This window comes from Heterocephalus glaber, unplaced genomic scaffold (genome assembly GCF_053883595.1).
Source record: "Heterocephalus glaber isolate CG9 unplaced genomic scaffold, H.glaber_assembly_v1.0 deba00001479, whole genome shotgun sequence".
Lineage (NCBI taxonomy): Eukaryota > Metazoa > Chordata > Mammalia > Rodentia > Bathyergidae > Heterocephalus > Heterocephalus glaber.
In genome coordinates, this window is record NW_028258316.1 from 1,704,558 (window position 1) to 1,808,051 (window position 103,494).

Consider the following 103,494-nt stretch of genomic DNA (forward strand, 5'->3'; position numbering starts at 1 on the left):
TGTCCCCGCCAGCCCCAGAGTTTGGCCAAATTCCCTCGAGGCCGCGGCCGGCAGAGTGTAGCCCCTGACCCCTGGAAGGAAGCCCTGCTCTCCCCGAGCCCACAGCGGTTAGGTGCCACCCGGCTTCTGGCCCGCGACCTCTGTCCCTGTCCCAGGCTGCTTCAGTTCCCTCCACCTGGGCGAACTCTTACTGGCTTGTTGCTGCTCTTCACGTGTGCAGAGAATCAGCCTCCGCCTCTCACTGGCCAGTGCTATCTCCCCACTCTGCTAAGCCCGACTTTGGCCTTCGCTTAGTGGTTTTTGCTACACAGAACCTTATTTTATGTGGCTGAATTTATCAAAAATCATTTCCGAGTCCTGGGTTTTTGTACTGTGTCTTGCTCTGGGAGGTGGCCCCTCCGTGTAGGAGGCATCTCCCCAGGCCTGTGCAGCTTGATTTCTTCCGGGCATCTCCAAGCCCTCTGGAGTTGACTGTGGAATGAGGCGCCAGGTACAGATCTGATTTTATTTCCTCCAGATGCCGCCTGGTGCCCGGGTGACGGGCATCGCAGGTCACCCAGCTGTGCCCATGATTGAGGCTCCATCCTCATCCTGCGCTAAACCCCTGTGTGCCCACAAACTGGCTTCTGTGCTCTGCTGCCCCGGGCCGGGCTGGCCAGGTCTGCGCCCAGAGCTTGGTTGAGGAGGCAGGGCCTGGCTGCAGGGGCGGGGCCTGGCTGGAGGAGGCGGGGCCTGCTCAGGAGAGGTGTGTCTTGGCTGTCATCTGGAGGCATCCACCCCTTCCAGGTTCCTCCCTTCTTGCTCTACTTCCTGGCCCCGACGCGTGAGCAGTTTTTTCCGCTCCCAAGTCCTTCCAATTTCCTTCCCTGGAGCCAGCTGACTGTGGGCTAAAACTGACCCAAAATAAACCTCTCCTCCTTTAAGCTGTGGGTGTCAGGTATTTTGTTCCAGCGATGTCACTCTAAGACACCCTGCTTCTCACTTTGGCAGGGACTTCAGGAGCACACCCCAACATGCATGACCTTCTCTCCTCATCTTTTGTAAGCTAATTTTATTTGAGGCAGCAAGCATAAAATATACACATCTTCCAGCCTCTATTGCAAAGTGGTGGCCCAGATCACATTTTGGGGTGTGTGTGTGTGTTGGGGTACAGCTTTCAGGAACTTCCTGTAAAGGGCAGCATGACTACTTCTATTGCAGCTACCTACAATAGAAGGTGATGACTGGAACCCCAGCAGCCATGTTGGGCCACTGGGCAGACTTGGAATGGAAACCACACAACCGGAAGTTTGGGCAGAGAGATAGGAGGACCCAAGACAATGGAGTCACCCCAGCCCCGGCTGCCACTTCACCCAGGAGGAGAAATAAACACCCATCTTTGAAGGTCTGAAATCGGGTGCCTATAAAATGCAACCAAGCCTAATTCTCATTGAAACACACCATTCATTTCAGAACTTTTTGGGTTGGATTTGGTTGTTTAGTTTTAAAAAGCAAAACGTCATTATCTTTCCGGATTTACTTGGGAGAATGGATGTCTGTATTTTACAAGTCATACCTTTCTAGTGTTTAAACCTCCCTTACATCCCTCCGTTGCGTTTGAAGCTTTCTTGGTATGGGTCAGGGCTCCTGCTCCTCAAGTTGATTTGATTTTTGTGGCAGGTCTTTCCTTCCTATCTCACAGTAGGGTGACTGTAGAAAGGGAGGACTCTGAGGTCCCTACGTGAATTTCCTCCCGGCCACCTTGGGGATTCTCCTCCCTCCTGAGGCTTTTGGCTCTTTGGGTATTGATCAAATACTCTGCAAACAATAACAACTTTACCTCCTCTTTCCCCAGCATTTAGAACTGTATTCCTTTCTCCTGTGTAGTTGCATTGCCTGGTACCTCAGAGCTATGCCTGATGTTGGTGGGCACCCAGCCTGTGGCTGACATGAATAGATTCCCTTTCGAATTTCCACATTCAGAAGGAAGTTGGGCCAGGTGCAGTGACGCACCCCTGTAATCCCAGCACTCAGGAGGCTGAGGCAGGAGGATCACTGCAAGTTCAGGGCCAGCCTGGGCTACATAGTGAGTTCAAGGCCAGCCTGAACTGCACAGTGAGACCCTGTCTCAAAAAAACAAAAGAAAAAAGAGGAACTCAGTTTGTGACTAAGATAAATCTTTGATGTCAAGTAGAAGCAGTCTTTAGTCATATTTTATTATGCTTTATTTATTTATTTACTATTATTATTTTTTTGGTACCGGAGATCGAACTCGGGTCCTTGCGCTTGCGCAGCAGGCGATGAAACCACTGAGCTAAATCCCCGGCCCAGTGGTTTTTTTTAAATAAAGAATTTTGCTGTATTGTATCAAATGCCTTGTGGGCATCGATGGAGGAGACATGTTTTCTTTTGGTCTAGTCAGTGGTGAGGCACAACTGTATTAATCGGAGTGCAAAAAGTGATGGTGGGCTTGAAGGAGGTCATTTGGAGATTTGATAAAGCAACAGAGGCCAGGGCGGGACATGGCCAGGATCAAGCCGCTCAGGCTGAGGGGCCACCAGGCGGGTGAAGGGCAGGGAGGGTGGCTGGGCAGGCTCAGCCTGCTGGGGGCTGTGGCCAGCTGCGGGAGGGGCATCCAGGGTGGGCAGGGGACGGGAGCTGGGGAGCGGCCAGAGCGGCACCCGCAAGGCGAGCGAGGTGACAGGGAGGTCTGCAAGGTCTGGCTCCGGGGCCTGTGGGCTCGGCGGGCCAGGCTGCTGACTGGGGCCGGGCCGGGCAGATAGCGATGCCCACTGATCCCTCCGGCCACTGCAGGTTCACACACAGCTTCCAGCGTGCATGTCACTTCATCCAGGGCTGGCACCATCGTGCTGAGGGCCCCGAGGAGACTTCATCAAGCAGCCGACCTTGGGGGCCACCCGGCCCCAGACATGGCAGGGTGGCTCCTTGGATGGCATGGCATGGGGAAGAGGGACAGCCAGGACCCATCCTGTCCCCAGCAGAGGGGCAGGAGGTGCAGGGGCCCCGAGGGAGAGGAGAAGCCCTCAGCACACATGTCCCAGGGCACCCAAGGTCACGCTTCCAGTGCCACACTCGGCCACAGTGCCGCCCGCTGCCCCTCGGCTGGGAGGCCCTGCCCACCCCCGCCAGAGGACTCGTGTCTTGGCTGCCCACCACCCCTCGGGGGCCGTGCCCGCCCTGCCTGTCTGCCTGCCCCAGGGGTCACGGCTGTGTCTGGATGTCCTCCAGAGCCTCATAGCAGTCACAGGCGGGGCTTTTCAGAGGAGGCTGGGTCTGGAGTGAGCGAGCCTGGGGTTGATTCCTGGTGCAAAGCCAGGCTCAAGGGCGCCAGGGTTAGGGCTGTGAGTGCTGCCGCCCTGAGCACCTGGGTAAGACAAAGGGGCAGAAAGGGCTGGGGTCGCCCCTTGCTGCTGTGCTAACTTCTGCCCGCCATGAGCTGTTTCTCCTCTGGGATGCCCCTCTGCCACGCCACCCTGCCTTGGAGCCAGCCGACTATGGCCTGAAACCTCTACAAACTGTGAGCCAAATAAAGCTGTCCTCTTTTAACTTTGGGCATCGGCTATTTTGTCTCATCAATGAGAGAAGCGTACCCAAGACACCAGGTGAGGGCCATGAAGCAGATTCCCATCGACCCCAGCCTTATTCCTGCACCCAGAACCCGAGAGGCGCTTGCTGAGGCTGGAAGGGGAGTGGTGGAGTTGAAACACCTGTGGCCACTCCACAGCCGACCCCGGCTCACCTGAGGCATCACCAGCTTCTCAGGCCCAAAACATGTTTGCAGTGCGCCAGGAAATTCCGGGAGTCCCCATACTGCAGCTAAAGAAACGGTCCCCCAACCAGGGCCCGGACCGCTGCCCCTGCGGCTGAGGCCACAGAGCCAGGGGCTCCCCGCGCTGTGGCCAGGTGCTCCTGCCACCACCCCCTGCTTTCCCACAAGCATTTTTGGCATAAAACTGGCATTGTTGGGCCTAGGCCCTGGAGGTGGTGTCTGGACATCGTTTCTCCAGCAAAGGTGGCCCGTCCTCATCCCCGTGGGTGGCCATGGCCGGGTCGGGCTGTCCCTGTGGAGTGCAGGGTGGCCTGCCACTGACGGGATGGAGCAGGGCCGCATCCCTGCCACACTGAGGCTGCCACATCTGCAGTCACCTAGGTCTCCGTTTCCTTCTTTGCCCCTGGTCATTCTGACCAAGCTCCTCCGCTCCCCGAGGACAGGAGGGTCCCCACCCCCGCGAGCCTCAGTGCCCCTTGCCTGTGCCTGCTGCAGCTCCCTGCAGAAGTCTGCCCCGCTGTGCCTGCCTGTGGAACCCTGAGCCCGTCTGACCTCGCCGGAGCCCGCCGTGCCCCCCTGCTGCGTCCTCCCAAGCCCCTGTGGACCTAGGGAGGGCAGCACCCGTGCCCCGCCCCGCCTCAGCCTCTCCCTGTCCCCCAGCTCGGGGGCCGTCAGCCTGGCCAGCAGCTCCCGGATCTGTGGTGTCCCGTCTCACTGAGGCCGGAGATAAGGGCCCGGCTCAAAGCTGCTTTGTGCGACCAACAAAGGACATTTCTGCGGGGCCCTGGGCACCGGGCTGCAGGCAGCCACGCTGGGGAGGCCCGGCCCAGTTCGGCACCAGCTTAGGAAACCCTAGCCTGGGCCTGGCTGCACCTCTGGGGCTGGGGACTCACCCGCCACAGGCTTCCCAGGCCCTCGGGCCCCAGGAGGTGCCTCCTTTCTGTGCCCCACCTGGCCCTGCCTGTGGCCACTACTGTCCACTGCCTGACACCTGGCTTTGGGCCCCTGAGCCCCCCGTGTTTGCACAGGAGGGTGACCACCCTAGAGGAGCCAGAGAACAACTGCCAGCCCCCTTGGCCGAGCCATCCATCCTGCCAGGCCTCGCCACAGGGTCCCCAGCAAGCCCATTAGAGCTGGCTGAGGGCTGGAGGTGGCCCCTAGGGACAGTGGCCCTCACCTAGGTGTCCTGTGCTGGGCTGAGAGCCACGGTAACAGCACTGGGCTGCGTGGTGTCCACTGGAACCTCAGTAGGGGACCTCGAGTGGCAGAAGTGTCCCAGATGTGACTGGTTAAGCCTTTTGAGGTCACCCTGGATTTGGGCAACCCAGATCCGGTGCCCATCATCCTGTGTAGCTGAGAGCCACTGCCCAGGGAGGACACTGTGTGGACGAGGCAGCCACATGCTGGAGCCGGGGAAGGAACAGGGCCCTGGGACCTTGGGCACCCTGCCCACACCTGGACCCTGGACTGCTCGCCTCCAGAGCTGGGACAGTGATGAGTTCAGCTATGCACTGTGGCATGGCAGTCTGGGAGGCTCGGAGTCTCGTAGATTTTCTGAAAGGCTGTTAGGGACCCAGGCCAGGCCAGGTGTCCTCAGGGGAGTCCCGTCCCATCCCTGTGGCATGGCAGGAGCTTCCTGGTGGCCCCCACACCCCCAAGACCCCATCCTGGCCAGTCAGGGCCCTAGCAGGGAGCATCGGGTGCCAGGCAGGATGTGCTGTAGTGGGACCCGCAGTCAAACAGAGGGCTCAGCCACTGTGCCGTCCTGATGGCCGCCACTGACCAGGGAGGTGCCAGTCCAGGGTGGCTGTGGCCCTACCACGTCCTGCTCACATCTGCGTCCCCCTCCTCCTCCCCAGCCGCCCTGCGCCACGGCCACCCCAGGGCCCCTGCATCCACCCTTGTCCTGGGCTGGCTGGAGCCGGCCTTCCTTCTACCTCACTCTATTCCCACAGGTCTGCGGGACACTCCCTCCCTCTCGTGTGCCCAGGGCTCAGGATCATAGGGAAGGGCAACAGGAGCGGCCCAGGGACCACGGCCCCCCACGCTCAGAAACCTGTGTATAGGAGGGGAAACTGAGGCTGACCCTGAGGGGGCCAGGGCTAGACACGGCCTTACTCAGACCCCTGTCCCTCTGTCTCTGCCCCCAGCCTCCCAGGGACCAACAAAGGGCGCCCCAGTAGCCCAGGTGATGGCAGAAATGCCTCCCTCTGGTTTGTGGCCTCAGCCTTCCTGACGCAGGATGCAGGGCAGAACATGGGACCGGAACCTACAGACAGGGCACAGGGCGGTGTGGGCGGGCGGACAGGCATCCCCAGGAGCCTGAGGAGGACAGGGGTCCCTTCCCCACCTCCCCGCTCTTCCCAGCTGAGCAGAGATCTCTTCCTGCCTCCCTGCCTCCCTCCTCCCTTCCACAGGGACCTCTGCACCTGGCCCTCTGAGTGTGTGGTGCTGATTGGGACTCAATGCACTATCCCCTCAGAGATAAGGCCCCTGTGGGTGACAGGGGACCCAGGGGACCCTGGAGACCCGGAGGCCTGAGCTGAGGCCAGTGACCGGGGTTACATAAATGGACTAGGGACAGCGTGGGCCCACACCACCATCCTCAGGCCAGACCAGGCGATGTGGGGATGGTGGCCAGGCCTAGGGAGCTCGGGCTGGGGATCAGACCAGGCATCCTGAAGATGCTCTGCCTTCTGGAGGGGGTCCTGCAGAGCCACAGGGCCCCACCTCCACCCCATGTGCCACTGCCCGGACCCATGGGGGGGTGCCCAGCCCGTGGCCCTGCACGCACGCCAGGGCCCACTTCCCAAGAGGTGTCCCCAGGGGGTGGGGGACAGGGGCTCCTCCTCCTGGGACCCGAACCTGGGCAGCCACTCACTCGTCAACCATTCACTCACCTGCTCACTCGTCCCATCAGCCTGGTGGTGGGAGGTTCTGTCAGACCTTGGCTCCCTGGTGTGCGGGGTCACTGTCCTTCCGGGCAGGGCCTGGGGAGCCCAGGCTGTGACCTCAGCTCCCTGCTGGGTCTGAGGGACTCCGTTTCCTCCCCAGGCACCAAGGAGCGTGGGAAAGGTGTGGCTGGGCCGAGTGCAGAGCGCGCCCAGGTGCGAGGCTCCTGGGGAGAAGGCTTTCAGGCGTGCACGCGTGTGTGCGTGTGCTGCGAGGAGCCCTGGCTCACGGTGGTGGCGTCTGTGTGAGAGCCCGGGTGCGGGGATGCGTGATGAGTGCTTGCTTCCATGTGCGCGTGGTTGTGTCCATGTGTGCAGTGTGCACACACGTGAGTGCCTGTTGGAATGTGGGTATGGCCAAGTGAGCACGTGTGATTGTGTGGTCTTCACGTACTGGGCTGCTTGTGTGTGCACAGAGACGTGCCCGCTTGGCTGTCCGGCATGTTCAGGGGCAGGTGGGAGGGGCTGTCGTCAAGGTTTGTGGTCCGGGAGCTTCCTGGAGGGGCTCCGGCAGGGCAGGGGGCCCGCCGAGTGCTTGGGGTGACGCTGGGTGACACTGGCGCTGGGTGACACTGGCACCGGCTGAGCCTCCTCACGCACCCCGCAGCGCTGACCCTGCACACGTGCATGCCCTCGGCTGTGTCCAGGAGGCCGAGACCAGGCAGGCCTGGGAGGCTAAAGCACGCCGAGGTCACAGCAGGCTGGACCAGAAAGAGGCCTGCGCCCCACCTCCAGGCGAGATCAGCCCCAGACCTCCTGGGCCTCAGCCTCCCCATCTGAGCCTCGAGAGGGCTCCGACAGAGTCCGTGTCCCCAGCCCTGGCACAGAGCTGTGTGCTGCCCTTCCCGCCTGGTCTGGGAGAAGCTGCTTCCTCTCCACAGGAGATGGTCCCGACATCTGGCCGGCCAGACATCTGGCCGGCGTTTCCAGCAAGCTGGAGGGGGCGGGGCCTGTGGGAGCCAGGAGTGGCAGGGTCACGAGGAGAGGGTGCGTGGGAGTCTCCACCTCACGAGCTGTGAGAACCAGGGTGCGGGGGCGGGCGGCCTGCCGGTCACCCTGCCTCGCGCTTCCTGGTGCAGCCCCCTCCGCTCTGTGTGGGGGAGGGGCTGAAGCGCCTCAGGAGACCCAGGGAGCTGGAGGGTCCCTGTCCGTCTGCGTCCTCTCCCGTGCAATGAGGCCGTTCGACGGGGCGGGGCGGTGTCCACAAGACGGCTGCCAGCTCAGCATGGCGGCCCCGGTTCGTCGGTTTCTGCAGCAAGTTCGGCTTTGGGGCTGGCTCACTGGGAGGCTCAGCTGGTGCCAGGGAGGCCCACTGCCCGGCAGGTGGGCATGAAGGGCACAGGATGTCCAGCACAGGGGTCTGCATCCTGGCTCTCCCCATGACCCCAACCCCTCCTGTCTGGAAGGGGACCCAGCTCAGGCCAGGCGTCAGCCGCTAGGAGCTCCCCAGCTCAGCCCTTCCGGTGAGGTCATGGGAAAAACTTGCCGCGACACCCCCAGCTGAGGATCCCCGAAGAGGCGGCCTACAGGTTTATCAGGGCTCCTCCCGGCTGCAGGGGGGCAGAGCGAGCCCAACCCCCAGCCGGCCCGGCTGTCGGTGCGCCCCCAACTCCCGGCCCGGCCCACACCCTGTTATGGAGGCCGTTTCCTGGTTCTCAGACTCCATTGCCAGAGACTTATTTATTGCTGACTTTGTTTTAGTTGTGTTTTTTCGGCTCCTGCCCCCACCCCAGGCTGCTTCAGGAAAGTGTCCTGGGCGCCAGGAGCCAAAGGGGACAATGAAGCCAGAGGAGAGAGAGTTAACCTCAGCCTGGAGGGGCTGTGCTTTCCCACCCCTCCACAATCACCAGGAAATAAACAAGGAGCCGCTCTGTTTCCATTCATCCTTGGAAAATTCAAGGATTTCCTCTGGGCAGGCCTGGACGGCCCCCCAAGGCCCAGGACCCCAGAGAGGCGGGCAAGAGGGCCCCTGGTGGCAAAGGGCACCCCTGAGCAGCCCTTGCTGTCCCCACAGGACCCATGCTAGCTGGGTGGGGTCTCGAGGGTTCCTTCTCAGGGGCTTTGGGAATAGGGTTGGCCCTGTGTCTCTCAGAGCAGGGGAGCCGAGCTGCACTCACGCCCTCCTACTGGGTGTGCAGGCACCGGGCTCTGCCCTGGGGCTCCCTGCAGGTGCACTGTGCCTGTGTCAGGCCCACGGGGGACATACCTGGAGGAGCCTTGTGTGTCCCCCAGAGGAGGCCTGAGGGACAGGAGAGGGGTGGAAAAGTTCACCTGTGCTTGGGGCCTCCGGAAAGCTGAGAGTGGGCAGGGGGGTCATGAGGTGTAGCAGAGGCCATGGGCAGCAGGGCTTGGTGCTGGGGACTTCCAGGCCTGGACAAGGAGTATGGGACTGGACCCGGCCACTGTGGGGAGGCCTAGGAGGGCTCACACAGGGGATACTGACTTGTGACTGTTTCAGGAGCCCTAGCTGATGGTGTAGAGGTGGAGATGCGGAAGGAGAGGACCCAGTGGGACCTTCGGATGATGCTCCGTCCACAAAATCATCAGATGGGGAGAGGCAGGCAGCAGAAGGCGGTGCTGGGTTGGGGAGGGACAGTCAGTCTGGGAAGACGGGGAGGGTCCAGGGTTGGGGTGACAGCTGCACAGCAGTGGGGTACACTCCGTGCCATGGACCGTGTACCTAGAAGCAGTTACAGTGGTGAATCCTGTTTGTGTACATTAAGGCACTCAGGGTCGTCAGGAGGCACGGGGAGGGGCCAGCCTGGGGGACAGGTGGCTCAGTCGGCTGGAAATCTCACAAACCCCACTCACTGTGAAGTCCTGGCGTGGGAAACTGGCAGGGCGAATCAGCTGGCACTGTCCTTTAGGGGCGCGGGCAGAGCTCGAAGGGCCCAGAGCCTGCTCTGACTGCCCCCACAGTGCTGGGTCAGCTGGGCCTCCACCATGGGTCCCACGTTGAAGGGGCGCCCAGGGGCCATGGGGGGCTTTGATCTGGTGGGGTTGGTGAGGACCCCCCCCAAGCTGGATGGTCAGGCCTCTCCTGCCTGGGGAACCACAGCGCGGCTCCCGTGGGTGCAGTTCCTGGAGCTGGGCTTTTGGGCTCCCGGAATCCAGCAGCAAGTGCCAGGCTGCTCAGGGAACGGTGCAATCGGTCTGGACGGCCCAGCAAGCCCCAGGCAGCTGCTGGACAGGGGCCTGTGCAGACCACCTGTGCAAACCAGGACAGCTCTGTGTCTACCTGACGCCTTCTCCTTCCAAGGAGAGGCCAGCCGGGCCGCGCTCATCTCCTTCCTGCAGCGACCCCTGGACGCAGGGCTCCTCCCGGGCAGGTGGGTGATTGCTTGGGAATGACTGAGGGAGCCAAGAGATGAATGAACTAGGAAAGGCAACAAGCGAAGGTCTGCCTTGGAACCCACAGCTGCCCTGCCAGAGGGACTCCGGGTGATTTTTAGCATCTTGTGTGTGCTGTGTATTTTTTTCTTTTTTCTTTCACATTTCCAAAGTGCTGCCGCAGCCTCGGGAATTTGGGTCACAAGAACATCTGGCTTGGAACAAGTCGGCCTCCTCTGCTCAGGCCCTTCTCCCAGGGCAATGGTGACGGGGGTGCTGGGTGCAAACACAGCCCTCTCCCTCCCTCAGCCCTGGCTCCCATCTGGCCGGGATCCACAGGAGAAGAAAGGCCTGACCTCCATGCTCTCTGCCACAGGCCATCCTGGATGGAGGAAGGAGAGGCCCAGAGACCTGTCGTCATCGTGGGGCTTTCGTCTGCAGGGAAATCCTCTGCCCCACTGGGCCCACCCAGCGCCTACACAAAAGCCCCTTTGTTCCCCCCAGGCTTGACAATGGCACCAAAAGAAATTATCTTCTCTGCAGAAGATTACTTGGGCGTCCAAGCCCAGGTTGGCTGTTTCCATCCAGCAGGGGCCCCTCCCCAGGTCCCCCCATGCTCCAGGTCCCCATGGGCATATTGGGGGAGCCACAGCATTGCCCAGGAGCTGGAGGGGCAGCCAGCAGAGGGGCAGTTCCCACAGGCTAGGCCCTGCTCGGTGTGGGGGTAGCAGCCAGTGACAGAGGAGGAAACTGAGGCAGGAGGCAGTGCTGGGCCCCTCTGGAGCTGGCTGTCTGGCATCCTCGAAGTGGGAAAGGGACAGTAACAGAGGGCACCCAGGCTGGCATGGCTAGGGTACTGACCCTGGGGTGGGGAGGCTGGCTTACCTCTCACTGTGCCCAAGATGGTGCTGGGGAAGGCCTCCATGGCACGCCCTCACCCGCCACCCCAAGAAAGGCCAGGCAAGGGGGCTGGGGCTGAGTGCTCCCCAGGAGCACCGGACGAAATGGACAAGCCTGGGTAGCTCACTGACGCTGCCCCAGGCTGGCTGGAGGCAGAGGAGCCTGTGCTTGGAGGAGCCCCCCACCCTGTGGAGGGTCTGCTGCTCCAGAAGGGAAACAGGGGCCTTGTGATTTGGAGACAGAGGAGCAGGGAGGAGCATCAAGCCCTGAGGAGGGCTGGGGTCATGGGGTGCAGCTGGCGGCAGAGTGTGACCCCCCCTGCCCGCCTGGGATGAGCGTGTACAGCCCACCGGACGTCCTGGGACACCACTGCCTCCTCCGTCCTCGCCCACCAGCCTACCGACAGATGGGGAGCCTGAGGCCCTGGGAGGGTGGGCCCACATTGCTGCCCCTCTGAGCCTCGGCTTCTGCTCGCACAGTGGCCAGGCCTGCCTGAGGCCCAAGGTCCGGGTCACCACGGCTTGTCCAGCTGCTGTCCCAGAGCTCGTGGGCCAAGGGGTGGAGGGGTGGACCCCATGGCCAGTGCCAGGGAGGGTCAGGGAGGACTGTGTCAGGAGCCCGGACTTCTTTCTCTTTGTTTTTGATACTGGGGATCAAACTTGGGACCTTGTGCTTGCGAGGCAGACATGGTGCCACTGAGCTAAATCCCCAGGAGCCAGAACGTCTGACATCTGGTGAGGGTCACCCTACAGCCCAGCACTGCTCCTCACTTCCTGCTGGGGCCCCCAGCAACCCCCCAAGACCCTAGGACCATCCTGAGTTGGCAGGACACCGAGACCCTGGCTGGACCTCACTGTCCCCGGCCCGCCCTGAGCCAGTCCCTACGTGCTGGGCTCCTGGGCTCCTCCTGTCACCACTGGCTGGACCCTGTCTTCTTGCAGGCCCTGCCTCCGGCCCAGTGTCGGGAACCCACAGGGTACTGGCTCAAAGAGGCCCCAGCCAGAGTCCTGGAAGGCCGGGGTGCAGGGCTTTGGGGTGCTGGAGAGCTGGGGTCCAGCGGCACTACCTGTGCTGAGTGGTGTGCGCGGGGGGAGCCCTCAACTCAGCTCCTGTGGCAGGGGCTCTGGGGGAGGCTGGGGGGCCTGGCCCTGAACCTGACCCTTGTGGCGTCTCTTCCCAGCCCTGTTTTCCCCTTTCTTCCATCTTCACTTCCCAGGAACGCAGGATCCAGCAGAGAACAGCTAGAGGGGGAGAGGGGCCCCAGCAGAGGGCGACTCCAGGCAGGCAGCAGTGAGAGCAGCCCTGAGGGCCCAGGCCCCTCGTTGGGGGAGCTGGGTGCTCAACATTCGTCGGCCCCACTGTCCGCCTCTTACTGACGTGCCAGGGACCCGAGCCCCACATTGTCCCCATCCCTGTGCTTGGCATGCAGAGGTTGGGCTGGGCCTGCCTTGGTGGGGCTTATTTGTCACTTTAACCCTGGCAGAGGGGTGGTAGGGGCAGCACAAGGGCCCTTTGTCCCCACCACCGGGCCCCTCGGCCTTGGGGCCAGTGACATGGGGTGTGTCATCCAGGCAGCTGGGAGGCTGGCTTCCCCTCCGCATCCTGTGTGCAGCCAGCCCGGGTTCTGAAGAACGTCCCTCCCTGCCAGGCACCATCTTCTGAGATCCTGAGACACGGCCTTGGGCAGGGGCAGGGCAGCTGTGTCCCGAAACACCTCCCAGCACTGTGCTCTGCTACAGCACCTGCGTTGTGTGTGTGCGCACACGCATGCATACACGCGTGTCCATACGCATGCGTGTGTCTATGCATGTCACAGGTGCACCATGTGTCTGTGTGTGTGCGTGTGGGCGTAGGTGTGTGTTTTGTGGGTGCTGTGTTCACGTATGTATGTCAGTCTGTGGGGGAGGGAAGGGCCCCTGTAGGCTCAGGCCAGTGCTGGTCAGAGCTGGGGGGGGGAGGCTCCCCCAGGTTCCAGCCCAGGACTCCGACCCCACTGTGGGAGGAGTGTGCAAAGCACACCCAGCAGCCTGTTGTGTGTGTGTGACCTTGACCCCTCTGCCCTGTACATGCAGGGCCTCTCACACCCGCCTTCCTGCACACTGGTGGTGCCCGGGCTCCCCTCCTCCAGCCCTTGAGTGACCCCCAGGGTTTGGAGCCTGGGCTCTGCCAGTGCCAGCCGTGAGGGCCACACCCCTCCTCCCTGCACGCCAGGGCCTGTGCAGCTCCAGCTGGGGCTGGGAGGTGGGTGGGGGGACTCTGGCTCCTCGTTTGCCTGGGGGGAGCCTAGGGAACCCCATCTCACACAGACTGAGGGACCCTAGGCCCAGGCCAAATGCAGCCTGCATGGAGGGCCAGTCCCCCAGGCTTGAGGGCGGCGCCCTGCCTCTCCTGCCCCGCCCTGCTGGCAGGTGGCTATGGCAGCAGCAGAGGAGTTTCCTGTGTCTCAGGGCAGTGATTTTTGGAGCAGAGGCGGGGTGGGAGGGTGGAAGCAGGTGGAGCGGACACCTGCTGCTGGGCTGGGAGCGTGGGAACAGTGGCCTGGGTGCCGCAGGCCCGCTGGGGCCGGGAGACCCTGCGGTGTGTGGGAGGGGGACATCTGGGGCAGGGATGGTCCCTCATGCCTCCAGGCGGGGTTGGTTCCTGTGCCCCCTCTTTACCCCTTCTACTGTAGGCTCCAATCTCTCCCAGGGAGAAAGGGCGGGAGCTACTGTCTCAACCTTACAGAGATCCAGGAGGGTCCTGGGAAGCTGACCCAATCCAGCCTGACCCATCCCGCCAACCCTGGCCAAGGTTCTGTGCTTGGGTTCAAGCGAGTGCCAGCGCCAGCCTGTTTCCCGAGAAGGGTTAGCAGTCACTCACACTTTAGTAAGAAGAGCCCATCTGTGTCCACCCTGCCAGGGGCCTGACACACCGCCTCTGATCTCTCCTGGATGCCTGGCACTGGCCACATGTCCACCAGTGCTCATCAGTGACCCCTCCCATGGGCGACCCCCACCCAACAAATCCTTGGCCATGTGTCTGAGAGCTGGAGGCTGTGGGTTCAGGGGTTCAGGGACAGCCAGCCCCCCATGCACTGAGCCCTGCCCTGAGCTCGGCACTCGCTGGTCACTTTGTATACACCACAGCTGCTCCAGTCCCCAGGCCACCCGTGGGGGTTGGGGAAACTGAGGCTGGGGAGGCCAGGCCAGCTGCTCCCTGCCGTCTGGTGAGAGAGATGGGATTTCACCGGTGTCCTGCTGTGGCCACGATGCTCCTTGCCCAGTAAACATGCCCTGGGTTAGGCCGGGGATGTAGCTCGGTGGTTCCACCACCTGCCTCGCAAGTACAAGGACCTGAGTTCGATCCCAGGTACCAAAAAAAAAAATGCCCTGGGCTGAGGTGGCCTGGAGGGGTGAGGCCCAAGGGGCGGGAACCTGGGCAGGGATTTCCTAAGGGACTACATGCTGGGCAGAAGGACAGTGGCCTGTGCCCGATGCGCTGGCTCCTGGACAGGAAGTCCCTGACCCCCAGAGCACTCCGACCCCACCCCAGCCCAGCGGCTGGGAGTCCTGGGAAGGAGGGAGAACACTTCTGGGCCGGGCCGGCCCCTCATGACCCTTCCATGGCTCCCTGGGCTCCAGGACCAGAGACCCTCCCTGCACGTCAGTTTCCCCAGCACACTCAGAACCCCCACTCCCACATGGAGCCCCCCTGCCATCCCTCTGCAAGGACCCCACCCGGGGTCAGGTGCCCTCCTCCGGGAAGACTCCTGCTCATCTGAGAGCCAGGGCTGGGCTCAGCCGAGAGGAGGGCTCCCGGGGCTGTTCTGGCAGGGGACAAGCCCCAGCTGGGGTGAGGCCACCCCAGATGGGCTCAGAGCTGGAGGGGCCCAGGTGTCCAGCGTGCCCCACACCCTCCCCAGGCCACTGCCGGCCTCTGCAGCCCAGCCTCTGGGCAGCTGAAGTCGGGGCCACACTTGCTCCGCTGGGCGCCCGGGAACCTGCCTCTTCAGGCCTGCCGCCCCCGTGGCGTTGGGAAGCCGAGAGTGAGGAGGCGGCTGGCAGCGGGCAAGGCGTGGCCAGGCGGGCATGGATCCAGGCTGCTCCCACTGGGGGGGGCACCTGTCCTTGGGGCCCATGGGGAGCGGAGGCTGGGAGCTCAGGGCTCCCAAGGGCTAGGGACCCAGAGGTGCCCTGTTATGACAGCTGTGACCCAGCAAGGCAGCCCCGAGGCAGGAAGTGACAGCGCCCTGGGGACGCTGGGACCTGGGGAGCAGGACTGCCCGAGGGAGAGCACCCTGGCCCTGGTCCTCGCTTGTCCCCCAACTGCACCCACCCCCAGCTCCAGGCTTGGGTCTGGTGGGGAGCTATGGGGTCCTGGGGACCCGAGACCCTCCCACCCCAAGACTGGCCCATTCCCTAAAGCACTGCATTGCTAGTGACCCCACTCCCAGTTGACTCTGGCTCAGGCCCAGCCCTCCAGCGTGTGGCAATCGGCAGGTGGGACTCCCACCCTGGCCCTTCCAGCCCCGAGTCCCTCGCAGAGGCCAGTGGAGAGGCCTGGAAGACCCAGGGCCTCACACTGTGCTGGGCCTGTCCCCCCTATGCAGCCCCTCCCCCAGGGGCCAGCCTGGCCCCCGTGGACACAAGAGGACCTGAGCCGCTTGGGTGGATGGACAGAGGGATGGGAGGGAGGGTACGTGGAAGAATGGGAGGGTAGATGGAGGGAGGGAGGGAGGACAGAGGGATGCAGGTGCTGTGGAGTCCCCTGGAGCATACGGACCAGGGAGGGGTGGACACCGGGGCCTGCTGCCTGACGTGGTCAGTGTGGGCACAGGGCTGCCCAGGTGTGGCAGTGCCGATGGAGGTCACTTGCCCTTGCAAGGTTTCCGGAGTAGCCTGCAGCCTGCTGTCCCAGGAGCCCCACCCCGGTCCTCCTGCCATCCTGGGCCCCCGGGTGGCACAGAGGTGGCTCCCTAGGGAGACCCCGCCAGGCCTGCTCAGGACCCCGGGGGCCCACAGCACCCTGGCTCCGCAGACAGGAGGGGTTGCTGGGCAGCAGGATGCTGGGCACAGGGGCACTCCCCAAACCTAGGGTGACACCTGAGCAGAAGGCGCCCCTGGGGCGGGGGCACGCGGCCCTGCACAGCCTGTCTCCCAGCGAGGCCAGCTCCATCCTGTCCCGGAGTCGGCCTGGTTTCACTGGGGTGAGAGTGAAACCTCGCTAATTACACCCGAGCCTCCCCACTTCGAAGCTACTGCCCCAGGCAGTGAGGGAAAGTTTCTGGGTGTCTCGGAGCTCTCCCCTCCTCGGCCAGCCCCGATGGGCCCTGTGACCTCACAGCTGCCTAGCCTGGTGGCAGGTGCCCTGGCTGCAGCAGTGCCCACCATGGAGCCCCTTCATGTGGGTGGCCCCTTGCTCGAGGCCCTTTTGGGGTTAGGTCCACCCTGACAGACTGGCCCGGCTGCCCCAGCCTGAGTCCTCTGTGAGTACCCGGCCACAGAGTACAGGCCAGACCCCTCCGAGGCCAAGCTGGGGTAGCAGATGGGATAAGGAGCCAGACAGCGGGCACAGCTGGTGAGGGTCAGGCGGCATGGCCAGAGGTGCCCAAATCCCAGGCCTGGGATCAGCGGGGCAGGGCCCGGGGCTGATGAGCCAGGAGCCAGTGTGCACCCAGGAGGACTGAGAGCCCTGCCCCTGGATATCCCCCACAGCTGCAGGTGGGACTGCCTGCTCTGCTCACCCAGGGCCAGCTGGGCACCCCTAAGAGTGTGTGGCTACATGGAGCCCATGGGCCGGGAGAGCAAAGTGGACGCCAAAAAGAACAGGCTGGAGGACCCTGGAGTGGTGTCCCTGTGGGGGCCGCCAGGCTCGGAGGCTGCCCAGGGACATGAATACAGGCTGAGTGCCAGAGTGACGGAGGCGAGGACCTCTCCATGCTGCACTTTGGGGCCAGGCCTCAGCGTGTCCCAGGCCTGGTGCGATCCTCACTGGCCCAGGAGCCTGGCTCATTGCCCCATCCAGGGCTGACGCTTTCCTGCCAAGCTGCCCCTCTGCCAGGCACCTGCTGCGTGGCCTCCAAGTGGGGCCAGCCCAAGACGCCAGCCCGAGGCTGCCTGGAGGTCAGCCTGGCTGGGCTGAAGAGTTGGCCTCCCCAAGCCTCCTCCTGGGGCCAGGAAGGCTCCCCACAACCCGGGGGCCTTTGAAGTAGCTTCCAGGGGCTGTTCTGCTGCCCCGTCCTGCCCATGGCGGGACTCCAGGGAAACCCAGCATTTGATCCCGATTTCAAAGGGTCTTTGTCCCGGCCAGGCCGGCTGGTGCAGGGCCCCCGATTCACCTGTGGCCCACCCGGGGCAGGGTAGAGGTGGGCAGGCTAGCAGCACCTCCCCACTATATCCAGCCGCCACTGTTCTGCTCGGCCTCGGGATTCTGGCGTGCTCTGTCCTCTTCGGACTGGCCAGTCCCTCACAGCCCCGCCTCTGGGCTCTCTCTCCTCTGCCACTCCTTCCATCCGTCCTCTCTGTCTCTGTCTCTGTCTCCCCTGCCTGGGAAAACAGACCCCATGGGTCTCGTTGGAGGGGGAACAAATGCCAAATGGACCGAGGCTGTCTCTTCAGGGGGCAAGGCCACCAACAACTGGCCGCCAGTGGCAAATGGACCGCATGGTCCGCTCTTCCTGGCCCTGGCCCCATGGGGTTCACTGGCCCCCTTCCCCTCGGTGGCCACAGGTGGTGCAGGGTGCCCGATGGTGTCCGTGCCCCCAGGAGGTGGCCTGGCCATGGGCTGGGGTCCCCTGCCATGGCCCTCGTGGGGACCCCAGGTCCCAGCCCGGCCCAGCCGCTCCCTGCAGCTGTCCCTAGATGGCCAAGGGAAATGCCCAGGACCAGCCCTGGAGCCAGCTTCCCTGGGGGGCCGCTTCCCACTCACCACCTTGATGTCCCCACTCCCCCTTGCTGAGGGGCTCCTGAGCTGTTTCCTGGTCTTGAGCTTGTGGAGGGACAGCCGGAAGTCAGAGCTGGACTGGGGGCGGCAGGAGCACTCTGTGGTCACACACTCCTCAGGATGACCGGTGGCCAGGAAGAGAGCTGGCCAGCAGGCACTGGGCAGTCAACTGTCCCACGGCCGTGGACGGCAGGAGGATGAGGGCTGTCAGGGTGGCATCTCCCCAGGGCGAGTGGCTATGGGCCCTAGGGAGCTGGGGGCCTCCAGAGACCCAGAACTCTCTGGAACCTTCCAGAACATCAAACCTGAATATTCAGCCCCAGGTTCTCCTGCTTCGGGGTCCATGGCCGACCCAGTCTCAGGCAGGAAGAATGGCAGGGGAGGTCAGGGGGATCAGGGGAACAGGGGCAGTGTCCAGCACTCACTGATCCGCGACATCTGCAGAACACTGAGCAGGCACCCGAGGCTCCCCTGGAATAGCGGACTCGGTCTTCCTGCCTCCCAGCAGTACAGGAAGGCCTGCCCTCAGGTGCCAAGGAATGTCCCCTGTGGGTGTCATGTGGATGCTCTCCCAGCATGGTCCACACCGCCAGGGGCAAGACTGACGCTGCGTCCACCTGGCCAGACGGCTCCGTCTGGATGTGGCCCAGCGCCCCAGAGTTGGGCTTTCCAGGTGCTGGATGTGCCCAGGATGGATGGGGCGCTGGGGCCGTACCGTGAGGACTACACCGTGCGTCTATGTGGTGGGTGGGTTCTGGCCCATAGGCGGCCACAAAAGCCTGGCTCAGCGACAGGCGGCCTTTGGTTCCACCTGGGCTCCCTGTGGGGCATGGGGTGGGGCAGCCGAGAGGTGGGGGACGAATGGGCCTGGGGGTCCCGGGTGCAGCGGCTCTGCGTGTGCTCTGGGCCCAGCCCTCCACCCTTCCGGATCTTCCCAGGGGACACAGGCAGCAGATGTGCGAGGCCTTTGGCCGGAAAGCCTGTGGGATGGCATGCAAGCAGCCTGTGTCCCCTGGGCCTGGCCAGAGCCCCTGTGAGCTCGGGACCCCGAGGCACAGCCCCACAGCCCTCCTGGCTCACTGAGGCTACTCACAGAGGGCTCCTACGCAGAGCCCCCAAGGCCAGGGTGCTGGGGAGGCCTCGGAGGGCACAGGGTTCTCTCCTCCAGTGACACGCAGACCCCTGACCCCAGGCCCGGAAGGGGACTGCGCTGAGCCCGAGGGTCGGGCGGCTTGGGGAGGCCCCGGTCAAGGCCTCTTGCCCTCCTGGCTCCTGCTGAACCCGCCCGCCTGGCCCAGCCCCGGTCACAGCCACACTTTCCTTTCCGCGGCTGCTCCCTCACGAGAGCCGGCTCCCCGGGCCTGAGAGACGCTTTCCCAGAAACGGCCCGAGTCACCAGCGGGAAGGAAGTGGCTGCCTCCTGTCCAGCCTCGCCACTGACCCCCGGGCCTCGCTATGGATTTGGGGTGCAGAAAGGCAGGGCCCCGGGAGCAGCGACTCAGGGACTCTGGGAGCCAGCGGGCCGAGCCCAGACAGGCGTGTGGGAGAAGTGCCCAGTGCTCCCTCGCCTCAGGCCTGGAGGTTGGAGGCTGGCCTGACCACGGCACTGTGGCCCTGCAGGCTGGGCCTCAGGACTCAGCAGGGCCTCTGGGTCCGGAGCCTCAGAAACCACCAATCCCTGTCCACGCTCCCCGGGGGAGCAGGACAGGCTCAAGAGCAGGGACCCTGCCTCCACTGTGCCTGGGCTGCTGGGGGCGCTGACCTGTACCCCAGCCCTTAATGGGGCACAGGCCAGCAAGATACCCTGCTTCACCCCAGCAGCACTGAGGCCGGCAGCTTAACTCACGGGGATCCTTGTCTCCAGGTCCTGCACAGCCAGAAGTCTGAGCTGGAGGTGTCTTGGGGCCGGTTCCCCTGGCCTCTGTCCCCGGCTCACCCTGTCCTCTTCCTCTGTCCCCACTGGCTGTCCCTCTGTGCCTTCTGTCCTGATCTGTCCCCATGGGGCAGCAGGGATCTCCCCTGTGGAGTTAGGGCCACCCCTGACACCCACTTTGTTTCGGGGATCGAACTCAGGACCTTGCGCTTTCGAGGCAGGCGCAGTGCCACTGAGCTACATCCCCAGCCACGGCCCACTTTAAAGTATGGAGCTCATTGAGGCCTGGTCTCCAGTCACAGGCTTCGGGGCTGGGCTAGGGCTCCGACAAGAACTTGGGGCTTTAGACTCAGTTCTCTATGCCTGGCCTGGGAGGGGGCCTGGGGGCAGCAGGGCCTGCAGGGCCCCTCCTGGGTGGGATGCACCACCCCAAGACAGCAGAGGTAGGGCAGGTCTTGCTCAACCCTAAGAGCTGAGGCCCATGCCGCCCCCAGGCTGCCTTCCCTGCCCGGAACCCCCAGCCAGGCCCCTCCCGGCTCCTTCCTCACCAGCAGCACTGCCTCCTGCAGCTCAGTGGCCCCTGAGCCTGCCTTGTTCTGCCTCCCCCTGGACTGCCGGAGCCAAGGGACCCAGGGGTCCTAGAACAAAGGTCTCATTGGCTGCTAGGGACCAAGGATGGAAAGACAGGGTGCAGGGCAGTCTGCCCACCCCCAGGCCAGGGCGGGGGTCGCCCATGGGGACCCTATCACTCCTCTGGTAACTCAGCAGTTTCCACAGTTGCCAGGGTTTCCACAGTTGCCACCAGGAAGGTCTGCCCGGGGTGCCGCATCTGTCGCCTCACATGTCCCTCTCCAGGGTCCAGACCAGCTCCCGCTGTCCCCAGCATCCAGGGCCCTGGCTGGGGGTGGCAAGGTCCCTGTCGTGCGTCCGTTCCCAGCGTCCACAGGATGCTGGCAGGCTTTGCAGCCTCCCACACCTTCCCGAAGCCAGCAGAGCTGTTCTCCCCACATTCCAGAGCTTCCCTTGAGCCCACTCCCCTTGGCTCTGTCCCCTCACAGAGCTGGGTCCTCCTCTAGTCCTCCATGCAGCGGTGACTGCCTCTGTGCCCCCTCCCCTGCTCTGCAGAAAGGTCAACTGCCATCAGATGGGGTGGCACAGGTGCCAGCCACAGGAGGGGGCTCCCCTACCTGGGGCTGGGCTGGGGCCGGACCCGGGAAACAGCCCAGATGGCAGCTTTTCTGACAGCCCACAGCCCTGCTCTGCCCAGGATTTGTTGGCTTCTCACTTTGGGCTTTTGAGGGGCCAGGAGAGCTCAGGGGACACTCAGAGCCGCCAGGCAGTGGCTGGCACAGTGCCCAGCTGTGGGGTGCGAGGACGTGCAGGGGCACAGGGCTGAGGTGAGGGGACCAGGTGGCTAGGGGGCCTGGTCCCCCTCTGTGAATCTCTGCCCTCCAGCCCCAAGTCTCCCCTATGACCGGGGACAGGGACAAAGATACTGAACATAAGCAGTGCTGGTGGAGGGGTGGGTGCCTCTTAGGGGCCACCCCCACCCGGGGTACCCAGCCAAGGCTGCTGAGCCAGCCCGAGGCCTGACAGGTGCAGGGAGATGGGCAATGTCTCAGCCTGCACCTCAGAGCCGGAAACTCCATGCCCCAGAACCAGGAGGAAGGAGGCGCCGGGGCCCGGGTGCCATGCTGGGGTGGGGGCCGCAGGTGCTAGGGAAGGGGTGAGCTGGCAGGGAGGGTACAGCAGGTGGGCGGACTCCGACTGTCTACGGAGAGGACGTGAACACTCATCACCCTCCGGCCCAATGTTTACAGCGGCTGTGTTTGCTGCGAACCTGCGGGAGGCCTGGGCAGCCAGCCTACAGCAGTGACAACGGGAATCTCCAGCCAGGCCCCTGTTCTTTCCTCTCTCCCTTGGGTCAGCCAACGTCCCTGCTCCCGCACCTGCTGTGTGTGGACCTGTGACGCGCCTCGGCGTCCTGTTCCCGAAGTGGGTGTGTGTGGTGGCCCTGAGCCAGCTGCTGGGACAGAGCTCTCGGGGGACAGGCTGGAGGCTGACCCCTGCTCCCAGCTTCAGGGGTGCCCAAGGCGCTTGTCCTGGGCACGAGTGACCTGCCTGGCTCCCCACATGCTCTTTGGGCCAGGACAGCAGGGAAGGAGCTGCTGCTCCGCCACGGCTGCCAGTGGCCGCCCAGGGTCTGCACACAGGGGCCGTGGCTGGCGGCAGCGTGAGGGTGGTGGCTAAGTGCCTCTCTGGACCTCAATCCCCAGAGCAGGGACAGAGGGGCTCAGGATAAGGGGCCCCTCACCTCTGCCGGGCCTCAGTTTCTCTGCCTTGAGGAAGGGCCACAACCCGTCGTGGGCTCCCCATGGGCCGAGTGGAGGGCTGAGCCTGGCAGGCACAAGGTCCTTCCAGGCCCCGAAACCCTGTTTCACAGAGCTCATGCCCGGGTCACTTCCCAGCTGCTCTGGAGGATGGGACAGTTGGCCCCGGGCCCCATGGCGCATAGCTTGGCCCTTGGCTGGGCCCCGCTTACCCTGCCAAGCCCTCTGCAGAGCAAAGAGGAAGCCGGCCGGGAATGCTGGTGCAAGTCCGTGTTTGTGTCCCTGGCCTGCGGACTTGTGCGATGACTGTGGGGCCCGGAAAAGTGGCTGCCCGTGGCCTCACTCAAGGGGCAGCTGGGGGTCACCAGGAGGAGCCCCGTGGTCGGAGTGGCCCAGAGCCGTGGCCGGAGTTACCCTGCTGGCCACTGCGCTCCACACCCAGGCTCCCCCAGCTCCCAGGCCGTCTGCATGGGCTCAGAGCATGCGCCCACCTCCCCACCATGCGTGTGGACACCGTGGCCCCTCCGAGAGGAGCCCGCCACATCTGCTCCAGGCACTCAGGCCTTGGGCCCAGCACGGCTGGAGCCATGCCCTGGGCCAGAGCTGAGCTCGGGTCTCAGACATGTCTGACCTGGCTCGGTCTCCATTCCTCCCTGGGGAGCAGAGCTGGGACACTTCCTCCCTCCTTGGAAGCCTGGGACAGCAGAGGGGCACCCCCAGGACACCAAGCACCAGTGCCAAGGGGGCCCCAGTGGAGCGGGGAGACTGAGCCTCATCAAGGTGTCAATCAGGCCCTCGGGGGGCTGGGGGGGAGGAGCCAGGCGGCCACTGGAACCAAGAGCCCGGGAGAGGGTCCGATGGGCTGCGGCCCAGGGTATTTGGCCCAAAGCTGGCATCCTCCTGGACAGGTGCCGGGGCGAGGCTTCAGCTCTGCCCTGCCAGCCCACGTGGCAGAGGCGGCCCAGGTTGGGCCCTAGTGGGGCGGGGGTGGCCACATAATGTCTCCCGTGGGCCCTGACCTGGCAGGATGCTCTCTCCCCATCCTCATGGGGCCGAGACGGCCCTGTCTTCCTGCGGCCAGCCCTGGGAATGGACGGGACTCAGAGAGGGGCCTGCAACCTCCCCAGGACAGCCCGGGGGGTCGGCCGGGTCCCTGTTATCTCTGCACACTGACAGCGCTGGACACTGAGCCCAGCCCCACCCCACAGGGTTGGATATCAAGGCCAGGGTGCGTGAGCTCACCAGGCCTGAGCTGGCACAGGTGGGGTGTGGGCTCCCAGCAGTCAGGTCCCCCTATCAGCGGCTGCCTCGCCCCATCAGAGATAAAGGCCCACAGTGAGATAGGCCTGGGAACTGCCACAGGGAGGGAGGGAGGGACAACCCCGGGGCGGGGGAGGCCACAGGCCTCGGAGCAGGGTCAGCGGCCTAGTGGAGGGTGCGAAGGAGGAGGGTCAGAGGGGGGAGGACCTGCCGGGGCCACAGGGCACAGGCCACTGTGCTGGGCCTCCTGCCCCTTCTGTGCTCTGGGCAGGAGCTTGCCGGGTGCCAGCCCCAGCATGGAATCCTGGCTTGGATGGGGACAGAGACACCGCCCCTCTGTCACCCATCCTGGCACCCAGGTGGGTGCCCTGCGGTGCAGAGGTTGGGAGCTCCCTCCCCGTGGGGTGTCCTGGGAGAGGAGCCCCCTGGGACCCCAGAAAGCCCCTCTCCCCACAGGAAGGCCACAGACGCGCCCAGCTGCCTGCCCTCCTGTGAACTGCCCAAGGCTGTGCTGGGAAGGGGAGCCGCTCAGCCGACTGCCAAGGCTGCACTCTCAGGGCCTCTCCACAGCAGGGCCCCATGGAGACCTGCAGGGACGTGTCCCCCTGGGGGTCCCAGGAGGGCAGCGAGAGGTCCACAGAGGCCTCACAGTGTCCCCACCTGCAGACAAGTCGCCTGCCCAAGACCTTCACAGTATGTGGGGGATGGCACCCAGCCGGGCCTGAGTCTGGGGAAATCCGTGCTGTTCTGTCCCCTCCCCTGGGAGGGGGGCTCCGCCCTGCCGCCCGTCCCCACTGCTGGCCAGCACCTGTCTCAGAACGATGTGTGCAGGGCCTGCGGGGGGGCCCTGGGGTGGGTCTTGCCCCCGCCTCCGGGACCCTGAGCTCTGCGAGATGCTCCTGTCTGTGAGGCTCTCAGGGTGTGGCCAGAGTTTGCAGAGGGACAGGTGTGGGGCTCCAGCCCGCCCCAGACTCCCCTTCCCCTCCTCGCTGCCTGGGCCAGGGCAAAGTGGGCGGGGACCTGACGTCCTCACGCCCTGTCCACAGCAGGGCCCCCGGGTGACAGGGTCTTCCTTCCTCTGCCCAGATGCTGAAGGTGCAGTCATGTGCTGAGAAAAGCAAGGGCGGGCCTCAGGGGTGTGCTCAGGGAGAGGGGGCTGGCCACACCACCAGGGGGCGCCCAAGGGGAATGCCTAGCACCAGGCCAGGCCATCTGTAAACTGTTCCTAGCAGGGCCGCCCTGAGGGGCTGTGCGGGCTGCAGATTGCCCACAGGGCCGGGAGCAACGGTCCCTGCCATGCCCCAGCTTCTCTGTGGGGCACCCTGCTGCCCCAGCCTCGAGCTGCACCTTTCATCTGCACCCCCATCCACCCTGGACCCAGTGGAGTCTCCTTGCCAGCAAGCTGGCAGCAGGGTGCCCACTGGCCTGGTGCGGCCCTGCCTGGTCCCTGGGCTGTGTCCTCTGGTCTGTGGGCTCTGGCAGGTGGGGGCCTGGACGAGCACACTGAGCCCCAGAGCCCGACGGGCCTAGCATGGCGCCATGGGCAGCCAGGCTGGAGGAGAGGGGCTGGGCCTCTGCCCCCTGGCTGTGCCTGCTGGTGGTGAGGCCCCACACCAGGCCACTCTGCATCCCGGCTCCCAGCCACACCTCCAGGGGGCCAACTTGCCAGGCGCCCTGGGGCAGCTGACCCCTGCCTCACACTGCGGAGGGGCTGCCTGTCAGGTACCTCAGTCTCCCACACTAGAGGAGAGAGGCGTGCAGAGCTGGGGGACCTGGGGAGGCCCTTCTGAGCGTGGGCGCCACACTGGCAGGCACCACTGGGTCCCCAGCCGCCCAGCAGCACCAGTGCTGAGCACGCCACATGCCCAGGCAGTTCTCATGGTGCTGGCTGCTCAGGGGACAGCACTCCTGCCGCTGCTTGGGCCCTCAGAGCCGGGGACAGGGGGCTGCCCACATATTCCTCCTTTCTCTGTGCTGTTCAGGACCTGGAGGACCTGGGGTCACCCACGAGCCTTGCACCTCAGGCCCCAGGGACCCACCAAGGACCCTGTGGACCTCGCTGGCCACATGGCCACAGGCAGCTCTGCCTCTTGACCCACAAGGATTGGGCGCTGGCTTTGGGTGGCAGCGATGTAGAGCCACAGGGCACAGGCTCAGCTTCGCTCCTCAGGGGTCTTCCCAGCTCCCGGGGGCCCCTGCGGGACCACACCTGGGCTGGCCGGCTTCCTGGGCTGGGGGCACCTGCAGGTAGGCACACCTGGCCTCCTGCCACTCCTCCCTCCACGGCTCAGCATTTTCTCACGCTCAGGGCTGGCACCAGGGCCGGGGCCACGCTGAGACTTGTCCGGGCCCTGGGAAGCCAGGCGAGGCTCCCTCTGGGCCTGGGGCAGGGGCCTCGAGAGGCAAGTGGAGACATGGCAGGCAGGCGGGTGGGAGCGGGAGGTTGCAGCCCTGGGTGGCCGTGCAGGAGGTCTGGCCACACAGGTCCCAGCCCCTGGCATGGGGTGGGGCAGGGGCTCCGTCCCCCTGGGTTGCTCACCGCCTCCTCTGCCAGTCTGGGATGGCGAAGCCTTGTCGGCTAAGTCTGAGAGCACGGCTCTGCCACACACCGTTCTCCCAGCTGGGCTGGGCATCAGCATCGGCATCCAGGCCTCCAGCTCCTCTCTGGGCCCCCAGGCTGTCCTTGCTGGCTCGGGGACAGTCAGGACCCTCGAGGGTCCGAGTCTGCCTGTCTGGGGACCTCGGCCTGTGGCCCTGGCTCTCGGGGCCTGCCTTTCTCCACCTTCAAGCTGCGAGGTGGCCATGTCCACTCCTGCGGCGGTGGACCTGCCTCTGACCTGCCCCGGGCAAACCCCCCACAGTCAGGCCACAGCCACAGGGGCCGCCAAGACCCGCGTGCCCCTGGCCTGTTACAGTAGTCACGGCACAATGCGGGGCAGGCCAGAGGGCCAGGGCAGAGCCTGTCCTGCTGCCATGGGGACCTAGGGCCCAGGGAGGCACAGGCCCACAGGGAGGGCTCCGCTCTCCTGGCCTCCCAAGAGCTCCCGTCCCTGCATCTCCCGGGGCAGGGTGGGCCCTGAGACCTGGCCTGGGGTGGGGATGGGGCGCAGCCTCCTGCTGTCAGGGGTGGCTGCGGGTGAGATTCAGCCCCCTGGGAGGCAGCCCCCCGACACCCACTGCTCCCTGGCTCCTGCCCAGGCAGGCGTGGGAATGTGGCTGGCGGGAACGGCCTCTCCCCCGGGAAGCAGCTGCTGGGCGCCGGCCAAGAATGCGTAGATCCAAGGAGGAAGTGAGTTCAGCTGCCGCAACCTGACCCACGACCACAGGAGCAGGGGATGCTGGGCAGAGGCAGCGCCCCACCCCGCGCACGGGCTGGACCCGGATCTTGGCCCCTGGCTGAGCCCCCATCCCCTACTGAGCCTGGATCCTGGTCCCCATCCGAGTCCTGGTCCCAGTCACACACTGAGTCTACCCCGCCGGGGCCCTCTGATTCCAGTCCCAGCTACAGGTTGACAACCCCTGCCACACACTGAGCCCTGACACAGGCATGCATGAAATTCTTCCAGCCACAACTGACAACCTCAACCAGAGCCTGGCTCCTGATTGCAGGCACAGACTGATCCTGGCTCCAAACAGACTCCAACTCCAGCCTTGTGCACCCTGGCCCTCTGGGTCCTCAGCCCTCAAGTGGAGACCGCTGTTGGTTGCATTAGCAGAGGCTAGGCAGCAAGATATGGGGGGTGACAGCCCATTCCATTGGTCCTGGGCACCTCCCCAGCATTGTGCCCACATTCAAAGGTACTCAGGCCAGCTAGATGGGGCACAAGGAGTACCAGTGAAGTGCAGGACGCTGGCTGGACAAGATCAGCCCTCTCGAAGCTGCCGGCCTGGAGACTGCCGGGATCCTGCTTGGGCCCTGGAGCTGTTTATCTGGGGCTTAGCCATCACTAATCTCTGCCTTATCATCTGCCTGTTTGCCCAGCGAGAGTTCAAACACAGGGCCAGGAGGTCGAGGGGACAAGGGAGGGGATGGGACTCTTAGCGGGCTTCTCTGGGCCATGTTATAAATAGTGAGGGCTCCGAGGCTGGGGTCTGCGGTGCCCCCCAGCCACCACCCAGCCTCGGGTGCCAGGTGGCGAGCCGCCGTGTTGACACTGCCTGCCCCATTCCTGGCTTCCCACAGCAGCCCTTCCTCCTAGGAAAGCCCCGAGATGTAGCTCTGCCTGGCTTCCCCACAGGCTGTCCTGGGCCACACCTGGGCGGCGGGGAAACCCCAGGGCCACCAGGCCTAGGCACCAGCAGACGGTCCAGGACCGCAAGCCGGAGCCTGCCAGGGAGCCCGGGCACAGCCCAAGAGGGGCCCTGGCAGCGGTGTGCCCTGTGGAGCCTCAGTTTCCCGGCTGTAAGGTGGAGCAGCAGGTCACAGGGCTCAGGCCTCCTGGGCCAGGCAGGGCCCTGGTGGGTGGCTGGCTGGTCCCTGAGGGCTCCCCAGGCTGGCGCCCGTCAGCTCCCTCCAAGAGGGTCCTTTTCCTTTCTGGGTTTACTGGGACTTAATCATCCTCATTAGCTGGTTTACAGGGCCTCCAGGTTCCCCTGTGGCCCTACAGCAGGCGGCGGTCTGGCTGGTGACATCGTGTGGCAGGGCCAGGTGGGCTGTGATGTTACGGGGTGGCCTGTGCTTTGTCTTTCTGAGCCCCTTCCTCCGTGATATATAAAAGTTCTGCTTTATGGCTGCACGGGTGACAAGGCAAAGACAGGGCCAGGCTCCGCGGGGCTCCGAGAGCGGAGGGCGCTGGGCAGGAGAAGCAGGGGCCAGGCTGCGGGAGCCAAGGATCCTGCTCCTCGGGGCAGAGCTCGGGAGGCCTGGGGGGTGGGTGGGGGCGCCGGGAGTCCGGTCTGGCCCAGGCCTTGGTGTCCCACCCGCACGGTAGAGTCCCACAGTGGCTCCCGGCAGCCAAGGCAGGAGCTGTGGGCCTGAGGAGAGCGGGGTTGAGGAGCTCTCTGTGGCCACCCCTTCAGGGACCACACAGGGACCCAGCAGACCCCCCCCTCCCAGAGCCACCACCGCCAACTCTCAGCTCCCTCTGGGGCCCGGCCCACCCAGGGGCTCAAACCTCTGAGGCCAGCCCTGCAGGGGGTGGGAGCTGCACCCCATTACCCAGACCAGTGACAGGCACCCAGGCTCCCTGCCCTGCCGTAGCTCCACAGAGCTGCCTGCCCGGGATGCCACCCGCCTGGGACCTGGAGACCGCAGCCCTCGCCCGGAACTTTGCCAGCCTGCAACCGGCTATGTGCCTGTTTCTCCAGCAGCACCAGGGCCTCTCCAGCCAGACCCCAGCCCTGGCCCTGAGGCCCCTGAGGCCGGGCAGGGACGGGCTAGGAGGGGACCCTGGGCAGGGGCAGATATTGGGCTGGGACCGATGGGGATGGGACCCTGGCAGTAGCCCAGCGCTCTTCTCTGAGCAAACAGCCCCTGCCGACCATATGCTGCGCTCAGATTTGTTGCGGGGGGGAGTGGCTGGGGTCACCTGTTGTGCCCCACCCACCGCCCTGGCACGACAGACATGCCCGCGCCCATCCGGCCCCACCCTGCTGGCCCTGGCCCCCCACAGCTGGGCTGCCCTGCCCCAGCCACCATGCCGGGGACCCCAGCTCTGTCCCCAGAGGCAGAAGGGGCAGCCACCTCCCGCTGTCCCCTGCCTGTAGTGCCCCAGGCCTGGCGCCCCCAGCTGGAAGCGCAGCCACCCGGGGCTCCCCGCAGGTCAGGCCCCCAAACTGCTTCCCCAGCCCAGCTCCTGGGCCTCAGCCAGGGCCGCAGGGGGAACCCCAGGCTGAAGGGAGCTTGGGCGAGCCCAGCAAAGCGCCCCCTCTTGCCCACCGTGGATCCCCAAGGCCCCGTGAGCTCTCAACGGCCCCCAGCCTCGTCAAGTGCTCGCCTCTTCCTCTTCCCCCTACTGGCTTCTGGTTCCCAGGTGCTTGGCGTCCCCTGGTGGCCACGCCGGGACCAGCGGGGACCGGCCAGGGGCGGAGCCAGGGGTGGGCGGGGCCTGGGAAGGCGGGGCCCTGGCGGGAGGAGCGGGGCACGGCCGCGCACGCGCACTCTGGTCCCGCGCTGGTCCCTGGCGGACGCCGGCGGTTCTGTCACAGGCCGGCTCACCCTTTGCTGTGACCGCCGGCCTCGCGGGGCCCAAGCCCGGGACCGAGGCCCAGGTGAGGGTGGGCGCTGGTGCGCGCCTCGCTCGGACCCAGCCCCGTCTGAGGTTTGGATTCGGCAGCCTCGGTTCCGGGCCTGGAGGCCCCTAGCACCCAGCCCAGCCCGTGCAGGAGGAAGCGGGACCCAGGAGGGCCCCGTCCAGAGAGGGCCGGGCCGGATCCAGATGGGGGGACCCAAGCCCGGACACAGGGGGAGCTGCCTCCACCGCGACCAACAAAACAGGAAAATGAATGTGATAAGAGTAGATGTAAATTAAATAGACGTGAACAAACAGTAGAGAAAGATCAAACCAGAAGCTGGTAGATTTCCAATTGGGCTGAGCAAGAAAAAGGGGAAAAAAATAGATTCCCCAAGTCAGAAGGAGAGAAGAAATATCATACAGAGCACAGAATTCAGAAACTGTCTCAGCCATGCTCAGGAGGCTGAGACAGGAGGATTCTGAATTCGAGGCCAGCCTGGGCTACACAGGGAGTAGGGAGTTCAGGGCCAGCCTGGACTATGTGGCAAGCCTTGCCTCCAAAAAAGAAAAGAAGGAAGGAGCATTATTAATTCATTAACACACCCTCCCCAAAGCAAAACAAAACACAACATCCCTGAAACTAAGATGAAACGGAAGATTCCTTGAAAGACACTTTGTCAGAACTGGCGGAGTAGGCAACCCGCATAGCCTCCATCCCACGGAGAAACTCAGTTTGCCTTCAGAGCCGCACCACAAGGACAGCCCCGGCCCAGGTGACCTCTCTGGTGGATGCCAGCAGACGTTTAGGGTAGAGCCCGTACCTGTCGAACATAGAGCCTTCTGGAAAGCAAGGTCCTGGGCCCACCGTGACCCGAGATCAGAGCCGGATGGGACAGCACAGGAGGGTGGGCAGCTGAGTCCCCGCCCGGGTGTGGATCTGGTGCTGTAGCCCTGCTCACCAGGAGGGCGTGGCCTCCAGGGCACCATGGGTCCCTGGCTGAGAGGTGAGTGGTTCTCAGTGCCTCCTGCCCCTGCCCCGGTGGGGCCACTCTGTCTGTCACCTCTGGTGTCCACAGAACCCTCGGCTGAACCGTCTCCTCTATGTTAATTGGCCCGGTGTTTTACTTAGTTACAGAGAGCTAATACAGCCCCCAAGAGACACAGACATGGAAGTCCTTAACAACACATTAGGGAATCCAGTTGATTAGAACTTACAGAGGGGCTGGGGATTTAGCTCAGTGGTTTCGTCGCCTGCCGTGCAAGTGCAAGGACCTGAGTTTGATCCCCGGTACCAAAAAAAAAAAAAAAAAGAACTTACAGAGAGTAATACACATGTCCTGGGGCCTGAGGTTGTCTTGAGAATGCAAAGTTGGTCTGCTGTTCTAAGGTCAGGGAATAGAGTATTACTCTGCTGTAAAGAAGGGTAACCTTGGGCCGGGGATGTAGCTCAGTGGCACCACACCTGCCTTGCAAATGCAAGGGCCTGAGTTCAATCCCTGGTACAAGAAACAAAACAAAACAAAACCCACATGTACAACTAAAATAAGTCAACTTGGGGAGTATAGTTACCATAGCAACAGAATAAAGACACTGCCCACAATGGCCCAATAGCTGCAGCAGAAGCATTTGAGAACATTCAGCACTCGTGTGAAGAACCTCAGTAGACGAGGCACGAAGGGGCCTTGCTGTCCTGGGTAAGATCAGCTACACAGAGCTGTGACTAAGCCACTCTCCATGGGGGGCTCCAAGGTCGGGGCACAGCAAGGACGCCCCCAGCATCCCACAGAAGGTCTGGCCAGCACAAGGCAGCAGGACAAGGAAAGAGGACAGAGATTCACTGAGGGTAGAGCATCCTTTTAAACTACAGCTGGGATGGGCTGGGGATTTAGCTCAGTGGTTCTGGTGCCTGCCTCACAAGCACAAGTTCCCGAGTTTGATCCCCGGTACCAAAAAAAAAAAAAAAATCAAATAAACTACAGCTGGGTGTGGTGGTGTACACCTATCATCCTAGCACTCAGGAGGCTGAGCCAGGAGAATCGCAGCGAGTTTAAAACCAGCCTGAGCTACATAGTGAGACCCTGACTCAGATTAAATACACACATACTACAATACCAGCTACTAGAGGTAAGGGGCAAAGGGTCTCTTTATAAGAATCAGTGATCTGGGCCAGGGATTTAGCTCAGTGGTTCCATCGCCTGCCTCGAAAGCGCAAGGTCTGGAGTTCGATCCCCAGGACCAAAAAAAAAAAAAAATCAGTGACCTTTCTCTAGGTCAGTAAAATGGAAATGGAACACCATTACAATGGCGTCAAAGACATCAAGTGCCAGGAATCAAACTAAGGAAAAAATACACAAGACTTCCAAACTGAAAGCTACGAAAGCTGGCTCTGGGAAGCCAAGGAAGGCCTGAATCACTTGAGATCCGCTGTTTGTAGCCCAGAAGGCTCCGTGTTTCTGAGGGCCTCGCCTCTCCCAAATGGCCTGAAGATTCCTTGCGGGTCCCATCACAATTCCACCAGGCTTTTAAATATCCCACAGGAGGATTCTGACCAGAAAAGGCCCAGAGTGGCCAGAACAGGTTTGGAAACGGAGACAAAGTGAAAGGATCCAGCCACAGGGCCGGACACTGAGACCTCGGGTGGGGGCAGGAGGGTGAACAGGGACACTGGGATGCAGAGGCAGGCAAGTGGACGGGGAGGGACAGCCCCTCCCACGTGTGCCCATGTCGCCGAGTGCCCACGCGGGGTCAGACCGAGCCTTGGTCTCCTCCATCCTCCGTGAAGATGAAGTCAAGGGACTGAAAGGAAATCACGAGCTCAGCATGAACCAGACAGTCCCTGCAGGAAACGAGAGGAGACCCCGGCGCTGGTAGCAGACTCCGCCTCAGGGCCCCAGAGCACAAGCAGAACCGGAAGAGACGCGAGTTGGTGGGTGTCCGTCCAAATCGAAGCTTCCCGCTCATGAGAGGCCCTGTTGAGAAAGCAAAGGTGCAACCCCGGCACTGGGTTAAGGCTCACAAACACGCGTCTCGTGGGCAAACATGAGGGGCTCCCACGGTATTAAGACACAGAAAGCTCAAGTTGTAAAGTTACAACCCCACACAGCGAGGTCACGGAAAACAGGAAAGATCCAAGGCAATGTCACAGCCAAGGGGCGCCCGAGGGGACGAGAACGTCATGTGTGTCCCGGGGCAGGGAGAGGATGTCAGGTGAGAACCAAGGAAATCTGACGAGCATGGATTTGACTTGGGCTTATGGCTTCTGTGACTCTAGAGAATTATTATTACTATTACTATTCTTGGTACAGGGATGGAACCTGAGAACTCGCTACCACTGAGCTGTATCCCAGCCCTGTTTGCATTTTTTAATTTTGAGCAGGGTCCATCTAAGGTGCCAAGGTGCCCAGGCGGGGCTCAAACTTGCAGTCCTCCTGCTTCAGCCTCCGAAGTAGCTGATATGACAGGCATGCACCACCCTGCCGAGCAGTTATTATTTTTGACTGTGGCAGGACATGTAACAGCTTACTGCCCACCACGCTGAAGTGTGCTTCAGTGCATCCACACTGCGGTGCAGCTAGCACCCCAGCCCAGAGCTCTGTCCCCAAGAAACTTCAGCCCTGTACCCCCCCTGGCACTCACCTTCTTTGGGCCCGAGGTCCGGCAGCCCTGGGACTCACCTCGGTGGGAGCACAGGGCCCTGGCCCTGGCAGAGCCGCTCCGCTGGAAGCCTCTGTGCGGCCTCTGCCTTGCTGGCTGCGAGGCGGCCACTTGGAACAGCTTGGTCTTTTCCAGTCTGCGTTGTGGGTTTGCTGCTGTCCAGAGCAGGGCAGCCAGGCCCCCGTGTGCAGAGGGCACAGAGCGAGCGCTGCTGCCCCTCCATCTCCGGTGTCCCCACCCAGCCTGGTGATGTCCCAGAGCCCAGTCCTCCGAGGATCCCAGCTGTGTGCTCCCAGGGCTCCCCCCCCCCGCCCCCCGCGACTCAGTGAGCTCCAGAGTCCGCACATGTGAGTTGGAATCAACCCAGTCTGGCTGACTCAGAAGTTCAACCGTGTGACACAGAATTTCACTTCATTGCAGCCAGAAGGCTGAAAAGCGATGTGACACAGAATTTCAAAACAGAAGCTTGTCCTGGAGCAGGGGACAAAGCCTCTGGGCTGGGAGGTGGCCCTGTGGTGCACAGCTGGCCGCATGCATCACGTCAGGACCCTGGAGCCCCTCTGGGCGTGCAGAGATGCAGGCAGGTGTGTGCACGGCCATGCTCACGGCAGCAGCGTTCACACCAGCCCAAAGGGGCACGTGGTCTGGAGTCCACCACCTGGCAAGGGCTGAGCAAGCTCTGGTAGGCACGCACGCACATGCACGCACACAAACACACACAAGCACACACGCATGCACAGCGCCATCAGCCCCAACTGTGCGCAGGAACTCGGACACTGGCCACCCTGAGGCTCGCAATGGACTGAACCAGTCAAGAAGGACGAGGACCTCGAGGTTCTGATGGCGAGGTCATTTTTTGTGTCAGCTGAGCCGGACCAGGGTGGGGCGCTTCCACTCGGGCGTCACTGTGGGCGCATCTGTGCCATGCTTGGGGTGAGGTTGAGGTGTGGAGGCGCAGACGGTGCGCGGGGCCAGGGAGGGACGGAGGGTCAGTGTATGAGGAGGAGGTGTCCACTCTGCAGGGTGAAAATGTCCGTGGATCCAGTGCGGTGACGGATCCCCCTGGTGTAAACCACACACCCAGCAGTGCTTAGGATGGGACATCTGTGTCCCCCTGACGTCCTCGCAGACACCCACTGGGCTGAGCAGGTGGCTGGGGAGGGAGGCTGCCCTGCCACGGCACTGCCTGGGCCCAGGGCCACTGTACAATGACTCCCCAAGGGGTCACCCCGGCATCACCGGCCCCCAGAAGGTGCAGAGGACCAAGTCCCTGCAGCCCCCGCCCCCTGGACAGATGAGAAGAGCTGGGGGAAGGAAGCCCGAGGCCGGAGCCAGGGAGAGGCAACTGGGAGACGCCTCCTGGAGCAGCAGACGCCCGATGCGGTCAGCACGGCCCTTCAGGAAGCCGCTAGACGCCCCCTCTCCGCTGCCCCCTTCCAGAGCCATCAGCGACCACGTGGGCCCTGCAGTGTCCGCAGCTTCCTTCAGGGGGCGCGCTCGCTGCCCCCGGGTCCTGCCCCTCCTGCCTTCCAAACACGGCCAGCTGCACCATGTCGCATCCAGGGCACCAGCAGCGCTGCTCGGTTGTTGTGGAGCCCACCGGCATTGTAACTCGGGCCCAGTAATAAATTCGAGGGACAAAGTTTAACGAAAGGAAGACACCGTATTTGCAAAGAGGAAAGGAGGGAGAAGGAAAGTAGACAGCTGCCCTGATAAGAACCGGAGTGGGGCCCGGGCAGGAGGGGTCCGGGCCTCGGTTCTCAGCTCTTCTGTGGGGCTGAGTGACTCTGTCCCCTCCACCCGGAACTGGCCGTGCCGGACTGGCTTCCGAGCGCCTCTGCCTGAGGCCATTTCTTCTGGGGGTCTCCGTGCAGCTTCTTCCTGCCTGTTTCCTCGTCCTTGACCCACCTCATCTTAGGGGTGGGCGGCCCGCTGGTAAGGGGGTGCCTTATTCACGTTAGCTCAGAGTTAGCAAGGGCCGCGTGGATGTCCACTGTACCCTACAATGACCCGAGAGTGATTAACACACACACACACACACACACACCAGTGTGTGTGCCAGTGCCCCGTGTGCGTGCTCCTCGCCTCAGTTAGTCCCCCCTGCTCCCCTGCGTTCTGTCGGAGGTGGGGGCTCATCATCTGCAGCCCTGGCTGGCCTTGTGTCCTGCTCTCAGCTCCCTTTCTGGTCTCTTGGTGCAGGTCCCAAGGCCATGGGCGCCTTTATGTTTTTGTCTGTTTTTTCTCTTTTTCTGCTCCTGTCTCCGACTGGCTTCCCAGGAGAATCTCTCTAGTAAAGTTTGTATTAAACCCCTTCTGGTCGGGATTAGCTAGAACTCCTGGGGAGGCCTTGTGTCTACAGACCCCGTCCCTCCCTGCATGCTCACCACCACCCACTCCTGCTGGCCAGTCTCATCCCTACTCCAGGGCCAAGCCCTGGGGACCTGGGTCAGAAACACCACCGCCCTTTGGACGGCGGGTGCACTGCAGCGGAGTCTACCAGGTGCCCTCTTCCTTCCCCTGGCCTCCACCAGCAGCTGAGTGGAGGCTCCTGGGTCTCAGGAAGGACCCAGAGCGCTCCAGAGAGCACGGCCCATGCCCTGCTCTGGCAGGAGGGACAGGCCTGGGTGCCCCCATGTGCTGTCTCTGGGCAGGTTGACCATGGTGCCCCGGTCCCCAGCACATCTGGTGAGGGCCCAGAGGTCCGGGTGCTAAGACCTTCAGGGGAACCCCTGCTTGACCAGGCACTGAGGCCCGAGGGGTGCGGCCGTCCTTGGGGATGGGTCACCACCAGCGGACAGCAGCAGCGGCTGGCACCAGGGCCCGGGGCTCTGCCAGGTCCCCAGCTGGCCCTGTGTCTTGGGCGGCCCAGTGCGCAGCAGAGCGAGGGAGGGGAGGTGTCAGGGGCAGCCAGGCTTTGTCCAGCTGACCTGGGCCTATGCGCCACATGCTGTGGGTGTGACACGGGGCAAACGCCGCTCTGTGGGAAACTGAGGCATAGCTGGGGCCCAGCTGACAATGGCCCTGGCTGGCCTCCTTTGGGCACGGTGCCCTCCCCCTCTGTGTCACAGCCAGGGCCACAGGAGGCACTCGGCGTGACAGGGCTCAGGGCTCCGTGGGACAAGACCAGGCCCAGGGCAGGCGCAGGGCTGTCGCAGCTCGCCGTAGGGCCATTGTCCCCCCACAGTGAAGAGGGAGCTGAGCACTGGGGAGTTACAAGCCCCTGGGCTCCTCCACACCCCTTCTCCCTCTTGGGCAGAAATGGGGGACACTACGGGGGCCAGCACCTTCCTGCAGCAGGTGTCACAGACACTGGTGACCTAACCCAGGCTCAGTGTCCTGGGGCGGCCATGGCCCCAACTGTGACCACCTCGAGGACAGCACTGTCCCCAGGGCCCGCCTGCTCTGAGGGCTCCCGGAGGTGGCCAGGAAGGGCATCTTGCCGTCTATCCCTGGGGTGCCGGGCACTGTTCCCCCTGCTCGGCGCTGGCTCAGTTTCACCCTAAGCCCCTGGAGAGAAGGTCCCAGAAGGAGGGGAAGAGCAAGGCTGCTGCCCTGGGTCCCCACCGCCACCCAGTGTCCCTGTGGATGAGGGAGCCCAGGCCCTGCTGCAGCTTCACCCGCCCCATGTGGCCTCACGTCCATCCAGGGGCGGCCAGGGGCTGGTGACATCAGCGTCACCAGGGAGCCACCTGGGGCAGGACTGGTCCCAACACAGGATTTCCAGGGACACAGGCAGCCCCTCCTGGGGACCACGGGCTGGGTCCCCCAGTGTGTGTCCTGTGCTACGCTGGCTGGGCCACCCTTAAGAGGGCACGGCTGCTCTGTGCTCAGTCTCCCCGCATGACAAATGGGAACGATATGGGCAGTGTGTGATGCCAGCTGCCTGTCCCTCCTCCTGGCCCCAGTCGGGGTGGGGGCCAGGCAGGAAGGGTGGAGGGAGCAACTTCCACCAGGGCCAGGGGCTGTGAGTGCAGGTGCTGATAAGGCGCACATGGCTGGCGGCACATCCGCCTTTTGTCCCAGCCCTGGCCGGCCTTTCCTGCGCAGGGCCTGCTGGCCAGGGACTGTGGCCCACCCACCCTGATCCCCTCTGCCTCTCCCTGGCGCTGGGGTCCAATCCAGCTTGGGGGGATTGGAGGCTGAGGTACAGCACCTGCTGGGGTTCAAGGGCTCCAGATCTGAGGCCGGGGACCTTGACAGAGTGTACCCTGTGGGGTCTGCTGGGGTCACTCAAGGTGTAGACCCTAGGCCAGAGCTCTGTCTCCCCCAGCCTGGGCCCTCGGAGGCTCCCCACCCCCACAGGCCCAGTGCTGAGCACCTGGGCTCCAGGCCCTGGGCACTGCCGGCCCTCCAGCTGGGTCCTGGTGGGCATCCGCCCCATAAGCCCTGTGCCCCTACTGGGGCCCCCAACCTGATTGTCATCTGTCCTACGACAAGCCCAATGCCAGACCAAGAGAGCTGCCAGCCTTGCCCCACTGCCCCCAGTGACAATGTGGTGGCCGCGCAGGGGCACCTGATTCCGTAGTGACCACCGGTGACCATGCCATGACCACATGTGCCACACAGTGGCCACCCTGAGCCGGGCAGGGAGGTCTCACCCCAGTGACACCTCTCCCAGCCTGGACCCCAGGCACCACCCTGGGCTGCAGTCTGCAGGGGACCACAAGACACCCTGTCTTTCCAGAGGCCCTGGGTAGGAGACTCAGACCCTGCACGGGCTCTCTGCAGTCGCGCCCCACCCCAGTGTCCCCCAAACAGTCTCCATGTCTGCTGGAGAGAGCCTCAGAGTCCGTTAGCAGGGCCTGGTGGACAAAGTGACCTGGCCAGAGCAGGGCCTCGTCTACTGGTGGCCTGCCCTCCCTTTCCTGTCCCCTGCACTGTCCTACTTCCCTGGTTTATTAACGTGGTTCACGTACCACACAGTGACCCACTTGAGGCATGTGATTCAGTGGGCTCTGGGATATTACATTATTCATTCTTTTAAATTGTAGTCCAATACATGTAACATAAATGCTATTTAGCTGTTTTTTTTCAGATTGATTGATTGATTGTGTGTGGTTCCGGGAAATGAACCCAGGGCCTTTGCACTGAGCTACATCTCCGGCTCTTTTTAAAATTTTTTTATTTTGAGACTGGATCTCCCTATGTTGCTACATTGCCTGGGCTGGGTTTGAAGCTTCGATCCTCCTGCCTCAGCCTCCCAGAGAGCTGCGAAGACATAGCTAAGCAAATGCTCTGCCATCACCCATGTGTAGGAGCCCAGTGCCAGGCTGAGCTGCACCCCGGCCCTGCAGCCCAGCTCCCAACCGTGGGCCCCGACAGCTCCTCCCGGGGCCGGATGACATGGACCCACCCCCAGCGCGGGCTCCAGCGGTGTCCAGTATACGAGTGAGTGCATGGCTGAGTCCCAGGGCTTGGTTCCGGTCATCGAGGCTCATGGTACCCCTCGATTCAGAATGACTTTCACCACAGGCTGACCAGACACCTTGGGGCCCCCGGGCAAGGAGCGCTTGTCCACCCAGGGGCGTCTGCCCAGCGTGTCCCCTGCTCTGGACCTGAGGAAGGACCGGAGTGCTCGGGGGCTGAGTGCTGCGCCTGCTGCAGCTCCTGCGCAGTCTGGGCCACTCCAAGAGAAGCCCCTACCCAGGGAGTCCTCTTATCCACGTCTTTTAATTCACAGATAAAAATCGCATGTGTGTGTGCTGTACAACACGCCGTTTGAGGTGTGAACACGGTGGGGGGGGTACCCCCAGCTGCTCGACATCTGTCAGAACACACTGTTGCAGTCAGCCTGGTGCCCAAAGATCTCCTGACCCGGTTCTCCCAGCATTTAAGTGAATCCCGGTTGCCTTTGACCGACGCCCCGTGACCCGCACACCCCTCGGGCTGTGTCCACTATGTTCGCCTCTCTGCCTCCCTGTCCTCCGGCTCCGCCTACATTGTCAGAACCCCAGGACTTCATTTCCGCCAAGCTGTGCTCCGAGAGGTGCACCCCACTTTCTTACCACTTGGCTGGGTCCCCATCGCTGCTCTGGGCCACAGAGCTGCCTGCACGTGGGAGGACCGAGGTCTGGCACCCGGGGCTCGTGTCCCCTGCGGCAGATCCTGGGTCACAGGCTGACTCTGCCTCAGGAGGGGCCTCCACACTGATTTCTGTGGGACTCGACCACTTTTAAGGACCTCGGGGAAGCTCGTCACAGACACAGTGAAACCCGGCCCAGCTCCGGGGACTGCGCCTGGTTTTCCTCCGCGGGTGCCGTGTTCTGGCCGTGCCACGTGAACGCCCCCATATGGAACGACCTTCCCTGCCTGGCCTCTGCCGCTGTCACACAGTGGTGCTGAGCGTGAAGCTCCGTTCCTGTCATTGTTCTCGCTTATTTGTGTGTTTTGTGGTGGCCTCCCAGGCTGGTGGCAGAGCCTCTGACACTGAGACGCCCCTGTGGCTCAGCAGCACCCCGTCTGCATGTGTCGCACCCATCTGCAGTGCACACCAGACGTTACCCTCTCTGTGATGCCAATGAGCCTGCCCGTGCCCCGTGGGCCCTGGGTGACAGTGATGTGTCCCTGTGTGGGCCGTCAGTCACGACGGCGGACACTGTGGGCCAGGAGGCAGCTATGGGGGAGCCGTGGTGTGGGTATGGGGCCTCCCTCTGTGTTCTGAACCTAAAGCTGCTCTGAAAAGTAAAGTGTCTTTTTCAAGAGTTTTTTACTGCGATGTCTCCCCGTCCCTGCTCGGAGGGCTGGCCTGGGTGAGGTGGGCGAGGCTCAGCTTGGGGCCCCGTCAGGTTGGCGGTCCTGCCCCATCATACCCACGGCTCTCCTGAAAAGAGGTCGGGTACCACAAGCAAAAAAACTACCCTTATTTTGGAATCATAGCACAAAATAGAAACAAAGACATTATTCCTGGGCCTGGAATAGGCTTCCTGTCCCACCCAGCCACCCCAGGAGGAGGCCACTGGCCTCTCAGTGCTGTAGCAGCCCTGTCCTAGACCCCAACACCACTCCTGTCCCCTAAAGAGGCAGGAGGATGCGCTGGGCCCCGGTGGCACCGGCACAGCGGGGTTGGTGAGCTGGGCCAGCCGCCCTGTCTGTGTCCCCTCCTGCACCCGGCAAGGCCAAGGGCCGGCTGTCCTCTCGGGAAGCTGAAGCAGGAGGGCCCAGAGGGGAAGTGGGTCTTTTAAAAATAACCCCTGCTCAGCTGGTGTGGAGCTGCCTGGCCAGGGGTCGGCCCCCGATCATGTCATTGTCACCACCCACCGCCACTCCCAAGCCCCCTGCTCTGCCTTTGACTCAGCAGAGGCCTGCTGGCTGGGCAGAGGCGGGACCCCCTGATCCGGGGCCCCAGGCTGTCTGAGGCTGCTTCCCGAGCAGCCTGCACCCAGGCTTCCGTGGGCAGTGTCCACAGGGCGCCTGCCCAAGGCACACCCCTACTGTCCCCAGGCCCACACGTGCCTGCTGGCCACAGCCAGAGCCAGGGCTTCCGGCCATTGTCCAGAGCAGGCCTGGGTCAGGAAGCTGCTGTCTCCAGCAGGCCGGGGTGGGGGAGGGAGGCTGCGGACAGGGTCCAGCGGGGCCCCGTGTCACTGACACCCGACAGGGTGAGCACTCGGTGCTTCGTGACCACAGGGGCCTGGGAAGGGCCCTGCACCCCACCCTGGCTGGAAAGGCCTGGGCCACCTTCCCGGGGCCATCCTGGGGCCAGGTTGGGGAGGACGGAGCTGGACACGGGGCACGGGAGGGAGCAGAGGACACAACGGGCACCTCAGACCAGAGGCAGGAAGTGAGACTCAGAGTGGCCCGGGCTTCTCTCTGGATCTGCTGTGTGCTGCCCTGGGCTGTGGTCTCCTCCTGGCAGCATGGGGCATGGTGGCCTCCAAGTGTCCCGAGGTCGCCAGGGGCCTGGGCACCTCTCCACCAGGTAGTGAGGAGGCAGAGGCAGCACTGAGACTGCCTGAGAGCCCAGGACCCCCAGGACCTGGGGAGCCCAGAGCTGGTATGTCCCCAGCGTCCTGTCCAGGCTGTGGGCGGAGCCTCCCCTCCCTGGCCCCTCCATCCCCTAGATGGGGCCGGGCAGGGAGCTGGCTGCAGATGGTTCCGGGCACTGGGACAGAACATTGAGACATTCCAGTGGGCAGCTGGGGACATCCCGGGTGACCTCCTCTCCTGGGGCTCCCGGCCAGCCAGCAGCCCCAGCCAGGCCCTGCAGAGACCCAGCACCCCCTGGCATCTGCTGAGGGCCAGGTCTTCACAGCACTGTGCCCAGCACCCAGCTCCTGGCCCTGCTGAGGGTTCCGAGGAGGGAGGGAGCCCCACCGCCTTGCCCTGCCTGCTGCACCGACATCAGCTCTGCGGCGTCCTCGCTGTACCCGCTTCCCATCCAGGAGGACAACCTGGCTCTGGAGTGGGCGCTGCCCAGCTGCCCGGGCCAGCTCCTCCTCGGCCCTAGCACAGGCTTCGTGGGTGCCTGACAAGCTCCCACACACTCCCCACTCCACCCTCCAGCACGCAGCGTCCGAGCAAGATGGGGACAGCTCTGCCCTGGCCTCACCAGGCCCCCAGCTTCCCCAGGGTCAGCCAGAGGTTGTGTGTTCAAAATGCAATGGCGCAGGAGGAATGGTGGGATAGCCATTGCGCTGGTAAACACAGATGACCACAGGACCCCAGTACTCCTGGCCAGGACTCTGCCACACCTCAGGGACGGGACACTCGCATCCCCACAAGCCTCACATATGCAGGTTTACCGCAACATGTTCACCATGGCCAAGGAGAAAGCCACCCGGATGCCGACTAGAAGGGTGGATAACCCTGTGGCCTTCTATGCCCTGGACTGTCATGCGGCCACAGACAAGGAACAAACCCCGATCCGGACTATAAGCAGGGGGCCGCGAGCACAAAACTGGCAAATAAAGAAGGGGCAAGACTGGCATTTGTGTGAAATCTCTGGACCTGGCTAATCCAGAGACAGATGGCAGGACAGTCGTGGTCGAGTGGGCAGGAGGGGGCCAGAATGGACTGTGATGATGGTCACGCAGCACGTCTGTCCCCTAAGCCCCTGGATTGTGCGTGTTAATGGGCAGATTGTGTGCCCGCCAGCTATGCCTCAGCAAAGCTACCGCAGGAAATGGGGGCCCTGTCCCTGGCCTTGGGGACCCCCAGTCCCATCCCAGGTGCATGCTGAGGCAGAAGCACTCAGGTCTGAGGCCGGCCAGGCCACACAGCGCTGTGCAGGCAGGGGCCCGGGCTCTGTGGTTCCCTCCCCCACCAGCCAGGGCCAGGGCCGGGACAGCGGCTCAGGCTCCAGGAGAACTTGCTCTGGCCTCTCCTGCCCACACTATTTATCCTCAGCAGGGGCATGGAGGTGCTGAACACCATAGAATCTGCAGCTACTAACCTGGGCCCTAACAAGAGGGCCACGGAGCACTGTCCCCGACACCCCAGCAACCCCAGTGCCCCCAGCCAGCCTCAGTTTGCCCTTTGGGGAACGGAGGGCCCTAAGACCCCAGGAGCTGGGGCTGTTCTGCCCTGGCCTGCAGTGGGCCCTGCAGTGCCGCACAGGGAAGAGGGCTCAGACTGCATTCCTGCTCCCACCCACAGCGGCTCACAGCAGGGGCGGCCAGGCTTCCTTGACGTAGTCCCTTCCCCTCTGCAGGGCCCCCCATTGTTCTCCACAGCTCCGCCATCTGCCCCCACACACGCGCTTCCTGCTTCCTGCCTCCTGCCTGAGAGGAAACAGAGATTTCTGGCCCTGCTAGGCAGATGCCTGTTTTTCCCTTCCTCTCTTTACGTGTTTGAAGGATATTTAAAAAAAAATAAGAGGAACAGGTAGCCGTGGAGCTGGGTGCCGGGACCAGGGCACCCACGGGCTCTGGACCTGGGGCTGCCGTGGGCCCCTTTGAGAGTCAGGTACCAGTTGTGCTGTCCTCCTCCGACCTGCCCCAAGCCTCCCAGGACTCTCCAGGCCCTAAACTGATCTGTGGGGAAACTGAGGCAGAGAAGCCTCCTGAGCACCGAAGTCCCTGGTCCCCTGGAGCCCCACGGTGGCCCTGCAGGGGTGCTGGCTGGCCGAGTGGGGAGAACCCCAGCTCTCCCAGAGCCCCCGCTTCTGCTGACCTCAGGGACCAGTGGGGTCAGCAGGCAGAGGGCACCTCCGCCCTGCCCCGTGCAGAAGGAGACACTGAGGCTCGGGGTCCAGTCAGCCCTGCCAGGGACAGGCTGTGACGTGGGCAGTCATCCTAGGGGCCTTGGCTTCCTTCTCTGTCCATGGGGTGGGCCGGGGGGTCGCGCCCTTCGCTCGCAGGCCCGGTCTCTCTTCCCTGCCAGGGAGGAGGTGGCTGGCATGGCCCCAAGTGGGGGCGGCTGCTGACCCAGTGCCCACCCCAGTCGACCTGCCTGCACCCCAGCTCTCCGGGACTTCCCTTTCCTCCCTGAGATAGAGTGTTTTTTCCCCTCCTCGCTAATGGCCGCCCATCCAGGGGGCTGACCAGGGCTTCCGTCCAGGGCACCAGGCACAGGGAGCCCCGGGTCCAGAGATGCCCCTTCCTCAGCTCCTGCAGGAAGCTCGGGTGCTGGGAGGAGCCTGGGCCCCAGAAGAGGCCAAGATGTGGACAATCCGGGGCATGAGGACCTGACAGTGGCCCTTTCCCTCTGCAGTGTCCTCTGGGCCTTGGGCTCTGTCCGGGCTTCACCCGGCTTGGCACCCCCATTTCTCCCCATTTCTCATGACCTGGTGGGAGGCACCCTCTCCCCGCTCCCTCGGGACTCCCTCAGACCTGAGGTACACCTGCCTCAGCTTACAGACTGCCCTGACCCCTGGGGTCTCCCCATGAGGGGGTCCTGCCCAAGGGAGGGGTTCTGTCTTTCGCCTCCTGACGGGGATGAAACACCGGCACAGGGATCCCACCACACTCCTGGGAAGACAGCGCTGCTAACTGTGGGTGTGGGGTCCCTGAGGACTGCTGGGTACTCATTGGCTTCCTACATCTCCTGGGGCCAGCGACACCCAGAGAACGCGTCCCCCAGGCTCCAGCAGCTTGTACGTCCCTGGTGACGGGGCAGGGGGCCGGCCACACACACGGACCCTGTGACAGGTGCGGCACAATGAGTCGGGGCAGGGGTCCTCTGAGTCCCGGGATGGGTGCTCACTCCATGGGCACCCAGGGTGACATGTCCAGCTGCTCGCTCCCCACAGGGCGGGTTGGCTGAGCCAACGGGGGATGGCACAGCCCGGGCCTTGCTCCACCCTGGCAGGCTGCTCAGAGCTGTCCAGGCCCGTGGGGCTCCCACTCCTCAGGGTGCCAGAGTGCGAGGAGCTCCATTCTGAGCGTGCTGAGGCCTGGGAAGGGTCACCGCCTGCTGTCCCTGCAGGGAGCTCTGTGAGGCCCGAGTGCTGTGAGCAGAGGTGTGGCGAGGCCGAGGCAGGGCGCACTGTCCCCCAGGCGGGAAACAGGCAGCTGGAAGGGTGGGCCCGGGCCCAGGGCCCTCGCTGGAGGCTCCCTGAGGCTATGTGAGGGGAACCTGGGCCTGGGCCCGAGTGTCAAGGGCAGCAGAGGGTGGGCACGGCTGCGAGGAGGGGAGGCTGGGGGCCTCGAGGTGCAGGGCCGCACCGTCCCCAAGTGTCCTTGGAGCTCAGGACCCCTGATCTCCATGCCCAGGGCCTCCACTCCCCATTGCTGGCCCTGGACAGGTGGCTTCGTCCTCCTACGGGCAATCAGCGGGCACCACGTGGGGCACTGTGCGCCCAGGGCTTCTGAAACCCGCGGGGCCGAGTCAGGGACAGGGCTGCAGGGAGGGGCAGCCAGAGACCCCCGCAGGCTGTTTCTCCCCATCCGAACCCCTCAGTCCCTCAGACACTGGCCTGGCCCAGGGTGGGTGCCCTACCAGCCTCGCCCATCCAGCCTCCCAGGAGACCGGCATGGGCCAGGCCATCCGCTGCGGGAAGGTCGGCCACTTCTGGCTGAAGCAGGCCGGGTGGTGGCTGCAGAGCCATCCTGTCCCTGAGGCTGGCGCAGCCAGGGGATAAACAGGAAGGCCCTTCTCTCCACCGCTCTGCTGCATCTTTCCTTCCTGCAGACCTGCTCTCCCGCCCCAGCCTGCGGCTCCCAGCCTCCACCGCCCACCTGGTCCACCCTCTCCAGGGCCTGGAGGCCAGAAGCTCAGCAGTGAGCGGTCCGGGGAGGGTCCCCGCCACCCCTCCGACCTGGCTAGTGCATGAGGAGGATAAGGTCATCGCCTCGGAACATGAGCAGGTAGGCTGCAAGCGGCTGTGATTATCTAGCCCAACTGTGGGGCGTATGGGGAAACTGAGGCCCCGTGTGAGGCAGACCTGCAGCTTCCGGACCACAGCTGGCTCTGCCTTGGGCAGAGGGTTTGGCTCAGGGCTCCCAGGACTCCACGAGGACCAGGCCTACCAGGTCCCCACTCAGGGTTGCTGGGCGGGCAGGGTGAGCATGGGGTGCCCTGCCGCAGTGGGGAGCGCAGGCTTGGGCAGGAGGCACCGACTCCCTCCGAGGACCGGCACCCTGCAGGGCGCACACCTCCAGGGTGAGGGACCCTCAGGGCCTGGGCACAGAGCAGCCCCATTCATGCAGCCCCAGCCCCTCCTGCCCCTCCCGTGCCCATGGTGGGACCTGGGCAGCTGTCCAGGCCAGGCCTGGCACCCTGGGTTTGAGCCAAGGGGCACGGACAGCAGTGCATAGAAAAGGCACAGCCCTCCCACACACAAGAAGCCCCCGGCTTGAGGGCGAGAAGGGCAACCTCCCACCCACGTAGTCGTGGCCGGTCACTCCCACTACCCCGTCACCCTAGGAGCTGGGGTTCCCTGAGAAGGCAAGGGCAGCAGCTCTGCAGGCCCTCACTGCTTCCCACTCTGGGCCTCAGTTTCCCTTTCTGTACACAAAAGGCTAGGATGTAGCCATCCCCAATACTGCCTGGACCTATCCGGCCGAGGAAGAAGCCCAAGTGTGGGGGCTGAGGTGGACTGGACTGGCCGGGAGATGGGGCAGAGGACATCCTCCCGGCGGGGGCTACTAGTGCAGGAGCCCCTCCTAGTGGGCGGGGCCTGGGGAGGGAGCCGAAGGCTGGGTGGGGCAGAGGGGCTGCAGTGGTGATGGGGTTCCACCCGCCAGCTCTGCCCAAGCCCCAGCTCAGACCTCAGCCTCTATGGGGGGCAGCTCTCCTGGCCCCGTGGAACAGATGGGGAGACTGAGCCCAGGGAGAGGCGAGCCCCTCAGGCGTGGCAGGGGCTGGCCCAGGCCTGGGCCCTTCTGGCTGAAGCCCCTGTCCCTGACCCCAGCGGGTACTTGCAGCAGCCCCTGGCCCTGGCCAGGGGACAGGCAGGGAATGTGCCAAGCCACTCTTGATGCCCCGTTGGCCCAAGCTGTCCAGCGAGGCAGATCGGGGTGGGGAGGCTCAGGGCCGCAAAACTGAGGGCACCCCACGTGGGCAGGCAGGGGCTGATCCCAGCAGGGCTTGTACCCTAAGGGCAGCCAGGGTCGGCGAGGGCCCACCCCGGTGCCCTCCGCCCACTGCGGTCAGGGTATGTCCTTGGCAATGTCCTCCTGCACCCCGTTGCAGCATCTGAGCCCCAGACATGGTGGCCAGACCACAGGGAACCTGAGGTGCACCGCTCCCTGTCGGCCGCCTGAAGCACCTGTATCCCTGCCCCCAAGTCACCGGAAGCCCAGGGTGAGGGCTGAGCATCCTCTGGAAAGTGCAACTGCAGGTCTGCGGGGTCGGGGTGCTCACACCCCACACTCCCGGGCGGCTCTTTCAGGGTGTCCTGCCCTCCCAGCCCGGCCCTTTCCCACTGGGTCCTGCCACCTGCCACCCTCGCCAAGGCCTTGTGTGTCACACACGCGTCTTCTGTCCCCTGGGACCCCAGCCTGTCTCTGGCAGCTCCAGGCCCAGACCCTGCCGTCCCGGGGGACAGCTCCCCTCCCCCACAGGCTGGCCGGCCCCTCGCACACTCAGTGGCCCCCACCGCCCCTCGGCCTCCTGTTTGTTCGCTGACAGATCCCCGTTATCAGCAGAGAACACACACAGGAAGTCCGGCCGGGAAGGGCCCATCCCAATCCCGATTTACACGGGACGGAGCATAAAAAGCCACCCTTCCTCACCCGGGAGGTGCCTCTGTGCCCTGGTCGCTGCCCCGAAGGCCAGATGGAGGCTGCAAGGGACAGGACAGGCAGGCCGGCCTCAGGAGATGCCCTAGGGCGGCCAGCAGGCCTGACGCCCCCGCAAGGGGCAGGGTCCGTGCCTGGCCCCAGGAGGTGGCAGTGGTGGCCTTGGCCAAGCCCATGTGGTATCAGGTATGCAGGGCAGCCCTGCAGGGTGGGGGAGCGGGCGCAGGGGTCCCGAGTGTCCCCTGGACTCCCGAGGAATGGTCGGGCACCTACTGGTGGGGCTCGAGCTGGTCCCGCTCTGGGTGGGGCTGTCTTCCTTCAGGCTGACCCTGTTGCTCAGAGCGGCCCCAGCCCTTGGCCTGGATCTCAAGTGGTGGCCCAGCCTGGACCCACCCCTCACCCCAGCTGCATCCCTCCTGGCCACCTCTGCTTCCTAGAGGAGCCCTCAGGGCTGGCAGCAAAGCTCAGCCTCAGGGGTCTAACTGGACCCTCACCTCCTCCTCTGCTGCCACCCGGGCCACCCAGGGCTGGGGTCTTCTCCTCGTGCTCCTGCTGTGGACGAGGACTCCGGGGACCAGAAGGGGGCTGGTGGAGGATCACCCCAGGGAGGAACCTCAAGCCCCATCTCCAGCCCAGACGGGTGCAGAGGAGTCCCCACCTCTGCTGGGCTGGCCGAGGGATGGCTCCTGGGGAGGCCTCTCGTCACCCTCAACTCAGTCCCAAAGGTTCCAAGTCCCCCAGTGTCAGAGGGGACCTCCCAGGCCCCTGGCTCATCCTTTCTCCTCTGGCCAGGCCGGAAGGGCCCAGGGCAGGTGAGGCCACAGCCAGGAATGGGCAGAGGGGACAGTGTGAGCGGCATCCCCATCGGTGCTTGGCAGGCAGTGGAGGGGGCTGTGGTCAGAGGCCAAGGGAGGACAGCTTCAGGGACAAAGAGGGCAGGGGCCGGCAGGGCACTCTCTCGCTTAAAGCCCCCAGCCGCGCTCAGTCCTCCCCTGCCCAGGACTGGCTGAGAGCTGCCCTGCTAGTTCTAGGGGTTCCAGAAACCTAGGAGCCCCCATCCCGACAGCAGCGATTCCTGGCACCCTCAGACCCATCTGCTGGGGGCCTCCAGGGCCCCTTGGTCCGGGCAGTGGTGCTAAACAGAGAGGGAGGCGTCTCTGGGCGGGCACTCCCTCTCTTCGGCTCCCGCACAGTCAGGGGACCCCAAAGCAGAGCTCGGAGCCCATCATTCCGCTCGCATCTGTGGACCATACACCCACCTGGGCTGAGAGCAGGACTCAGCCCTACTTGGGCATCCTCTCCTCTGCCTTCCTGCTGGGGACGGGCCAGGGCAACACCCCATTTCCAGAGGGGAGCTGGAGTCCACCCCAGGCCAGGGGACTTGGTTGCCAGGCAACGCAAGAGGTCAGCTCATCCTGGGACAGACGAGGGACAGGGACAGCACTGGCCCTGCAGCTGCGTCAGAGTCTGGGCCCGGCCGCCAAGCACTGATCCACACCCCTGCTCTGCCCCTCAGCCCGCAGCGCCCGCCAGGCATGGGCGGCCCCCCGAGTCCAGAGGAGCAGCTGCCGCTGGTGTGCAGGGGATGAGTGGGCTCCGCACCAGGTGAGTCCCCAGCAACCAGGAGCAGCGCTGAGGGGAGCCTGCGCACGCCTGTCCGCCCGGGCCGTGCGTCCGAGGGCCAGCGGGGCGTGGGGCCAGACCTCAGGCCGGGAGAGCCCGCACCGCTACGAAGGGGACAGCACGAGCGCCGGGTGCCTTGGCCCAGGCGTGAACTCAGGCGTGGAGGGGAGACACCAGCCCAGGGTCCTGGAGGTGACCAGAGGCAGGGGTTGTCCTTAGGGAGGGACACTCAGGGTGGCCCTGGCTGCCCCGCGGGAGCAGTGTCCCCACCTAGCCGGCCTTGGTGAGGAGGGCAGCTTGGGGTCACACCCTGGTGGCTTCTGGGACCCTGCTCAGTGCCCCGGGGCTCCAGGGCCGCCCCGAGGCCGGTGTGCTGCCTGGCTCTGCGGTTGTGGAGCCCGCCTCCTCCGCTGGCCTCAGTTTCCCCATCCGCACGATGGGGGCGGAGCGGACCGGGAGCCCACGGGGCGGGGGCGTGGCCAGGGCGTGGCCAGGGCGGGGCGGGCTCGGGGCCCCAAGGCGCGGCGGCGCGGCGGCGCGCACGCGCGCCGGATCGCGCGGTGAGTGCGGAGGCAGCGGGAGCGCGGGGTGGGGGGCGGGGGGCGCGGGGCGCTCGCGCGTGGCCCGGGAGGCCGGGGCCGCGGGGCGCGGAGCTGGGGTGGTCACCCGCTCGACGCCGAGCGACCGCGGGGACCCAGAGGTGAGCGCGGGGACCCCTTGCCCGGCCGGCCGCCCCAGAACGGGCCCGGCGGCCCCGAGCACTGGCGCCCCCTGCTGGACACCGCGGCTCCCACCCGACCCCAGCCCGCGACCCCCGCGCCCGACTCTGAGCCTAGGCCCGCGCCCCGCGGCGCCGCCGTCCTGGCCGTCCTGGGGGGCGAGCGCTGCACCCCCTCCCACGCAGGCCGCAGCCAGCGGGGTTGGCAGGGGCGAGAGTGCCCCCGCGTCGTCTGCTCTTGCGCCCGCCGCCACCGCGCCCTGCGGGTACCGACGCCCAGACGCCCCTCGGGGGATCGGGCCCGCGGTAGTCGGGCCTCCCTGTGCGCCCAGCTCCCTGGCGGGCTGCGGGGCTGGCAGGTGGGAGAGGAGGTGGCAGGCAGGGCCAGTGACACTGGAAGGGACGCGATTGCTTATCCTGCTGGTGGACGCCAGAGCCGAGTGAGGTTCTGCGCCCACAGCCGCGGGGCTTCCTCTGGCCTTGGGCAAAGCATGACTTTCAAAAATCGAATCTCCTCAACACAGTTCCCTTTCTAGACTGCGCTCAGCACTCTCGGGAGGTGCTAGGGACGAGGGTGGCGGGCCGTGACATCTGGGCACACAGGGCTCCCTAGGCAGCACCCCCTGCCCACCCGGGGACCCACTGGCCCACCTCCTCCCTGCTGGCCCCAAGTTCCGCCAGGAAGCACACCTGCCCACAAGCCCCCGCCCACTGCCCCAGATGCCTGGGCTTAGCCCCAGAGGACACAGGGGACACCCACGCTGCCTTTCCACTGGGGACTGAGAGGCCTGGCCCGCCTGAGGGGCTGTGGGAAGCAGGGGCGGGCTTTCCTGTGGGCCTCGGAGACCCTAGCAGCAGCTGAGGAAATGGAGTCTCAACAAGAGGGTGGCCTTCCCACCTGCCTCGGGGAGCCCCCAGCTCCCTGGTACCCACTGCTTGCAGTCCCTTCATCAGTGTCATGGGGTGTTAATTCTGGGCTGGAGATGGGGCATGTTGGGGTCTGGGGCCCCCAGGGGCTCCCCAGGCCGGCCACGCACAGACTCCATCTGGGGGCACCCCTGCAGTGGTCCCAGAAGGTGCGCACCCTGTCAGAGCTCCTGCCTGGCCCACAGTGCCCCTGGGTGCTGGCTCGGCATTTGGCAGATGAGATGCCCAAACTCAAAAGGGCCCAGTGACAGTTCACAGCCTGCAGTGTGGGAGAGACGGCCCTACCCCTTGTCACCCAGGAGCCCTGAAATCCAGCCCCTTGGCCTCAGGCTGCTGTGGACAGAGCCAGCTGCTTCCCTGTGCATAGCCCTTGGCATGTGGCTGAGCAGGCAGCTTGAAGCTGGGGATCTGGCCAGAGGGGACCCGCAGGGGACTGATGGGTGTGTGCTCTGCTCCAGGCCACCCAAGGCGAAGGCTACCCCTCCTGGAGATGCAGGGCATGTGGGCCTCCCAGGAGCTGCTGCCATTGTGGCTTCTGGTGTTGGCGGCAGGTGGCAGTGTGCACGCCTACCGGCCCAGGTGAGCCAGGGCGGCCCCAGTCCTGGAAGGGCTCCCTACAGGCTACTCCTGCGGTCCCTCCCCTGGTATCCCCACATCCCAGGCTGGAGGGCCCGCTCCACTCCTGCTGACCCCGCCCCACCCCCAGCCGCAGGGTGTGTGCTGCTGGGGCTGCCCCGGGCTCCGTCTCGGAGTCCTTTGTGCAGCGCGTGTACCAGCCCTTCCTCACCACCTGTGATGGGCACCGGGCCTGCAGCACCTACCGGTGAGTGCACCAGTGCCAGCCCAGGGCTGCCCCAGAGCTCCCCAACCCACAGTACACTAGCTGCCTCCTGGGGCCCCTGACCTTGGGGCTTTAGGGTGGCCGGTCTGTTAGGTCACCCCAGCGTCAACTGGGGGAGGATGGGACCTAGAGGGCTGCCCACCTTGCCTGGCCCCCTCCACTTCCGGGGTGCTCACTTACCCTCCTTGGGCGGCGGCGTAGGCTCCAGGGACTCCCCCTGAAACCCACCTCAGTCATCCGGTCCTGTCCTGGGGCTCCAGCATGCACCTCTCTCCCCGTAACCCCCAGGGTCCTTATGCCTGAGCAAGGGGAGCTCAGCCTCCTCTCTGCCCAGAAACATCTGGGAAGGCCCGGGAAGGCGCAGGAGGGGTGGAGTGAAAGCCACGCTCAGTGTGCGAGCCGGTAACCCCGACTACTTTCGAGGCTAAGGCAGGAGATTGCAAGCTCAAGGCTGCCCTGAGCAGTTGAGACCCTATCTCTAAATTTTAAAAAGTTAAGACTGGGGACGTGGCCCAGTGGTAGAACGTTTGTCGAGCCCGTGTGAGGGCCTGGATTCAGTCCTCAGCACTGCAAATAAGTAAATAAAAGTTCAGATTCAAGGGCCAGGAATGTAGCTCAAGCGGCACAGCACCTGCCTGGCAAGTTCGAGGCCCTGAGTTTGATTCTTGGTGCCAAAAAAAAAGTTCAGATTCAGACTGGGCGTGGTGGTGCACGCCTGTGATCCCTGTACTTGGGAGGCTGAGGCAGGAGGGTTGCCCTGAGTTCCAGGCCAGCCTGGGCTGCATAGTGAGTTCAGGGCCAGGTTGAACTATGTAGCAAAGTTCAGGTCATGGCTCTGCCCTCAAGGGAGAGGCCTGGACTCCAGATTTGAGAGGCTCAGAACCCCCAAAGCTAGAGAGGCACTGGCTTAGGACCAACTTCAGCACCAGGTACCCAGAGCTCAGGGAAGGAAGGAAGGGCGGAGCCAGTTCTGCAGGGGACCCACTGCAGACAGGGCCAGCCTGCCCCCATGCCCCGTCCCGGGAACTTGAGGAGTCCAGTGGGCCATGGCACAGTGCTGTCTCCGCTCTGCCAGGTGTGGCCAGGCTTCCTCCCTGCCCCAGGTCTCACTCAGACCAGAGCACCCCAGGGAGAAAGGCTGTGTAGTAGCCCCTGCTGTGTCCCTGGCAGAAGGGACTCTGGGGACACCCAGGACCTCCCCAGGTACCCTGAAGCTGGCAGGCTGGCACACAGGGGCCTCAGTGTGGTGTCTGGGGCCCCCCTGCCCAGCCACCCCGTGTCCCAGGCCCCTCTGAGCCGCCCCTGCCCCTGCAGAACCATCTACCGGACTGCCTACCGCCGTGGTCCTGGGCCAGGTCCCACCAGGCCTCGCTACGCCTGCTGTCCCGGCTGGAAGAGGACTGGTGGACTCCCCGGGGCCTGTGCAGCAGGTGAGAGGCAGGCCCTGGCACATCCCATGGCCAGGCACTAGGGAGCTGGGCCCCCACTCTGCCGGAGCCCCCACCCTTGCTGCCAGAGAGTGGTGATGACCTCCCTCCTCCCCAGCAATATGCCAGCCGCCCTGCGGGAATGGAGGGAGCTGTGTCCGGCCTGGCCGCTGCCACTGCCCAGCCGGATGGCAGGGCAACACCTGCCACACAGGTGAGGCTGGGCCTGCTCTCCTGGGCCCTGGGTCCCCTCCTGGATTCCCAGTGCATCTTGAGCCAGGTTGGGTCTGCACCTGACACCCCCTTCCCGCAGACGTGGATGAGTGCAGCTCCGGAGGGGTCGGCTGTCCCCAGGGCTGCGTCAACACTGCGGGCAGTTACCAGTGCCAGTGCCGGGAGGGGCATAGTGCATCTGCAGACGGGACGCACTGCCTGCCCACAGCAGGGCCCCCCAGGGTGGCCCTGAACCCCGTGACAGGTACGCTTGCCTCCATCCCTGATGCTGCTGCCCCGGGCGGTGGGCAAGTGGGGCATTCCCCTGCGCTGTCACCGGGGCACGGAAGGCAGTGAGCCCTGGGCGGCTGGGGCCTCTCAGCCAAGCAAGTAGAAGGCGCTGCCCACCTGGGGCTGCCTCCCTGCTGGCCTGGCATCCGGGAGACGCCGTCCCTCTGCTGGTGACGGGACATTATTACTTTTGGTACGCGCTGTGACACTTCAAACTCGTACCGTGAGTAATAATGCGCCGTCGGCAGCCCAGCACCAAGATGCGTCAGACCTCAGTGAGGACCCATCGGCGCGGCACCACCCGGACCCGGTGCTGAGGAGCGGGCAGGGCAGGGCCATGTTCCTGATGGCAGCCAGATGGCCCGGTCACAGAGCTGTGTCGGCTGTGCCCGTAGCTGGACAGTGGTGGGATGAGGCGGGTGGAGGGGCTGCCTGACATCGTGCTGGCTCTGCCCCAGGAGTGGACCCTGCGGCGAGGGCGGAGGTGCAGAGGCTGCAGGCCCGAGTCGAGGTGCTGGAGCAGGTGAGACCAGCAGAGGCTGCGGGCAGCTGGCAGGGCTGGGAACGAAGCTGGCCCGGCGGGGGCTGGTTAAGGCTCTCCAGGGCACACAGGGAGTGGGGGTGCAGGCCAAGCCACCCCACCTGGCACACTGCCTTCCCACGGAGCTTCAGCCCTGGGCCCCCGAGGCCTGGGCATTGTGCAGCCAGGCCCTTGGCACCTGATGTTGATGTCCCCCTACCTGGCTTGGGCACTTGTGGGGCCACAGTGCCCCCTGGTGTCGAGCAGACGCCACAGCCAGCTGGTTCTTGGATAGAGGGAGCTGGGAGCCTGGGTCAGCGCAGCATCCGCATCCCGCAGAAGCTGCAGCTGGTGCTGGACCCCCTGCATGGCCTGGCCTCGCAGGCCCCGGAGCAAGGGCCGCAGGCCCCCGGCAGCCTTCTGGCCCACTCCTTGCAGCAGCTGGACCGCATCGACTCACTGAGTGAGCAGATCTCCTTCCTGGAGGAGCAGCTGGGGTCCTGTGAGTGCCCATGTCACCTCCCCTCTCTCAGAACCCCCGGCTCCTCCAGGCCAGAGGGTGGGACGGGGAACGGCCGCAGGCCAGGTGACCCAGCCTTCTCCTCCACCCCAGGCTCCTGCAAGCAGCTCTGATGGCCATCTCACACCCAGGGCTGGACCTAGCGAGACCACAGCCCTCACCCACTCCAGGCAGGGCCCATGCTGCTCCTGGTGAGGGCTGTGAGCCGAAGGCCAGGGAGTGCCTCGCTCTGGTCCTCATCCCTCAGGGTGGGCCCCTGCCAGGCTCTCCTGGGCCTCGGGGAAGGTACGAGGGCTCCCTGCCCAAGCTGGGATATGGAGCGTGGTGCGCAGCTGCCCGAGGTGGGGCGGGCCTGTCCCCATCAGAATAAACTCGAGACTTGAGCCTTGGTGTCAGTGGATGGACCAGGCCTCTGCGCTGGCCCTGCATAGCAGCCTGGGCGGGGCTCCATCACCTCCCTCGCCCCACGTCCCTGGATGGAGGCCCAGGCAGCCCTGGCCGACCCTCTCGAATGACCACACACACCAGGCACTTACCAGAGTTCATTTATAAAAGTGAGCCATGTGCAGTGCGGGTGCCACAGACAGTCCTTGAGGCTGGTGATGTGGCACCAGGAGGCCTGGCCCTGAGCCCCCATCTCCCTGAAGGCCTGATACAGGCTGTGGCTCAGACCCAGAGGCCCCAAGAGCCTGTGGTGGCCACTGCAGCCACTCCTGGGGCACCCCAGGGCCTGGCGACTCGGCCCCGTCTGGATCCTGGAGGGATGGGCGAGAGGGTGGGGGTCCCTGCCCAGAGCCGGCCGGGGTCCAGCAGACTCCAGAGGGGACTTGGGGGCCTTGATCCGGGGCCTCCAGCTGCAAAGGCCAGAATGAGCCGGGAGCTGATGTGGCGGTGTTCAGCAGCCTGGGTCCCCGCTGTCCACTCGCAGTCTCTGCCTCTCCCTCGTCCCCACCCCACCATGGCCAGATTACTGGGCTGGCTGGGCCCTGGGGCCATTTTCCTGGGGCCCGGTGGACATCTGCAGAAAGGCAGCCCTCATGGCCTGGTGGCAGGTGTCCACGAGCTTGGGGACATCAGCCACGCTGAGGCCACGGGTGGGCACGGCATCCAGAACCTGCACCTGGACTGTTCCTAGGGAAGGGCAGGGTTGTCAGTAGGCCGGGAGGCCCCGGAGCTGCTGCACTGGCGCAGCCATCCAGCCACCCCATCCCCGCTGGCCTTATCGGTCACAGAGGCGACGGACGCCTGCTGGAGCCCAACTCTCCTCCCTGTGGCCTTGGTGGGGTCAGAGCCTGGCTCCTCCTCCTGCCTCTGACCTTTGACCTCCTTCCTACCTGGGCACAGGGGACCTTGTGTGGGGCTGGGGCACCCTGGCTGGGTGGGGCACAGGCCATGTGCTTGTGGCCAGTGGTGCTGGGGTCCTGGGCGTCCTCATGGGAGTCAGGCTTGGGTCACCTGTGTGCCCCCCATAGCCCCAGTGTCCTCACCTGGGAAAGGCCACTGCCGCCACCCCAAGGCCAGCAGAGCGGCAAGACACAGCAGCTCTGGTCCTCACACCCAGTGGTTCAGTGCCCACACAGACACGGTGCTTCAGGGGCCCGATCGCCCTCATGGTCCCTGCCAGGCTCACCTGAGGTGAAGAGCTTTGTCTGGAGGTCATAGAAGGCGGAGAAGGAGGAGTACACCACGGGGATGATGGGCACCTGCGGGCAGGGACCACCTCGTCACTGCCTGGGACGGGCCAGGGGTCCTCGGGGCTGACCCTCAGCCTGGGTGGCCCAGTGTTCCATGTAACCCCCTCCGGGAAGCCCTCCTGGGCTAGCATGTGTGCGTCTCCAACCCTGGGCCATAACTAGCTGAGTCTGAGCCTGTCTGCTTAGCCGGAGGAGGGGCCGCCTCCCTGCCCACCCAGCGTCCCCAGGGGCCAGGGGAGGGCTCGGCTGTGGTGTTCCTGGAAGGCACGAGGGCCAAGTCCTGCGGTGACAAGTGGCACCTGGGGTAATCATTAACTGCCGGCACCAGCAGGGGACTGGAGCCCAGCCGGCCGGGAGAGGGGTGGCAGGAAGTGGTGACACCCCAGCTGCCGCTGTCACCATCACACCCTGTCCCCTCCGGGACCTGCGCAGGGGAAGGGTGCGGCAGGGCTGGGCTCTGTGTCCCCAGGGTTGGCACCAGGGAGGATAGAGCCATGGAGACCTGAGGCTGCCACGCTGCCGCCAGCCGGCGGGACGAAGCCTTCCCTGACCCAAATGCAGGCTTCGCCAGCCGCAACACAAGACCCACCATGGTGGATACGCCCCGGCTCTCCCGGGCACCCCAGGGCACACTGCCCACCCCAACCCGAGGCTTTGGACCCGAGAAGTCCTGGGTCAGAGGCGGCACTCAGCACACTGCCCACACCTGTACCACACCGGAGGCCCCCATGCTGGCTCCACCTGTCCCAGCCTAGCCCACCAGGCCTGGCACTGGACGGGTGCTCCCTGGACACAGGCAGCCACCCAGGGCTCAGCAGGCAGCTGGGTGCCTCCCCTGTACCATCTGCCTCCCCATCCAGCCAGCAGGAGGTGCTGGAGTCAGCTCAGGTAGCAGCTTGGGCCTGACCCCCACACACCTCCTCCTGGGTGCAGGGCTGAGTGCTGCCGCCAGCAGGCCAGAGTCCCAGGAGCTCAAGGGGCAGGGAGGCCCCGACCCCACCCAGCGGAGGCAGATCCCTCAGCACCCGCCTGGCGGCACATCACCTTTGGCCCCACACCTCCCCAGCCTGCCCACCCCAGGGTGCCCTCCCTACCTGGGCCTGGACGGCCAGGTAGAAGGCGCCCTTCTTAAAGGGCAGCAGGTCCCTGTTGTCGTTGCGCGTGCCCTCGGGGTAGATCCACACTTTGAGCTGTGGAGGCAGGTCAGGGTTGGGCCGGGACCACCTCCTGCAGGCCCCTGACCCACGCCTCCCACACTCACATTCTCCCTGATCATGTCCTCGCCCAGCTCCGCCATCACGGACACTGCGGTGCTGGAGCGCTGGCGGTTGATGAAGTAGACGCCACCCAGGTACATGATGAGGCCCACGGGGCCCAGGAATAGCAGCTCCCGCTTGGCGACCTGGACGCAGCGTTCGGGGAGGATCTCCATGAGGCCTGGTGGGCAGGGGTGGGGACAGCGGGGGGGACAGACAGGGGAGACAGACACAGAAAGGAGGGACAGCACAGCATCAGAGCCCGTGGAGGACCCTCCGTGGAAGCATGCCCCCGCTCACCCCGCTGCCCGGGAGCCCTCTGGCTTCGCCCTCCCCTGGCTGTAGAAGCAGCTCCCGCCCCAGTAGACCCCAAGGTCCCGTTCCCGGTCCCCGCTCGCCGAAGGTACCCATCATGTCCAGGATGCTCTGGTGGTTGGAGATGATGACGCAGGGCCCATCCACCTCCAGCTTCTGTCCGCCCTTGACCTGGAAGCGCAGGCCGAATGCATACTTGAAGGTCTGGACGAACCAGCGGATGATGCTGTGTGGACAGAAGCCGCAGGTGGGCCTGGGGCTGCTCACCCTCCCACATGGTTGCCCTGCGCCTGCCACCCCAGCTGGGGACAGAGTGGTCTGGTTCCTACTTGGGGGAGCAACAGGGGACACCCAGAGAGAGCGGCCAGGCCCCAGGGCCCTCGAGTCTCCCATGCCTGCCTGGCCTCCAGAAACACTGGTGCTCTGCTGTGCCCTGGAGCTCCATACACACCTGGGCCAGGAGGGTCAGCCCATGGGGTGACCACATTCAGGTCGGTGGCTGTCACCACCCTCCCTCTCCAGGCCCTTCCTCTTGTGGTTACCCTGTCCCCATTAACAGACTCCCAGCCCTGGCACCCATCTGTCTCTGTGGATGTAACGGCCTCACAAGATGCCCTGGGGACCACACAAGAAGGAATCCAGGCTCTAACCTGCTGTAGCTGTCCCAGAACCCAGTGGGAAGGGCAGTCATCACTGTGGGGAACCTCAGTCCGGGGAGCCTCCCCAGCTCCAGCTACCTCCTCTCCAGGTCAAACCCCAGGGCTGGGGCAGCTCCTGGATACTTGGAGGACTGGCTGGCTGCTTCACACCCTGCTCCCCGTTCTGTGACTGTGAAACAGTTCTTGGCATCCATCCCCGTGAGGACAGAAAGAGACAGGGCAGGCAGTTCACAGAAAAGAAAACCAGAAATGTCCAGGAGACGAGGAAAACTACCGAGACTCACTTGCCACCAAAGAAATGCACCCTGAAACCAGAACAGCCACTACCCTCTACGGGCGGGCGGGGAGAGAAAGGGCGCTAACAGGTGTCACCTGCTCTGGGAAAAGGCACTGGCTGGCGGGGAATGGCGGGGAGCAGAGAGAGACGCGTCTGGAGGGCAGCTGGCTTCTGTCCTAAGAAACCCTGTCCTCGGCCCCGGAGCTTCCATGAACCCACCTGAGGCAGGGGGCCGGTGCCTCTGGGCAGCCGGGTGAAGGAAACCTCCACCGAGCTCAAGCTCTGCTTTTCCGCTGCAAGGGATACTCACTCATGGTACGTACTGCTTCGTCTGGCGCTGGGGAGGGAACCCCGTGCCTCCTGCATGCCGGGTGAGCGGTCTGCAGCTGAGCTGTCCAGACCTGAGCTGGGTGTAGAGGGCGGTGTGCCTGTCTAGCATGTGACGCGCTGGGTCTGGTCCAGTCAGGAAAAACAACAATCCTCAAAATGGTGGATGTAATGGACCCAGTAGTAAATGCTAGCCTCGTGTAAGGGGTTGTGGTGAACACGGGTGCACAAAAAATATTACATAAAATTCCCTCAGATGGGCCAGGGATGTAGCTCAGTGGTTCCACTGCCTGCCTCACAAGCACAAGGTCCCGAGTTCAATCCCCAGTACAAAAGAAAAACATTTCCTCAGGCTGTGTGTATGAGGTATTTATGAAATCTAAATGAATGCTGTGCTTAGACTTGGGTCCCAGTCCCAAACTATCTCATCATGTACATGCAAGAATCCAAAAATCCAAAAGCGTCTGAAATCCAAAACACTTCTGGTTCCAGTCATTTCGGATAAGGAATCTCCAACCGGTAATCACAACTTCAAATTCGTCCAAATTTCCACGGCTGCTTCGTGGCGGGTGGGGCAGGTTACAGCACCTCTGGGAATGGCCCTTGGGGCCCTCAGCTAGTGGCACGTTCTGGTCCCATTTTCTTCTCCTTTCCCTAAAGTTCTGGGGCTGAAACCCAAGGCCCACGCACACTAGGCAAGCGCCCTGCACCGAGCTGCACGCCCCAGCCCCACTTTGTGTTTTAGTGTGGAAGGAGACACAACATAAAACTGCCCCATCACCAGCAGGAGGAAACTTTTCCCTGCGGGGAGGTCGTGGCTGAGCTCTGCAGGCAGAGGAGCCATCAGGCAGTCGCACAACTGCAGGATGAGTGGGCCACCTCCTCCTGGCCAGACCCCACGGGCCCCTCAGTCCCCCTACACAGGCACAGGGCTCCTGCAGGGTGACAAACTCAGGAGCCCTAGGCCACTGCCAGTGCGGCACTGCAGGGCCCCCAGCCATCCTTAGCCTCCCTGCAAACCCCGCAGCAGGGCTCCCAGCAGGGAGCTGTGTGGCCAGGGACCCACTCCTGTGTCCAGACACCCCTCCCCTGAGTGGCAAGAGGACAGCACTGCTCTGTCCTGTCCCCTAGGCAAGCCAGGGCCCCAATTCTGGGGCAGGTGTCACTGTGCCTGTGCCCTGGCTCCCCGCCTCCCCAGGGCCAGAGCTGAGGTGGCCTGGGGTCCAAGCAGACAGGGACAGTTGACTGCACTGGACTACTGCGACTGTCTGTGGGAACCCAGTCCCCTTTGGTCCTGGTCCCCTTCTTCACACCTGTGACCTGGGGCAATCTACCTTCCCCAAGCATCTGTCACCACCTGGGGGAGGGGAGGAGCTATGCTCCATGAGGCTGAGGCATGTCGTGGCCTGGACACCAGGTGACCCTGTCAATATGGCCTCAGTGGCCCAGCAGGGAAGGACCCATGGTACCTCAGGGCAAAAGGCCCCGGACCTGCCCAGCCCCCACCGGGAGTGCCCGCTCCAGGCAGCTAGGAGGCAGTTCAAGGCCAGGCCCAGGCCATTGGCCTGGCTGTCCCTGGGGAAGGCCGTGGGCTGACCCTTGCCCTTGGCCCCTGGTCTTGGGCTGGGAGTCTCTGGGGGCACTAGGTGGAATCTTGCCAGGAGGGCCTTTTCCCAGAGCAGAGCTGGGTGGGCACATTCGGGGCAGCCCTGCTGGGGAGCCATCCACAGCTGAGGGCTCAGGATGGGAGACTGCAGTGGGCCACCTGGCAGAGCAAGGGTATTCGTGACAAGTGTCACAGGAGGGGGCACAGGCAGGGAAAGAGCCTGGGGATGGGACAGGGCTCCCACCCTGTGCACAAGGCATCGTAAGAGGACCCAGGGGTATGCAGCAGGGCCGGAGGGGTGGCCAGGGAATGCGGGCTGGGGAAGGACTCTCAGAAACCCCCCAGAGGACTCTGCCCCCCCCCAAGCACCCTGGCAAGCCAAGTGATATCGTCAACTTGACTGGGTAGAGATCCTGAGAGGGGACTGGTCCTGGGGCACTGTCCTCATCCATGGACCAGTGACACTCATGGCTGAATGTGCGGGGACACAGGACCCAGCTGGAGGAGGTCACTGGCGTGTGACCTGGAGGGTCTGTGGCTGCTGGCACGCATCACCTGCTATGCCTCTCATCTCCATGAATAAAGCAACCTAGCTTTCCTCTGCCTCCTTGTTCCACCATGAGAGACCTGCCTTGGAGCAGTGACCATGGACTGAGTCCCTCAAACCGTGAGGCCAAGACACCTCTCCCCTGTAGGGTGTGACTGCTGGGTGCTATGTCCCCACCACAGAAAGCTGGCTCATACACTTTCCCTTGGGACCAGAGCCCCAGACAGATACCCACAGCAAGGTGAGCAGTCCCAAATGCACCTGTCAGGCACAGACCTCCTTCCAGGTCAGACTGATGGATACTGGCAAGTCCCCTGCCCCCTGGACTGCCTGTTCCCCCACCCCATCGTGGGACTGAGAATGGAGGAGCCCCTGGGCAGAGTCCAGCTCTGCTCTCCTCTGGTGCCCAAAGCAAACAGCTGGCCACACCAGTCATGGCTCCTGGCCCTGTGCTTGGCCCAGTTCTAATGCATGAAGCTTCTCTGGGCTTTCCTTTCCCCATCAAATGGGTGAAATTTGGGCCTCTGCCTCCTGTCACCCCACCCAACCTGCACCCAGGGACCCAGAGTCTGCTCGGCCCTTCTGTTCCCACCCTGTCCCTGCACAAGCTCCAGCCTGGGTGCAGAGGCCTCCCTGGGCACCTGCTCAGAGCCTGTAGGGGGTAAGGTGGACAAGGGGACAGAGTGGGGCCGTGCCCACAGCCCCCAGTTCCAGGCTGGGTGGAGGGAAAATGAAGAACATTTCCTCCAAATCACTCTCAGAAGCTCCCCTCTGGGCCGTGTCTGGCCGTGTCCTGCTCAGGGACCCTGGACACTTCCCTCCACTCCTCTTGCCCCAAGCCTCACGTTCACACTGTGTCTCTGATCCTCATTCTCCCCATCTGTGAGATGGAGCACGCAACACTCCCACGTTACGGCTGCAAGGCACTGCGGCACAACAGGAGTGCGTGTGGCCCAGCCTGGCCCACAGGGGCCTGAAATGGGGTCCATCCACAAGCACCCCCTTCTCCTGGGCCCCTCCTTGGCCCAGCCGGCCGATGATGCTGGGCCCCTCATCCTCTGCCTGCTGAGTCCTTCCTGCAGCCACACCTGGAGGCTGTGTCCAGCAGGCCAGCCGACCCTGGATCCCAGTCCCTGACACTCCCCGACACTGCTGGGAGTCATCATAGGAAGGCTGCAGTGGGCAGGCTCATGGCACCCCGCAGCCCTCCATCTGTCCAGCAGACCCCACACCTGCTGGCACTGGGATGCTGGAGGTGCAGGAGGGGGGAGGGGGGCACAGGAGGGCCGAGGGCCCCTCTGAAAGGCCTTTCAGGCTGGTGGCCTGGGTAGGCCTGGGACCCAAGTCCAGTCCCTGTCTGCACCCAACACCCCTGCTGGCTCTCGCCTGGCCTGCTCATCCCGTTCCTCCCTGGAGCACACTTGCCGGGCCTCCATCACTGGCCCTGTGTCGGGCCTGCACCGTCCTCCGGCTCCTCCAGCCCCTTCCTGTCCCGCTTGCAGGGTCCCACTTTAGTGCCAGCCCAGGCCTTGGAGACCCCTGAACCGCCCCCCGGAAGGGTCCCGCCTGGCTGACCCTGGGTTCAGCTCCCCGAGTCTCTGGCCTGGGCCTTCAATGTCACTACCCTTCCTTGTGCCATGGGAACCCACAAGCGCCTAAGAGGGGGCTTGGGATTCGTGAAATGTGTATCCGAGGCCGGCAGGGGGAGGGATGGTCAGGCCACCCTCGCCTACTGCCCTCTGACACAGAAGAGGCCTCGAGGACGCCAGTGCCCCCTCTTGGGAGAGCCACCAGGGAGGCGTCCAAGCTGGGCGGAGCGGAGCGGAGGCTGTCCCGGGTGGCGAGGGGCGGGGCGGGCCGGGGACCTGGCGCTGAGCTCCTCCCGCCCCAGCAGGGAGCGCCTCCCGCCGGGAAGAGGGGAGGTCCAGGCACCTGCGCCAGCCGCCCCGGAGCTCTCGCGCACACCGTCACCTGCGGGGTGAGGGGTGAGAAGCCTCGGTGTCCCTGCCCGGCCGTCGCGGTGCCCAGCGGGCGGGCGGGGACCTTGTGACGCCCGCCGGCGCCGCGCAGGAAGCGGAAGCGCTCACCTCATGTTCTCTACGGTGCGGCCGCCGTGGCGCAGCGCGCAGACCCCCGAGGCCACGGCCGAGAAGCTCAGGCACAGCGTGCAGTAGAGGCCGAGCTTGGCGTAGAAGCGTGCGGCGCGGGACAGCTGCAGGGCCAGCAGGAGCAGCAGCAGCGCCGCGCTCACGCAGGGCCACAGCTCCATGGCCGCGCCCGACGGCCGCCCACACCCACGCTTATGCTCGGAGGGCGGGGCGGGGGGCGGCCGGCCACGCCCACTGACCACGCCCCCGCGGCGGGGCTCCACCCGGACCCCCCACCACAAGCCCCAAGCGCCCGCGAGCGGCCCGAGGACCTCACCGTCCGGTTGCGGCACAAAGGGGCCCTGAGCCGCTCCCTGGCCACTGCACCTGGTGGTCACCTGGCGGGCGCCCGGCCCCAGCGTCCTCCCGGGAGGGGACTCCGCGCGCCCTGGAACCAGCCTTCGGTACCCACGCCTGGGAAGGGTATAGGGTGGGTGGGACTGGGGGGTCCTGGGGCCACCGGGCACCTGGTGCTCTTGGTACAGGGCCAGCAGCGATGTCGGGCGATCGTTCACCACCTCAGCCCAGCAGACTGGCCAGCCTGGCAGGCCCACCGTGCTGCTGGTGCCCACTTGGGCAAAGACATTTGTCACCCGGCAGGGAGCCCGTGGTGACGTGCTGGGAGAGCAGCTCCAGCAGCACAGGCCCTGCTCCTGGCTGCTCTGGACTTGTCACTGGCGTGGCACCAGGTGATGCTGGGCTGATGGTGACCTCTGTCCTCAGGTGCATTCTTGGTGACAAGCTGGAAGCAGCTCTGCAGGCGGACAGCCCCGAGGGGCAGCGCGCCCACGCAGCCCGGCAGGGAAGGGGTGCTCAGCTCCAGGCTACTCGGCCCGGCCCGCTGGGCATCCTCCTCAGGCCTGCGAGCCAGGTTGGTGCTGCTGTTCCCTCTTTGGAGTGGTTCTCAGCTACCCGGGAGATGACAGTGGCCCCAGAAGAGAGTGCCAGGTGCAAGTGTGTGCCTTGCAGCCCTGGAGACACCGGAAGGGCCAGGGTTCTGGACAGCCTTCCGCCCCGTGAGTTCCAGTCTACACCGGCGGCAGCCCCACCCAGAGGCTTTCTGTCATGGCTAGCTAGCTTGTCTCCTTTCTTTCTTTCTCTTTCCTCCTTCCGTACTGGAGATTAAACCCAGGGCCTTCACTACATCCCCAGCCCTTTTAAAGTTTTGAGACAGAGACTTGATAAGTCATTAAGTTACCCAGGCTGGGCACAAACCTTTGGTCCTCCTGCCTCAGCCTCCAGTGTGCTGGGGCATTGTCTCAAAATAAGAAATAGAATAGGGCTGAGGATGGAAAGGCCCTGGGTTCAATCCCCAATGCTACAAAAAAATAACTCACCCCCCCCAAGTGCAAATGCCACCCCCATTTCACAGATGGGAAACTGAGGCTCTCAGAAGGGAGCCCTAGGAAGGAGTGAGGAGCTTTCTCTGCTGCCCCTGCTCCTGGGAGAGGTGGGCAGTTCCAGGGCCGGGGCACAGGGACCCAGGGGTCTGCCCAGCCCTGGTCTCCTCCCCACCCCGGTTCTGCTCAGGAAGTGTTGAAAGAATGGAGCTTTCTGCCAGCTCCTTGGGGGAGGAGGAGGGCGAGGGCTGGGGACTCAGGCCGGGAGGAACACTGCGCTCCCATAGGAGGCTGACAGTACTTTCTGTTTAAGTGAAGCCCGGAGCCCGCAGAGTCCTGGGCATGGCCGTGACCCCAGGAAGAGACTTTCTCTAAGACGGGCTGGGCGGTGGCTGTTCCTATGTGTCCTGGGGTGTCCACGGACTGGGGAGCGACCCAGACCTTGCCAGGCAGCCCCCTCCCCCTCCCTGGGGTGTGTCCTCACCCCTCAGCCTGAGGACAGAGGAGAGCCCTCCTGGGTATTTGCTGGGGCCCCACCAGGCAGCACATGACACCGGGTGACAACATGGGGCTGAGGTGGCGCCACCTAGGAGGCTCATGGGAGCCTGGGCTGTTCGGGGAGGGGAAGCTGGGCATGGGGGCGCTGGGAGGGCCCTGGGATCCCTGCAGCCTTCTCGGGGCAGCTCTGTGGTGCTCAGAAGGCATGGTGAAGCTGCCCTGTGCCTGGGAGGTGGGTGGGCACCGGCTTGGGAGTCAGGTTGACCTGGCTCCTGTCTAAAGTGGGGACGCGGCCTCACTAGGCCTGGTGGTGAGGAAATGAGGCCCCAAGCTCCCCAAAGTCTGGGGGTGTGGGGGAGGGATCCTGCCCCTGCTTTCAAATCCCGGAGATAGACAGAAGCCAGGGCCAGGGCCTGAGCCACAGCCCTGACGCCATCCTGGCACCTGTAAATAAAGCGGCCTTGAATCTTTCATGGGCTGGTGCTTAAAAATAGATGAGGTGCGGCCCAGGGCCAGATTCCTGGGCCTCAGTGGGGGTGGAGCAGACTCCCCAAGGAGCTAGGAGGAGCTGGCTGGGTCCGGCATAGCCCCGAGGGTGGTGGCATCAGAGTCCCGTGTCAGGAGGCTGAGGCCCGGCCAGAGTGACACCCCCGGACTGGGAAGGACAGGGTGGGGGCTGCCTGGCAGGGGTGCAGTGGGGGGCTCTTTCCCAAAAGGAAAGCCATGTCCACAGTCACTCCTGCTGCAGTGACCCCATGGGGGGTAGGAAAGAGGTTGCAGGGCCGCTCAGGCCTGGCCCATGCCAGTGGCGTGGTACAGGGGGGCAGAGCCAGGGTGGGAGCCCAGCAGCCCAGCGCTGCATGTGCCCCTGGGTGACCTGGGGCCATGTGCCTCTCCGGGCCTCAGTTTGCAATCGTGCACAGGCCCAGTGATAGGGAGATACTGCGCTGATTGCCCAGGGCGTGGCTTGTGCGGCCCTCACCTTGGAGCTGCTGCAGTGGTGACAGGGATGCCAGGGTCCAGCCAAGCGTGTTCCAGTCCTCGGGCCCCCTGAGCCCTAGCCCAGCTGGTATCCCCAGTGCTGTCAGCTGCGCTGGCCACTGCCCAGGCCACTGTCACCTCAGTGAGAAAGACAGCCTGGAAGGACAGCTGCCATCTTGCTGGGAAGTGTCGCTGTGGCCCTGGCAGACACTGGCCACCTCCCTCAGACCGGGCGCCACACTCCTGGGAGGCCCTGGGTGCCCACACTGGCCTTCCAGGGAGGCTAGGAGGGACCAGAGTGGTCCTTGCGTCCTGGACCATGGGGAGGAGTCCTGGGGTCCCCTGTCCAGGGGGAGGCGGCTTCCTGCCTGGCCCTCGAACTCACAGCCCCCATTCCTGGAGCTGCCCCAGCTCTGGGAATATCGGAGCCACGGGGCCCAGTGCTACAGGTGGACGCAAGGCCACCGGGAGAGGTACCGAGGCCACGGACCTGGGGCGCTGGCCACAGCGTCCCCAGCTATCCCCCACCTGCCTCCGCCTCTGTTCCACAACGACACTGCTCCAGCCAGGAGCTGCCGGAGTGCTCCCTCTGGCCTGCTACTCCCTCACGCAAGGGCAGGTTGTCCCACGTGGTGCTGGGAGGGAGAAAGAATGACTCAGCCCCTGCCTGGAACCACTGTAACCGGGAGTCTCCAAGGGAGCACACCACCTGGGTGGCTGTGGCCCTGGGCAGAGGGCGACAGGAGCTGCACAGGACTTCGTGGCTCAGCTGTGCAGGTTGTGCACTGCACAGGTCTGGAGAGGTGTAAGGACTTGGAGTGTGAGGGAAGTGACTCCTTCCACAGTGAGTGGATCCGCTCCCTGCTTTCGGTCTTCTCCACGCAGGCTTTAACCCAGGAGTCCTGAGCGGATCAATGGCCAGTCCCTACCTCAAGAGGCAAGGTGCAGGGGCGCTGCCTGCTCCGCCCCACTGGGAGCTGCAGCTGAGTCACCGCTGGGCAGATGTGGCCTGGTGACCGGAGCTCTCCCCGAATCACTGCTGGGGGCCCCAGCTGTCCCACCGGGTGGGGTGGTGCTGAGTCAGACAGGCGTGGCCTCGCATCCGGGCTTAAAGGGGTCCCGGGCAGCCCTGGCAACCTGCGTGCTTTTAGACCAGTGATGCAGCCCTATGAAGTTCAAATCTCCCAGCCCTGACTTTCCCGTCCCCAAGGCCGCCCCGTCGCTGCGGGCGAGGCGCCGGTCGCACCGCCACCTGGTGGACAGGCCTGGAACAGCAGGGTCGGCCCTGCATCTCGACTGTCCCGCCTGCTCTGGGCCTGGAATTTTGGTCCACGAGGGGACCTTGGACGCGGCCGTGCCGGGGGACCCTGGGGACCTTGCAGGCAGGCTCTGGGGACGAGCAGCCCCAGCCAGGTTCCCCACTTCCTCAGGTCCTTGTGGCCAGCATCACAGGACCCACACACAGGGCTGCAGGAGCAGGGTAGGGGGTCTCTTCCCCTAAAAATGCTGAGAAGTCCACTCTACTCCTGTCTTGCTGTAAAGATAGAGACAGGGCTGGGGATTTAGCTCAGTGGTTTCGCTGCCTGCTGTGCAAGTGCAATGACCCGAGTTTGATCCCCAGTACCAAAAAAAAAAAAAAAAAAAGATACACAATTCAGTCCTAAAAGGTCATTCATTTCTGGTTTTTTGTTTGTTTGGCTTTGTTTCTGAGACACGATCTCACTCTGTAGTTCAGGCTGGCCCTGAACTCACTCTGTAGCCCAGGTTGGCCTTCAATTTGTGATGATCCTCCTGCCTCAGCCTCCCAAGTGCTGGGATTACAGGTGTGTGCCACCACACCCGCCTAGTTTCTTCTGGTTTCTGTGTGTACTTAGGTTTGGTATTGGGGCGAAGCCAGGGCCTGTGCGTGCCACACCCCAGCCCTTTATTTATTTTATTATTTTGAGACAGGGTGTTGCTAATGTAACCCAGCAGGCTGGCCTCAAATTTGCATTCCTCCTGCCTTAGCCTCCCAAGTGCAGGGATTAGAGGCTTCTGATTTTAAAAGCGATGAAAACATTCCTGTGGGCCCTTAATTAAAGTCCTGTGGCCCAGGTCCTGGCCCGAGCAAGTGCAGGTGAGCCCAACACAGCCCACATTCAGCAAGGGCTGCTAGGGATCAAAGCAGGTCAAACCCTGCCGGGCACAGGCCAACACCTGATGTGTGGGGGCCCACAGCATGGCCATGCGGCCTGGGGTCCTGGCCCCGAGCCTGGCCCCTGGGGCTGGGCAGGGTGGCCCCTATGGCCACCTCAGATGAGCTCTGGAGGTGGGGAGTCTCAGCCAAGGGTTGGCCCAGGGGTTCTGCACCCCTGCCACGATGTGGCTGAAGGCTCTAAGGGCCCTCTGTGGCCTGCTGTACTGCCCTGTCCTGCCCAAACGTCCCAGATCACCCTGTCTCGGAGGCCCGGGTGCTGGCCAGGGGCCCTCAGCCAGCAGACTCGTTTCCATGCCACTTTCCTCCTTTCCTCCCCTCCAGCCTCACCCCAGCTCCCCCTTTCCCCTCCTCCTTTTCTTCCTCCTCTTCCTTCTCTCCTCCTCCTCATCCCCTTCCTTTGGTTCCAGAGGTGGAAGCCAGGGCCTGGCATGTACTCGGGAAGAGCTCTACCACTCAGCTACACCCCAGCTGCACGCCATCTATCTGTGGGCAGGAGCCAGGCCACTGAGGGCGGAGCAGCCTGGTCGTGCACTAGCAAGACCCCGGTGTGTGGGGACTCTGCCCCTCCAGCTGGCCCCATGCAGCCTCAGATCCCACAGCCTCTGTGGTCACACTGTTGCCCATTGGTCCGACACTGCCGGCCAGCAGGGGCAGCTTCGGAGAGAGTCTGTCCTCCGTGGAATTCACAGCGGGCCGTGCGGCCCCCAGGCGTCACTGGGGAGGCTGCGGTGTGGACACGGCTCCCTTCCAGTGCCATGAAACCCGCTGTCCACACCCATCTTGCTGCTATGACGGTGCCCCTGAGGCTCCAGGGTCGAGGGATGGTGCTGGCCAGGAGCTTGCCCCAGGGTGCCCAGTGGGGAGCATTTCTCCCACACTGAGCTTGTCAGCTGGGGACTCACACAGGGGGTTTTAGGAGTACCAGGCCAGGCACGGGGCCAGTCCTGCAGGATTCCTCCCGTGTGACTCCCCACAGTCACCCGGAAGGTGCTGGGCTGGGGAGGTCACAGGGAGCTGGGGTTGGTGGGGACAGAGGTTGCATTCTGCAAGGTAAGAGGTGGACAGTGGTGACACCGCATGATGACTGATGGGTCATCTTGAGCTGGGTGTGTCTGACACATGCTGTGTATATTTTATCCCAAGAAAGTATCAGGGCTGGGCAAGGCTCTGCAGCAGAGCGCTTGCCTGGAGTGCAGAAGGCTCTGGTCCTACCCCAGCAGCTCAAGAAATTCAAACTCAAAACTCAGTCCCCGTTTCAGGGCCCTGAAGCACCAGATGGAGGTGCCCCTTCCTGCACCAACTGCACTCAGCAAGCACAAAGCATTTTGCTGACAGGACAGGCTGGCTTTAGGGGTGCCTGCCCCTTCGGTGTGGGTGAAGAATGGGGTGGGGGGTGTCCTGGACTTTGAAGACTGGATCAAGAAGGGGAGACCCGGGTTCCGGATCCCCGTGTCTTCCTGGTGACTGATGCCAGTGAATTCCAGGCACAGCAAGAAATTCCTGTTTTCAGCTGCGGAGGCTCCAGGAGGGCGCTGGGTCTTGGCTCCTTCCCTCCTCTGCCCCCTCCACCTCCCTCTACCCCATCCTGACTCCCTGATTGGTCTCCCACAGCCCTGCTGAGGCCAGATTCTGGGAGGCAGAAGGGACAGGGACGGAGCCTGCGGGGCCGCCTGTCGGGGCCAAGGGTCAGAGGTCACACATTCGGTGCGCTAGCGCTGGCCAAGGCCACGTGTGCAGGTTTGTGTGTAAGAGGCTCAACTGCAGTGGGTGTGTGCGCACATACACAGCCCCCTGCACCCCAAATCCCTCCGGATGGTGAAAGCCCACACATGGCTTAATTGAGGAAGTAAAGAGCAGGGGCCTACTCCAAAGATGAAGGAGCAGGCTGAGAGAATCCAAAGCATGTTTAGTTTTGTTTTGTTTGTTTGATTGGTTTTGGTTTTTTGGTGCTGGGGATCGAACTCAGGACCTGGGGCTTTCGAGGCAGGCGCAGCGCCACTGAGCTAAATCCCTGGCCCAAGTGTGTTCAAACAAAACAACAAACCAAAGACCACAACTGCGCCCTTCCTGTTGGTGAGCAAGGGCCCCTCCTGGGGGTGGCCGCCTTCTGCAGGGTCCCCACCCTCCAAAAGGAGCACAGAGGTCCCCTCTTCCCGGAAACACTGTGCGCCCGCACCCCTAAATCTCTGCCCGGGACCTGCAAACTTACCCTGCAGACGGGCAGGCCAGGTTCCTTTCCGGACCTCCTCAAACTCAGCCCAGTGACAGGGGAATAAAAGAAAAAAACTTTTTTAAATTGCAGGAGGCTGTCACTTGGTGGTTTTGTTTTTGAGATGGGGTCTCACTCTATAGCCCAGGCTGGGCTCAAACTGGTGATCGTCCTGCCTCAGCCTTCCTAGCCGTGGCTGGGCTCACGGTTCACTTACCGGGTTGTAACAGTCAGCACTCTGGAGACTCAGCTGTTCACCGACCTTCCCAGAAATTACAGTCACGGGGGCAGCAGCCATGCTGCCCAGCTGGCACGTCCTACGGTCAGGATAGGGAACCCTCTGCTCCCTTGGGTGGGTGTGGACTCCTGGGTCGCTTCTGCCCTGTCCCCACCTTAAAAGGACAGTGGCTTTGAAACAGACCCGCTCTGTTTCTACTTCATTCAGGCCATCCCCACCAATCAAACTTGCCGCTTCTGCTGCCTCTCTGCTCAAGGGACATTTATTCTATTTCATACAACCGAGTGTTTCCTGGTCCTACTGCGGTACACAAGGCCTCGAGTTTGTTGAGGATATTTTTTTTCTCCTTACCAGGGATTGAGCTAGGGCTTCCCACTGAGCTACATCCCCACCTTTGCTTTTATGTTTTATTTTGAGATAGGGTCTTGCTAAATTGCTAAACTGCCCAGGTGGGGCTTCAATGTGCTGCCCTCCTGCCTCAGCCTCCCATAGTGCTGCGATCACAGGCTTGTAAAAGTGTCTCTGGCGACACCTTCCGAGGCCAATGTACGGGTGGCCACAGCGGAACCCGCCAACGACCCCGCACCCGACCGGGCCTTCAGCGCAGCCAGCGACATGGGACTCATGGGACTCTTCCGGGCCGCCCGGCTCAGCTTCAAGGCTGCGCCGGCTCCACGGCTCAGCGGCTCACGCGTGGGGCCAGAGGGCCTGGAGGATGCACACGACCCATACCCAGGCTGCACCTGACGTGCACCGGCCGCCCACCCGCCCCTGGAGAACCCCGCCCACCGAGCACCGGCCCCGCCCCTCCCTCCCCCCTGCCACTCGCCCCGCCCCTCCCGGGCTCCCTGCAATCTGCCCCCCCCCCCCGCAGCAACCCTTCTCGTCCCTTCGCCCCTTCTGGTCGCCCCGCCCCGCCCCCTCCGCTGGTTGCCCCGCCCCGCCGCAGTCGGCAGTCAGAAAGGCGCGGGGCCTCTCCTTTAACGCGGCCCGGGGCTCAGGCCCGCATGGCGAGCGGGCAGCGGGCCTGGGCCGGGCTGGGCCGGGGCTGAGGAGCCGAGCGGGCGCTCTGGCCGGCCGGGCCCATCATGCGGCGGCTGCGGCGCCTGGCGCCCCTGGTGCTGCTGTGCGCCTTCGCCAAGGGCCCGCAGGTAGGCGCGCGGGCGGGGCCCGGGGCTGTCTCGGCCGCCGCACCCTCGCCCCGGGTCGCGGGGGGGGGGGGGTTGCCGCCAGCCAGACTCCCGCCGTGACCTTGGGAGCCATCGTCTCCTCGCCTTCCTCGGCTTCGGGGTCCGCGCAGCCCGCCGGCGCCCGGGGAAGGGGCTGGGGCCTGGCCTGCCTCAGCCTCCCTCCGGGAAGAGCGCGGGCATCTGAGCTCAGGCCGCACAGACCCTGTGCCAGGCGCCGGCTCGGCCGGTGGGGGTCCAGTGGGCGCGGTGGAGCCCAGGCTTGAGGATGCCCCGCTAGGCCCTGGGAAGGCTGAGGATGCTGCGCTGAGCGAGATGGAGGGGGGCTGAGGACGCTCCGCTAGGCCAGGAGGAGGGGGCCGAGAATGCCCCCGGGCGGGGTGAGCCGCGTGTGCTCTGCACCAGCCCCAGCTCCTGCCCTTGCAGCGCTTTCTGCAGTGGGGGCAGGACGCCTGGCGCACGTCGGCTTCCTGGGGAGGGGTCACTGTGCTGTTTTGTCCCTGGGACGACGCTCCGTAACCCTAACGGGGATACTGCAGACTCAAGCTTGCCCTCTGCCCCCACGCAGCTGCTGGGCACCCCTGAGGAGTGGTGGCACCTGCGGGGTTTCAGGGATGGCCCTGGGGAAGATGGAGTCCTCGGGTCTGGCCAGGCAGAACCACCTGTGCCGCGCGGCCCATCAGGGATGGGTGGGAAAGGGGTGGTCCCCTGGTCCAGCACCGGCCCAACCCCGCCCTCCTCCCCCTGGCCCCAGCCGGAAGTCCTCCGACCTTGTCCTGCCCTGGCAGCATCCTGGCCCCCACTGTCTCGGTTTTCCTGTTTTTCATTACGGACAGATCTGAAGGAAACAGGCTGCAGTGCAGAGCCAGTGGGCTGAGGGGCAGCGGGCCTGGCCTGGAGCGAGGACCTGCAGAGTCCTGCCTCTCTCTGTCCCTAGGCTGTGGCTCTGGGTCCCCCCCTCCCCAGCTCCTCCTGGGGTGGCCTTCCAGTGCCCCCGAGTCAGGGAAGCTGGGTAGCACCCCCCCCCGCTGGGCCTGGTCCCGGTCCCCCAGGATGCAGTGGCCCCATTTCATGGAGGAGCTGGTAACCAGGGCAGACTGGGCGTGACCAGCAGGGAGGTCGTTGGAGGGGAGGCTGGCCTGTCCCTTGTCAGCTGCCCGGAGGCTGGAGGCCACAGGAGGTGCTCTATACCAGCAGGGGGGCTCTTGTGGGGGTAGCTGACCTTCAACCCGCCCAGGCCCTGGGCCATTCCGTGTCCCTGTGTCCTGGGTCAGGGTGCCTGAGCCCCTCCCACAGGCTGCAATACAAGAGGGTGTGGGGTAGAGGAGCAAGCTGGCACCCAGCTGTCCCTGGCTGTCACCCTCGGAGAGCTTGCTTGGATTCAGGGGTCCTGGAATCCTCACACCCCCTGCTCCCACCTGCCAGCTGGGAAAACTGAGGCAGAGGGCCTGCTGATGACAGGCCAAGCCCAGGCATCTCATGCAGGTGACAGGCTCCTTTCCCTGGCATGTGCTGAAGTGCTTCCCTGCGAAGGCTAGTGGCACTGATGGTGTGGGTGGACCCGTCAAGGGTCTGTCACTTGCCCACAGACGCATGAGTGTGCTACCGTAGCAATGATGTTCAAGGCTGCAGACCCCTCCCAGGGTGTGATGGGGGAGCCCTGGCATCCCACCTCGTGGAAGGGCGAGGCCCAGGCCCCAGCCTGGCAGCTCACCTGGCCTCTCCTGGGGTAAATGTTGGGAAATGGGGTGAGCAAGAGTTTGGGAAAGAAAAGCTATCTCAGTCCCCCCCTTTGATGTGTTTTAGCTGCCCGTGGTGGGAGCCCTGGGTGCAGACTCTCATGCCCACATGGAGGGCAAGCCCCGGGGGGTTCTTGGGGCTACGGAGTGGTGCCTGCTGGCTGGGCAGAAAGCTGGGAAAGGGCCACGGGGGTCACAGCACCCCAAGTGGGGACCCTGCAGGCCAGGCAGGTGCCCTCACAGGCTGCTCCCTCCCCGCAGGGCCGGCTCCCAGGCCTCAGGGTCAGGTTCGTGGTGCTGGTCTGGCTGAGCGTCTTCGCGGGCAGCTGGCTGGTGTATGTGCACTACTCGTCCTACTCTGAGCTCTGCCGTGGCCATGTCTGCCAGGTGGTCATTGTAAGTGGGGGGCCTCGGGCTGGAGGTGGACTGGGGTGCAGCAGAAGAGGGGCTCCACAGGTGCCAGGGAGGGTGTCTCACCCAGCCTGAGGAAGTCCCTGCCCTGCAGGGGCCCCCACCACCCTCCTGGGGCCAAGCCGGGGGTGCCACGGTCCTGGGAGGATGCGTGTTAGGGTGCGTGTGTGTGTGTGCCTGGGAGTGCGAGCTCACAGGCGTTTGGGTGCGTGTGAGCAAGTAGTCACTCCCTGCTTCTTGGGGTCCCCTGTGGCAAGGGGAACTGTTCCGGAAGTGAAGCCTGTCTTGGGGCCCTGGGCCATGGCTTCCCTCCCAGAGGAGGCCCTGCCACCACCTGCTGCCGTGTGGGCCAGGCCAGTGGCACTCAGGCTGGGTACTACATGCCCTGGCCGGTTCTGCAGAGGGCGAAACAGACTGGGGATACGGGACTTGCCGAGGGACCTGACGGGCAGCAGGCGTCCTGGAGGGCTGAGCACACCACTGCTGCACAGGCTGTGCCTGCCCCTCCCGGCCCTGGAGAAGGGAGGTGGCAGCCCCAGACAAGGGTGGGGTCCCCTGGGGGCCCAGGCCTGGTGCGCTGCCTCCCCCCAGCTGCTGTGTGACTGACCAGCAGTGCTGCCTCTCCGGTGCCCGCCTGGGCCGGGCCCACAGCCCTGTCACTGTGCCAGTCTGGGGTCAGAGCAGACCCCTTATGGAGGTGGCAGACCGCACATGTGCTTTGCCTGTTCCCTGTCAATCGGGACGAGGACTGTCATTCAGGCTGCCCTGCCACAGGACAGATGCTGCCCTCAGGGCTCAGGGGGCTGGGCACACCACCTCTGGTTGGCCCTGCTGCTGCCTGCCCTGGGATGGTGGCATTCGTTACCTCCCCTCCCCGCCTTCCTCCACTTCAACCGCCCGGCTCCATGGTAACTGAAATGTATGTCCAGGAGTGCACGCCAACCCAGATGGCTCTGAGGCCCTGTCCAAGGCAGGCTGGGCTGATCTGATTACTGCTGAACATGGTTCCCTGGGCCTCTGGCTAATAAGGTGGCCTGGGGCAGGCATGGCAGGAGGGACAGGCGGGGGAGTGGTCACCCGGCCCCATGTGATGTTTTCTGAGCTGACAGTGACCAGCAGCTCAGCTGTGAAGGGCATGGGGGGTGGCAGTGAGGCCTGGCTCATCCTATGCATGGGACGGAAGATCAGGGCCAGGTCCTCCTTGTGGGCTGGGCCAAGACAGATGCCCAGGCCCGGGAGTGGGCACTGCTCAGGATGGAGCAGTTTTGAGGGGCCCCAAAACCGGGAATCCAGGGGCCAGCCAGGATGCTCCTAGGGACTTTGTGGAGGAAAGAGGAAGTGGTTTACACCAGCAGAGTCCATGTGGCTTGTCCGACCTGTCCAGCTGCCTGCCTGAGCACTGCTAGCCCTGGGGCCTGGCCTGGGGTTGCCCAGGTATTTCTGACCCTGGCCTTTGGCCTCTGAGCAGAGGCCTCAGTTCTCGAGTTCTGCTGGGGACCTGCTGTCAGTGGCCATGACAGCAGCCTCCATGCATGCCAGGACATGGGTGCTGCCAGGGGCAGGGTGCCAGCCATCACGAGGCAGTGGGAACTAGCATGGTTGAGGCCTCAGAACCAGGTCCTGCGCAGCTGACAGGCACAACAGGAACTTCAGCCCTGGATGCCCAACCTGGTGGCCTCATTGCTCTGTGGCACACCCTCCTCCCAGGGGCCCTGCTGGGCCTTGGACCCTGGGGATCTGTGAGGGTGGGGTCGCAGCCACTAGCCTGTGCCCTCGCCACACCCTGGCCCCCATGTCCCCAGTGTGACCAGTACCGCAAGGGCATCATCTCAGGCTCCATCTGCCGCGACCTGTGTGAGCTGCACACGGTGGAGTGGCGGACCTGCCTGTCCCCAGCCCCGGGCCAGCAGGTACGTGCGCAGGGTTGGGTGGGCCTGGGCCACTGCACCCACTGTGGGAGGGGGCGCCTGCAGAGAGGATACCAGTGGCCTCATCCAGGTGTACAGCGGGCTGTGGCAGGACAAGGAGGTGACCATCAAGTGCGGCATCGAGGAAGCCCTGAATGCCCAGGCCCGGCCAGAGGTGGCTCCGCGGCGGGAGCTGGTGCTGTTTGACAAGCCTACTCGGGGCACATCCATCAAGGAGTTCCGGGAGATGACCCTCAGCTTCCTCAAGGTCAGGTTGTGTCCCCGGCCTGAGCGGGCCTCCCTCCACTGTGCGGCAGGACGTGGTGGGGAAAAGGACTCACTGTCCAGGTGTCCAGGCAGCAGCGGGGCCTCTCTGGGGCCCCCATATACTCAGAGGTGAGACAGAATGCCAGATGTGTGCTGGGTGGGGACTGAATGGCAGAGGTCCTGGGCCAGGGAAGGCTGTGGGCGCCTGCCGGGTGCTGCTGGCCCAGGGGACCCTGCAGGTCTGTGCTCTGCCGGTGGAGTGGAGGTCCCAGGTCCCAAATGACTTGGCCTCCCTCCCCTCCGGTCCCACCAGGCGAACCTGGGAGACCTGCCCTCTCTGCCTGCACTGGTTGGCCAGGTCCTGCTCATGGCCGACTTCAACAAGGACAGCCGTGTGTCCCTGGCTGAAGCCAAGTCCGTGTGGGCCCTGCTGCAGCGCAACGAGTTCCTGCTGCTGCTGTCCCTGCAGGAGAAGGAGCACGCCTCTCGGCTGCTGGGCTGCTGTGGGGACCTCTACCTCACGGAGGGTGTCCCTCATGGCTCCTGGCCTGGGGCCACGCTGCCCCCGCTGCTGCGCCCACTGCTGCCACCCGCGCTGCACAGGGCTCTGCAGCAGTGGTTCGGGCCTGCGTGGCCCTGGCGTGCTAAGATCGCCATTGGCCTGCTGGAATTCGTGGAGGAGCTCTTCCACGGTGCCTATGGGACCTTCTACATGTGTGAGACCACGCTGGCCAACGTGGGCTACACGGCCACCTACGACTTCAAGATGGCCGACCTGCAGCAGGTGGCGCCCGAGGCCACCGTGCGCCGCTTCCTGCAGGGCCGTCACTGCGAGCAGAGTGCTGACTGCACCTACGGGCGTGACTGCAGGGCCCCCTGCGACCGGCTCATGCGACAGTGCAAGGGCGACCTCATCCAGCCCAACCTGGCCAAGGTGTGCGAGCTGCTGCGGGACTACCTGCTGCCCGGGGCGCCCTCCGGCCTGCGCCAGGAGCTGGCCAAGCAGCTGCGCACCTGCACCACGCTCAGCGGGCTGGCCAGCCAGGTGGAGGCCCACCACTCGCTGGTGCTCAGCCACCTCAAGACGCTGCTCTGGAGGGAGATCTCCAACACCAAGTACTCCTAGGGGCGCTGCACCTGAGGGCCCCACTGCTCTCTGGGCTCCTTCACCCTAGACTGACCACTGAGCTCCTCCTCCATGGGAAAGGCCAGAGCCAGAGGGCAGGAGGGAGGGACACTGCCAGTCCTAAGAACACGATATAAATAAATGGCTTTGGTGTGATGCCTGGGCAGTGGGTGTGAGCCGTCATGCGTGCTGCACGGGTCCCGTGGCCCCTCACCAAACACAGCTAATTGTCAGCTTGGTGCCTGGGTCCAAGGCTCTTCTAAGAGAGCAAGCCAGAGCTCACCTCAAACTTCCGGCCATACCTGAGCAACCGGTGGATGGCCCAGGGCCATCACGCTGACACATCCCTGTCCCTTTTTCATTTCTGACATGGTCTCACCAAGTCACTAAGTGGCCCAGGCTTGGCTCCAACTTTCCACGCTCCTGCCTCAGCCTCCCAGTGCTAGATTCAAGGTGTCTGGCTCCCTTCTTTGTGCTGGCAGAGATTTGACCTGGGGCCTCTCGTGTACTAGATGAGTGCTCTGCCACGGAGTTATATCCAGGCTCCTGTCACCTTTGGTTCTGAAGCAGCTGTGAGCGGGCTTGAGGTACAAGTCTGATACAGAGAAGCGTGCTAATACTGAGGCAGTGAAAGGTTTATGCAAGAACTGGGCACAGTGGCACACACCTGTCATCCCAGCACCAACGAGGCTGAGGCAGGACTGCCTGGACTACACAAGTGAGTTCAAAGGTAGCATGAACATAGCCAGACCCTGTCTAAAAGAAAAGCCAAACTGATTCTAGGTAACGGTTATCTGTAACTTCACTTTTCTGGGAAGTGGCCAAGTGACTGATGGAGCACCCACCCCCACCCCCACGGCTGGGTGTCCACACCTCTCGCCCAAGAGGACCCAGGCAGGAAGGGCCCTGCACCCCACGCGGGTCTCTTGTCTTTGCCAGCAGTGACCCTTCCAAGAAAGCACACCGAGTAAAGCTTTCAGTTCATTTTATTGTAATTTCTTTTTTTTCTGGTACCGGGGACGGAACTCAGGACCTTCTGCTTGTGAGGCAGGCGCGGTGCCACTGAGCTGAATCCCTGGCCCTTTAGTTCATTTTAATGTCTTTTGCTTAAGTTAGAACCCTTCCCAGGTTCCAACCACAACTTCCCCATGTTCTTTCTCATGACTGCACCTCACCCTCTACTTACAACTCATTCTTCCCTATTGTTTTTCCCATCTTAGGCAAGACAGTAACCAAAATCAGGATGATCCCAGTCAGTTAGCATAGGAACTGGGTGCAGCAGCCCAGAACAAGGCGGGCAGGCAGCACCCCGGGGCACTCTACCTAGAGACACGCTGAATGGCCACTCCCACTGGGTCCACTCCCGGAGCCACACCTGTGCCTGCCTTACAGGCCCTGAGGCGGGGGGCCAGACCTCTTCCTTCAGGGACTCCATCTGGAAGAGGAAGAGGGGTGGGATCAGCCCGGGGCTCACTGCTGCTTCCACCTGGATTCCAGGGAGTCCGCTCTGAGCACACAAACTGCACAGCGGGCTTCCTCAAGAGGATCCAGCAAGGTCTGGCAGCGCTGACTTTGGGGACCACATAACCTCCTGAGTGTGGCAGGTCACATAGCAGCAGGGCCCCCCCCCCCCGCCAGCCTCCAGCCAGCCAGGGAGGGGTAGTGACCCGTGGGGGCCCAGGATAGACTGCACAGCTGTTAGGAACCCGTGGGGCCCCTGGCCTCACCAACAGCACAAAACCAGCAGTGCCTCTGCTGTGTCAACCTCTCAAGGGTCTCAGTGTGGGTCCATTCCTGGGCAACCTCCCCTGCAGGAGCAAGGGCACCGGGCAGAACATGGTGGTTCTCGGGCCTCCCAGAAGGCCACTTCCAGGAAGGAGGGCTGGGAAGAGACCCTAGTCTGGCTCATCCACTGTCCTGAAAGCTGCCACACAGTGGGGCCCATGAGCACCCCTTAAAGCCCAGTGCACCTGCCGTCATTCAGAAATGTCAGGCTATAAACCATTCTTAGTGCTCACTGGTCTCCGAACACTGAGCGTAGAAATAGCCAGATGCTCTTTGCCCCGAAGTCACAGGAACAGAGTGGCTGTGCCTGTGGTGCTGGCAGGTCCAGGACCGCATCTGCAGGGCAGCCGTGCCCCAGAGCCAGCGGCGCACTGCAGGTCCACCTGCGTCTCTCCTTACCTTGATGGGTGCAGCTCACAGCTGGTTCCCCTGGCCAAGGATCACACCGAGCAAGTTCAGTCACTGTCCTTCCTGCATTAAATACCAACATATGAGCGCAGAGTGCCCCTTCCTTGCAGGTCTCTATCCTGAGACCTGCAGCAGAACCCTGAGACCAGACAGAAGCAGGCTGCACACACACCGTGTCTTTTCCTGTGTACACGCACTAGGGTCAGGTGTCACCTTTCACTACGGGGGACAGGACGGCTCCTCTGAGATGCCAGCATCACTACTCTTACATTTTGGAGCCACCAAGTAAAGTGAGGGGTGTTTGTCCACAGCCCCGTGGCACTGGCTAAACAAAGGGAGGCCTCGGGCCCAGGGGAGGAGGCACAAGAGGCTGTATCTTGCTACTCAGAACTTCCCTCCTAAGACCTCTGAACTGCAGCAATCTCAGGTAAGAGATGGGGAAGTGAAACTGCAGACAAGGGCGCAGCTGCTCCAGGAATGCATCCAGTAACCGAGCCAGATGCCAGCAGGCCCCTCCTCAGCCCTCTGCACCCAGAGGGTGCTGAGAAACCCGCCCTTTACAAGGTGAACAGTGCGAACTAAGCAATGCATTTCATTCTTCCTGTCCACACCTTTAAATGGCCCCAGCGGGCAGGCCAGAGAATCACACAGCACTGCGCTTGTGACCAGGGAGGCCACCAGAGATGTCTCCAGGCACACCCAGGGCTACCAGTGAGACTGTCTTCAAAACGAGGGAGAAAGGGTGACACATGGGGAGAAAAGGCATTGGGCTTTTCCATACCACCAGAGGGTGACCCCAAGGCCTCACAATGACCTACGCCCCCAGTGCATTTTAAAGTTTGAGACAAGGTCTAAGTTACCCAGGATAGGCTTGAACCTGCAATCCTCTACCTCAGCCACCCAGTGTTGGGACTACTGCGTGCGCCTGCATTGGGAGTAAGGCTCTGGGACTTTAAAAAGCTGCTTCTTCACACCCTGGCACCTTCACACACACCTAACCCTGTGGAAGCTGATGGAAGCTAGGTTTCAGTCACACATCTGTTTCCACAAGGAGTTTCTGGCTGTGCAATCCTGAAGTCTAACAAGGGGAGTCCCCGCATGAATCTTGACCACCCCAACAGCCCAGGCACTGCAGACTGGAGGTGCTGTTCTGCTGAGCCTCTGCCGGGGAAACTCTAGTTCCCTCATTATTTCCACTCAGTGAAACAAATGACTCACCTCCTAGGACCTTTTAAAGAGCACTGCTTTCTATGGTTTTCATCAAGGCAACCTAACAAACCCTGTCCCTGCAGGTGACCGTCTGTCTTCTGTCTATCCCCTGCTATGAAAGCGCAGGACTGTCATGTGACTGAGGGTCACCGAGAGAAGATGGCCTCACCACAGAGCTTCATGTGGCTGGCAAGCACACAGCACCCTGCAGGGCACTGTCAGTGTCAGGCTACTAATCATTCAAGCGTTCACAGGTCAGGACGCTGAGCGTAGACATAGCCTCAATTCTCTCTGCCACCTAATGACGCAGGTGTGACACGGCAGCCACGCCTGCAACGCCTCGAGGGGCAGGATCTGCAGGCTGAAGACCCAGGAGTCCAGACCCCCACTTAGGTTGTCACAGTTTGTGTGCGGGGGGGGGGGGGGGGGGGGACCTGCTCCAGCACCAACCTGTCAACTTACGGAAGACTCAGCATGTCCTCACAGGGACCCAGTTTCCAGCAGGCAAACTCCCTAGGGAAAAAACATCCTTTATTCAGATCTCCACAAGACCATACCCACCACAGCCAGCTGCTGGGAACAGACTACTTTGCTGCACATGGTCTCCCAGTAGCAAGAACTGCTTCTGGCTACAAGGGGCCTTCTAAAAAGATCCAGCCCACGTTGCTCCCTCCCCTTTCTCCCCGAGTGTAAATCTGTGTCCCAGTTTACTACCACAGAATCCTGGCTGGCATAACCCGCTGCCTGTAACCAGGACCCTATGGGAGAGTAAAACATCCCACCCCAAATACCCCAAATATTTGGAGAAAGTAGCTCTGAGAAGCCATCCTTTGTGAAGAGAAATCCAGTCCACATCGCCCACGTTACTGAAATAAGCACCGAATGCACACACAGCTTTGCTTTTCCTAACCCCCGCTTCTGCCTTAGAGGCTGGGGGTGACACCTGACAGCGATGACCAAGGGTGGCTCCACCTGTACCCCGAGACAAACCTCGCTCGCCATGCCCCACGGTCGGGGCCGGCTCCATTCTGCCCAGAAGCCCAAACCCACCCCCTTTTTCGGCTTTTTGAGACAGACTCATGCAGTGTAACCCAGGCCGGCCTGAACTCGGGGGATCCTCCCGCCTCAGCCTTCCGGTGCTGGCGGTGCTGGCACTGCAGGCGTGCGCCTCCACGCCCGGCTCCCAAAACAATTTGCATGACTTTTATCAGCTTATCACATAAATAGATTTATCGACGCTTTCCAGGGGCAAGGGTCAGTTACTCCTAGCCCTCCAGGCTCACCACGCCCAGGCTCACCTCCTCAGGAGCGCGGGGCCTGTCTCCGCCGCGGGGCACGAAGACCGCTCACCGCCAAATCGCCGCCAGCCCTCCATGGCCGCCGAGAGGACGCGCGGGACCTCGCCGCACCCTTTATAGCATTTCGGACGGCGGCCCGAGAGGGACATGCCCCGTCGCGCTAGCGCCCTCTATCGGCCAGCCGCGCGTCGCCAGCACACAGCCCATGTGCGCGGCCGAAAGGGTCCCAGTTTTGCTTCCCGGCAGCCGCAATCTCAGGAAAGCGGGTGGGGCGGAGCCTGCGTCCTGCTTCCCACGGACGGCCGGAGCCCCGCCAGCCCTTCAGGCCTTCCTGCCTTGCTTCCTTCGCGGCCTCCCCAGAGCCATCTGTGGCCAACCCGTGTGCCAGCGGCGGGGACAATGATGCTTGCCTTCTCTTTTACGCCTGTCCCCAAGTGCGTGGGCCTGGACGTTTCTAAACCACTTGGGCATCTTTCTGTCCATGGACTAGGACCCGTCGGTAGCCTCTGCCCTGGCAGAATGGGAGCCACACGGTTCACCCACTCCTGCGTGGCCTCTAGCACACCTCAGGTGCCCAGTGCGTGCTGAGGTGCCTGGGCAGGTGGGGGTGACCCATGGGTGACCCTTGTGCTCAGAGCTTTTTGTCTGTTCCAAGACCTTAGTCTCCACAGTACCTGGGAGCGTGGTGGGCAGAGGAATCGAGGTCTCAGAATGAAGAAATAAGCCCTGGTCACACAGTTTGCACTGGAAAAGGCAAGGTCGAGGCAGGGACATTGGCTCTGGACCAGGAGATAGCAAGTCTGGGCCACAGAAGCCAGGCAAAGTCTGCAGTGCCCTGTCCCAAGCCCACCCTGGGCCACTCACCATCCACAGCGTGACAGATGTGGGCAACAGAATGCAGCAGCGAGGCAAGGCTTCTCCTTCCTCAGCCCATTCCCTGGGCCCACAGGCAGAGGCCAGGGATGCCCTGGTACTGGGGCTGCGCTGTTGCTGGCTCTGGCTCAGCACTGCTTTCAGAGCGGACATGAACGAGGGCAGGGCCACAGCCACAGAGGTGAAAAGCTGCAAGAGCACCTGGCTTTCCTGCCTTTCCACAGGCAGGAAACACCCCTTCGCCTCACCCGTGGCTCCTGGCTGGCTTCAGGCCCAGATCTAGCTCCAGCTCTAGAATCAGCACCTGCTGCACAACCAGTTTCAGAGTTACACCAGTGCCAGGCCCACAGCTGGAACCAGCAGCATGATCCAAGGACACACCGCTAGGTACTGGCATCAGCACCTGAGCTCGATTCTGTGCCAGAACCTGCTCCTCCTGCACCAGGCCTGACCTCTGGGCAGCTCTGGCGCTGTCTCTAGGGCCAGAGCGGGATCAGTCCAGGACAGCTGTGGCACAGACTCCAGGTGCAGAGGTGGCGTTGTTACCAACTGCTGTGCTGGCTCCAGAGTTAGAGACAACACCCACTCTAGAGACCACACCAACTGCAGCAAGGCCTCTAGCACGTGCCACAAGCCCACTTGTGACTCGCTCCTCCAGAAGCCTCAGCGTCAGCTTGAGCACTGACTCCACATCCAGAACCTGTTTCACTACTGTTTCCAGAGCTAGAGCCAGCACAGGATCCAGAGCCACCGAGAGCCACGGAACTAGCCCAGCACCACCCTCGGACTGGAAGCGGCCCGGGAAACCCCTCTGGAGCTGGCGCCACAAGCATAGTGAGATTGGCCCCAGTGCCAGCCTCACCCAGAATGAGTGAGGAAATGGCCACCTCTGTTTCCTAAAGAGCTCCAGAAGAGTCACTGCTATGCCCGCTTTACCTACCTGGGCAAGTTCACCAATATGGCCTAACCAGTGTAGGCTTTTCTTGCTGAGAGCTACAGAATTCTGGATTTGAAGCAGTCTTTTTCCTTGTTATAAACTTCATTGTTCAGGGTTGTCCAGAGACACAGGACCAATAAACCATACACAGAAAGACAGCTTTAGTGGGTAGATGACAAATAGATGGACAGAGACAGACAAGTGACAGGTAGTTGATAGGTGAAAGGTAGGTTGGGCCAGGGATTTAGCTCAGTGGTTCCACTGCCTGCCTGGGAAGCTCAAGGACCAGAGTTCGATCCCCGGTACCAAAAAAAAAAAAAAAAGAAATGGGGGATTGAGAGATTTATTTTGAAGAACTGACCCTTACTGTCAGGAGGCTGGGAAGCCCCAGTACCTGCAAGGTCAACAGCAGACTAAAGGCCCAGGGCTGAAGGATGTGGCTGCTGGGGCTCATGGCAGCTAAAGGCAGAATCCCCTCTCCTCAGGGGATTTAGTCATCTTTACTCCCTGACTGGCCCTCACTGGGTAGACACCTGTGGGCACCTTTCAGGGTGGTGGTAGATGGCTTTGTCCTGGGAGGGTCTGGGGTATGTGGGGCTTCAGCAGGGCTCCATACACACAAACACAGGTGTGCAGTCCTCACGGGCTCCATGTCATTGTTCACAGTCCACCCCTGCCTGGGGGAAAACCATACCAGTCCTTGGAGTCCTTTTAAAACCGTCATGCTGCCAGGTGTGTGGCATACGCCTGTGGTCCCCGTTATGCAGGAGGCTGGGAGGGGTCACAAGTTCCAGGCCAGCCTGGGCAACCTACTGAGACCTTGTCTCATAAAAACAAAGGAACAAGGGCCGGGAATTTAGCTCAGTGGTTGGGGCGCCTGCCTCGAAAGAGCAAGGCCCCGAATTTGATCCCCAGTACCAAAAAAATGCCAAACAAACAAAGGAACAAACAAAATACACATGTATAATACTGTAATTTTAAAAAGGGGCAGGGATTTAGCTCAGGGGCACTGTGCCTGCCTTGCAAGCACAAGGTCCTGAGTTCAATCCCAGGTACCTGAAGAAAAGGGGGGAGGGGGTGGAGATGTAGCTCAGTGCCAAGGCCTAGGTTCAATTCCCAGTGCTACCAAACAACCAAACACACCCACAGAAAACCCCAAATAACAACAACACCAAAAAAATCTCATGGCTTTAAGCATCTTAAATAGACTAAAAACCCTCCTGAGCATTTACTCCTGATCTTCAAATTCTGCATTGTGTTTTTTGTTCTGTTGTTGTTTTTGACAAGGTCTCGCTATATAGTTCAGGCTGATCTTGAACTCACTCTGTAGCCTAGGTTGGCCTCCCGCCTCACCCTCTCGAGTACTGGAATTACAGGTGTGCACCACCATGCCTGGCTGCACTGTGCATGTCCATGAGGTGTGACAGGATGCCGTGGCATGCTGTTATGTGTCCTTTGCCTTCGTGCCACTCCAGGAGGGGGCAGCTGTCCCGTCTCACAGATGAGGACATCGAGGCTCGAGTGGGAACAGCTTTCCAGGGAAGCACGTGCTGCCTGACCTCAGAGCCCATGTTTCCAACCATCGGGGACCCTGCCCTCGGCAGGGCAGAGCCCCCCAGTGGCCTGGATCCCCCATCTGCCTGGTCAAGCCGGGAGCTTCACTGCCTGCCTTCTAGGACCCACAGACTCTGGGTCAGCTTAGCAGCTGCTGGCTGCATGACTTGGTGAGGTTCAGACCCCACAACAGAACGTCCTCCCAGACTGGGGTCTACCCCTGTGAAGTCTCCTCGAGGTTCCCACCTCGTCCTTGCCTCTGGCCAAATGCTGGCCCCCAGTGCCTCCTCCTCTGAGGAAGCCCAGCAGTGATGCCTGTGCCCTTGGCCGAGGACAGACTGTGCAGAGCCCCTGATGAGGCCAAAGGGCTCCTGTTCCAAAGGGCCTAGGACCCAGATGCCAGCTTGACCCGACCTTGACCATCCTGCCCACATATGCTCATGCCATGCCCTCTCTGCTCTCCAGTCCTGGAGGCTTTCAGGAGTCCCAGCTCCTCCTGAGTGCTGCCAGCTAAGGACAGGGCTCAGAGGGCCAGGCCAAGGCAAGCTGGGAGCAGGCATCCTCGACACCCGGGGCAAGGCCTTTCTCTGGGCCCCTTTCCTCCTCAGGCCAAGATCCTGCTTTGGGTCAACGCTGGGATGAACTGGTGGCTGGCTCTCCTCCACTCCCTGGGCCTCCTTCTCTCTTGCCTGAGGTGAGGACAGGCTGTCAGGGCACTGTTCTGGAGTGCAGTGGGCAGAGCCTCCACAGCATGGAGCACAGCGGTCATAGCGCCCTGTCCTGACCCCCTGGCAGCCTCCTGTCCTGGGGAGGGCTCTTCCCTGATGTTCCTGCCCTGCGCCCCCCACACCCTGCCACCTCCTCCCATGCCATTCTGCGATGCATGTGCCTCGGGGACAACAGAATCCACGAGCCTGGGAGAGAAGCCACTGGGCCCACCCAAGGGTGCTTGTGGCCAGGATTCACAGGGGTAGACAGCAACCCTGGGCACCTGGGGCTCCTAGGTTAGGAAGGTGTAGAGGAGGAGAAGTTCAGGACTCTGAGGCCAGCTGGAGCTGCCACCCACCCTGCCTGGCCCTGGGCTGAGCCTCTTTCTGATGAGAGGATGCCTGGGGAGCCCCTGGGAGAACACCAGCTACCTGGGGAAACAGAGAGCTGCATTGCAGCTCAACCCAGGGAAAGGCCTTGCAGGGGGTGAGCATCCAAGCCTGTTCGGCCCAGGAAGGAGGGCTGGGGCCCACACTGGGCTCCGACCTCGGACCGCATCCTGAGGGTGGCGAAGGAGAGGATCCAGCACTGTGTAACCAGGGCTTTCGTGCTGTCCCCGGACAGATGGCCCAGGATGGCTGTGACCTGGAAGTGTGGGGGCTGAAGTCCTCACTGCCAGGGCTTTCCTGCAGTTGCTAGCAGGGGTGGCATGCTGACCTTGGGGATAAAGGCCTCAGGGTCCTAGTCCCTCCCTGATTGCTGCCCTGTCCTTGTCCCGGAGAGTCCTCAGAGACGAGGCGGCTGCCTGGTGCTGAGAGAGGCCTCAGGTGTCTTCGGAGCTGCAGTTCCTACGCTCACTGGCTACAGAGGTAGTGGCTGGTCTCCCGGTCAATGGGCCACCGCTGGGCAAGTATGACGGGTGCCATGTCCCACTGAGACGCCTCTGCGACCCTCTCACTCCTGTGGGCATTCTGCCTGGCTGGGCACACCAGGACGAGCCTGCCTGTCGCCTGGACATAAGGGCCACGGGGCTAGAGGCTGGGCCACGGCTGACACCCCTGTCTCCTTCTAAAGTCCAGCCCCTGGCTTTGGTCCACGCTGGCCAGGAGCTGGAGTCCAAGAGATGTGGACACAGGCTACAGGGACTTTCCATCCACAGGCGCACAACCCGAGGGCCAACACGGCCACGGTGGAAACCGCGCCCCCCTGAGCCTGCCAGTGGGACAGGGGCAGACTGGCCTTGCACCCTTCTGGGTCCAGCTGCGTGTCGGGGGCGGGGTTACTGGAGGGCGTGGCCGAGAGGGCCTATGAGGTGTCGGGGGTGGGGCTACGAGAGAAGCGCCGCCTCATGGTCCCAGCCGCTGCGGGCTTGCGGGGCACGATTGGGAAGGTGAGGACGGCCCCGCAGGTCCCGGGCCTGGCGCGGGCTCCACAGGCCTCTGCTATTGTTAAAAGCTACTGGGGCCGGGGGTTTAGCTCAGTGGCACCGCGCCTGCCTCGCAAGCGCAAGGTCCTGAGTTCGATTCCCGGTACCAAATAAAAAGAAAAAGCTACTGGGGCGACTCCAGCACGGGGCCAGGGGAAGAGATTCCTGGTCTGTCCTTCCAGAACTGTCCGGGGCGACGCCCCCATTGCCACCCCAGCGCTGGGCCCCGTTCGCCCTGGCCAGCAGCACCCGCAGGAGACCGGGACGCGCTGGACCCTCGGGTCCTTTCCGCCCACTTCCCCGTCCGCTCCCCTCTCAGAAGTCCCCCTGGGGCTCCCCGGACCCCACAGACAGGAAGGAAGAGTCCGGGAGCGGCTGAAGCTGTTTATTCCGGAACGGGAGAGGGGCGCGGGGAGGCAGGCGGCGGGGCTGGCCGGTGTGTGTCGCGGGGGGGCTCCGGTGGGGCCGCCACGGCCGCTTCAGAGCCCGGCTCTCCGGCCTGGAAAGGAGGGGAGGTCAGCGAGGCCAGGAGGGAGGCCAGGGAGCTGCGGGGGTGACGCCGGGAGGCCAGGGCCGCCCCGGCCTGTCCCGGGGAGCGGGGCAGAGGGAAGAGGGGGCTCGGCCCGCAGAGCTCCACACTCGCGGGGAAGAGGGGAAGGTGACTTCCGCCAGTCACCTGGGGACAAGGGAAGGACCGGGCGCCTTGGCGTCTGCTCTGCCGCGCCTGCGCAGTGAGCGTGGGCAGGCTCGGAGCCTCCACTCTCCCAGCACCAGGCGGCTTGAGGGCCCCGGAGCTCCAAGGCCGCAGCCGTGGCTGCCGCGTGACTTTAAGGCAACTCGGGGTCAACAGAGTCACGGGGACCACTGAGGACCAGGGGTCTGAGGAGGAACTTTCCACCTGGCCACCGGAGGGCATAAGGATGCTGGGGACAAGGGCCAGGGACTGTCAGCAGCCCGGCCACCGGAGCGGCATCCCGGGAGGAAGCGGAAGCCATGCCGAGGGCCGCGGGCCAGGAGCAGGTCCGCCCTTCCGGCCAGGAGGGGCCTCTCCTGCCAGACAGGACCTGGAGGTGAGGTGGCCCACGAGGGACGTCGCAGCCACGCCGGAGGGACTCGGGAGTGTCCCTGAGACTCACCCTAGGCGCTTCCTGGAGAGCAGGCTTCTGCTGAAGAGAGAAAACCAGGGTTGGGGCCCCGGGAATTCCACAGGACCCCGGGAGCCTCTGTCAGCCAGCATCTCCCGGGCCCCAGCGAGGAGACCCAGAGCCAGCTGCGCCTGGCCCGTCCTCAGTGACCCCGGGGCGGGCAGCGCGGTGCCCTTCCTACCCCTCTGCTTGGGGATGGAGATGCTGTCTGTCTTGAGGCCTCTGGCCTCCACCACCTTCTCAAACTCCTCCAGGGCTTCCTGGTTGACTTCCGGGTCTCTGCCTGCGGGTGAGGCCAGGGCAAGACAGCACTGTGAGCCGCAGAGTGGGGCCTGCGGGCACCTCCGCCCCAGCCTGGAGGATGGCAGCTCTGGCTGGGGAGGGACCTGGTCAACCCCTGGGGGCTTGAGCTGGAGGCTGGGGCGGAGAGCCTGGGTAGGATGGGAACACGAGGTGCTGCAGGGCCTGCCAGGCACGGACCAGGACCAGCGCCCCTGGAGGGGACCCAGGCCCCCTGCTGCTCCACACTCACACACCTGCTGGGGAGGAGCTCAAGACCCAAGCCTTGCCTTTGGGTAGGAACCACACTGAGGCCGGTGTCTGCTCGGGTCACTTTCAGCGCAGGCTTCTCTTCCCAAACCTGTCCCACCCACTGCTGGAACCGAGCTCCTGGATGACACCGCAGTTTCTGCCCATTGGTCCTTGGCTCATGCTGTGACATCTGTGACATCTGTCTCCCTGTGCCCATAGCAGCTCATCCTTCCCATGGCAGGGACCTAGACCTGGCAATCTCCCATCCTGAGCTGTGTGGTGGGGGTAGAGCCCCCAAGGACACTGCCCATGGTGGACACCACCGGACGATGCGACTCACCCATGAGAGTCACTGTCCGGATCACATGGCTGTCCCACTTGCTCTCACTGTAGAGGGTGTAGTGGTCCTGCACACCCGTCGTGATGATGTGTACCACTTGCTTGCCCTCGTCTAAGGAGGACAGTGGCAGTCCTGAATAAGCCACTGACCCTTCACAAGCCCCCAAGACAGCCCAGCCCCCAGCCTGGCCACCCCCTTGGCTGCCCTCCTGCCAGGCTGCCCAGTGCTCCTGACCCAGGTTCCCTACCAGGGCTATGAGGTTTGCAGAGGTTGGAGCTGCGGCAGCTTAGCCCTTGCCAGTGGAGTACAGCTGACCCCTACTGGGGGCTGGGCCACTACCAGCAGGAAATTGTTGGGCAGTCCAGGCCCCCCTGGGGACAGATTTCCCCCCCTCAGCTGCTGTGGCATTTATGGTCAGGTGTTTGGACTTTAAGACAAACTGGCCAGTGAGAGGGGAGGGTGGGCACATAATAGGGTCAGAGGAGAGAAAAGATCTGAGCCCAAAGGCCACCTGGGAGGTGCCAGCTGCCCCACTGCTCCTGTGCATGGTCGACACAGCTCTGGGAGGCCCTGGGACTCACAGGCTGTGTATTTGCCCGGCTCGTCTGTTTTCTCCAGGATGACACTGATCTCCTGACACTGACCTCCAATCCTGGAAAACAGAAGCTGTGTGGGCCACACAGGTGCCACCCCCTCTCACAGCAGCCCTGTCTGTGCCCTCCAGGTGCCCTGGGTCCAGGATGAGCCCAAGGAGGAGCGGCCTCGCTGCCTCTCGAGTCCAGGCTCCAGCCAGGTCCTCCGTGTTCCCCGTGGCAGCCCCTGTGTCATGCGGTGTCCACACTTCCTGCTCGCTACCAGAAGGAACCTGGCTGTGTGGTCTGCAGATGTCATCTGTGGCCACCAGCCAGTGCCCTAACCTCCCCCTGCCCAGTTCTGTCAGCTGGCCTCTGTCTCTGGAGACATTCAGGGACCGGCCTCATGTCCACTGTCACCTGGACCACTGAGGGAAGCCTTCAGGTGGAGGATTTCGGGGACAAAGGAAGTGCAAACTCCAAGGTCATTGGCTGCCTCATGGCCGGTTCCCAGGACGGGAGCACAGACAGATGTCAGGCAGGTGGGAGCCTCAGAGATGTGAGACAAGACGTAAACACGTGAGCTGGGCAGATCTGAGCTGCACTGGAGGGAGCCAGAGAGAAGTGGGGGCAGCACACAGCTGTGAGATGCAGAGGCACGAGCCACGCAGATGGGAGCCACGCGGGTGGGAATAAACTGTGGGAGCCGCATGGGTGGAATTCACGCAGGCGGGAGATGCATGGGGATTTTAAGGCCTCTCTGCAGGGCCTGGCCATGCAAACCCTTCCCTGCTGGTCTGCACAGCAGGAATTTCCTAGGAGGGGTTCAGGCTGGAGTCTGAGGGACCCCTCTCACCCAGCTGTGACCCGGGGCTGGGAGCGAAACACCTGACCAGAAAGAGTCTGTGCGTCTGTGCGGCGGACAGCGGCCTCTCTCAGGGGACAGATGGGCACTGCCCGTGCGGCCCACGAGGTCTGCTCAGGGTTTCCTCTTCTCCCTGGGGTTCCCCCCAGAGGCACAGTGACCCCGAAAGCCCCAGGGGCTGAGAAGGGGCCCCCACCCTGGGCAGTGCGGCCGTGTGACCTTCTGACACTCACAGCACAGTGAACTTCAACTCCACGCTACCCCCCTCCAGGCTCTTGACCATGATGGGGGTCACAGACAGAGACTCATTCTTCCCCAGAATCTTCTTGTCAGAAGCCACAGCCTTCAGATACCACGTCCCCGTCCCTGACACCTGGAGAAGGCGCCTCTGTCAGCCTCAGCTGACCCCCGGGGCCCCTGCTCCCCTCATCTGCAGCCCCCAGACCCCACCTAGCCCCCCAAGGGCAGGGGACCTGGAGCAGCCCCACCACTCCCACCAGGCCCGCGGCGTGCTGGCTCCCAGGCCCTCGCTCCCGCTCTGGGGGAAGTGAAGTTGGGCCCCACCTCCCACCAGCCGTCTGCACCCCATGCCCATCCGCCCACATGCCTTCTGGCCCGTCTGACGCTCCCTCGGGCAGGGTTCAGGCCGAACCCTAAGTGAGGGGCTCCTTGGATGGGGGCGGATGGGGTCCCACCAGGCAGTCTCGCCTCTCCCTGCCCCACAGCCCCTGCCCCTCGGAGCTCACTTCCTGGTTCTCCTCCTCCACCCCCGGGAGGTCCTGGGCCCGCAGGGCAGCGAGGAGGCCGAGGCCGAAGGTCAGGATCAAGGTCTTCATCTTCAGGGTCTGCACTCCCGGTATCCAAGAGCTCACTGAGGCCGGAGAAGCTCTGCTGGGTCCTCACTCGGCCGGCCGCCCTTTATACAGCTCCGAGGGGTCCCAGGAACTCGGCAAGCAGGACCAACAGGTCCCTTCCTGGCTGCACACTCACACACCTACACCGGGGCCAGCTCTGCAGTGGAGCAGGAAAGTATCACACTTGCTGGAGCTGCTGAATCCAGCCAGTTACTCCCCAGAGGATGACAGGCCAGGGCCAGCGTCCAGAGGGGCAGCTTGCAGAGCCCGGCAGGAAGGGGCGCATGGGGTGCAGCCCCAGAGTGTGGAGCCCTGAGGGCGTGTGTGGGGAAGCTGGCCCTGAGGCCCACTGCACAGGCCCTCGCTGGTTGACTGATGTGTGCACTGCCACAGAGGGCTTGGTGGGAGTCAGAGCCCTGGGCTCTGGTCTCCGTGACCTTCCTGCGTCCCTTAAGCGCAGGTTCTCCTGGAGAAGACAGACCTGCTGTGTGGACAGGGGACGTAGGTTCACTGAGGCAGGGAGTGCCTGGGACACTTGCGCAGCAGCGGCAGCTCCGACAAAGGGAAAGCAAGATGGGGTGGGCTCACACAGACACCATGCATAGCTGAGCACACACGTGAGCACACGCGTGTACAAGAGATCGCAGTGGGCCAGGAGCACAGACTGGTGAAGGGGCTGCAGCCTACTCAGCCCAGGACCGGAGGCCATCAGAAGGCCAGGGACTCCTCTCCTGGGCACTGATGGGGGGGGGGGTCCCCTCTCCCCAGAGAGGAGGCTGAGCACCCCCTGCCACACCCCAGGGGCCCTGCTTGTCACAACTTAGTCAGGGCTGCAGGCCTGGGAAGGGGACATCAGAGACGACCCCCAGGGCAGGAGCTGGGACGGGCCATCCTGACGGTGGCTTCGCCTGTGAGCCCTCCGTGCTCATGTCGAAGTCGAGGCAAACACTGTTCTTGGCCATTTGGCTTGGATGTGATGGCCCATTTCTGTTCCTCTGGAGGGGACTGGAGAGCTCTCTCCCTGTACCTGTACCCCTGCCCAAACTAGGCCTGCAGGATTCCAGGATGAATGTCCTCCAGGAAAGGGTTTTCGTGCAGGTTTGTTTAAAATTTCACACCTGCTCTCTAAACAGTCCCATTGCTACCTGGCCCTGATGCTCGTGCTCCCCGACCTGCACAAGCTCCCTGGCCTCTGTGTACATGTGTGTGTGCCGGTGAGTGTGCACGTGTGCGTGGATGGCCCCAGGTGTGCCATGGCCCCCCGCACCTGTAAGTAGTGAAACCTTTATCTGTACCTCTCCTGATCACTGAGTGAGCTCTCTCCAGTGTAAGGGGAGGAACAGGGGAACGGATATGACCAAAATATATGCATTGAAACTGTTCTTTGTAAAGTTAATAGGCACTGATAAAATATTTTTCAAAAAAGGAACAGAGGCAGTGTGGGCAGGATGTTGCTCGGTGGTACAGCACTTGTGTGGCATGCGTGAGGCCCCAGGTTTGGTCCCCTACACTGTAAAAACAAAATGAAAACCACACGAGTAGAGTCAGTCTCCACCTGTATCCAGAAATAAGATGGTACCGAGAAGACCCGTCCGTGTGCAGCAGCTTCACAAACCAGAAAGAAACCCAGTCCTTGGAGAGGAGGCCAGCAGGCTCCTGTGGGGTTGCAACAGGGTCCGGAAGGAACATGTCTCGGTGCCAGCTGGAGAGAAGCCTGGCAGCCCCTCAGCCCCAGCACAGAGGAGACAGCTCCCAAACAGGTCACACAGCACACGGGCAAGGCCGGATGCACATCCCAGAGGAGGACGGCACACTACAGCTTTCCCGGAGCTGCAGTGGGCCCAGGTCCCTTGGGCCCCCAGGGAGGCCCAGTCCCTGCAGGGAGCTGCTGAGTGTATGGCGGCGGGGGCAGGCTCCAGCCACAGCCCCGCCTGAGGGTCCCCTGCCCCCGCCCCCTCTACTGCTTTGGGGCACTGGGTTTTCAGTGCCATTGAAGAACATGAAAGTGACACACGGAACCGGGGAAAGAGGAATACGTGGTGTACTGGGGCTCCCCATCTCGTGTAAATGCAGACACAGGGCCAGCAGTCCGGGACACTGTCTCCATGACACCCATTTCCTAATCCTGACACCAGTTCTGGGAACAGACGTGAGAACGAGCAGAACCAGGCACCCACTCCAGACTTAGAAAATCTGCAGTTTCATGTACTTGCTTCTGGTGGCACATTGGTGGCTTCCCAGTGTCCACTCCCTGCCATTCCCTTGCAGACCAGGGTCCTCGGGTACAATGACCTCCCTCCCAGCTCCAGGGAGTGTCCGGCTGCTCTACAGTGTCCATCCTCTGTCCGTGCCTGGTCGGAGTGGACAGGGCACCAGAAGAAACACTCAGAGAGCATCTGAGAGCCACAGCAAGAGTCCCACAGGGACAAACTCACCCTGGGGACCCTCGAGCAGAGCCCGGAAGCGCCCAGCTCCCGTTGACATCACGGAAGCCTGCCCAGCCTGGACCCCAGCCATGGAGCCAACGCCAGGCCAGGTGGACTCAGCGGGGGAGGCAAGCACTGTGCCCAGTGTGGGTGCCGGGGCAGCTGTGCTGTGGACAGTGGACAGGTGGGCTGACGTGGGTGTTGGGGAGGCAGGTGCTGGGCAGTGAGAAGTCAGGGCAGGTGTTGGGGGTCAGAACGGCCACCAGCCACCATCAGAGACACTGCCACGGCTGAGGTCCAGCCACAAGGAACCAGGCGCCTTGACAGCAACAGGATGTGTCTTGAAAACTGACCTTTCCAATAGGAGACGAAACATACGCATCTCACAGTGCGTGGGCTCTCAGGCCCAAGCAATTGTGTCCTCCACAGCAGCCATGGAAGCCAATGCTAATATCAGGGTCACGCTGGCTGCACCCGGCTGGGTGCTTCACGGGGAAGTGGGTGCCAGACAATGGGCGCTTCTCTGTTCATCCGTATCAGTGTCACGCTGGCTGCACCTGGCGTGGCCCCGCTGTGACAAAGCTGGGAGCTGGCTCACAGCCCCAGCCCTGCCTGCCAGCCAGGGTCCAGGCAAACCCCGACACTTCCGGGCCAGGCCACACCCAGGACCCTCAGGCCAGAGGATCCAGAGCTTCCTCAGTCACCCAGGCCCAACAGCACTCAGTGCCCGGCCCCCCTCAGCAGGCAACACGAGTTCTGAGCTTCAAGGAAAGTTTTTCTTAAAAATTCATAACAAATCTTGGGCCAGGGATTTAGCTCAGTGGTTTTGCTGCCTGCTGCGCAAGCACAAGGACCCGAGTTCGATCCCCAGTACCAAAAAACCCCCACCAAAACCCCCCAAAAATCATAACAAATCCAATTTATTATAATGCATTGGTTATTATTATTATTATTATTTTTGGTACTGGGGATTGAATTCGGGACCTTGCGCTTGCGAGGCAGGCGGCAGAATCACTGAGCTGCATCCCCGGCTGCATTGGTTATTTTTGGAGTGCTTGAGATGGGACCAAAGGCCACTCTCATGCTAGGCAAGTGCTCACCACTGAGCTACACCTGGCCCCGAATAAAGTATTGTAATTCAATGGAACTCAGTGATGCCAGGAGACGGAGAATCACAGAGACAGAACTGGAAGCAGAGGCCCTTTACAGGGTGACACCAACTCATGAATACAGAGGGGAAGACAGAATCACAACCTCATGAAATGAAGTGTGATTAGACAAAGATTAGCCAGAGACATAATTCACTGTCTGCTGCTGAGGAACAGATCACGGAAAACGTCAGGGCTTAACGGCCCCAATAATATGTGCACAGGGCTTGAGGGCATCTGCTCCCCTGCTGCAAGCTTTGCCTGAGGTGACTGACCTGGGCTGGAGAAGCCACGATGGCCTCCTTCACAGCAAAACACTGCCCAGTGATAACCCACAGGACCGGCCACACGTCCGCCCATGGGTGACTCCGTCACCCATAGTCCCCTTCCCTGCTGTCCCCAGGCTGAAAGAGCAGCAGGGACACCACCCTAAAATGGCAGAGACCAGGGGGCACCTGCCCTGTGGCAATATCCCAGCCTTCCCCAGCCCCAGAGAGCCAGGATGAACACAGCCAGCCCTCCTGGGCGTCCCCAGTTTCAGCCTCTTTGTTTCCAGTGATAGCTGCCTGCCTGTCCTGGACTCTGTGTCTTGAGGGGTCAGCCCTAACTTCAGTGCCCTGGAATTTCGACCAAGCAGTAGAATTGAACCTGGACCAATCAGTAATGTCAGATCAGCAAGCATGTAGTTCAAACCAATTTGGACCAATCAGCAGGCTCGAATAAGGACTAATCACAGGCTTGAATTTGGACCAATCACAAGGTTGAATTTGGACCAATCACAGTTCTGTGGCTGGTATATAAGCAATATTCCCCTGCTTCTGGTCTTAGTCTAGCAGGGCTTTATCCAGCAGGCCCGGTGCAGCTTCGAAAACCTTGATTAGCTAGAACCTGGCTCTGGTGGTCCTGAAAATGTATAGATTTAATTCTCTGGTAGCGTGGGTTTAGACAGTGCTGTAAGTCTTGAGTCAGAGCACCTGCTTAAAATCTTACATCTTAAAATCTTGTGGGCAGAACACCCACTTAAAAACAAAAAGAGATCTGTAAACAGCCCTGAAGAGCTCCAGAGACTGCTGCAGAGTGCCCTGCAGGTGCGTGACTTGTGTGTGAACCAAGCAAGAGAACAACTGGTTGAGGATGATACTGCGGGAGGGTGCTGCCTCCCTTCACTCCCCGTTGTGGGGTTCTGTTTAGGACCCATTGCTCCCTGGGGTTTCCCTGTTGATTTTCTTGCTCTCTACATTTCTTGACTGAATGTGTAACCTCAGGGTAGAAGGGACTTTGCAGATGGGACTCAGGTGAGGATCCTGAGGGGAGCGATTACCCTGGCCTGTGTGGGCAGCCCATGCAGTCACAGGGCTCAGCGTGGTGTCGTCACGGGGCTCAAGGTTGTGTTGGATAAGGGCAAAGCCTGGGCACAGTTGAGAGAAGCCTCGGCCCTCGCCGGACTGGAGGGGATGGGAGCCGGGAGCCAGCACCTCACAGCCTCCAGGGGCTGGAAAAGGCGGCGCGTTCTTCTCCACTGCCTCGAAGGAAACTGCCCTGCTGAACCCTGGCCATCAGCCGGAGAAACGCCACGAAGGGGAGGACCGAGCTGCGTGAACCTGTCTCTGTCCCGGCAGCAGCTGACCTGGGGCTCCCGGAGAGGAGCTGGGCAGGGGGAAGACACCTAGGCCCTGTGTGCCAGGTGGGGGTGTGTGTCCCTCCCCGGCCCCCAGGGGATGCACCTCCTCGGACTTCCTCCCCCAGCGCAGGGAGGTGAGGCTTGGGGTGACTCACCTTCTACCCCTCAGGAACGGGACCTTCGGCACACTTGTCCCCGCTTCTCCTAAACCCCGGCTTTCCCCCATCATCGCGTGCAGATGGCATTGCCTGTATTTGCCCAGTGGGGTTGTGGCATTTGGTCAATGGAAAGTGTGCCGTTGGGGGGACACAGCAGGCAGTGACTCCACAGTGACATCACGTGTTCAGAGCCCCATTAGAAGCAGGGCTTTGGGGGCCCCACTGGCACCTGTCCGCGTGTGCAGTGCCAAGGCCCATGAGGACCACAGGGCGATGGTCAGGCCTGGCCCTGTGCTCGGGTCGAGCCTGGCCCTGCTGTCGCCCCTAAACCTTGGCATCTGTCATCCCCACACATCGTCTCCCCAGCTTGGGCACATCCCCAGCCTACTCCGGCTCTCCTTACCCGACTCCGACATGGTGAGCACTTTCCACACCCGGGGCCCACCTGCCGCCCACCAGAGCCCACGGTCCTGCCATTTGCTCCCGAGGGAAAGCTCCTGGCCCCAGAGAGCACTGCACCCTGAGGCTGCGCCTCCTCGGGAGCTCCTGCCTGGTCCAGAGGCCCAGGTCAATGACCTCTGTCATCTTCATCTGGGGTGGCCTCTTCTCTCCAGGCTCCATGCTGCTCCCGACCAGCCCGGCTCCGCCACTCGGTGCCCCAGCTGGTGCAGATGGAAGACAGGGTCTTGCCCACCCCAGGCCCCCAGGTTGACCCTAGTCAGGCCGAGTGGGGCGAGGAGAGCACATCTGGTCAGGGCCTCACTGCAGCTGGAGAAGCTGATGAGCTCTTCTGAGCTGAAGGGGAAGGAAGTGAGACCGAGCCAAGGACACCAAGCGAGTGGGAAAGGGGGATCAGGCCACTCCTAGAACAAGGGGACCAGCTAGCTTTTACGGCTTTGCCAGGTTGGGCCAAAGTCCAGTATGTTTCCACGGGCCAGGGGCATGGTTCTAAGAGATTTCTTTTTCTTCATGTGAGACTTGGACCCCAGGCAGTCAGTCAGCCTGTCCCAGAGGCTGCTGACTTTTGGTGTAGCTGTGCTGCCATTCTGTACATGACATCCTGGCCTTGTGGTTTGGTCTGTGCCTAGGATGGGGCTGAAGGACCTTAGGTGCTCAGGCTGCTGCAGCTGCTGAAGGAGCACAGTGGGAGGGAGAAGAAAGAAAACACATGTCAGCTTGACCGGCAATTGGCGAGTCTTCAACAGACTGATCCCATGATGAAGGCAGCAAAATGAACAGACACATCATGAAGACACGGCACGAAGACACACACGCCAGTCACTCGTCAGACATTTGCAGGACCAAGGGAAGTCAGTGGTCAGCAAAGGGGGCCTTCAGGTGCCTGAGAAGTAACCTAGGCAACCGTTACCATAACCCACATGTCAGAGGTGTCATCTTCTCAAAGCAAGTGGGAAATAAATTCGGTATTACTGAGCTGGGTAAGCTCCAAAATTAGTGATTCTTAAGTCTTCTAAGAACAAGGGAAGCTAAAGGTTTATGTACTTAGACTTGTCTTGGTAAAATCTCATCATTTTGGGTAAACATTGTGCTTCTGCTGTTTTATCAGGATTTCATGACCGGTCTGTTTGAAAGAGCCCAGGGTTAGAGAGGCAGTGTGCTATGCCACAAAAGGTACTAAAGGTTACCGCATGCAGGGGTTTGTTTTGTTGTCCCAGATTTTGTACCACCATGGTGGTCCCTAACTGTCTCAAAAAGAGAAATCTACTGCATAAACCCTACCTCACACCCTACTGAAAACCAACTCAAAGTGAATTAGTAACTTAAACAAAGCAGCAAAACTAGAAAACAAGGGGATTTTTTTGACCTTGGATTTGGTGATGGATTCTTAGATTTGACCCCAAGAGCGCAAGCCATAAAAGAAAAACAGAAAAATCGAGGCCTCATCAACTTCTGTGGATCAAAGGATACTACCAAGAAAATCATGCCTGGCTTGCAAGCGCAAGATCCTGAGTTCCATCCCTGGCACCAAAAAAGAAAAAAAATCCCCACAGAATGGAAAAAATATTTGCAGACTATATTTCTGATAAGAGTCTAATATCCAGAATGTGTAAATTCTTACAGCTCATTTTGTATATAGGGAGGGGAAGAGGGGTCCGGGGGTATGGCAAGAAAAGAAGCAAGATATATCACGTACAGGCACAAATTCGCTATGATGAATGTGACCGTTATGTGTATCTATAATGTACCAATAAGTGTTTTGCTTCAAAAAAGTTCTTACAGCTCAGCAAAAATAAGTAAAAAAACTGGACAAAAGACTTGAATAGACCCCTCTCCAGGGAAGATATACAAATGGCCAATGAGCAAGTGGAAAGTTTTGTTTTTTTTAGTTTTCACTTTTTATTAGTCCATGTGTGTGGTACGTGATGTTTACACTCCTTGGGTGGAGTTTGTACATGCACATGACACATCTTAATTCCTTTTTACATCTTCTGCTCCCCTTTCTCCCCCTCCTTCCACCTCTTGATCCACTTCCCACTTGAAAAAGGTCTATCTTGGCTGGGGATTTAGCTCAGTGGTTTCGCCGCCTGCTGTGCAAGCGCAAGGACTCGAGTTCGATCCCTGGTACCCAAAACAACAAAAAATAAAAAAGGTCTATCTCCCTACTTCCTATTACCTATCTTATTTTGCTTTTTATTTATATTTTGGGGTTTTTAAAAGTTCGATTCCTGGGGCAGGGATTTAGCTCAGTGGATCTACCACCTGCCTTGCAAGCGCAAGGTCCCAAGTTCGATCCCCAGTACCAAAAAAAAAAAAAGTTCAATTCCTGGGTTGATGCTTGTACATTGCTTACGGCAGGTAGCTTTATTGCTAGTATTTATAACCCTTAGGAAATGACTACTTCTCAGAGGTGTCTTCCGGGTGTAGCTTGCTTTTGGGTTTTCAGTCTGTTGGAAGATTCTATCTCTTCAATTTATTGGAGATGAGAAGTTCCTGCCTATTTGGCCCAGCCCCTGATTGTTTGGCACTGGGCTATAGTATTGTTTATGACACTTAGGCAATCTCAGTCTTGGCACACCAGGAAGAACAACTGATTAGAACGATTGTGTCACCTTGGCTAATGTAGTACAGTCAGCAATAACAATAACATCAAACATAGCTTAGAAAATGACAAGCTGTGGTAACTATAAATTTGCCACCTTTAGCCAGGGATGGTGGCACATCTGTAATCCCAGAACTTGGGAGGCTGAGGCAGGAAGATCATCATGAGTTAGAGGCCAGCCTAGACTAAACAGTGAGTTCAAGGCCAGCCTGAATTACAGAGGGAGACTCTGTCTCAAAACAAACAAACAAAAATTGCCACCTTTTAAACTGTATGAACCAGATTTGTGGTTATATAACAAAATCTAAAACAAACTAGAAAATTGTATACCACAAATATGCCCCCAGTATGGCGATTCTATCCTCAGGGGAGAAAATTTAAAACGGGTTAAGGGGCAGGGGATTTAGCTCAGTGGTTCCAGCGCCTGCCTTGCAAGCTCAAGGTTCTGAGTTCGATCCCCGGTACCAAAATAAATAAATAAATAAAAGGGGTTAGGGGGCAAAATTGAGAAACAGAAGAAAAGGAAGAGATTAGAAGCAAGGCTGGAGGACAGAGGAAGATTACACAAACTTTGGGAAATTGGTGAAGAAGACAGGAGGAAAAGAGACAGAAGAAATAAAAACAAGAACACAACAATAAAAAACACTAGAAAAAATGTTCACACTTATATAAAAACAAGACTAACAATTGAGAAAAAAAACAATTGAGAAAAAAGAAAAGAAAAACAAAAACAAGAAAAAGAAAATAAGAAAAAAAAAGTCCGCTTCAAGGTGTGTCTCTGCTGTCACTGGTAGACAAAGTGGGCACACAGAGCTCAGATCCATGTTGGTTACTCCTGTGTTAGTTACTTCTCTCTCTCATTGCTGAGACAAAATACCCAACACTCAAAGTTAGAAGAGAAGGGGTTTATCTGGCTTACAGTTTGTAGAGGTTTCAGTCCATAATCAGCCAACTCAAAGGCAGGGATGACAAACGGGGATCACAGAGCAGAAACAACATGGTCCACACAAGGCAGAAAAGGAGAGACCTTAACAGTGTCTCCCCACCCCTTTTATCTTACTCTGACTACTTAGGGCAGGTAGCGCTCACACCCTTAATCCTAGTGCCCTTAAGCCTAGCACTGCCTCATGAATCAATTCCAGTTTCACACACTCTAGATCAAGCCTATGACCACATGAGGCTTTGGGAGGACATCAAGACCCAAACCATAACAACTCCCAACAAGCCAGCCATAGATTTACAGGGTAGTGGATAATGCTAGGAAGCCTGCCCCTTTAATTCTGGACCTCAGTGTGGTTTCTGGCTGTGAGGCTGGAACCCTATTTGTTTAGCCTGCAACACTCCGTGTGCCTCCTGCCAGCTTGAGCTTGGTTCTGCCTCACCCTGATGGATCCAGCCTGCAGCTGCTCTGAATTCTGAGCTCAGTTGGACCCTCTCCAGGATGGCTACCGGCCAATCCCCCTCTCCTGAGGGATGTCTGAACCCGAATAACTCACCAGCCACTGCAGTCTGGTGCATCCATTGCTCTGTTCCACTCATGAGTTTGTGTGTGGAGGCCTCTGGGGTCACCAGTAGTCACTGTGGGCACTGAGGCTCCAGCTACCCCGCCCACACAGTGAGTCAAGGCTCAGGGAGAAAGCACTGTTTGCTATCTCCTTCTTCTTCATTGAAATCTCTCTATTTGCACTTGTGGGCTTCAATTCTAACTTCAAATCCTTGCTGCATCCCAGGGACACACTTCTCTCCTTCTCTTCCTCACGTTGCTATATTCTAGCATCTGGGCACCAAATCTCAGAGAGGCTGTTTCTCTGCTGTTCACCACCCTGCCATTTTCCCTGAAGTCTCCACATTGGATTTTTTTTTTTCCACCTTGGAGTTTTGAAGACTCTGATACATACGTTTAAAATTTTTGTTAATAATTACAGATATTAAATCCATATTGAAATAATAGTTACTTTGGATATATCTGGTTAAATAGAATACATCAACAAAAAAGTTTTTTGAGACAGGGTCTCACTGCGTAGTTCAGGCTTGCTTTGGACTAAGTATGTTCCCAGGCTGGCCCTAAATTCATGGTGATCCTCCTGCGTCAGCCTCCCGAGTGCTGGAATTACAGGCATGTGCCACCCAGCAATCAATCTGGTTTTCTTATATAAGAGAAATCATGGAAGTTTGCCTGTCCAATTTATTTCACTTAACGTTATGGTATCAAGGTGCATCCATTTTCCTAACAATGACTCAGGTTTATCCTTCTTTAAGTTTATCCTTTTTCCCTGCAGCCTTGTCAATGTTTATTGTTATTTGATTTCTCGATGATGGCCATTCTTTCTGGAGACAGAATCTCAGTGTTGTCTTAATTTACATTTCTCTAATAGCCAGCAATCTTGATCATTTTTTGTTGTATTTGTTAGCCATTTGTACTTCTTCTGGGAAGTGTTTATTTCAATTGCCTCCTTTTTTGATTGAGTCTTTTCTCTTGGGGGTCTAATTTTTTAAGTTCTTTGTATAGGCTAGATATCAGTCCTCTGTCTGAGGAATAGATGGCAAATTTTTTTCCCATTCTGTAGGCTGTCTCTTAACTCTTTTGGTTGTTTGCTATGCAGAAGCTTTTTAATCTGATGTGATTCTATTTTTGATTCTTGGTATTTTTTCTTGTGCCATTGGGGTTTTGTTCAGAAGGTCTTGTTTATGTCTATGTCTTCAAGAGTTTTACCTATTTTATCTTCCAGCAGATTGTTTCTGTTTTAACATTTAGATCTGAGTCTAGATTCAGATAGGTGAGATATAAGTCTAGATTTAATCTTTTCCATGTGGATAGCCATTTTTTTAGCACCATCTATTAAAGAGGCTATCTTTCCTCAAATTAATGTTTTTAGCCTCTTTGTCAAAGATCAAATAGCTAAATGCGCCTGAGGTTGCTTTTGCATCCTCTATTCTGTTCCATGATACACATTTCTATTTTTGTGTCACTACCATGGTGTTTTTATCACTGTAGTTTTGTAATATAACTTGAGATCCAGGATTGTGAGGTCTCCAGCCATGCTCTTTTTGCCCAGGATTGGTTTTGCTATTCTAGGTCTCTTCTGGTTCCATGTGAATTTTAGAGTTGTTTTCTCTAGCTCTGTGAGGAATGCTGTTGGTATTTTGACTGGGATTGCATTAAATATGTATGCCAGTTTTGGAAGTATGGCCATTTTGACTGTATTAGTTTTGTCTATCCAGGAGCAGGGGATGTCTTTGCATTTTTCGTGTCTTCTTTGATCTCCTTTTTCAGAGTATTGTAGCT

The 103,494-nt window shown here is 62.0% G+C and overlaps 4 protein-coding genes, 2 long non-coding RNA genes and 2 other non-coding genes across 29 annotated transcripts; 2 read left to right on the top strand and 6 right to left on the bottom strand.

The window, feature by feature from the left end:
• Positions 1-29,784: 29,784 nt before the first annotated feature.
• Positions 29,785-37,234, bottom strand: LOC147826021 (uncharacterized). The gene is made up of 2 exons (XR_015439727.1): positions 33,182-37,234; positions 29,785-32,476 (listed from the first exon to the last, which is right to left on the bottom strand). It is a non-coding gene; the product is annotated as an uncharacterized LOC147826021 (long non-coding RNA).
• A 7,877-nt stretch (positions 37,235-45,111) lies between these two features.
• On the top strand, positions 45,112-54,744 carry Egfl7 (EGF like domain multiple 7). 14 transcript variants are annotated; one of them, XM_087182691.1, is made up of 10 exons: positions 45,112-45,406; positions 48,798-48,886; positions 51,008-51,128; positions 51,256-51,372; positions 52,705-52,820; positions 52,936-53,031; positions 53,131-53,295; positions 53,780-53,844; positions 54,181-54,343; positions 54,455-54,744. In XM_087182691.1, exons 3-10 carry the CDS (start codon positions 51,040-51,042, stop codon positions 54,472-54,474), a joined length of 831 nt encoding a protein of 276 aa, XP_087038817.1. In that variant the 5' UTR covers positions 45,112-45,406; positions 48,798-48,886; positions 51,008-51,039; the 3' UTR covers positions 54,475-54,744. The 14 variants fall into 14 exon arrangements, 13 of the variants coding, with proteins under 13 accessions (XP_087038817.1, XP_087038811.1, XP_087038810.1 ...); XM_087182690.1 differs by lacking the exon at positions 45,112-45,406 and adding an exon at positions 47,264-47,467; XM_087182685.1 differs by having other exon boundaries at positions 45,254-45,406; positions 53,780-54,343.
• A 149-nt stretch (positions 54,745-54,893) lies between these two features.
• On the bottom strand, positions 54,894-63,568 carry Agpat2 (1-acylglycerol-3-phosphate O-acyltransferase 2). Of its 2 annotated transcripts, none has more exons than XM_004848939.4 (6): positions 63,130-63,568; positions 57,719-57,852; positions 57,317-57,492; positions 57,150-57,245; positions 55,992-56,064; positions 54,894-55,492 (listed from the first exon to the last, which is right to left on the bottom strand). In XM_004848939.4, exons 1-6 carry the CDS (start codon positions 63,309-63,311, stop codon positions 55,329-55,331), a joined length of 825 nt encoding a protein of 274 aa, XP_004848996.2. In that variant the 5' UTR covers positions 63,312-63,568; the 3' UTR covers positions 54,894-55,328. The 2 variants fall into 2 exon arrangements, with proteins under 2 accessions (XP_004848996.2, XP_021117385.2); XM_021261726.2 differs by lacking the exon at positions 63,130-63,568 and adding an exon at positions 58,873-62,859.
• Positions 63,569-63,640: 72 nt separating this feature from the next.
• Dipk1b (divergent protein kinase domain 1B) lies at positions 63,641-77,445 on the top strand. 5 transcript variants are annotated; one of them, XM_087182680.1, is made up of 5 exons: positions 63,641-64,060; positions 73,840-73,974; positions 75,792-75,899; positions 75,988-76,164; positions 76,477-77,445. In XM_087182680.1, exons 1-5 carry the CDS (start codon positions 63,686-63,688, stop codon positions 77,287-77,289), a joined length of 1,608 nt encoding a protein of 535 aa, XP_087038806.1. In that variant the 5' UTR covers positions 63,641-63,685; the 3' UTR covers positions 77,290-77,445. The 5 variants fall into 5 exon arrangements, with proteins under 5 accessions (XP_087038806.1, XP_021117388.2, XP_004849000.1 ...); XM_021261729.2 differs by lacking the exon at positions 63,641-64,060 and adding exons at positions 71,595-71,803; positions 73,409-73,568 and having other exon boundaries at positions 73,840-75,899; positions 75,988-76,292; XM_004848943.4 differs by lacking the exon at positions 63,641-64,060 and adding an exon at positions 71,601-71,803.
• Positions 77,446-78,257: 812 nt separating this feature from the next.
• On the bottom strand, positions 78,258-82,142 carry LOC101708195 (uncharacterized). Its single transcript, XR_205434.3, has 4 exons — positions 81,990-82,142; positions 81,142-81,204; positions 79,474-79,545; positions 78,258-78,724 (listed from the first exon to the last, which is right to left on the bottom strand). It is a non-coding gene; the product is annotated as an uncharacterized LOC101708195 (long non-coding RNA).
• LOC147826022 (small nucleolar RNA SNORA43) lies at positions 79,274-79,408 on the bottom strand. Its single transcript, XR_015439900.1, has one exon. It is a non-coding gene; the product is annotated as a small nucleolar RNA SNORA43 (small nucleolar RNA).
• Positions 80,912-81,043, bottom strand: LOC147826023 (small nucleolar RNA SNORA17). The gene has a single exon (XR_015439903.1). It is a non-coding gene; the product is annotated as a small nucleolar RNA SNORA17 (small nucleolar RNA).
• A 5,154-nt stretch (positions 82,143-87,296) lies between the features above and the next one.
• LOC101708422 (von Ebner gland protein 1-like) lies at positions 87,297-92,071 on the bottom strand. 4 transcript variants are annotated; one of them, XM_087182697.1, is made up of 7 exons: positions 91,687-92,071; positions 91,174-91,313; positions 90,085-90,155; positions 89,504-89,614; positions 88,814-88,915; positions 88,624-88,650; positions 87,858-87,986 (listed from the first exon to the last, which is right to left on the bottom strand). In XM_087182697.1, the coding sequence occupies exons 1-6, from the start codon at positions 91,774-91,776 to the stop codon at positions 88,625-88,627; spliced, it is 540 nt and encodes a 179-aa protein (XP_087038823.1). In that variant the 5' UTR covers positions 91,777-92,071; the 3' UTR covers positions 87,858-87,986; position 88,624. The 4 variants fall into 4 exon arrangements, 3 of the variants coding, with proteins under 3 accessions (XP_021117395.2, XP_087038823.1, XP_004849001.2); XM_004848944.4 differs by having other exon boundaries at positions 88,624-88,653; XM_021261736.2 differs by having other exon boundaries at positions 87,297-87,986; positions 88,624-88,915.
• Between the last annotated feature and the right edge of the window lie 11,423 nt (positions 92,072-103,494).

Bases quoted from the DNA above. Each gene is read 5' to 3' on its own strand.
- Egfl7 (XM_087182682.1), top strand. From the start codon at position 52,400: ATGCCCCGTCCCGGGAACTTGAGGAGTCCAGTGGGCCATGGCACAGTG. The intron at 52,821-52,935 runs GTGAGAGGCAGG...CCTCCTCCCCAG, and splicing joins CCCCGGGGCCTGTGCAGCAG to CAATATGCCAGCCGCCCTGC. The intron at 53,296-53,779 runs GTACGCTTGCCT...GCTCTGCCCCAG, and splicing joins GGCCCTGAACCCCGTGACAG to GAGTGGACCCTGCGGCGAGG.
- Agpat2 (XM_004848939.4), bottom strand. From the start codon at position 63,311: ATGGAGCTGTGGCCCTGCGTGAGCGCGGCGCTGCTGCTGCTCCTGCTG. The intron at 56,065-57,149 runs GTAGGGAGGGCA...CCCTGCCCGCAG, and splicing joins ACCTGGCCGTCCAGGCCCAG to GTGCCCATCATCCCCGTGGT. The intron at 55,493-55,991 runs GTGAGCCTGGCA...GCCCTTCCCTAG, and splicing joins GACAAAGCTCTTCACCTCAG to GAACAGTCCAGGTGCAGGTT.
- Dipk1b (XM_087182680.1), top strand. From the start codon at position 63,686: ATGTCGGGCGATCGTTCACCACCTCAGCCCAGCAGACTGGCCAGCCTG. The intron at 73,975-75,791 runs GTAAGTGGGGGG...CCATGTCCCCAG, and splicing joins ATGTCTGCCAGGTGGTCATT to TGTGACCAGTACCGCAAGGG. The intron at 75,900-75,987 runs GTACGTGCGCAG...GGCCTCATCCAG, and splicing joins CCCCAGCCCCGGGCCAGCAG to GTGTACAGCGGGCTGTGGCA.
- LOC101708422 (XM_021261736.2), bottom strand. From the start codon at position 91,776: ATGAAGACCTTGATCCTGACCTTCGGCCTCGGCCTCCTCGCTGCCCTG. The intron at 91,314-91,686 runs GTGAGCTCCGAG...CGCCTTCTCCAG, and splicing joins TGGAGGAGGAGAACCAGGAA to GTGTCAGGGACGGGGACGTG. The intron at 87,987-88,623 runs GTGAGTCTCAGG...CCTCCTTTCCAG, and splicing joins CTCTCCAGGAAGCGCCTAGG to GCCGGAGAGCCGGGCTCTGA.